Source organism: Ochotona princeps, chromosome 12, assembly GCF_030435755.1.
Source record: "Ochotona princeps isolate mOchPri1 chromosome 12, mOchPri1.hap1, whole genome shotgun sequence".
Classification (NCBI taxonomy): Eukaryota; Metazoa; Chordata; class Mammalia; order Lagomorpha; family Ochotonidae; genus Ochotona; species Ochotona princeps.
Genome location: NC_080843.1, coordinates 63006679 through 63125658, shown reverse-complemented (window position 1 = coordinate 63125658; position 118980 = coordinate 63006679). Strand labels below are relative to the sequence as shown.

The window sequence follows — 118980 nt, the reverse complement described above, 5'->3', positions numbered from 1 at the left end:
CTGGGTTTAAAAATGTATTTAATGAAATAATAAAGAAAAATTTCCCTAATCTAGAGAAAGAATTGGGAAACAACATCCAGGAGGGGCACAGAACTCCCAACAGGGTTGACCGAAAGTGAGCTTCACCAGGACACATGATAATCAAGCTCTCTTCAGTCAAACGTAAGGGAAAAAAATCCTTATACGTGCACGTGAATAAAAAGACAACTGACATATAAAGGAATGCCAATTAAACTCACAGGAGCCCTGTCATAGGAAACTCTACAGGCCAAAAGAGAATGGAGCAACATATTCCACATTCTAACAGCAAAAAATTGTCAGCTCAAGATAAAGTACCCAGCACAACTTTCCTTTGTCTTTGAAAATGAAATAAAATTCTTCCACAGTAAAGAAAAGTTAAAAGAATATGATTCTTTCAAACATGCCCTACAAAGGCTACTTAAAGATGTTCTCTTGACAGAAAAGAGGAATAGTGCCCACTAAAACCAAAGGCAACTGCTAAGAAAATCCCAATAAAGCAACGATACAAGAATAAATCAATGAACAACCCATTGCTAAATGACAGAACCAAATTACCACCTATTTTTATTAACCCTGAATGTAAACGACTTAAACTCATCAATCAAGCGTCCTAGACTGGATTAAAAAACAAAACAAAACCTATTTGTTGCCTACAGGAGACATATCTCACCAACAACGATCAGTGGAAACTATATCTCATGGATTTTGATTTTTGTTAGCTTCATCTTTTCAAAACACTTTCTTCCTTATTAAATTCTTCACTGACTCATAAATCATACAGTAGCGTCATTTTCTTCAAGAAGGTTCTTGATTTTCTTTTTCATTTCTTCAGTGGCACATTAATCATTCAGTAGCATATTGTTTAACTTCACAGTGTTGTTAATTTCTTTTTTTTTTTTCTTCCTAATGTTGATTATATTTTGTGGCTTTTCATTTAAGGGGATGTATAGTAACTGTGTAATGGAGACTATCATACCCAGATGCAAGGATACAATGTAGTATGCATCTCTACTTCCAGACCAAAGATGGACTCCCAGTGAAACTCTTTACTATATCTTGACAATAGGATACTGGACTCTCTGTCATTGTCCATGCCCACAATGATGGACATATGATTGTGTGAAGAACTATACTATAATAATGATATAGGGGAACTCAGTGAGGGGAGAGGGAATTGGAGCTGGGATAAGGGAAATCCCAGGGTCTAAGGAACTGTATCATAAAATGATAATAATAAAAAGAAATAAAATTTAAAAAAAGAAATTATTCTTTCATCATTTTTATCTGAGACAGTTTGTAGATCCTGTAATAAAACCAGTCTCTTTCATATTTATGCCTGGTTTAAAAGTCACAATGGCATATTGTGACTATATTATAACAAAATAAAAACTCGATCAACGAAACATTAAAAAACTGAAAACTTGGCAGGAGTGTAGTGGTGCATTGTGTGAAGAGCTGTTTTGAGATGTCTGCATTCCATGTTGAAACACCTAGGTTTGAATTCCGGCTACTCTGCTTCTGATCTGGCTTCCTGCTAATGTGTATACCCTAAGAACCATCTGAGTAGGACTCCAGTACTGAAGTCCCTGGCATCCGTAAGACAGAAGGCTTCCTGGCTCCTGCTTGTGGCCTAGCCTGGCCCTAGCTGTTAGCACTTGAAGAGCGAACCAGTCAATGGTACATCTCATCTCTTCTCTTTCACTAAAATACATAAAAACAAAAGTGAAAATTTTGTGCAAGAAAATTGTTTTAGTAACCTCAGAATGGGGAACATTTAAGTATGAATCAACTTTAGGAACGAGTCAGTATTCTCCAAAGAAACAGAACCAATTGGAGATCTACTTATTATCTATTATCTATCCATCTATCATCCCCGCCTCTATCCGTAACTCTATCACCTCTCTCTATCATTTATCTACCCATCATCTATCTTTGTAATCTAGCTGTGTCTCCATCTGTTTTTATCTGTCATCCAGTTAGCTGGTTACCCATCCTCTCTCATGTGTCTAACTCTCCATCAACTGTCCACGTTTATCATCTCTGTCATCCGTGTAATCATCAGACCTATCATCTAGCTATTGTGAGCTGAACATCGAGTTGGTGGTGCAGTCTGAGTTAGAAGGCTGAAAACTCAGACACTGTCTCGATGTCTCAGTCATGGAGAGCGTTCCTGTGCTTTGGCAGACCCTGGTTTGGTTCCCAAGGGCTCCTACTGGTTGGAGCTTACCCAAGTTACAGAGGGTGAGCTGCTTCCTTAAAGTCGACTGATGTAAACATTAATCACACCTGAAAAACACCTGCAGAGGAACATGTAGGCTAGCATTGAAGCAAACAACTGGTGTCACAGCCTAGGCAGGCTGACACATCAAATCACAACTCACAAGGTGTGAAAAGAAACACTGACCGGGCCGGCGTGATAGTGTAGCGGTCAAAGTCCTTGCCTTAAACGCGCCGGGATCCCATATGGGCGCCGGTTCTAATCCCATCCAGCTCCCTGCTTGTGGCCTGGGAAGGCAGTTGAGAATGGCCCAAAGCCTTGGGACCCTGCACCTGCGTGAGAGATCCGAAAGATGCTCCTGGCTTCGGATTGGTTCAGCACTGGCCGTTGTGGCCCCTTGGGGAGTGAATCATCTGACACAAGATCTTTCTCTCTGTCTCTTCTCCTCTTTGTATATATACTTTTCCAATAAAAATAAATCTTAAAAAAAAAAAAAGGACTGACCAATCTGATTATGGAATCAAAAGTAACCTGTGAAGCCATGCATTGATGCATTGTAGGGGTGTTGCTGTTGGAGTAACTGCTGGTCCAAGCCGCTTGTCTCCTTCTAAACACTTGTTCAAACTGAACCATATTTTAAAGACGTATTTAAAATAGAAATTACTAGGCTAAGAACAGAACCTGAAGGATTCTGAAATGCCTGAGTCCTTTGGCATTTGGAGATATTTATTGCTTATCTTGCTTCTCTGCTGTATTTTTGTTTTGGGAAATTTTTTTTTTAGACAAGGAAGTTTTCTTAGTCTAGATGTTATCTTGTATCTGATGTTAAATTTTTATACCAACTCAAAACAAATTTTTCTTCTTGAAAACAGGCATTTTAATTTTGTTAAATGACCCAATTTAAGAACATCTTAAAGAGTTTTAAGTGACAAAAGGACAGTTTGGTGTAGCTTTCATTTATAATCCATAAATATTGGAGAGTTCCTACTGGATGTTTATTGCTATTTAAGCTAAAAGAAGTCAGAAGAGCAAAGGAATAGTGAATGTGCAAGTAAACATCATACTGGCTTAGGTTCACAAGGCAGAGAGACTGATTAGTGCAAAGAACTATTTATCTTTCTGAGATGGGTTTGTATTCAGTCTTCGGCACAAGTCTGAGCACTAACTAGGCATCAAGGAGCAAGCTCATCTTTGAAAGTTCCTGATTTCTCATGAAAATACTCTGTGTTGGGCCTGGCGGCGTGGCCTAGCGGCTAAAGTCCTCGCCTTGAAAGCCCCGGGATCCCATGTGGGCGCCGGTTCTAATCCCGGCAGGTCCACTTCCCATCCAGCTCCCTGCATGTGGCCTGGGAAAACAGTCGAGGACGGCCCAAAGCTTTGGGACCCTGCACCCGTGTGGGAGACCTGGAAGAGGTTCCAGGTTCCCGGCTTCGGATCGGCGCGTACCGGCCCGTTGCGGCTCACTTGGGGAGTGAAACATCGGATGGAAGATCTTCCTCTCTGTCTCTCCTCCTCTCTGTATATCCGGCTTTCCAATAACAATAAAAAAAATAAAAATAAATAAAAAAAAAAAAAGAAAATACTCTGTGTTGCTTAATGAGGATCACAGGTTCTGAGAAACATGCTGCTGTTCTGTTTCAGCGGTGTGCCAGCCAAACCGAGGTGGAGGGGTGGCGTAGGCCAGTCACTGTGGAGGGCCTTTTTAAAATTTCTATTTGTTTATTCACTTGTTTGAAAGAATGACATCGAGGGACACACAGACACAATTAAATGCACACACACACATTTTTCTTCCACTGGTTTATTCTTCAAATGTCCACACTGCCAGGGCTGGCTCAGGTTAAAACCAGGAGCCAGGAACTCCATCCATGTCTCCCAGGTGGGGTAGCAGGGGCCCGACTACAAGGACCATCAGCTGTGCCTTCCCAGGACCATTAGCAGGAAGTTGGATCAGAAATGAAGTGAGAACGACTTGGAACAAGTGCTCCAAGAGGGGATGTAAACAGCAGTGTGACCCGCCAAACCACAATGTAGGCACTAGGGATGAGGTAGTGATGAGATGAGTGAGGCCCCTGGAATATGGCAGACTGTTTTATAGTCAGCTTGTTGTTGTTGTTCAGAGATAAAAGAAGTACACTCTAAACCAACTGTAAAAATACAGTGTAGTAAGTACATGAATCAGTAACATAGTTGGGCATGGCACGATGACTCGATAGCTAAATCCTCACTTTGCAGGCTCCAGGATGGGCGCAAGTTTGTATCCTTGCTGCTCCACTTTCCATCTAGCTCCCTGCTTATGGCCTTGGAAAGCAGTGGAGAATGGCTCAAAGCCTTGGGACCTGGCATAGTCATGCGAGAGACCCAGAGGAGGCTCCTGGCTCCTGGCTCCTGGCTTTGGATGGGTTTAGCTCTAGTCATTGTGACTGAATCAGCAGGTGGAAGATCTTTCTGTTTCTTTTTCTTTCCATAAATCTTATCTGGCTTTTCAATAAAAATAAATAAATCTTAAAAATATTATACCATAGTCATGTGTGATCATAGTCTGTTACCAGCCTCACCACACACATACATACAGCATATACCGCACTGTGATAAAATCTGGGCTACAATGTCTCCAAGAAACAGTGATTTTTCAGCTCTGCGACACTTTCCTGGGATCAACATTGTCCCTGGGTCCCGGGTCCACCTTTCGCTGAATGTTACAGCAAGTAGGTGGGAGTGGTGATGACTCAGGTTTACAGAAGGGGCAGCTGATAAGGCTGTCTTAAAGAAGTCCCACAGAACCCACTCTCCCAGACCTTGAACTTAGAAGCCTGTGACTCCACGGTAATTGGTTGTCTCCTTTCCTAGTTCTGCATTGTCGCCATGCTGGAAAGTAGATTCTTCAACAGAGCCCCTGATAGAAAGCTTTGCACAGATATTCATCTCTGGGGCAGCAATAGCAGCTGTCTGATTTTTTTTTTTTGAACAAGGTGATAATCTATTACACGGTTTTCTTTCTTCTATAGAGAAGAACACTGGATGACTTGGTTCTATTTGTGAAACATTATTTCCTCTTCTGGTTATTTACTGTTACAAAGAAAGAATTTCAATGGTGCTAGTTATGACTCAAAAAAGAGCAAAAACAGGTGAGAAAAAAATAATATTCTAAACACAGCAGGAAAGAAAAATGGATCGTAATTACTGCTGACGACACTTCGTAAGTCATGCCTCATTGCAGTAAAGGATGTGAATGCCAGACAATAGCAGGCTGCAGCCTCAGAGCTGAAAATCTTACTGAAGGGCAGCACCAACAGAGGCCCAGAGTGCGGGCCCCCGGTGGGTCTGCGGCAGGAGTCCAGCATCAGTGTATGTGCTGGCAGCTAAGATGCCACATCCCACCTTGGGGTGGTTGAGTTTGGTTGTCAACTTTGCTCTCCGTTCTAGTGTCCTGCTAATGCAGACCCTGGGAAGTAGCAGATGATGGCTCAAATGGTTGGGTTCCTGCCACACGCATGAGACACATGGATGGAGTATAAGGCTCCCGGCTTCAGCCTGGCCCAACACTGGCCATTGTGGGCTTTTCAGGGCATAAACTGGCAGATGGGAGCTCTTTCTGTATCAGTATATTTCTCTGCCCTCCCGATTTCAAGGAAGGGGGAGAAGTACAACCTTAAACGTGTATTTTAAGATTTTATCTATTTTTATTCAAAAGTCCGATACATAGAGAGGAAGATCTTCCATCTGTTGATTCACTCCCCAAGTGGCCACAATGGCTGGCGCTGAGCCAATCCGAAACCAGGAGCATCTTCCGGGTCTCTCACACGGGTACAGGATCCCAAGGCTTTGGGCCGTCCTCGACTGCTTTCCCAGGCCACAAGCAGGGAGCTGGATGGGAAGTGGAGCTGCCGGGATAAGAACCGGCACTCATATGGGATCCTGACACATGCAAGGCGAGGACCTAAGTCACCAGGCTATTGCCAAATGTGTATTTTAAGGGCCTGGCGCAGCAAAGTCCTTGCCTTGCATGTGCTGGGATCCCATATGGGCGCTGATTTGAATCCTGACTGCTCCACTTCCTTTGCAGCTCCCTTGAAGCCATGAGGAGCAAGCATATGAATGATGTCACATTGGTGGCTAGTGACACCCTTGTCCCTTAAGGTGGGCTGGGAAAACCATCCCCTGCCTTCCCAGAGCAACAGGAACATGAGGCAAAGCGCCCAGTGCTTCTTTCTAACCCCTAGCTATGGCAGGTGCCATGCGAGAGCCAAGCCATGCTGTAGGAGCAGCACCTGTCCTGTCAGGTGACAGGATTCTAACTTTCAGTGTTTACTAGCTTGTGGCTTGTGAGTGCGTGAACACACATGTGTGGTTTGTACACAGCTCATCTGAGCTTTTCCGTAAATGCTGGTCTTGCTTCTTGGTCTTACTCCTCTTTTCTAATCGGCTTGCTGGCTGCTCATTTGACTCCATGACCCAGTGCCCATGGAAACATATCTCTTGTGTGTATGGAAACAAACATTATCTAGTTGCTTACATTCTATGTTAGTTGACAGGAAAGGGCCAGTATCTAATGGAAGACAACTTCTGCCCAAGTCTATGATTTGCAAACTGTAGGAGAACAATGAGTGAGTGGGCCAGTGACACACTCCCCCTTTTGTCCTTCTGGCTCGAGTCTAGGAGAGCAGGATAATCACTGCGCGCACATTCTACCTTCTCCAGATCTCCAGTACTCCCCAAACCCTCTCCCTATCAGGAATATGCACATATATGCTTCTGTGATATTTTATCTACATCCAGAATCTTCTCAAAGCACTGAAGGGCCCCGGCTTGGGCACCACGAAGCCAGGAGCTCCAGTGTCTACCTCTAATTTCTGTGGGTGCTCCTCTTTGGAACTAGCAGAGCCTGAGAATATTTTTTTTTCTATTTTTAATATTGTTTACATAGTTGAGAGGGATGTACGCACATGCAAGTCTCCAATTAGGGTGGGGAGTGATGAGGCATGGAGGAAGGTGGGTGAGACGCATGTTTCAATTTTGTTTTTTCCTGTGTCTGCAGGGAAGGGGACAGGGAAGGGGAAGGTGAAGGGAGCCACTCCTTGTTGTCAAACCACATCAGCCCACAGGGATGGGGGCTGGTCTTTAGATGTGGGCAAGCTTCCAAAGCTGTTGCTTCAGTGGTTTTGATAGCTCTGAGACATCTTCGGCTTCGTTACATCAGGGTTAAGAAAATCTTTCCAAGGCTTATTGGCTGACCAAATCCACCTTAGTGCATCCCCAGGCCCAGGAACATATTGCAAAGTTTGGCCAGGAGAGTTGTCCAACTTGTTCTGCTTTCCATCCTCTCACGATGGACTGAACAGCTTTCGCTGGCCTAGATGAGCTGGCTGTCATGGCCCTCTTGTGCATCTGGGCATGCTGTTCACTGCACAGGCATCGCCACTGACGAGGCCCAGTGTCAAAACATGCACTCTAAGATCGGATCACATATATTGTGATTTCTCCCTGTGGCTGGGAAGCCTACCAGGAAATTTCACCTGAGATGACTCAGACTTGACTGCTGGGTGTTCTAGTCAGTGCTGGGTCAGGTTTTGTCCAGCACCTGCACCAGCCAACACGCATACTGGTGGATGCAGCTGCCTGGTCACTGCCCCGACAGCCCCATCTCTCACGCAGACATGGGTACTGTGGCCTAGCCCATTCCAGGTAGCCACAGGCTTGGTTTTCACAAACATGAGCAGGTGCCGTGGCATAGTCAGGGCGAGCCCCAATAACCTCCACTAGATCCACCCTTGTCCCTGGTTGTTACATGAGCCTGTATTCACTCTAACCTAGCCTGGTCCATTCCACATCCCATCTGACTCTTGTGCACTCCTGCGTGTGCACATGGTTTAGCTCAGCCCAACTTACCCCCCAAACTCAGCCTACACATATGCCAATGGGTGCTGCTGCCTAGACCAGCCTGGGCCGCCCCCAGCTCTAGCTTTCATGTTCACCAATGGGAGTTTCAACTCAGCAACGGAGTGCCTGCAGTTCCCCTCCCCGACTCAACCCCAGCCTCAGATATTGTATCTGTCAGGGGGTATTGTAGTCCAACCTGACATGGTTTGCACACAGTCCCAGTACTTGCTAACAGATGCTGCAGTCTAGCCTAACTGACCTGTACTGATTCTGACTCTTGAGCATGCCAGTAGGTGCAGTAGCCTAGCCCAGCCTGACCAGCCCCCAGTCCCAGCCCTTATGTGAACTAGTGGGTACTGTGGTCCAACTCAGCCTGGCCTGTACCCCATGCTGGCTTTCATTTGTGACAGTATGTGCTGTGGATTTGGCCAGCCTGACCTGCACCACACCTGACCCAGCCAAGCCTGGTCTTTCCCCTAGTCCTGGGTCTTGCACTCACCGGTAGGAGCTACAGTCAAGCAGGGGAGTTCTCCTACCATGCCTGCTCCCAACCCCAAATCTTGCAAGTGCTGGCAGGCCCCCAAGTTCTATCACTCACAGGCACCGGGTACTGCAGCTTAGCCCAACTGACCTGTACCTATTTCAGCTCTTTCTGGTAGGTGTTACAGCCTGGCCTGACTTGGTCCACCCCCTAGACCAGGCTTTCATATGAACTAGTGGGCGCTATCAGCTAGTCTGTCCTGTCCCACAACCATCCTGGCTCTCCCAAGCACTGGTGGATGCTACAGCCTTACCCAGACAGGTTCACTCCCAGTCCTAGCTCACACTCACCAGTCCTGTTCCTAGCCCTGGATCTTGCATGTGCTGGTGGGTGCTTCAACCCAGCCTGGCATGGCCCACTGCTTTGTCCTCAAATGTTGTTTATCTTTCCAGAGGCAGCAAAGACAGACATCAACGACAATGAGAAAAAGTCTAAAAGTGGCAGAAGTACTGCCTGCATGGTTTTAAGAATTCTTTGTCACCACTGAAACACTTCTAAGCATCCTGCAGAGAAAGGAAGAAAAAGAGACAAACTGGGATAGTTGAAAATGAGAGAGAACTGAATTGTAACATCATACAGCAGGAGTCAGAGCTGTCAGATCAGTCACTGCACCCAAGATTTTCCTTAAAGTTATCTCCCTCTTTGTTTCTCCAAGTCGTCACTTCTTATCACTTACTCTTTCCTGTAAACTCAGACTCAACAGTGAGTTTTGTCTCATCCCGTTGATCCTAACAGAAAGCTGTATTTTATGTTGTGTATCTTGCATAGCTACATAATGATAATGCCAATTTAGGCAATTCTCCAAGTCAATCTTGGGACAAGGAGTTGCTTATCCATTTTAAAAGAATTACTCATTTCTTTGAAAGGCAGACAATGAGAGAGAATCTTCCATTTGTTGGCTCATGCCTGAAATGACCATAATAGTCAGAAATAGGTTTCACTGAAGCCAGGAGCTTCAGCTGGCTCTCCCCAGTGAGTGGTAGGGGTCCTAATACTTGGAACATTTTCTGCTGCCGTCTCAGGATCATTAACCAGCAGCTAAATTAGAAAGGGAGCAGCCAGTACTGGAACAGGCTCTCCAATATGGGTGCCAGTGTTGCAAACAGCTGCTTAACGCACTGCACCACAATGCCAGCTTCCTGTCTATCTTGATGATTCAGACACATATACTTTCGTAGTCTCATTCACTTGAAAACATCTTAACATGCTTTTGAAAGAGCAGTTTTAGATCAACAGCAACACTGAGCAGAAGGTAAGGTTACCATGTACTCCCTACCTCCTCCACAACCAGCATCCTGCATGGAGTGGCACATTTGCTGGAATTAATGAATAACATTCCCACGTGATCATCACCGAAAGTCAGCAACTGCCATTGCCGTTCACTGTTGGTGCTGTGCATCCCTGTGGGTTGGACACATGTGTAATGACTTGTATCCAGCATTGTGGAATGACAGAGGTGGAGCTCATTGCCCTAAGGGCCCTCTGTGTCCCACCCCATTCATCCCTTCTCCTTACTCCTGGCAACCATGGAGGTTTTCATTGTCTTGCTAGTTTCCCATTTTCCAGAATATTATAGCAGACTAGTTTTTTACAATGATTTCTAGCAACCAGTTTCGGGTTTCCCCATGTCTTTTTGTTTACTCATCTTGATAGTTTACTTTTTCTAAGTATTGGATAATATTCGAATGTTTGGATTACCACAGTTTATTTATTCATTTCCTGGTGTTTATCCTGATTGTATCATTTACTGGTGTCTGCTTCCAATTTTCAGCAGTTATGGCTGAAAGCAGCTATAAACATCAGTGTGTAGGCTTTTGTGTGGTTACAAGTCTCCAGGTCACACCTATGGAGAAGTATGACTGTCGGATCTTATGGTAAGAACGTGTTTAGTTTTCTGTGACGTTGACAACCTATCTCAGAGAGTGTATATATCATTTTGCACTTCCAACAGCAATGAGTGAAAGTTCTGGTGGCTTCCCAACCTGGTAATTGCATTGTAATTTGGCTATTCTAGTATGTGCAAAGTGATATTTTATTTTAATTTGCATTTCTTTAATGAAAAACAGTGCTGATCACATTTTCATGTACATATTTGACATTTGTATATTTTCTTTGGTGAGGAGTCTATTTAAGTCTTCTGCCCACTTTCTGACTGCGTTATTTGTTTTCATATTGTTGAGTTTTAAGTACTCTGTTCGTTTTGGATACCAGACCTTCATGAGTTACGTATTTTTAAGTTACTATCTTCATGTCTTTAGCTGGCCTTATTCTCTTGACAATGACTATCAAGCAGCAGAAGTTTTCAGTTTTAAAAAATTTATTTTGAAAGAGAGGGAGAAAGAGTGCACTTCCACCTACTGGCTTGTTTCTCAAATGACCTCAAGGGCCAGAGCTGGGCCAGTCCAAAGCCAGGCAACAGAAGCTTCTTCTGGATCTCCCACATCGGGGCAGGGGCCCAGGAACTTGGGCCATCTTCTGCTACTTTTCCTAGGACATTAATGGGGAGCTGGATAGAAAGTGGAGCAGCAGAAAGATGAATCAACACCTGTGGGGATGGCAGCATTGCAGGCAGCAGCATTACCCACTATGCCACTATGCAGGATGCAGACCACAGAAGGTTTTACTTTTAATAAAGTTGATCTGATCAACCATCAATAATTTTTAGATATAAAATCCAAAAGAGTTTACCCCTCACCAAACCTCAAATTGGGAGAACTACTGAAGGATGTTCTATTTGTCCTTTTCTTTCTTTAGATTTATTTATTTTTATTAGGAAGTCAGATTTACAGAGAGGAGATACAGAGAGAAAAATCTTCCATTTGCTGGTTCACTCCCCAAGTGGCTGCAATGGCTGGAGCTGAGCTGATCTGGAACCAGGAGCCAGGAACCAGGAACTTCCTTCGTGTCCCCCACGTGGGTGCAGGGTCCCAAGGCCTTGGACCATCCTGAACTGCTTTCCCAGGCCACAGCAGGGAGCTAGATAGGAAATGGGGCTGCCAGGATCGGAACTGGTGCCCATATGGAATGTGTGTGCAAGGCGAGGACTTTAGCTGCTAGGCTACCATGCTAGGCTCTGAAAGATGTTTTTTAGTAAGAAGAAAATTGAACCAAAAAGGAATTCATGGGAAGCAAAAATTCTGCAGTGAGCATAGACATTGGCCAACATATTGGGAAATTTACATTAGCATTATTTTTGAAACACACAAAAAAGCTAACTCAGGGTTTTAATGACGAGCTAGAATTAAATAACCTGAGTGATGGTGTTCATCCTGGAAGGATACTGAAATGTTCATCTTGTACTCTAGGGAAACTAATTTGGATGTGTGCATTGTGTATCATGGAAAAGCTTAGGATGAATTAAGAACAGTTTTTGTATCAAAATATTTTAAAATTCCATTTTCAATAAGCTTTTTTGAAGGAAGTATACTTATGTACTTTTGTTAAATACATGTGGTAAAATATTTAAAGATAATTCCTGAAATAATAAAAGAGAATGTGTAATTCTCAAACTAAGAGAAAAAAAATTAAAGAATAAAGAAAAATCTTGGTGGGAAAGTTAATTCATAAAAGGGAGAAATCCAGGTTGATTCTCAGTGTAAGGGCTTGTGTAAATGGGGAAGGAACTAGAACAGTTACTGGGGCGGGGGAAGATCTGCAGGTTGGGATTCCAAGTCAACAGCTGTGTTTGGGGTGAAGTCAACCGTGAACTAGAAAAGCAGAATGATCAAACAGGTGAATGTCTTAGTGAGGAGATTTGTGCGAATTCCGAGTTAGAAAAGTACATTTAATAGTTTCCAAGATATGGTTTAGATTGACATGTGGTTAAGAATGAGGGTCAGTGGAAGAGGGATCCACCACACAGCCATAAGGTCAAGATTCCTAGAGTTTGCAAATAAAACCAGGAGACACCTGGTTGAATGTGACTTCAAACAAATACTAAATATTTCCTTGTTTAGAGTGAGTATGTTCCAGGTAATATTTGAGACATGCTTTTACTGAAAAATCATTTGTTACTTTCCAAAATGCCATTTTAATTCACATTTTGTCATTTGTTTGGCATCTCTACATGAGGCACTCCTATATTCAGATGACAAGGAGAGAAGGATGAGAAGTAAAGCTAATGTTGAATGTGGCAGGACATGGTGCCACAAAGCAACTATTGAGTCCGCTCATGGATCTACTGGATCAGGAATTTAGGCAGGGGAAGGTGGGAGTGGCTTGCAAATATGACAATTAAGGGCATAGTTAGAAAGCTGCAAGGCTGTTGGAATCGTGTGCATGAGTGTTCACCGACCTGCATGTCTAACTGTGAATGCTGGTTGCTGGTTGACACTTTAGCTAAGGCCACCTGCTAGAGCCACTATATGTGTCCTCACTGTGTGGCCTAGGTTTCCTCCCAGCATAGTGGCTGGGCAGCAGGGGAAGGGAAGCAGCAAGATGGGGTGGGGGTAGGGGAACAGGAAGACAGAGAGAAGAAGAAGGAGGAAGAGAAGGAGGAGGAGAGAGTGCAGGAGGGAGGAGGAATAGAGTGAATGAACTATGTAAAAGATGACAATTTCATACGCTCTAGCTGCTGAAGTCCCTTAGCACTGCTTAGCACTCAATTAGCCAGAGTATAGTTGCAAACCCAAATATGTCCAAGGTGGAAGGAAAATAGTTACATCCTTGGTTGGAAGCTTCTGAGGCTGCATGGCCAGCTGTGGTCATCTTTGTATGATACAATCTGCTTCAGATCACAGCAGTGAAGTTGGAGGAAACCCCAAAACTGAGAGAAGACAGGACTACAAGGAGCAAGTAAGTGGCTTGTCAGAGGGAAGAATGCTGATGATGCCAGTGCACACAAGTGCATTCCACACAGTGTGCAGTGCAAGAGGGTGGGTGTGCACATAGTGGGGCAGCCATGTGTGCAGGACTTGGTAAGAGAATGAAAAGGACTATGAGTGAAAACTTCAAGGATGAGGGTGAAAGGTGCTATGGTGGATTGGGTTGGTGGCCATTGTCAGAGCAAGGGGTCAGAGGGATCAAAGGCTGGGGTGAAAAGTGGATGTGGGTGTGTGTGAGGGGACTGGAGAGTAGGGGAATGAAGAGGGGCAAGGAAAATGTAAACACAAACAGAGCCCTTGCTAGGTGAATAAACCGAGTGCATTACACCAAGACAAGAGAGTAAGTACTACTCCATACTACAAAGAAAAGACATGGAGGAAATTCCCTTAGTTCAAAGAATCCAACCTGGAAAGACTTCATACTATGTGATTGCAACAATATGGCACTATGTAAAAGGAAAACTATGGAAACTGTAAAAACATCAGTGGTTCAGGGCTGGCATTGTGCCACAATGGGTTGTGATGCCACAATGGGATGCGATACCAGCATCTAATACAGGTGCCAGTTTGAGTCCACTTCTGATTGAGTTCCCAGAGCAAAACATGCCCTGCCATGCATATAGGAGACCAAGAAGAAGTACCTGCCTTCTGGCTTTAGTCTGGCCCAATCCTGGTGGTTGTAACTCATTTGGGGAGTGGACCCTCAAATGGAAGGTATCTGTGTGTATGTCTCTCTCTCTCCTGACCTTGCCTCTGTCTGTAACTCTGCCTTTCAAACAAATAAATAAATCTTTCAAAAAGACCAGTGGTTGTCAAGAATTAGGGGAATGAAGGATAAACATGCTGATTACAGGACACTTGGAAAACAACAGACTCTTCTGCATGACCTGGGTCATTATACACCTGTCCATCCACAGAAGGACAACAGCACGAGGGAACAGTAATGTAAGCCTTGGCCTCTGGGTGATTCTGATGAACCATGGTAGGCTGGTGAACTGTAACAAACACATCACTCTGGTTGGAGTAATGTTCTGGAAAAGCACTGTAGTTTCTACTGGAAAATATGAGAGGGTGATAATGGGGCAGGGGGTGGCTATGTGAACATGGCAGAAGAGGTACGTGGAACATCACTGTGCTTCCCATCCATTTTGCTGTGAACCTAATACTCCTCTAAGCAAAGCATGTCCTTGAAAAAAAAACTTTAGGGGTGCACAATCATTTAAAAAATTGGTACGGTGAATACTTTTATTCCTCCTACTTAGAATGCATCATTGTTAAGTTTTGCTGTATTTCCTTTATCTTCAATATTTTCATGTGTCTTTTGGCATCGTAGTCAAGTTGCTGACATCATGATGCTGCTAACAGTAAGGACATTTAAGAATTGCACAGTGCGACCTAGTGTTCGGTCAGTCCATGCTTAAATCCCTCATGATTGCATTTTTGTTCAGTTGTTTACTTTTTTCCTGAGTCCATATCTTATCAGATTTCTCCTTTCATAGCTGTGCATTGGGACTCTTACTAGTCTTTTGAAATAGGTGATGCTTAGTATGTGTGTGTGTGGGGGGGTGCATGTAAGACATCACCTTTTAATTTCTGCTGTTAAGAATCCACTGTGTCAAGACTAATCTGATTTGTAGTAAAATGAAGTCATTTAAGTGTTATGTCCACAGCTGTGACGAATGTCTACGCCCATGTAACCATCAACCCCATCAAGATCTGTGTCCCTTAAAAGTTCAGTGGTGTCTTTTTGGGTTTTTGTTCTGCTCCGGGTCCCAAGCAACCATTGATCTGCTGTCCATTACCATATTGATTCTCTGAAGAGACTGCTCAATTTGTCTTGTAACATGTCCCAGAGCCTAATTGCTTCCTCATAGTGTCATTACCTTGACACTCTTGCTACTATGTTTCCTGTGCACTGGAAATTAGTGTGAAAGGCTTGCCTAAACACAAATGAACGGCCTGGTGTGGTAGCCTAGTGCTAAAGTCCTCGCCTTGAATGCACTGGGATCCATATGGGTGCCGGTTCAAATCCTGGTGGCTGTGCTTTCCATCCAGCTCTCTGCTTGTACCGTGGGAAAGCAGTCAAGGATGGCCCAAAGCCTTGGGACCCCACACTCACGTAGGAGACCCAGAAGAGGCTCCTGGTTCCTGGCTTCGGATCGGCTCAGCTCCAGCCACTGCAACCACTTGGGGAGTGAATCAACACTGCTAACAGCGCCTCTTACTTTGCTAGGGTGCGGATGCTGATATGTGTCATACAGCTCCCTGGGACTCTGAAGCAGGGAGGAAAGGCAGGGAGGCAGAGAAGATTAGGGTGAATAGACTTCCATGGACAGTCCCTGAGAATCAGGGAGAACAGCGAGAGACTTCTGTTTCAGTGAACAGTTACTGGGAAAGAAATCACAGGAACCACGTAGGAAATGTCAAATGACGAGCTGGTGCCATGTTGTAGTGGGTAAGGCCGCTGTGACATCAGCCACTCATATGACAGAGTTGGCTGCTTCATTTACAACACAGCTGCCTGCTAACAGCCTGGTAAAAACAATGGGATATGACCCAAGTATTTGAGCCACTGCCAACCACTTGGGAGACCCAGATGAAACTCCTGGCTTCACCCTGCTCCAGCCCTAGTTGTTGCGTTCTTGCACCTGCTTGGGGACTGAACCAGTGGATGGAAGCTCTCACTCACCTTTCAAAAGTCAATCAATCAGTCTTAAGAGGAATGTCAAATGGATAAACAAAACAGAAACTGAACATGTTATTGATGCCGTGGACATACCCCTGTGGTGAGTAGATTCCTGCCTGGGAGAACACAACATCCTTGGGGCACATATGTCGAAGGGATCTTGGTCTTTCACTCGTTCCAGTTTGTTTGATGAAATGTTTTCAACTTAGCATGATTTACATAAGCAATTGACATATCAGATTTAAGTCTTTCACCCCAAAGTTCTGGGAATATATCAGTAAAGGGAAGGTGAAGTATTGTTGAAAGGTAGCAGTCACCTCCAGTTCTCCAGGAATGAGGACACTAACTATGTAAGCAGTGCAAGTGCAACAGACACACACTACAGAAATGTAATGCAACTTGATGTGTTTGACTTAAACGCATATGTATGTATGCACATATGGGCACATCTGTGTGCATAAACATTACATAAGTAATACATTATTCTTATCATAGAGCTGTTGATACAGGAATGATCAAAGCACATTTTCTCCCCATGGTCAATTACTTGATGGGCAACTCCCCAGTTCACTTTCTATGCATTTTAAACACATTTATACACACACACACACACACACACTTGCACAAGTGGGAGAAGGTTATCCAATTTGATTCTTAAAACCATTTTACTTGTTATTCTCATGTATTTGGAAGGTAGAGTCACACACACACACACACACACACACACAGATTTCCATCTATGGGTTCATTCCCCAAATGCCTCTAAGAGCCAGAGCTGAAGCTAAGAGCCAGGAATTCCATCTGGCCTGCTGCATGGTGGCAGAGTACGTAAGCCATCACCTACAGCCTCCCAAGGTGGGCATTAGCAGAAATTTGATGCAAAATTGGAGTAACTGGGGCTTGAAAGAGGAATTTCTGCTTAAGCTGCTGTGCCAAACACCTGCCTCTTTCCCCCAAAAAACTAGAACAGTAACGAAACAATGCACATGTTAAAAAAGCAAAATGAAAACTGTGACTCTGAATCTTCTTATGATTTGCTGAGCAACTCATCCTCTGATTTCTATGACGATCAGAAACCCTTTGTTCCTAAATGTAGAACTGCCGGTTCATCAGTTGTGCAGGCTTCAGGACATACAGTCAGGGAAATTGTTAGGGCTTCTACTGGAAGCTGCGAGAGGAACACAAGTGCAGGCATTTCTGACTGAAAGCAGAGAATTAGGAGTAATTTATTAGACTGCGGAGAAAAGCCACCAAGGGGTGGTGAGGCAGCAAGCTGACGCTGCAACAATTACTTCAGATTCGCTGCCTGGTTTCATTTTGAGCGTGGTTACGCATAGACAAATCACTTGGAATGACTAAGGTGCGGTGGAAGACAAACAAGGTCTCTCCACCGTCATCAGCATTACGAGCAAGTGATGTGGAAGTGGGAACCAGAGCAGGAGATACAATTTTGTGGAATTACCAGTGTTACTAGGGAAAAAGGCAGCCGCTTCTGCGGACTCCTAGCCTGGCAGTGGAGCTGGCAGGTAGATTTTCCCAGGCTGGAACGCAATCGTTTCTGCATTAGATTAGGTGTTTAGCTCATCTGGGATAGACTCACATGCCGCCTCTCACACACTGTGCCAACTGCTGTGCGGGTGTAGACCCTGATGCAATGCGGGATTGGTCGAGTTAACAGCAGACACCATGACTCAATGGGTCATGAGACAACTGATGCTCCAGGCTGGCCCTTCACTTGACGCTAGCCACTCAGTTTAATAGCATCATTTATCAGGCTTATTATTTGGATGTGCTGGTTCCAAGTTGTAAACTGCTTGGGGTTTACTAATAGATTTTGTTTTTAAAAACAGTTAATTTTTTTAAATAGACAGATGGTAGAGTTGGCATTGTGGGCAAAGCTGCGCCTAGGGTACTGCATCCTGCACAAGCCCCTCCCACCTGCTGCACTTCCCATCTGGCTCCTTGCTAATGCTCCTGGGGAAACGGCGGAAGTTGGCCCAAGTGCTTGGGTTCCTGTACCCACATGGGAGACCTGGATGAAATTCCAGTCTTCTGGCTTCAGTGTGGCCCAGCTGTTGCTGCCATTTGTGGAATGAATCAAAGGATGGAAGGCTTCTGTCTCTTCTCTCTGTCGCTCTGTCTTTCAAATCAAACAAATAAGTATAACTTTAAAAATTGAAGGAATAGAAAAGAAACAGATGAAAGAAAAATAACCAAAGCTTGTCTTTAGGCATTTTGGCTTTCTTAGTATTGATTCTTCCAGTATCTAATTACAGTGAACAGTGTGGACTTGAGGGTATCTGCTGGGGATACACACACCACACACCACAGGATGTTTCAAATTGAGCTGGGAGCTCCTGAAGCATCAGCCCGGACATTGTTCTCTCTGCTCAGAGCTGCGCTCACACAGGGAGCTGTAGCCAAGAACTGCGTTTAAATTAAACCAGAGGCATGGGTGTTCTAACACAGCACGTTAAGCTGCAGCTTGCATTACCAGCCCAGGTCCCACCTACCCTGCCTCCAATGTAGCGCCTTTTAACGTGCCTGGGAGGTAACAGATGGTGGTTTGAGTGCTTGGGTACCAATCACTCGTGTGGGAGAATCAGGTGGCATTCCTGGCTCATGAGGTTGACTTTGTTCAGCCCTGGTGATTGAGGTCATTTGAGCAGTGAACCAGCTGACAGATCTCTCTTCCTCTCTCACTCTGCCACTCTGTCTTTCAAGTAGAAAGTAAACAAGTATTAACAAATATTAAGCTAGAGAAACACTGGGCGATTGGCACCCAGAGAACATTCCAAATCCTCATTTTAGGCAGGTTTCCAGTTTCAACATTTCCTGAACACTTCATAGGAAATAGAAAATCAGATCTTCTTCCTCCTTTCTAGCAAACAGTACGCAAGCAGTTGCAAACTTAAAAGGTGCATGGGAGAAAGGGAAGGCAGAGGAGCAAAGTGGCCACCGTGTGTACCCCCAAAAGCCCCCCCTCCAACAACCCACTGCTTGTGTCCCTCCATACCATCTTCTGCTGCACCGGTTTACTGCAGGGATGAGTGACAGGTGAGTGACAGCACGATGATCCTGCCCCTGTCCCCATGTCAGGCAGCTTGAGACTGGCTAGTGAGGACTCAGCGTGGTCACAGGCTGTTTTACAAATGCTCCTTTGTCTCGGCGCTCACTGTTCTTGGTATCAAGAGTCTCGTCGATGCTATTTGTTATTTTGTTGAGGTCTGGAAATTAACTGTGACTCAGTATTGCAGCTTAGGTTCTAAGAGGGTATCTGAGTGGGCACCTGGTTGGCTTAATAGCAACTGAGAAGACTTTGTGTAATGAGAGCTCTGAGTCAGGCCAGTGTGGAAATAAGCAATCTCAGCCCAGGAGTAGCCGGCTTCTACAAAGAATCAGTAACTCCTTCGTTTCCCACCTGCTCTACACCCTTTCCAAGTTTCTTGAGCTGCATCATTAGATGCTTTATTTCACTCGTTTCTGTTTTTGCCAAATCCTATAGGTTTGGCATATTGTGTTTCTCTTTGCATTTGTTTTATAAAATTCTTTAAAAAAAGATGCATTTTATTTTTTATTGGAGAGGCAGATATACAGAGAGGAGGAGAGACAGAGAGGAAAATCTTCTGTCCACTGATTCACTCCCCAAGTGACTACAATAGTCCAGAGCTGCTCCTATCTAAAGCCAGGAGCCATGAGCCTCTTGTGGGTCTCCCTTGTGGTGCAGGATCCCAAGGCTTTGGGCCATCTTCTAATGCTTTCCCAGGCCATAAGCAGGGAGCTGGATGGGAAGCAGGGCAGCCAGAGTTAGAACCGGTGCCCATATGGGATCCTGGCACATGCAAGGTGAGGACTTTAGCTGCTGGGCTACCTCACTGGGCTCTGTTTTATGGAATTCTTAAATTTGCCTTTTGATGTACTCATAGCCCTATTGGGTGTCAGGGAGTGTATCACTGCATTGATGGCTCTGGTCCTTCCTGCCATCCCATGATAGGTAGACTGAGAGTTCCCTAGCAAACAGAGGGCACATTTGTAAAAAAAATTTCTTTTTAAAGATGTATTTATTTATATTTGGAAGGCACAGTTGTACAGAGCTGAGAGAGAGATCTTCCATCTGCTAGTTCACTCTCCAAATGACTGTAATGGCTGGAGTTGGGCTATTACAAAACCAGAAGCCAGGAGTTCCTTCCAGGTCTCCCACACAGGTGAGTCAGAGACCCAAGGCTTTGGACCATCTTCTGCTGCTTTCCCAGGTTATGAGAAGGGAACTATATCTGAAGTGCAGCAGCTGGGAGTTGAACAGGCACCCACAGGGGATGCCAGTACTGCAGGTAGAGGCATAGCCTGTCATGACATGGTGTCAGTCCTGTAGATATCTTTACAAAGTTCTGCCAGGGCTGGCACTGTGGCGTAGCAGGTAAAACTGCCATATGCAGCGGTAGCATCCCATATGGGTACCATAGCAGCCATCTGAGGATGAACAAGTGTATGGAAGACCTCTCTCTTTCATGAGATGAAGGGCAAGAAATGAAAATATTCTCACCAAAATTGTCTAGGGGGCTAGCATTGTGGCACAGTGAGTTAAGTTACTGCTTGCTACACTGACACTCCACAGAGGAGCTCCTGTTGAAGTCCTGGCTGCTCCCTTTCAAACCCAGCTCCCTGCTCATGCTCCTGGAAATATAGCAGAGGATGGCTCAAGTGTTTGGGCACCTGAAACCCAAATAGAAGATCCATGTGGAGTTCCAAGCTCCTGGCTTCAGGCTGGATGTCAGGGCTGTTGGGGGAGAGTCAGTGGGCAGAAATCTCTCTTTCTGTATCTGTGTGTGTGTGTGTCTGTGTGTGTGTGTGTGTGACTCTGCCTAGCAAATGAATAAAAGTGAATCTTACAAAAGAAATTCTAAACTGCTTGAGCAGAACCCTGGGAGCATGCCTCACATCGGGGACCTGGGATGAACGGGAGACTGGGTGGGGCTTCTCCCTTTGTTTCTCCCCTGACCCCAGATACAGGGAAAAAATGATGATATTAGTGTGGAAGCAATGGTATTACCCACTTTCCTGAAAAAAAAAAAAAAAGAAATTCTATGATGTGGGGTCACTCAACTTTTCCATTGAAGTTGCCCTCAAGAGAAGGATAGAGGGAGTACTTAACCTTGGAGGTGGGGAAGGTTGTGGGGTGGAGCCTGGGGACCGTGGATGGCTCACAGTGGGATTGCTGAGTCTAGCTGTCACCTGTCTGTCCGCAGGTCCCTTGCATAAGCACCTCTTGGCTGAGCTCCCAGCTTTAAGGAATTCCAACCCCCAGGAAGCCCTGTAGTGTGGTTAGGTCCCTCCAAGGCCAGGCCTGAGGGATGAGAGCCCCAAGCTCTGAGCTGTCCCTCCCTGTCTGCCCGGGAAATACGAGACAATATGGGAAGCCTTGCCTGCCTGCCTTCATCCCTCCCTCCCTTCCTTCTTTTCTTAATATAGGAAGTATTTCTTTATTCCCTCCCTCCCTCTTTTCCTTCCTTCCTTCCTCCCTCCCTCTCTGCCTCCCTCTGTCCCTTCCTTCCTTTTACTGACCATGGACTTGAGGTATAGATAGGTTAAGTAACTTTTTTGGGAAATGTTTATTTCATTTATTGGAAAGGCAAGTGACTAAGAGGGGGAGTAGATCTCCCATTCACTCTCCAAATAGCTTCCTTGGTCGGGGCTGGGTCAAGTCAGGCCAAATCCAGGAGCCTGGAACTCCATCTGGGTTTCCCTACATGGGTGGCAGGGACCCGCGCCCTGGGACTATCTTCCATTGCTTTCCCAGGTGCATTAGCAGGGAGCTGAACCTGGAGTGCAGTGGCTGGGAGTTGAGCCAGACATCCATATGTGATACACCATTTGCAGGCAGCAGCTTAACTTATTGTGCCATAACACAGCCTGGGGAAAAAAAAAAAACTCTCTGTTTTCTCTTTGATCTCAAAATAAGCTCCTAAAAGTGCTAGAAATGCTCTCAAGTGTTGTTAGATGAGACTGCTTCCTCACCTGTGTGCCCTCAGGAGCGTGCTCTTGGCTGGACCCGGGAACAAAGCAAGCCATCCCCTCCCAGCTCTCTGAGAGCCCAACTCCATAACCGCTTTCATAACGCAATTGTGGCCCAGTTTCAAGCAAGGCACCTGACATTCTTGACTGATGGCCGGGGTATCCAGGCCACAGCGCTGTAGGTCCCTCTGCCTGCAGTCAGAGGGCGAACCAGCTCTCCGCAGCTTCCTGCTGTCCTCTGGGGACATTCCAGAATAGGCCCGCTCTGGTTTCTGCCTTATAATTAGCCCCCAAAAGTGTTGACAGATCATCCTGCTACAGCGAGGCCAGGCCTTCTTTCCCAAGAACCTGACAAAGCCCCTCACCAGCAGGGCATGGCCCAGTTTATTTTTTCTCATGTTCCTGGAGCCCCAGAGGGCTGCCGGAAGAACCAGCTGAGGCTGCCCTTCCCTCGGAGACAGCAACTTCTAGGACGGGGCAGGGCTTGCTGGGGTGGCTGGCCATTTGCACAGGCTTCATTCCCGCTGCTGGGATGGCTTAGCCTGCAGTGACCTGGAGACCCCCTGGGAGGAGGCTGTCGACCTTAGGGGCCTCTCCCGAGCTCTGCTTAGTCTAGGCACTTGTGCCCATGTGGTCATGCTGCCTATCATGGTGGAGAAAAGCGTGTGTGGCCAGACAGAGCCAGTCCTGGAGCAGGCCACTGTTCATGCTAGTCCTGGCCCTGGCAGCTACAGCCCCAAACACACTACATTCTGTTTACCTCTCCCCCACAACACACCAGTCACAACACACCCCACATACCCATACACAGTACACACACTCCACATACACACACACCCTCCACACAGCCTCACTCCACATCCCCATATGATACACAGCACACACACTAGGTACCCATTCATACATCATACACCCCACACTAGACCAATCTATACTGCACACACACAAGTACACAATACACACTCCACACATTCTATACCCCTGACATCCCAAACTACCCATGTACTATCCTCTTCTCACATATAACAAAGCACACACACACACAGTCACACCACACACATATACACACACCCCACGCTCAGCACACAGCCTCTGCTTCCCATTGTCATCATAAGCTTTTGGCACAGCCCACACAGAGCACGGGCTTCCGGGGAACGCAGTGTCGTCTCCAGCCTGTGCTGCACTCTCGCAGGCAGCAAGGGTCCTCGCTAGAGGTGTGGCGTCCGTGCGGAATACATCACTTGATTATTGCCCTGGTTGTTCAGAAAGTCACGGGTCTCCAAAGCACTGTGGGTTTGATTCTTCCTCATGATCCTTTTCTATATTTACTTAGTGCTGTACGAAGATGCTGTTGAACACAATAAAAAGCCCAACCTGGGCTAGAACCCTGGCTCTGCCATTGACAAGGTAGCTCATCTTGGACAAGTGGCTGCATTTCCCTGGAGCCTTGGTTTCCTCATCTGTTAAGTGGGAGTAGTTCCATTGATCTCGGAGGGCTGATGGGGAGGGACTAGCTGGAGCTGCGAAAGGCCTAGTCTTTTGTCTGGCACACGATGGCTGCCTGTTAGGCGGCTATGCGAGGAGCAGCAGTCAGAGCTTGTTGTTGAGTGTCATCGTTACGGCTCTATCTCACCCAAGGCAGAGGTTGCTCTTGTCTTAACCTGCTTTGGCCTGTGGCACTGGGCAGACAGTGAGTCCTACTGACCAAGTGCTCTGGGAGGCTTTCTCAATAGGGAGGCAGATTTAGCCTGAAAGACAAATGTTCCCTTCTGGAGGCGGTCTGGGTTCCTAGGACCTCATTGGTCCCCTGCATGCACCTTGCACCAGCTTCCTGCAGGCAGAGTCCCAGCCCCACCTTTCACGAGGCCCCTCTAAGGGAAGGGTGTGGTTAGTATGTCCCCTTGGAAGTTCAGGTGAACACTGCCATTGTGGGGGTGAAGTGGGCCAGCTTTGACGGACGTGGCCTCCTGATGGGAAGCGCAGTCTATTCCCGCCTGTAGTGCACATGCTCACTTACATCTTCCACCATGATGCTTCCCTCACCTGATGCTGCACTCTGCCTTTGGCCACAGTTGTCATCCACAGAATGTCTCTGATTGTTCCATTACCCAGTGTGTTGGACAGGTTATAGCAGCAGCCAAAGCTGGGCTATGACAAAGGGCAGTGTTCAGAGAGAGAGAAAGATCTTCCATCTGTCAGCTCATCTCAAGAGGCTGCAATGACCCGGGCTGGGTCAGGCTGAAGCCAGGAGTCTGAAGCGCTACTCTCCTGGGCAACAGGGGTTCATGCATTTAGTCCATCTTCTTCCACCTTCCCAGGAACATCAGCAGAACATCTGGGACTCGAATGAGCATTCTGCCATGGCAAGCAGTCACCAGCAGTAGCTTAACCCACTCTACCCCAACACCGGCCCCAGGGTTCTGTTTTCTTATCCTGGGGTGTGGAAATTCTGGGATTAGCTTCCTGAGGCATGGATGACACATTTTCCAAGAAGACTTTCAGAGATGTGTTCAATGGAGGCTTGTTGGGTAAAGGGGAGGAGGGGGATGACTCAGGCGGCTGCTGTGGGGTACAGGGAGCAGTAGCGCTGAGGGCCAGCATCTGAGCTCTGGCTGACTCAAGAGGCCAGCATGGTTTCATCAGCTTCCAGCCATAGAGAGGCCAAGGGCTGTGGCAGCCGGAGTTGCTCTGGGAGAGGACCCAAAGCTGGAACCTTGTTGATGCCCAGGTTTCCTCTCAGAGTGTGGGTGCTCCAAGATGAGGGGTTGCATTTTGTCTAGGGCAAGCTGAATTCTGGGTGCTTGGGGAGCCACCAGGGGCCAGTTAGACCCAGGGATTATAGCTGCCAGAGCCAGAGCCAGAGCCAGAGCCAGTAGTCAGCTGTCTGAAAGAACACTCAACATCTCCAAATTGTTCCAAGTAGTAACTTCGTTTGCTACTTGCCAGGGGTGGGGGAATGGGGAAGGGCAGCAGAAACTTGCTGGTCGCTCAGGTCATTTTGCAGACTGAATCACTGGCTAGCCCTTCCCTGGTGGTTCATCTTTCTTGATCAAGGCGTGGAGTTTAATGATTTTTGAGGCTCCTTTTCCCTGCGGTTATAATGTGAACTCACACAGCCTGGTACTTAAGAAGCTCATTTCCCATTTCAACCTTATTAGAAATTGAATTCCTGTACTACAGAACAGCAAGGCAATAACTTCAGCTGCTCATGCTAAGGCAAGAAGAGAGGCACCGAAAGCTGCAAATAAACAGGATAAGCAGAGGCAATAGAAGCACATACAGCACTTATTGCAGGCCCAGGGGCCTGGTTCACACGGCCTCTGGGAGCTTTCCTGTGCTCACTGGACACACATCCGAGGCTGTTGTGTTCTGTCTGCTGGCAGCGAAGATGCGCAGGACGGCCATCCAAAGTCTTTGGAGAGAGATGGCCTCACATCACCTGTGGTCCAGTGGCCCACATACACAGAGTTCAATGCCACGGCAGAGGCTGAGAGGGTCTGGCCAGACAGGAGGCAGGGCTGAGTTGGGGGAGCCAGAGAAGTGCCCACACCATGGTTTAATGAGCTGCTCGGTGTTTATTGCACAACTACAAGGATGAGTCATCCTACATTTTGTCCCCAAGATGCCGAACTTGCCTCAACTACCCTGGTGTGGCAGATTCAGGTCTTCTGATGTTGTGGTCTGTGTTCTCTTTTGCCAATACCATTCCTTGTAGATTGTTTCAAACTTGGCTTAAAACTCCTCCTCCAGGTAGTATTTCTGGATTCGCTCAGAGACCACCCCGTGTGCTCACCTGGCACCTGCTCGGTCTCACCTGAAAGTATCCATCACATGAAGACCTGTCTGCCCGTGCCTTCTCTTGTCTAACCCAGAGTCATCCAGGGCACAGAGTTTGACATATGTCCAAAAGTGACCAAAAGGTGCACCAGGGCCTGTGGTTTGCTCTGCACAATTTAGAGAGGTGAGTCAGGGGCCATGTGTGGTGGTTGGAGTGGGTCCTGGGTTGCCCAGGTCACCTGGCACTTCCTCTCTCACTGCTCCTTCCTCTTCCTCCTGCCATCTGTGCCTGTTACCACTCTCTGGTACTGAGACCTCCCAGAACTCAGCTCTAATGAAGTTACAGGCTTTCTCGGGTCTAGCCTGGGCCATCTGCTGCTATACCTGAGCCATTCCCTCTTCTTCCATATCCCAGTCCACTGTGTTCTTTCTTATCTCTCACACCCCACCAGACCTCTCCTACCACCTGTCCCCCTCCAGACCATCCCCATCACTGGGAGGATAACCCCAAAGTTCTGAGCACCAGAAAAATAAGTGGTTGGAGAGACACTGTTGCATCAGGTGCAAGCTTGGCCAGCAAGAGCAAGGGTCTAAAAAGAGAAGTTATGACCTCAGAGAGGTTAGCGCCTTGTCTTAAATATTTCACTTTACAGCCTGCCTCTGTTGACTTGGAGGATTTGAGCTTTGATCAGACCTTTTAATAATCTTATGCTCAGCGACAATTAGCTCAAAGTTTTGTCAGAATTACCTGAAAGAAGCAACCCTTAAACTAAACACAAATTAAGTCTCTTAATTCTGCATCCCTTCCATCAGCAAACCTACCTTGGCAGATTATAGTCAGATAGCGTTCTGTTGGGAGGTATTCCAAGGACTAGCAGCCATTTTCTAAGGACTGCCCCTCTCTCATCTATTGTTCCATCAACCCATTCTCCATCCATCCACCATCCATCCATACATCCACCATCCATCCACCATGCATCCACCCATTAATTCGTCCAGCATCCACCATCCATTCCCCTTCATGCCCCCACCCACCCACCCACCCACCCATCCATCCAAACATCCCCTACTCACCATTTGTATACACATACATCACCTATCCATCCATCCATATATCTAAACATCCACCCATTCGCCCACCTATTTATCCAGGCATTCATCCACCATCCACCATCCACCATACATACATACGTCATCCATCCATCCATCCATCCATCCATCCATCCATCCATCCATCCATCCATTCATCTATCCATCCACCAAATCCATCCGCCTACCTATCCAGCCATCCATCCACCCGTCATTTTTTCAACAGTGCAGTGCACCTCTCCACTAAACCTGATGAGCTCATGGTTGCTAAGCTGCAAAATGATCCTAATGGAAATAATCTCTGCTAGAGGGGGTGGAAATCGTTGGGTATGTCCATTTGTAGTTATGGCTTTTGAGAAACAGAGAAAGTAGGTCGTTATCAAGGGAAAGAAGCAAAGGGAATTGCAGAGAGAAGCAGACGGGGACCAGGGAGATGAGAGTAAGAAGCAAGAAGGTTCTTTTCCCAAATCTGGCTCCCATTGGCTTATTGTCACCATTGCTGTTGGGTTTCATTGGGCAGCCCAGAATCCATGAGACACCCAGAAACCTTCTTTCCCTTAGTCACACTGGGGATCTGCTTCTCACACTGGGAAAGTCCTGTGAACCCAGGCTCACTGCACAAAGTGGTACCTGTTGCTCTGAGCTGATGAGGCCAAATCCTGTATCAGGGCTGTGGGTCGTGCTCTAGGGACAGCTTAGGGCCTGGAGGATCTGAGTGGGGGCCTATCCCTGTCTCCCCAGGGGCTCTCCCTGGAGCCCAGACCCCAGGTGGTGACTGTGTCTCGTGTCCTCTGCCTGACTTCTTTGAAGGTGACCGACTGCAGGACCTCACCTTGCTGGAACCTCTGCCACTGATGCTCAGCTATGGGCTTTGTCCACCTGTTGGGGTGCCCCGTTCTTTGATGGGGACCCTATTGTCTATTACTGTATCCAGTAAGCTTTGTGCTTTCCTGATTTTCACTTTGCTTGCAGAATGTGTGTTTAGATCTGCTTCCTTAAATGTTCCAGTCTCTCTGTGATCCTGATGATGAGGTTGGGGCCCAGAGCCTCCCCAAGTTCTCAGTATACAATCAGTTTGCTTCAGTCCTATGTTTCTTTAAAACTTGTCCCCCAGGCTCCTGGAAAAGGTCATAGAAGACTATGATGAAGGCTCACATTGCCCCCCCCCCCCAAAGGATACAAACACAATGCTTTACTGTATCCTGTACCCACAGGTGCTGCAGCGGGGAGGAAGCCCTGCCTGCCATCTCCCCAGTCAGAGGAGCGACATGTGCCTTGAGATCCAGGAGGAGAGGAGGACTGAAAGAATCCTAGTTGCAGACAGAGGATAGAAGCTGTGCAGGTAATGCCCAGCCATGCTCAGCGATGCACCAACGGGAAACAAAGGGGAGTAAGCTTGGTGACCCTGAGCTCCACCTCTGGTTTTCCCCACTTTCTATTCTTTCACAACCAGAATTCGAACTGGCTAGGGCCAGAGGAGGCAGGCAGCCTCATTTTGGCAGAACCTAACAAACGGAGGTGTCTTTTGAATTTCTGCCTGAATGTGATTTTAGGTTTGCCAAACGGGGAGTCATGCAAGACATATTTTTCAACCTCTGCCTGCATTTATCCATTGCTGGCAGCTGATTGCTTCTGCTTTACTGCTTGGCCGTTTGTCCAGTTTCCCTCTGGAACTCCTTCCGAACTGAGTGAAGGGCTCTTGCACAATGCACTCTATGGTTAAATATGCTGTGCTGTATTTTCCACAGATGGGGATTTTTCTTCTTCAAAACCAAGGTCATCAACTTCATGAATTTACACTGCAGGGATGCTGTGACCCGGATCTGCTATTATTGGCCCAATACCATCCTCTATAACACTTCTTCAGCTGCAGAGAGCACACAGCCACACCCACATACACTCTACCATCTATCCTTAAAGGTTCTTCTTTGCAGTGCCACATACCCATGAGCTGCTGCATTTCCCAATCCTGCAAGGTCAGGTTTGAGCTACAGAACAAATTCTCCAGAATGAGTCATCGCAACAGAAAGGGAATTCATAAAGGTCAGTAACTTGCTTACAAAACTACTGCTCCATTGCCAAAATGAATCCTAAACTAATGAGCCACACCCCAGGACTGGCTTTCCAGTCTCCAGGGGCCAGCAGCCCCAGCAGCAGAGTCTTATATTTAAGCCACAATCAACACATTGCCATAGGAGGCTGCAATTGTGGTGCAGCGTGTTAAGCCACTGCTTGCGACATTGGCATTCCATATGAGATTTCTGGTTCAAGTTCCAACTTCTGTGCTTTGGATCAGGCTCCCCACTAATGTGCCTGGGAGAGCAGTGGAAGATGGCCCAAGTGCTTAAGACCCTGTCACCCATGTAGGTAACCTGGATGGAGTCCTGGGCTCAGCCTCTGCTCCCTCTCTCTCTTTCAGAAAGAAATAAAATAAATGCTAAAAAAAAAAAAAAAAAAAAAAAAAAAAACCTGCCATAGACTGTGCTTGGTTCCAGAATTATAGAACACCTGCCACCACCCACAGTGCAATGATGCTCATGAGACAGTGACCAATCACCTCTCTTCATTGCTGCTGAAAGCAACAAACAAACAAAGAAAAAACCCAGGAGACAAACCCCATACCTCCAGGGGCATGCTTGCCCTCAAGTCAGGCAGGCAGCAGAAGGGTGGCCTCTGCCCAACAGCCTCCAGGCGACCCCAGGTCACTCTGGTGGCTTGGCAGCAGTAGGCCTGCTGGGTCCCTGCCCTGTCTAAGAGGTGCGTGGGGGTGGCGTGGATAGAGCGCCGAGGATAGAACCACCGCATCGGCTGCATCTTCCTGAGCTTGCTGCTTGACCAAGCAGTGACACACCTTTTTAAATTATTATTATGATTTTTTATTTGAAAGGCAGAGTTATGCAGCAAGAGGAAAAACAGAGAGAGACAAAGAGACAGAGAGATCTTCCATCAAATGTCTACAACACCTGGGGCTGGGCCAGGTCGAAGCTGGGAATTTCTTCCAGGTCTCCCATGTGAGTGCAGGGGCCTAACTACTTAGGCCATCCTCTGCAGAATTCCCAAGTACATTTGCAGGGAGCTAGACCAGAAGTGGAGCAACTGGGACTCGAACTGGTGCCCAAATGGGATGTCAGCACTGCAGGCTGAAGCTTAATGCACTATGCCACAACATCTACTCCAGCAGTGTTCTTAAGAGTTCAGTTCCCTTCTTCTCAAGCCAGTCAGAAAAGCCTTCCTTTCCTTTGGTAGCAGAGCTGCCAAACACCCAGAGGAGGCTGACTTGGCTCATCCTTGCCCAGAACAGCTCAGCTCCCAGCACAGCATTCCTTTGGACACCGCATGTGAAGTTTGACATCCCGCAGCCTTCTCTAAACGCACTGTCTGCTAAGGACAGAGCTAACAGGGAAGGCAATCCCTCCTGGTCAGTCTTTGAGGGGTTTTCCTGCTGGCAGATCCCAAGACCACCCAGGGGGGTGAGGCAACAGTGCTCTTTGGACACAGAACCACGGGGACACTGATGGAACATGTCCATTTATTGTAAAGGAAGCACAAACTTATGCAGACTAGAAAATGGCAAGGCAGAAGGGTGTTCCCCAACAGTTCCTCCACCCAAGAACAACATTGTAACTGGCTAAAAGGCATGTCTACCTCTCTGAACCCTCCAACCAAGTCACAGGTGCCTGTCCACACACAGGCTGGAAGCTGTGCCTTGGGTCGTATTCATCACATGTGGCTGGCAAGTAGGCTGTGGGTCGCATTTGAGTGGCTTGTCAGGAAGTCCCAGCACAGCTCATCCAAACCCATTGCTCTCACTGCACGCTCAGTGAACAGGCCAGGCTGAGGTCTGGGTGAGTTGAAACCATTGTCAGGGGTTCCCCTGGGGACATGGTATGTGGTGTGCCTAGGACCTGTCACACAGTCTAAGCGGGCGGGATCCAGAGGTGATCTCCCACAGGTCAGTAACCGAAGCATCCTTCCAGAGGCTGATGCTGACTCAGCAGAGTGGCAGGTGAGGATGTCACAGCTGAGTGTGGTCCTTAGGTAGAACCTGTGGGTGCAGGTAGACCTGGGGTTTTGGTGTGTTGCGAGGCGGTGGGCGGGGGTCACTCAGGGCAAAGCAGAAGACATCTGGCTTAGGACCCACCTGGCAGCAGGTGTGGCATGCCAGGGGATGGCCTTGGCTGATCGGCAGTGCAGGGGGCAGGGGGCAGCCAGGGCCCAGGCAGTGAGGGAGGCCCTAGGCTCAGCGAGTCCTTCAATGGTCGGTGCCTCCCAGCTGCTGTTCTTCCGCCCAGCCTCACCTCTGTCTCTCCCTCTTTTCTCTGCCACCTTTTCCCAAGCCCTGCGAGTCTGTCTGCACCGTGGGTTGCTGTGCCAGAGAGAAAGGCATCCATGCCCACCCCATCGCTGCTGCTGGTTGAAGACAGCACCCTCATGGCCACCTTTCTACAGTGAACAACGCTTCTCCCCTGAGCCGTCAGCTTCGTGCAGGCGACCCACGCACGCTAAGCTTCCCCCAATGCCCTTTGCTCAATGCTGCCTTAGGTGTCACAGGGCTCAGGGCACGCTAGTGCCCTTTTTGCACTCCCCCACCCTTGCTGCTGCTGTCGGCCGGCTGAGGCCAGGCCCCGCTTCCCAGGAATGTTGGGTGCAATTAGCTGTTGCGGAATATTCTGAAAAGCACAGCAGAGTCACGCCTGGCAGCACTACTGCTTCACATTCTCTCGGGGGAGAAACTCGTGCACTAATTATTTTCAAGATGAGGAAGAGAAAAAGGAAGTGAATAATTAGGAGGCATTGAAGAGATGCAAATTTCCCATTGTACTGAGCTGCCGCCTCAGGATGCTTCTTTACCAGGATTTTCACCTCGTTGCCTTTGCTTTACTGGTGAGAAAGTAAAGGAGGAACAAGGGGGTGCGTGGCTGTAGCTAGGAAACCAGAGAAGGACTGGCCCTGCCCAGTGGCTCAAGTCCTCGCCTTGCACACTTGGAGATTCTATATGGATGCTGGTTCGCGTCCTGGCTGCTCCACTTCCCATCCAGCTCCCTGCAAAGCAGTCGAGAATGACCCAAAGCATTGGGACCCTGCACCCACGTGGGAGACCCAGAAGAGGCTCTTGGTTCCTGGCTTGGGACTGGCTCAGCTCTGGCCATTGCAGCCATTTGGGGAGTGAACCAGCAGACAGAAGATCTTTCTCTCTCCTCTCTAGTAAAATCTGATTTTCCAATAAAACAATGATTCCTGCAACGGCTGGGGCTGAGCCGATCAAAGCCAGGAGCCCAGAGTCTCTTCCAGGTCTCCCACATGGGTGCAGGGTCCCAAGGCTTTGGGCCGTTTGTTAGATTTTAGATGCACTTATAGTTCTTTAAGTTCTTATGTTGCTATGCGCAGCTAGGTCCTCTTTTCATGAGTAGTTTACCGCAAGCCAAAATCCCAGACGCAGCAAGGTGCTTAGTAGGTCCTCTATTCCAGCAGGGTAGGAGTGGGAGCAGGGGTGGAGGGGGAGAAAACAGGAAGGGACACATCTCCTGCCATGGTGGCAGGATGGGGGCTGCCAGGGCAGGGGAAGGGGCAGGATGGAGAGGGACGGGGATGGGAGGAGAGTCAGGTAAGAGGGGAAGGGAAAAGAGAGGGCGAGGGAGAAGGGAGGGGCTGTGTAGGCTATGTGCTGGCCCTAGGGACTGGGCACTGAGATTATCAGAGCCACAGGCAGGTGGGTGGAGACTAGGAGGAGGGGTCAGAGAGATTGGGGAGTGGGATTCTCAGGTAAGGTGCCAGGTTACTTATGATTGGTGGATAACCAGAACGGTGTGAATTTCATGAGCTGTGGGGAGGGGAAGCAGGAAGCGGCACAGGGTCCAAGTGGGATGTTCGAATCACTTCTCATACCATCCTCACCTGCTTTCCCAGGCCACAGGCAGGGAGCTGGATGGGAAGCACAGCTGCTGGGATTAGAACTGGCGCCCATATGGGATCCCAGCACACGCAAGGCAAGGACTTTAACTGCTAGGCTACTGCGCTGGATCTTTTTTTTTTTTTTTCTTTTTCTTTTTAAGGAAAAGGTACACTGTACTACTGGAGACATAGAACTGAGAAGTTGCTGTCAGCAGGCTATATGCTTAGAGGAGGATGTGACGAAGGATGTTTTAATTTCCTTTTTTAAAATTTATTTATTTTATTGGAAAAGCACACCCTTCTGCCTTGCCATTTCCTAGTCTGCATAAATTTGTGCTTCCTTTACAATAAATGGACATGTTCCATCAGTGTCCCCAAGGTTCTGTGGCCAAAGAGCACTGTTGCCTCACCCCCCTGGGTGGTCTTGGAATCTGCCAGCAGGAAAACCCCTCAAAGACTGACCAGGAGGGATTGCCTTCCCTGTTAGCTCTGTCCTTGGCAGACAGTGCGTTTAGAGAAGGCTGCGGGATGTCAAACTTCACATGCGGTGTCCAAAGGAACGCTGTGCTGGGAGCTGAGCTGTTCTGGGCAAGGATGAGCCCAAAGCCTGGGGCACAGTTCTAGGTTTATGCTGGTGACTGTTAGGCCCAATCGTGGAGTGATCTTGTCTTTGGTTTTCTACTTCTTGTCACGAAAGGTAAGGATGCAGGTTTTGACTGAGGTTTCCAGGGTGCACATGGTGTCCCCTGGACACAATAAAGGCAAGGAGTCCAGATAGGGGCCAAGCCTGCAACGCCACTTAAACAGGCCGTGATGGTCTGTAAGATGCTTTAAGGATGTGGATGGGACACAACTCCCACAGTGATTTGTATTTGTCTCAAAAACAAAACAAAACAAAAACTCAGGGGCTGGCGTTTAGCCTAGCAATGAAGACAGCTGCACCCCACATCACCTGGCTACCCGAGTTGGATCCCAGCTCCAGCTCCTGACTCCAGTTTCCTGCTATTGCATACCCTGGCAGATGGCAGGTGACAGTTCAGGGAGATGGATCCCTACCACTCACAGGGAAGACTGACCTGGGAGCTCCTGGCTCCTGGCTTCAGCCATAACTTAGCCTTGACCAATATGGGCACTGGGGGAATGGAACAGCAAAGGAGAGAGCTGCCTGGCCATCTGCCAATCTTTCTTCTTCTTTTTTTCTCTGTCTCTCCTAAAGGAAAATAAAACGAATACAAACAAACAACACTAATCCAGGGACAGGGAACTCCCAGGCCCCGTGGCCCTAGTGAGCAGCGTAAAGCTGATGAAAAGGTGCCACTGGGTCAGGCTGGCTCGGCACTCCGGGCGCCACTGGCACTGGCTGCAGCCGCATTCAGGATTTGGCTCACTCTCCACTGCAGCCTGCAGGGTCTGTGCACCTGCAAGCATCCCCCAGAAGGCTCCGGACCCTCCTGGTGATGGCCAGACAGGGTCTCACCACTCTTGTCCCCTAACACCTGACGTCGCTCCCCAAGGCCTGTCCTCACAGAACTGCTCCTTTGTCCACGCCTCCATTCTTTTGTTCAACAGCACTCAGTCATGCAACCAACGTTCAGATGCCATGCTGAGCCCTGGCATGAGTCAAACACATACCCTGGCCTCAGGGGAACCCTGGGCAGAGATAAGCCTGTTTACAAATAATGCAGGGAGTCATGTTTGGCTTTGTGATGAAGACTCTCACAGGAGCGTATGCTTTGCTTCCCAGCTCCGGCTTCTGATTCCAGCTGCCTGCTCACGCAGAGCCCGGGAGGTGCTAGGACCTGGCTTTGGCAGTTGGGTGCCCCCGTCCGTGTGGCAGACCTGGAGGAAGCTCCTGGCTCTTGACTTTGGTCTGGCCAAATCTCATTGCAGGCATCTGGAGAATGAATCAGCAGGTGAAAGATTTTCTCTCTCTTTCTTGTTATCAACTCCTCTTCATTTCCCCCTCTTCTTCTCTGGCTCTATGTCTTGCCCGGGGCTGGGGTGTGGAGGCTCCATGCCTGAGCTGGGGCAGGCAGGGCTCGGGGAGGACTTTGTCAGCAAGGAGAGTCCTCCATGGGCTCTGATGATGAAGGTGCTGGTGGCAGCAGGGGGATCAGAAGAGGTTGGCCTGGGCACTCTGCACAGCCCTGCTCTGCATGAGGGTCTTGGAGCAGCCCCCTCTCTCCCCCCAGTCTTTCCCCCAGTGGACGGAGCCTCATGCCTTCCGTGGGTTAATCTGCCTGAGTCCTGCCTGGCTCCCTGTGGTACACCCCTCCGGCCCTTTCACACCCTGGGATGGAAGCTCCATGTCTTGATGGGCACATGAGGCCCTCTTCAACCTGGTCCACCTGCTGCTGGAAGACTTTTGACCAATTCCCTGAGACACTCTCTCCTTCAGACATGCAGGCACTGGAGACCCTCTGCCGGTGGGACCCAGGCACACAGAGCCTGGGGTGAGGGTGAGGGTGGCCGAGTGCTGAGGATAGCAGCCTGTGCACCTGCTCTCTGCTGTGGCTCTGCAGGGCTGTCCCTGAGCCCATCCTAGGATTGGTTCTGCTCCACTCCTCCCAGCCACTTCTGAGCCTTGGAAATCTCCTCAAATACTCCAGAGAGCCAAAACCTCGCTTCTCGAGTGACCAAAAAACAAAACCCACAAACGAGAAAAGCAAAAGTCATCTCCTGTTTCAGACTTGTTCTTGCTCATAATTTTTCTGTGCCCAGACACGGCTCTGCAGTTCTCCCAGCCCTTGAGATCTAACACTGCCCAATCTTCCTGCCTCGCCAGCACCCTCAATGCAGATCAGCAAAGGCGCCGCATGGGGGCTGCGGCTGCAGAGACCACAGAGAGGAGACATGTGACCTGCTTTGTAACAGCTCTCACCTGCCATCTTCCCGACTGCTTTCCATTTCTATTTTCTTGCACAGTCTTATTAAATATATATATATATATCTCCACTTGTGGGGCCAGCATCACGGTTTAGTAGGCTAGGCCTCCATCTCTACATGGACTCAAGTTCACTTCCCAGCTGTTCCACTTCCCATCTAGCTCCCTACTAATATACCTGGGAAAGCAGTGGAAGATGGTTCAAGTGCTTGGGCCCCTGCACCCATGTGGGAGACCTGGATGGAGCTCCAGGATCTTGGTTTCAGCCTGGGCCAGCCCTGTCTGCTGAGATCATCTAGAACGTGAACCAGTGAATGGAGGACCCACCCACCTTATGTGTATGTGTTGCCTATATGTGACTCGTTCTCTCTGTAACTCTGCCTTCCAAATAAAAATGTATAAATCATTTAAAATGTATTTCTTTGAGAAGGAGAGTTCATCGGTTGGTTCATTCCCCATGTGGACCAGGGCTGAGTTGGGACTGGAGCTGAAAGCTCTGAGCCAGTTGTCCCACAAGTGGCAGGCCTCCAACCACTTGAGCCATCCATCACCTGCTACCTCCCAGGGCATGTAGCTGATGACCTCTCTGAGCCTGGTTCCTTCCACCCGCCCTACCTCCTGGAGCTGGACCTTTAAAACCAGCAATGTGTACAGAGCGGAGGACACGGGCGGGGCCAGCCGTTCAGCTCGCAGCTCTTTGTTGTGGCTTCTCTTAGGACTGCTTAATGATCGTTACACGTAACTCCTCTTCCCCTGGAGTTCGCACTCAACAAGCTGGGAATCCGACCAGGTGACTCATCAACCTTTCCCTGTTCCTTAGGGAGGCACTGAGTCATGGTGTGGTGGGGGGAGGGCCAGGGGAGTGGGAGTTCTGAGGGTGACTGGAGGATCAAACTGGACCCCAGGCATTGGGAAAACCATGAACTCATGTTCTTGAAAAAGAAGAGGCGAAATCCAGCCTTTGTTAATAGCGAAGTTGGAGATGGAAGAGACTGCTCTTCCCTTTAGCTGAAAGATTCCAGGCTGGTTTCCACCTGCTTGGGACCAAAGTCCACTTTCAGAGCCAACAGCGCCACCTGGTGGTCTCATTGGCTTGGGCGTCAGGCGGTAGCCCCGGTTGGGGTGGTGGGGGGGAATTAAAAACATGCCCATCACATGTGACTGTTTGTGAAGGACTATACTACTGCAATAATATGGGAAATCAGCAAGGGGGGTGGATTTGGGAAAGAGAAAGGAAATCCCAGACCCTATGGGACCCCATTGTTATTATTATTATTATTGTTATTAATAAAAAACAATCGCAAAAAGTACCCATCAATTCAAAATAAAATATAATATCTATTTTACTTCCTCTATAGTAAACCGTGGCCACCTGGAGGGCGGGGGCAGGATGACGGTTCATTTCTCTCCTACAGATTCATTCCTGACACCTGCTCAGGGAGCAGACCCCACTGACCTCTGCCACCCCTCTCTTCCCCAGGGCTCAGACCTGGCTCCCACCCCGGAGTCCTTCCCGCCTGACTCCTAAAGGTCCAAGAGAGGCCCCACGGGACCTTGGAGGCCCTGTTTGTTGAAAGGATCCATTCACTCCGTTGTTTACAACCTCAGTTTGCTGCCAGCCCCGGGGAAGTGTGCCATGTTCTGTCCTATCCCTGGGGCAGGGGACAAGGGGGCGACAACGCCCAGTGTGCCAGTCTTCCAGCAGTGGGTTTGCAGGGAGGGGGCAATTGTGGGGGTCTTTGGAGGGGCGTGGATCTGGGCGGAGCTCGCTGGCCTCATTCCTCAGCTGGAGTGGATGGCTGGGAGGCTGCTGAGGACTGTCACTTCTTCCTTCAACAGCCAGTGCCCAGTTAGTCCACACCCCCCCCCCGGCCTCTCTGGTTTCTCACACCCTGTTGTGTGCACACATGCATGTTTTTGCACGGTTGCACCCCGTGTTCCCGTGTGAGAGGGGAGGCAGGGGTGAGACATGGAGCCTGGCAGGAACTTTTTGCTTCTTATAAGTGGAATTTCACAAGATTGGGGGAGCAAGCAGCCGAAGGACAGGTTTACTCCGTCCTCACACAGCACGAGGTTGCATCCTCCAGCCGCCCAAAACCCCACAAGGAATGGAGGACAAAGGTGGGGAGGCAGCCGCTCTGTGACGAGCAGGTCCCTTGGATCAAACTGACGCGTGGATGTGGCTGCAACAACCCAGGGCGCCCTGCATCGCAACCCGGGCCAGCTGCTTGGCGGTAAAGTCGGTCCCGAGTGACCCTCTGTCCTCTGAGCAGGTATCAACACCGCTGTCACCTCCCCGGTGCAACTCAGCAGAACGACTCAGCTCAGGAATGCGTGAGATGGGGACTCCACGTCCCCCTCAGCGCGGTTTGGGACACGGGGTTCCCTACGGCACCACCGGGCATGGCGGGGCTGAGAGACGGCGCCACCGCGGCCTTTCTCCGGGCAAGCTAGGGAGATGGGGGCACTCCGGCTGAGATGGCAGAAGCCCCCATGACCCACGGTGGCAGCTACAGAAGCAAGATCCACCTTCCCCAGTAGGTCCCGTCCTGGGCCCTGATGGTGTGGCCTCCTTGGGAAAGGTCAAGGGCATAGAACTCGCCAGGAAACTGGAATAAACGTGCACTACCGGGCTCTCTGTACATAAAACGAATGCCAATCCTTCTCTAAGAAATAAGTGCATCCACACTACACGGACAGAGGCCGCCGAAGTGGCCGCAGCGCCTGCCGGCAGGTGTCGCCAACCCCTCAGGCAAGGAGCGCGCTCCTGGAGCAGCGCCTGGAGGCGGCACGGCCGGAAGGAGCTGTCCCAATCCAGAGGGCGAGCCCCTGGGCTCCCAAGGGTCCTGTTAGCCCTGGAATCCATGGGAGGGAGGGAGGGAGCGATTGCCTGGCAAGCCCGCTCCAAGGCTCCAAGGACCGACGCGCTCAGGCTCGCTGGGCCACCGTCGCTCTCCCCTGCTGGCCGTGGCAATCCGCAACGCGCTGCCTGCCACACATGTGATCTGGGCCCTTCGGCTCGCAGGGTTGTTGCCCTCCTGGTCCCTGATGCTATGTGGCAAAATGGGCTCCCCTCTGAGAGGAAGGTGACTTAGGGGCACATTCATTGGAATGATGGGAAATCTGGTTGCCGAAGTAAGATTTGGCCCAGAGCCTGGGTGTTCTCAGGCACTTACGGCTGGCACAATTTCACAGGATACACATGCCACGGCTGGATCATGTATACTGTGAGGCATGAAGTGAGCGGGATGCAGGCTGATGGATCCTCTTCCTTCGACCCTGGGAGCTCTGGCATGTCTGCCCCACCCAGCCCCGCTGTCTTAAACACCCAGTACCCCGCCTCCATGCCCTGGGAGCTCTCTCTAGCCCCTAGCTGTAGAACTAACACTTGGTTCCATGCCCGCTTGTGCCAAGGCGGGATTCTAGGGAGACTTGATGACTGTGCTTGTCCACAGCTCCTAAAGGCAGGGCAGCATTTCAGGGCCATAGCTATCTTTAAGGATGGAGAGTTCTCATGCCTCCTTGGTACAGCAAGGTGGCTTAGGACCTATAGGAAAGTTACCTGACTCAGTTTACTTTAAAGTGATCTGCGGGCTGGGGTAGGGGCAGAGATGGGGCTGATGGTGTTGCAGAAACGGGAAGTCATGTTCTTTGTTTTGTGTGTTAGATTTATTTATTTTTTATTGGGAAGGAAGATTTATAGAGAGAAGGCAAGACAGAGGGAGAAAGATCTTCCATCTGCTCGTTCACTCCCCAAACAGCCCTAACATCCAGAGCTGAGCTGATCCAACCCCGGGAGTTTGGAGTCTCCTCTGGATCTCCTACATGGCTGCAGAGGCCCAAAGGCTGTCCTGTGCTGCCTTGTCAGGCCACAAGCCGGGAGCTGGATGGGAAGCGGGGCAGTTCAGACTTGAACCAGCACCAGTCAGGAACTCAATCTGAGTCTTCCACAAGGGCAACAGGGGCCCAAGTTCTTTAGGCTGTCACTGCTGCTGCCAGGTGTGCAGTCAGTGGCCGCTGGAGTTTTGAATTCCACCTTGGCATACCTGGAGGAAACGTTCATCTCAAAACCCAGGGTGAAAAATTAGAAAATTCCAGGAAATTGCTGGCTTACCTGGAGTGTCCTGGAGAGAGGACAAGGTCACAAACATTCAAGTCCAGGGGCCCCAAGTGTTGCTGGAGGCAGAGCCTACGGGCAGGAGCCACTGAGGGCACCATGACCGCAGGCAGCGCCTGCCTCAGTGGGCGACCCCTATGGAGCCATGGCCAATGACCACCCCAGTAGGGAGGCACCAGGCAGACTGTATCCTTTGGTCTTGTGTGGGTGAGGATGCATGGCCTTCCTTGGGGACCTCTGTGTGTGTTCTTTGGATGCATAAATGCCAGAGGGACTCCACTCCAGTTCATGAATGGGTGGCATCAGCCACCACAAAGGCAAAAACCTGCCTTGGTGCCAACCCCTCTGGGACGTCCGTCTGTGCTCCAAGAAATCGCGCATTTTCAACAGCTCAATAAATCAATTGGAATGGAGCCGGCACTGTCCAGAGGGGTTATTAACGAGCCTGCAGCTGATGAATCCTGTTTGCACAAGCTTTCAATGAGCAGCTTCCACACAGCCAGGCTCAAGGAGGGCATGCCCTCTGCCCTGATAAGAGACAGACGTGAAGGACTGAAGTCTTGTGGTGCCCCAACTTGGACATGTCACACCAGGGGCTGGTCCTTCCTAGTATGGCCCCACGCTCTCCAACAGGTCTTGCAGGAACAGCTCAGGCCCCGTTCAGCTGCCAGAGCTTCTCCCAGTGTTCCAGCCTGTAGGTGGCTGGAGTGTGGGGAAGGGTAGTGAGGGAGGGGCAGCTCCTGGGGTCCCAAGTTCTCCAGGCTGCACTTGCTAGCTGCTCCCTTCTCAGTTGCCTGTAAGACGCTCCTGGGATCCTGTACTGATGGCATCCTGCCTGGTGTTGTGGATACTTGAAATTGTCAGAGCATCTTTGTGGTTAGATTCTGTCCTGTCCAGGGCATGCAGCTCTATTGGCTTAAAACATGACTGCAGGTGCAAGGTGACATGCAGACATGCGTGTTCCCCAGCTCTTGGCTGTTCCCAAAGCTGGGGTTTCAGCGTTGATGAACTGGTGGCCCTTGACACCTCCTCTGCACCCTCTCATCTTGACCTACTTAAATGATGAAGGAAACCCAAATAACACAGCAGGGATGGGCTTGTGTATCTGTTTCCTCTTTCAAACGCTGTGGTCTCCTCTGATTGTCATCACATGAGCGACTGGGATTAAAGACGGGCCCTAGGGTCCACATAGCTCCCTCCAAAGAATGACAACACAAGGGACAAAAGTATGGCCAGAGCAGGCAGGCACACAGGAGTGTGTTTACTCCATGAACACACCTTCCTGAAGGGCCTGCTATGTGCCAGGCTCAATACGGCTTCTCTCTCAGCTTGGCCACTCACCCCAACACAGCCAGGGAGCAAGTCTGAGTTAGTTCTTTAAGTCCCTCTCCTGTCACACAGTAACTAATGCCATCTCCGTGTCCGTAGAGCGAATAGTGTCACAGTGCTGTCAGCTTTCGGCACTGCTCATATTGTTTCATCCTTCGGGCCAGGCAGAAGGGAGCGCTTGGGGAGTGTAATGTAGGTGGGTGAGAGCTCAGTTGCTGTTAGTCCAATGAACCCTGGGGAGACACAGGCCCTCTCTGGCACTTATCACTGTGTAGAAAGCAAGGCCTCTAACCCCACTCCATATCTGGGGAACGTTTACTTTACCTGGGCAAACACAAGGTATCAAAGAAACAAATAAGAGAAACACAAAAGTTCAGTTCTTCCAGGTGGGGAGTTAACTAGACTTCGCCGAAGTCAGCAAACGGTGTCTTTTTTGTCCAGTTTTAGGATAACTTAATAGAAGTAGTCTAGGATTAGGAGCTGGGAGATCTGCTTCTGACCCCGGCTAGGGTCACTGCTTGCTTAGGAGGGCAAATGACTTTGGACTTAACCTCTGGGCTTGGACAAACTTTGCTTTATCAGAATAAGGAGGGGTTAGGCTCTGGATGGTTCAGGAACCATTTACTCCTTTGTCTTTTTTTTTTTTTTTGCCCCCTCCAAAAGCATCCCATGAGCACCTGCTCTGCATCAGGCTCCTGGCTGGACAATGGGAAAATAGAGACCAACAGGAAGTGACCACACTGGGTGGGAACCCTCAGGGGTGCAGGTGCAGTTGTGTCTTCTCTGGTAGCAGCAAACACAGCTCCCCAAACATCTTGGATGTTTTGTGCGACCTCGTCAGGAACCCTTGTTAACCATGTTCGCATGGCTGCAGGTGTGCCCGAGCCAGGTGGGTGAAGGCAAGAAGAGAGATTGCAGAGGGCTTCACAGGGTGTGTGGATCACTTCCATGTACTGAGAAGCTGGAAACAACAGTTGTGTAAGCACTCGTGTCCTAACAAGTTGGGAGTTACTGGAGCAGGCTAGGCAAGTACCCTGGACACACAGCCTGAGTCGCTCCTGACAGGAAATTCCTCCCCCAGGATTCTGGCACTAAATGATGTTTTGGGTAACGTCACAGTACCACACTGTAAACCATCATATCATTCCCTACTTGAGTTTAGATTTAGTTCTGAGGGAGGTCACAGTCCCCAGTGTGCTAATGGTATCTGCCCCGATGTTAGTCCAATGGCGCCCTGTGTCCCATAGTGGCTCTGCTCCCCTGGGTGGCCCCCTTGGAGGTCCATGGGAGGAGAGTGCCATGAATAAACCTGGAGGCACAGAAAAATTCCTTCCTCAGCCACAGGAGCTGTCATAGGGCCCCAAAGCCATCCTGTCCTCAGGGAACCTTGCAGGTGATCCCCCTTCTTCCCAGCCCACCCGGCTCAGGTGCCAATCCCGTGGGCTTTGGTGACACCCTGGTTGCCTCCATGGAATCACTGGCAGTCACTCCTGGGCTAGCCAGTTCCCCCAGGAGGACACAGGCTCGTGCGTGGCAGGGACTACTATCTCCTCACAGTTCATCCTGGAGCCTGGCAATGGCAGCCCCTGCATGAGGCCAGGCCCCTGGAGGCAGTGTTTGAGGGTGGCACCCTGTGCAAGCCTTATGCAAGACAGCGAGGGAGGGGGAGAGGGAAAGAGAGACATCTCCCATTGGCTGGTTCCAAAGCTTTGCAACACCTGGGGCTGCACCAGGTCAGAAATCGGAGCCCCTGCACTGCATCCGGGTCTCTCCAAGGGAGTCACAACAATGCAAGCACTTGAACCATCACGGGCTGCGTGTGAGCTGGCAGCTGGACTCGGAAGCAAAGCTGGAACTTGAACTTGGGCACATCACAATGGAATGCTGGCATCCCCAGCAGTATCTTAACTGCTGTGCCCGAAGCCTGTCTTTCTGATTGTGAGGATGAGTTTTGTTTGTGGCATTCCCCTGCACCAACTTATATCTATGAGATTTGAACCTGTGCTCACCTGCATGGTTGTTAAAAGCAATAAAAGAATTGACACCACGCACATCTTGCTCAGACACCTCCTGCTCCCTACCCTGCCGTTAGCAGCGTTTTATCCCACAGGTGCCCACACCAGCCACTGGCTGTTCCCCCTTCAGTACCTGCAGGCCATGTCCTTGACAGCGATGGCCCTGGAGCCAGGACAAGAGAACAACCCTGACATTCCTGGACCACGCCCCCGTCCTGACTTCAGCCCACGAAGCTGTCCATGTCAACACTGCCTCGCTGTTTATCTGGCAGAGGTCCCCGGCCTCTGCAGTGTTTGTCCAAATTAGAGTCCGTTTACTTTGCAAACCACTCTGCCGCTCTCCTAGACACCGAGCAGCTGCTCCCCTGACGTCCCCACCAGGGCCCTTGTTTGCACGGTGTGTGGTTTGCAAACAGACCGCCTTGAACAAGCCACTTGGAAGCGCGCTGCAGCCCAGGGGGGAGCAGCAGGCACACGGAAGGCTTTCCTCGCTTCCCCTGAACAGACGGCTCCTTGGGCCCATCAGTTAGAAAAAAAATTAAAAATAAAACCTTTATACACAGAGTGCCAAGTCAAGCGAAGTCTGGGTCCCGTGGCAAGAGCATGAGTGCAGACAGCATGTAGCAGCCCTGCCCTCAGGGCCCCGCCTCGCTTTCTGCGTGGGAAGAAGTAAGTAGAGTGGCTATGGACGACAGGCTGGACAGTAAAACTGCAGGGTCACTCTCTCAGGTTCCCCTGTGAAGAGGTGTTAACCTCAGCTTCCTCACCTGGAGCTAGGCATCCTGCTGGGAAGAGGAGACAAGCTAATACACACCGGATGTTTGGACGGGCCCTAGTGTACAGTCATCTCCGTCCTGGCGAACCCCTTGTGAGTTGAAAAGAACAGCAGTGAAAAGGCATGGCATGTACCCAGCCTATGGGGCACCCCGGTGCAGTCACCCGACGCACTGCAGAGTGGCACTGGGGTGCCCTGGCGATTGGGGGGCATGACTGGGAGCGGCAGTTGCCTGCTGCTGCCCAGCATCTGAGAGAGAGAGAGAGAGAGAGAGAGAGAGAGAGAGAGAGAGAGAGAGAGATGGGATTTGGACTGGCCAAGGCCTGGACTCAACCTTCCCAGTACAGGGCTGACTGAATGCAGGTCGTTTTTGCAACTTTGCCAAATTTGGAAACTCTAAGTTGAAACTGCAGGCCAGGGATCGTCTGTGTTCCTTCTTCTGCTGGCCCTCAGAACTCCATCCTCACTTCTGTCCCCTCTTCTACCGCATCTTGACATAGAAGACTGTGTCTGTTCACAGCTCCCACTGATTCTCTATTGGGGTGACTCAAGGGGTTCCCCTGTACACCCCATGGTGCTCCCAAAAGTATGTGGAGGAACAGAATTAAGAGCTAAGTTTCGAGGCTAGCACCGTGGTGCAGCATGTTAAGCCACCTCCTACAAGGCCAGTGTCCCATGTGAGAACCAATGTGAGTGCCTGGCTGCTCTGCCTCCAAGCCACGTACCTGCGAAAGCACCTGAGAGAGCAATGGAGGATAACCCAAGTGCTTGGGCCCAGGCCCTCCTGGATGGAGTTCCAGGCTCCTGGCGTCAGGCCTGGCTGCTCCAGCTTTTGGGGGAGCCCCCTAATCTCCACCCTTGTAAATCTGGCTTTCAAGTAAATAGGATTTGTTGAAAAGAGCTCAGCTTATTTGCGTGTTAGGACTTCGGAATGCCTGCATGGCTGCATCATAACACATTTTCCAAAAACTCCTGCAGGACCCTCTGTACGTTCTTGGTCAAGTTCAGTAAAGACCAGCAGAGACACATTCGTGGTGAATGTGCGTAGATCCTCGGCCCTCCCAGGTGGATCCTCGAGGCAGACATCGGCTCTCCAAGGCAAAGCCTTTATAGATCTTTAATTCCCATCAGCAATGACCCAAAACAGATTGCCCTGCGAAGGCCCGGGAGGGCGGAGCCTACAGAACCGCCTTAGGTCGATCAAGCCACTCCATTCGCCCTGGAAAGTGAAGAAGCTACATTTGCTCTGAGGAGCAAGCCTTGGGAATCCTTTTCTTGTGAGAACAGGAGCCAGGTGAGAGAGGAATCTTCCAGAAGACCTTCTGCCACCCCCGCTTCACCCAAACACCACCTCGGGTGGGGAAGCACTGAAAGAGGGATCTGAAGGTGAGCAATAGCCCCGGGCACACCCCAGTAGTCCCCAAGCCCAACCCTAGACACTCTGGTGCCTACAGGTGTCGTTTCCAGGCCAAGGTGAGGGCAGGGTCAGTCGCGCGGCCTGCCAAAGATCCTGAGCCGCAGAGCAAACACACGCCCCGCCCCGCGGAAGCGCTCAGGTGGCGCGGGTCCTGAGTCACCCCGGCCAGCGCGGGCATCTGCCAGGTGGGCATGCCCGAGGCGCGCAGCCCCGCCTGGGTCCCAAAGCCCGGCCCGCTCCTGTCCTGCTTTCCCTCTATTCCTGTCCCTGAGCGCTAGGGGTCACTGCGTGGCCACCGAGCCCCTTCACCCCGCGCCGCGGAGAAGGCCCCCACCCCCCCCACCGCTGCGCCCCCCACTCCCCGGCTGCGCCCCTCACCCGGCTGCGCCCACCCGGATGTGCCTGCCAACTCGTCCTTCTTACTGCGCTGTGTAGAGGAAAAGTCTAAGGAAAATGACGCCTTGTTTTCTCAGATTTTTTTTTTCTCCCAGTGGGGTCCTGGGTGCAGACTTCGACGTAGACAGAGAGCCCTTGGCAGGGAGTGGATGCAGAGCAGAAGCCAAACCCGACCCACTTCTTACTTGCACCTAGAAAGCCTGTACCAACCCAAGTCAGGGCACCACGTGTGCCTGGGTGTCCCCAGCGATTTCCTTGCTGCGGAAGCAACGAAAGAGCAATATAGTGGTTAGGGCTGAGCTGCCAACGGCAGACCCCCGTGTCTCCTCAATTCGCCAGGAACTTAATTTCCCCCCAAATTAGCATGTCATATGTATCTATTTCCATTTTATTTGAAAGGTATTGGAAAGAGAGAATCTTTTTCCGCTTGCTGATTCGTTCCCCAAATGTCTGCCACAGCTGAAAACGTGCTTCTTCAGTCTGGGTCTCCTGCCTGGGTGGTGGGGATCCGAGGACTTGAGCTCTGCCCTCTGCCTCCCAGGTGTTACGTTAGCGACCACTCTGGCATCCTGGTATGTATGTGCATGTCGCAAGCCTGGCCTTACCCACTGCGACAAACACCTCCCTGGGGACGTGGTTGTAAGGGAATGCATGTGTGTTTAGGTACTTGGGAGGACAACCTTGTGAAGAAAGAAAGAAAGGAAGAAAGAAAGGAAGGAAGGAAGGAAGGAAGGAAGGAAGGAAGGAAGGAAAGAAAGAAAAGAAATATACTCTCTTGAGTGTATTTATTAAGATTGGGTATTCTCAAAAAAACAAAAAAAAGTATTTAACAGACTGGATTCTAGTTTTCACAATGGTGAATATGGAACAGGAAAAAGTTTGGTATCGATAGCAATAAAATGTTGGTGACAGCAACAGATAAAAGACAAACTGCTCTCAAAAGATAACTGATGGATCGCAATACCTGAAGAGTTAATGGAGATAAAATAAAGCTGAATGACATGCGAGGAACAGCTTTGCACGATAGAAACAGTCAGATTAGGGCCAGGAGTGGGAGGGAGAGAGGTTGGAACAGAAGTTTGTGGAATGTAGGATGGAAGCCAGGTTGCCATGGATTCCTGATTCCCCATGGTGGGCCCTGGCCGCCCCCTTGACAACCTCCTGCCTCTACCCAGAGAACCCCACTCCCTCCCAAGCAGCTCCCCTTGCTTTGCCCTTCCTTCCCCTTTCTGTTCCCACCTAGTCAGTGCTCTGAGAGAAAGGCGTGGAGCTCAACAGGCCAAAGAAGGGAGCGCCCTGCACCCCATGGAGGTGCTGAGTCCGTGTGGCAGCCCCACTGTCAGACTCAGGGTGGCTTACCCAGGTGTGCAGCAGCTGGGACCCCCGAAAGGTTCTAGGCAGGACATGGTCCTGTTTCTGCTGATGGCTGTGGAGGAGTCGGCCCGCGGGTCTGGTGGCATCTCTCTCTGCTGGTATCGTTGAGAGCTCTCTTGCCCCATTGTTATGACACCAAGTGGTTCTTGAACAATGAGTCAAACCCCTCTTTAATGTTTTCAACTTGCATGTTTCTCCCTACTAGATCTCAAGGGTCTTACCAACTATTGTGATGTACTATTGGCCCCGTTTCGGGTAAGAAAGCTAAACTTCACGTGCAGCATAAATGACCCTGAAAACCAAATCACAATGACGACACACTTCTCACAGGAAGCAAAAACCATAAACACATCAAAATCAAGCAAGGTAAAACAGCGTTTTCTACATAAAAATCATGATAGCCTACACAGATGCACTTTGCCATTTTGTTGATTACCATTCAGTACTGATTTTTATGTATGGTGTGAGATGGGGGCAAGATTTCTCCTCTAAAAAATAGGAATAACAATTGCCACTTATGGAGACTCCGCCTCTCTTTTGTGTGGGAATCCTTGTTATTAAGCCAGTGTGTGTGTGTATGTGTGGTGTCTGTGTGTGTGTGTGAAAGTGGTGTATTTATGTGTCTGTGTGTGTATATGTGGTGTGTGAGTCTGTGTTTGTGTGTGATTGTGTGTATGTGTGCACCTGTGTGACTGTGTGTATGTGGTATGTGTGTGAGTATGTGTGTACGTGTGTGACTGTGTGTATGTGGTATGTGTGTGTATGTGTGTACGTGTGTAACTGTGTGTATGTGGTATGTGTGTGACTGTGTGTATGTGTGCACCTGTGTGACTGTGTGTAGGTGGTATGTGTGTGTCTGTGGTGTGTGTATGTGCTGTGTGTGACTGTGTATATGTGTGAATGTGTGTATATGTGTGTACCTGTGTGACTGTGTGTATGTGGTATGTGTATGACTGTGTGTGTATGTGGTATGTGTGTGTATATGTGGTATGTGTGTGTAAGTATATGTGTGTGTGTACCTGTGTGACTGTGTGTATCTGTGGTATGTGTGTGACTGTGTGTGTATGTGGTATGTGTGTACCTGTGTGACTGTGTGTATGTGGTATGTGTATGACTGTGTGTGTATGTGGTATGTGTGTGTATATGTGGTATGTGTGTGTAAGTATATGTGTGTGTGTACCTGTGTGACTGTGTGTATCTGTGGTATGTGTGTGACTGTGTGTGTATGTGGTATGTGTGTACCTGTGTGGCTCTGTGTGTATGTGGTATGTGTATGACTGTGTGTGTATGTGGTATGTGTGTGTATATGTGGTATGTGTGTGTAAGTATATGTGTGTGTACCTGTGTGACTGTGTGTATCTGTGGTATGTGTGTGACTGTGTGTGTATGTGGTATGTGTGTACCTGTGTGGCTCTGTGTGTATGTGGTATGTGTGTGACTGTGTGTGTATGTGGTATGTGTGTACCTGTGTGGCTCTGTGTGTATGTGGTATGTGTGTGACTGTGTGTATGTGGTATGTGTGTACCTGTGTGACTGTGTGTATGTGTGTACCTGTATGACTGTGTGTATGTGGTATGTGTGTGACTGTGTGGCTCTGTGTGTATGTGTGTACCTGTGTGACTGTGTGGTATGTGGTATGTGTGTACCAGTGTGGCTCTGTGTGTATATGTGTACCTGTGTGACTGTATGTGTATGTGGTATGTGTGTACCCGTGTGGCTCTGTGTGTATGTGGTATGTGTGTGACTGTGTGTATGTGGTATGTGTGTACCTGCGTGACTCTGTGTGTATGTGGTATTTGTGTGACTGTGTGTATGTGGTATGTGTGTACCTGTGTGACTCTGTGTGTATGTGGTATGTGTGTATGTGACTGTGTGTATGTGGTATGTGTGTACCTGTATGACTGTGTGTGTATGTGGTATGTGTGTGTGACTCAGTATATATGTGTATTATTCCTGGGTTCTTTATTCTAATCCACTGTTTTTTACCTTGAATTGAGACCATATCATCCTAATTACCATATGTTTGTAAAAGACTTGATTTTCAGTAGTACATAAACTTTAATCTTGTTCTTCTTTGTAAATGTCTTATTGGCTCACAAATCTTTCTCTTTCTATACAACATTTGGAAGTAGATTGTCAATTTCTTTTTTTTTTTAAAGATTTATTTATTTTATTACAAAGTCAGATATACAGAGAGGAGGAGAGACAGAGAGGAAGATCTTCCGTCCGATGATTCACTCCCCAAGTGAGCCGCAATGGCCGGTGCGCGCCGATCCGATGCCGGGAACCTGGAACCTCTTCCGGGTCTCCCACGCGGGTGCAGTGTCCCAAGGCTTTGGGCCGTCCTCGATTGCTTTCCCCAGGCCACAAGCAGGGAGCTAGATGGGAAGTGGAGCTGCTGGGACCAGAACCAGCGCCCATATGGGATCCCGGGGCGTTCAAGGCGAGGACTTTAGCCGCTAGGCCACGCCGCCGGGCCCAATTTCTTTTTTTTTTTTTTAAGATTTATTTATTTTTATTGGAAAGTCAGATACACAGAGAGGAGGAGAGAGAGAGAGAAAGATCTTCCATCCAATGATTCACGCCCCAAGTGAGCACAATGGCTGGTGCTGCGCCGATCCGAAGCCAGGACCCAGGAGCTTCTTCCAGGTCTCCCACACGGGTGCTGTTAGTTATTTAAAACAGTTTAGAGTTCTAGTTCTTAGGATATATATACTTTTTTAAAGATTTATTTATTTTTTATTACAAAGTCAGATATACACAGAGGAGGAGAGACAGAGGGGAAGATCCTCCATCCGATGACTCACTCCCCAAGTGAGCTGCAACAGGCCGGTGCTGCGCCGATCCGAAGCTGGGAACCAGGAACCTCCTCCAGGTCTCCCATGCAGGTGCAGGGTCCCAATGCATTGGGCCGTCCTCGACTGCCTTCCCAGGCCACAAGCAGGGAGCTGGATGGGAAGTGGAGCTGCCGGGATTAGAACCGGCGCCCATATGGGATCCCGGGGCTTTCAAAGCGAGGACTTTAGCCGCTAGGCCACACCGCCGGGCCCTAGATTGTCAATTTCTAAAAAAAAAAAAAATGCATAGAAATAAAAATAAATTGCTGGCATTTTGATGTGGGTGATATTGAATCTGTAGTTGCTATAGTTGAGTTTGGAGAGTAAGTCATGTCACTATTTCAAGTCCTTACCTACCTCTTCTGGGAAAATCAAGGCAAAAATACTGAGTCGTCAGGAGCATTACATGCACACTGAAGACAAAAATGCTACAGAAATGCTGGGGAGGGGTGAGGCAAACTTGCCTCATATGGATTTGCAAAAGGTGGAGGCAACTCAGGAATTGCTTCCATATAGGTTATTGCAGGTAAGGCCAGCTGCCATGACAGAGGCTGGGTCAGGTGGGAGAAGGGGCTGCCATGTTTTCCTGCACCCTTTCCCAGCCGAGGCCCAGGGACCCCACCCTTCATCTGTCTCTGAGTTTGCCTTCTCACATTTTTCGCTCCAGAAGGGGAAGACTGTGTTGTGTTTCATTTTGCAAGCATGCTTTTTTCATGTCAGACCTGGTGCTAGATGGCCTGGAGAACAGGTAGTCAGACACCCCACTGCCCCGAATGGCCCCACGGCTCTGCCCCTTGAACCATGTCTGTGAACACTGAAGCCATCAAAGGCTCTTGTGAACAGGATCAGCCTGCGTAGACCAGGCCACTTGACACTTGTCTTCCACCCCTGACTCAACAGTCCCTTCTCCCAGGGAGCCCTGGCAGACTGGGCTGGGACAGCAGGTGGGGGGAGTCCTTTCTGCCTGCAGGGCTCCCTGAATGGCCAAGCTGTGGGCAAATGCAGAGTGCATATGTGGTTGCTAGGCACAGAACGGGACTTAGGTGTCTGTCTTGATCCCTCACGGCTGGGCTGGGGCCCTTGCAGCAGCCTGGTGAGGGCTGGGCAGCCAAGCCTCCTGAGGACTGCAACTGCCCCCCATTCCACCCCAAGACCCCTCTTCTCACACCTGACTTAGGCAACTTTCCCATTCTCACCCTTCCCATACTCCCACCTCTTGTCAGGACAGCAACCTGCAGCTGAGAGGAACCAGATGTCCCCAGTGGCCCGGAAGCCCCACACCCTCCCAGCCAGCAGCGCCTCCAAGGCCTCTCTTAAAAGGCAGGGGTACCTGGCAGTGGGGGGTGGGGAGGCAGGAAGAGCGCTGGGAGAAAATTAGACAAAGGAAGACCCCATAAAACCAGCAGCAGGTCTGTGATCACCAGAGCCCTTTGTTTAGAGCGAGTTTAAACAAGTTGTGAGCCTTTGCAAGGGAGGCCATAAAACCGAGGGAAAATAAAAGTGTTTACGGCAAAGGGGACCAGGTGCTGTACTCAGGACTGGGGAGGGCTGGCAGCCACAGCCCAGACCAGAGGCTTCCTCTGAGACTGGGCTGTCCCACACATCACAGACTCAGGTGCAGTTGGCAAGGGTGGGGGAGCTCTGCAGACAGTGTGTCCTGGGGCACCCCCACATTCCATCCTCAATGCCAGGCTTCGTGCCTCCCAGAGAGTCCAACCTGAGGCAGAGGAGCTCCCAGCTGGACCTTTGCCCTACCAGTTCCCTTCATAGCCAACAATGACATGCAGCAAGGGGCTGCAAGAGCAAGGGGGCAGAGGGACAACAATGCCCCACCTAAAGCCTCCTTTGGGCTCAGAGCTGAGGGAGGGAGCAGCTCATCTCAGGCAAGGCAACTTCCAGGGAGAAATGGAGCAATGATGAGAGTCAGGTTTGGGGTGATTGACAGACCTTAGTCTCGGCACGTGGGCACTCCTTCTGCCAGGATCTGTGCTCTGCCCGGACCCACAGTGCTGATTCTAGGGATGTCCTTCCTTCCTTCATGCATTCAACAAATGGGAACTAATTTTAGGCCAGATACTCAGGACAGGAGCTCCATGGCTACAGGATATGAGATGCCATCCCTGTTCTAAAAAACAGATCACAGGGCACGTGTTGTGGTGCAACTGGTTAAGCTACCATAACATGCAATGCTTGCATCCTACATCTGAATGCCAGTATGAGTCCCGACTCCTCTGCATCTGATCCAACTCCCTGCTAATGCATTCTGGGAGGCAGCAAATGGGTCCCTGCTCCCCAAGAGGGACATTCAGATGGAGCTCTGGGCTCTTGGTTCAACCTGGCCCATGGGCATCTGGAGGGTGAACCAGCAGATGGAAGATCTTCCTCTCTGTCTCTGCCTTTCGATAGATCTCTCTGTCCTTCAAATCAATGATAAAAACAAGTTTAAATAGTAAAAGTAGAGCAACTCGGGGGACAGCTAGCAATATTGTTCTCAGGACCTGTCTATGAATATATATATATATGCTTATGCATATATGTATATATACACATATGTACATATGTGCACTCATCCCCAAGAGCTTCTGTGTACGTGGAGGGTGATGCCTTTGAGAGTGACAGCACTGAGAGAAGCCAGTGTGCTGCCCAGGAGCACACTGTGCTGAGATTGTCACAGCATATCCTGTAGCTTGTCCTAAGCAGGAAGGGTGGCCACACTTTTGCCATAAAAAAAAAATCACCCTTGCTAATAATGGCAACAAGTAATCAGAGGCAGACGACTGGAAGATTCACGAAGTTTCTTTCCCACATGATATTTGTGAGTCACTTGAGCCAGCAAATGGTGCAGACCATGCACCTTCTAAAGAAGCAAGCTCAGTAGCTGCTTGGACCAGCCTCATCCAAAAGAGGAGTTTGGCTCCATCATGCCCAAACGTGCTTTCTTCTGCAGGACAACAGATAATGTGCTCATGTGCTGCTCCACCTTGGGAATGGTCTCACGTGCCGTATCATCTGATTCTAAACGGATGCGAGCCCCAGCTCAGCCACCCTGGTGCCCATCCCCGCTCCCACCCCCATGACTGTTTCCTTAATGGTAACATTGGCTGATTTATGATCTCTGAGTTCCTGCCACAAATAAAGTTCTAAGTCATAAAGCAGCCTGATAGATTGCACTGATAGGAAGCGCATGAAGCAGTTCACAGCAGCCAAGCGCTGGGGGACAGGGGCTGTTTATGGAGACCTGGAGTCAGAGGCGCTGCTGGGCTCTCCGGGCTTTTTCGGCCTCCCGTGCAAACATCTCTGTGGGCCCAGGGATCAGCTCTTTGGCACATCCCCTTCCTGTTCCTTGTGAGGTCCCCAGGGTGCAGAAGGTGCCATCCCTCACCCCGCCCCCACTGAGGTGCGTATCCCCAACCATGATGACAGCCGTTGCACCAGGTAGCTCTCAGGTGGACAGCTCCCTGGGAGGACATTGAGCTCATGCCCCCTGGGTCCTGAGAAAGTTGTGCCTCAGGAGAGACCAAGGAGAAAGCGTGGTGCATGGAAGGGGCCAGAATCATAAAATCAGAGTGGAATTCCATCTCTGCCGCTTAGTAAGTGGCAAGTGAGTTAACATTGCTGTACCTCAGTTTTCTCACCTGTAATATGGTCCTCCAAGGCTGTGTTTAGAGGACTTCATGAGACGATGTTGGCAAAGCTCCCGCATTGTGACTCTACTTCTCGCTTTCCTTCTGCCCTCCTTCTCATTCTTCCAGTGAAACAAAACAGTCCTGTTCCGCAGAAGCTGTGAAAAACAACAAACTCTCACAACACAAGTGCCAAACCCAAGAAGCGAGCCCTCGTTTCCTTATGAAATATCTCTGATTTCTCCACCTGTGAAAGGCAATTTTGCTCTCCCAAACATCCCAGTTGGAATTGGTTTGATACTTCCAGTTTGTTTGTGCAGTGCCAACCGTGTGCCAAGCACTGGGGCAAACAGCAGAGATGTGTAACTGAATGCCTTACCCATATGCACAGACGCAGAATGCGTCACTCGAGCTGGAGATTGGGGGATCTGGTTAAGCAGTGCTTTGCCTCCCTTGGGGGTGGAGTTGGAGACAATGATGTTCCTGGTTAGATACATTTTTACAGGAATATCAAGGGGCATCAATTAAGCATCAACCAAAGCAATTTGGAAATAAGCTGTGGTAGATTCAGTGCTAACAGCATGTTGTTCCATGTAAGCTCTCTTCACATTTCTGAGGTGTCTGTTGGTGAAACTCCACAGATTCAATGCAGAAACATGAGTTATACATGATCTCATCTTCCAATAAGCTTGACCTTTAAAAAGATTGATTTATTCATTCGAAAGTTAGAGTTAAGGAGAATGAGAGAGAGAGAAATTCTACCCACTAGTTGCTGGTTCACTTCCCAAATGACCCCAGCTGCCTGGGCTGGCCAGGGTAATGCCAGGAGCTTCATCTAGGGCTCCCGTGTGGGTGGCAGGGACCTGAATATTCGGGTCATTTTCTTTTGCTTTTTCTAGGCCATTAGCAAGGAGCTGGATCAAAAGTGGAGCAGACAGGACACGAGTTGGCACCTATGTGGAATGTTGGCATGGTAGGTCGGGGAGTAACCTACTACACCCAGTGCTGGCCCTGAGCTTGCATTTTACCAAGCGAGTAAAACACTGACTATAACTGAAGTTATTAATGCTATGCTGGCAGAACTCCCATACGAAGTAAAAGGAAAGCACCGGCTTCTCGCTTACAAGTGATCTCATAAACCCACACTTAGCTTGTCTGTGTTGTGTTTCCTTTTTGACCCTGCACCCAGACCATGGTCACCAGGACTGTGGATTTTTGATGAGTTAGCAATGCCATGCCTCCTTGTGAGGCATCTGCATCAGTGGCTTCCAGAGGAGGGCGCTGCTCCCTGGAGCATTGATTGGGCTGTGGGTCCAGGGTAGGCAGCTCGTGGGACAACAGTGGATGTGCCAAAGGAGGTCCCAGGTTTGGAGTTGACTTCTCAGTTTGGCCCTATCCCTCACTTCTCCACGGGCAGTTCTTTTCTGTTGGGTGTGAGATTTCTTGGGAGACGAACTGAAGACAGAAAGAGGGAAATGAAGAAATTGGCATTATGGAGCACCTCCTAAAAGCCAGGTATGTCCCATCAGTTGGTGACATGGTTCCTGAAGGTGGGCACGGGTCTCTTACAGCTGGGGATGCTGGAGCTTGGAGAAATCTGTCCTTGAAAGGTCCAGAGGTCCAGGAGTCAGGAAAGGCTCCACCCACACACTCTGCCCCTCCCACCCAACACTTTCCAAGCCAGGGCACACCATACTCCTCAAGACCCAAGAAATCGGGGCCCGGCACAATAGCGTAGCAGTTAAAGTCCTTGCCTTGAACGTGCCAGTATCCCATATGGACGCTGGTTCTAATCCCGGCAGCTCCACTTCCCATCCAGCTCCCTGCTTGTGGCCTGGGAAAGCAATCGAGGACGGCCCAATGCCTTGGGACCCTGCACTCGCATGGGAGACCTGGAAGAAGTTCCTGGCTCCTGGCTTAGGATTGGCTCAGCTCCAGCCGTTACGGCCACTTGGGGAGTAAATCATCAGATGGAAGATCTTCCTCTCTGTCTATCCTCCTCTCTGTATATTTGCCTTTCCAATGAATATAAGTAAATTTTTTTTTTTTAATAAAAAAGACCCAAGAAATCGGCCAGAAATTGAAGGGGGAAGTTTCAGCCATTCTATTTTCATAATGATACCTGTTATAAACTTAACCTTTATGCTCAATTCAACACAAATGGATCCTGGAGTAAGGTGTTTATGGATGTTATCCTCTACAGCTTTCCTAGATCACAAGCAGGAAGCTGAATTGGAAGTAGAATAGCTGTGACTGGAACTGGTACCATGTGGTATGGTGGCACATGAAGGTGGAGAATCAACCTGTTGAGCCACCATGCTGGACCTGCTTAGAGAAGTTTACCAAGAGATGTTAGAGCTGCAGGGTCCCTGATGAGGTTACCAGGGAACACAAGACTCCTCATTGTACATTCTAAGGGGAAACACACACACAGGGAGAGACACAGAGGCAGAGGAGGCTCTGTGGAGGCCTGAGACTCCTGGGAAAGACACTGGAGCACCTTGCTCTGCTGTGAGTGAGATGCGAGGGTAAGGGGAAGCTGGAAGTTGGGAGGGAATGAGGAAGCAGGACAGCCCCCCTCTCCACAATATACACATACCACATCCCACAAATCTTCCATCCAATTTTTCACTCTTCAATCCCGTGACAGCTAAAGTCAAGAGCCTGGAATACAAATCAGATCTTCCCTGTGGGTGACAAAGACTCAACCATCTGACCGCTGCCTCCCAGGATATACATTAACAAGAGACCTGAACCTACAAAATCCAATAAGCGATGCAGGCATCCTCACTGTCGCATCAAGCCCCACCCCTAAACTTAGCTTTTGAATCCATTTTTCCATAACTATTTTCAAGTATCCTCATTTTACTGTGAATGTGTGGACTTCATCCTATGTGAGCTGTGCCTCAATCCATGGCCATTCTCATCCTTACTTTATTCAATGTTTAAATTGTCCCATCTTAGGCCAATGAAAACCTTTTCCAGCTTGAGCTTAACGTCTTTGGGCCACCTGTAGAGGCTTTGGTAGCCCTCTTGCTTTCCTGTATGAGGGAAAAATGATTTTCTGTCCCAGACCTGCAATGGGGCCTTGGATATGTGCTTGCTCTGAGTGGGCGATGGATGCTGTGTGCACAGCTGGAGGTGAGTGTAGGACAAAACCTCCATCATTTGCAGGAGTTTTCAATGTGGGAAATGCCTGATTTTTCACTAAAGGGAAAAACTTAATCATAAGGTGTTATTCTGATGCTTCGGTTCAACTCCAGGATTTAGACGGATGTATGGAGCTTCCTTCATCTTTCAGTCTCTCAACCACCGGGGGAAGTTCTCAAAGATGCAAGCAGAGTTATAGATTTGAGCTTTCCTTTGATGCAATGACCATCTGAGTAATGACACCAGGAAGCGCCACAGTGTCAGGCTTGCTTGACAGTTCTGCCTCTCCCCAGGACTGGGCACATGATAAGGTTCTCCAGAGCCTTGCCAGCACTCATGTCTGGATGGCTACACCCTGGGATCCATGGCTTTTCTCCTTTCACATTTTATGAATTGCTTTTTCATTTGATTTTTGTTTTGCAGTTATGCAAAATATTTACTGGCTGCCGAATCAGCTATATGAAACTTGGCACATGCAAAAATCTGCCATCTCAGCATCCATTAGCTTCTTCTTCTCCATATATTAGGGGGCACTGAAATACAATGGTTCGAGTCCAGAGTAATATCCTAGTGGTTAAATCCTTACCTTGCATATGCCAGGAGCCAAGTTGTGTCCTGGCTGCTCCACTTCCCATCCAGCTCCCTGTTTGTGGCCTGGGAAAGCAATAGAGGATGGTTCAAAGCCTTGGAACCCTGCACTGTGTGGGAGACCCAGAAGAACCTCTTGGCTCCTGGTTTTGGATCAGCTCAGCCATCTGGAGAGTCAACCAGTGGATGGAAGACCTTCTCTCTGTATTTCCTCCGCTATAAATCTGCCTTTCCAAGAAAAACAAAGAAACCTTTCTTTCTTAAAAAAAAAAAAAAGTATGATATTAAAAGAAAAAAGGAAATACAATGGTTCACTCTTCTCAAAATGATTACATGTATTTTATGAGAGCCTTACTGAAATAAAATTTACTCACCACAAAATTCATCTGTTTGAAGTGGGGTAGGGGTTTCGGAGAAGGCCAGCAACATTCAGCCTAACAGTAAAACTCCCACCTCCCACACTGGAGGGCCTCAGTGAGAGTCCTCCCACACTGGAGGGCCTCAGTGAGAGTTCTTGTCCACTGTAGGGTCTCAATGAGAGTCCTCCCACACTGGAGGGCCTCAGTGAGAGTCCTCCCACACTGGAGGGCCTCAATGAGAGTCCTCTCACACTGGAGGGCCTCAGTGAGAGTCCTCCCACACTGGAGGGTCTCAATGAGAGTCCCTGTCCACTGGAGGACCTGAGTGAGAGTCCTCCCACACTGGAGGGTCTCAATGAGCAGCCCCTCTCACACTCAAGGGCCTGAGTGAGAGTCCTCCCACACTGGAGGGTCTCAATGAGAGTCCTCCCGCACTGGAGGGCCTCAGTGAGAGTCCTCCCACACTGGAGGGCCTCAATGAGAGTCCTTGTCCACTGGAGGGTCTCAATGAGAGTCCCTGTCCACTGGAGGGCCTCAGTGAGAGTCCTCTCACACTGGAGGGCCTCAGTGAGAGTCCTCCCCTCAGCTCCTGACTTCAGTTTCCTGTTAATGCAGACCATGGGGGGCAGTGTCCATGAATCAAGTGACTGGATCCTTCCCACCCTTGTGGGATACCTGGGTTGAATTCTCGGCTCCTGGTATGTCTCCAACCCAATGCAGCTATCACGGGCATTTGGGGAGCAGGGTAGCAGAGGAGCACTCTCCTTCCCTGCCTCTTTGCCTCTCAAAATAAATAAGATGTGTGTGTCTTCTTAAATGACACCATATAATAACTGCTTTCCTCTAATAATTGCTTCTTGCAATAATAATTACCAGACAGCACCCACATTAAAATAAGGACAGCATCCTTATTCATGTCCAACAACTGTCTTGTATAAAAGTACCATGATTTATTCACCAGTGCCCTATTGATGCACTCATGTGGATCATTTTCTGGAAAACGTCTATACATTTCTGTATTTCTGCCAATACACCTTTGGCACAAATTTGTAGGAGGAAAATTGTTGCATCTGAGGATAAATGCATGTCTAATTTTTCCAGACAGTGCCACAAATCAATGAGACTGGCCACCTTCCAGTCTCGCTAGCTTTCTTTTAATTTTTTTTTTTTTAAATTTCAGATGATGCTAACATAGTTGATCATGGTGGGAAAGATCCAGGGTTAGGGAAAAGTGGGTGTGATCAATGTTTCCAAACTTTCTATTTCTTCTTCCCATTTCTGGGGTGGGGAGGAGGAAGATAAGCGTAGAAGCTGTACCCAGCCTCCCAAGCATCCCAGGACCTGGGAATGGGGAACAGGGAACGGCTGCCCGATATCAACCCAGGGTCCCAAAGTGCCTTGCCAGCTTAGTACGTTGTCAAATGACTGTGTCTTCACTAAGCAGCTAGCAGAGGAAGCATGTCTTGGTGTGGTTTATCTTGAGTTTCTTTCCCAGTGAATGGACTATGCAGCAGTTACTTCTCAGATCCCGCCCTCATTTACTACCCAGTTTCCTACACTTTGCAAATTGTTCTCTGATAGATCATAAAAGTTCCTAATTTGTTATTTTTAACTTTTATAATGCCATGAAAAAGCATTTTGTTGTTTTGTGCAAGCAAATGTATCAGTCTTTCATTATTCTTGCTTTTGAAACATAGTTAAAGGCCCGGTATGGTAGCCTGGTGGCTGGGGTCCTTGCCTTGAACATACCAGGATCCCATGTGGGCACTGGGTCTAATCCCAGCTGCTCCACTTCCCTTCCAGCTCCCTGTTGTGGCCTGGGAAAGCAGTCCAGAACAGCCCAAAGCTTTGAAACACTGCATCTGCATGGGAGACCCAGAAGAAGCTCTTGGCTCCTGGCTTCAGATTGGCTCAGCTCCAGTCGTTGCGGCCAAATGGGGAGTGAACCAGCAGATGAAAGATCCTTCTCTCTGTCTCTCCTCTTTGTAAATCTGCTTTTCCAATAAAAATAAATAAATCCTAAAAAATAAAGATTTATGTCCAAAGCCAGAAAAGGTTCATGCTGTCCATTTATTTGATGGTGTTAAGGAACTAATCTGAGGGGTTTGATAATGGTATTGAGTTGTGTGTGTATGTGTTTAGTCCTTATCTTTTACAGACCCATGGTGAAGGGGCCACAAATTGAGTCATGATGTACATTTGCCTTAGGGACAGAGAGGAAGACACCGATGACATGACAAGATTGGCCTTCAACTGATCATTATGGAAGTTGGCTAATGAACACCTGGGCCTCACTTCACCATTCTACTTACTTTCATGTGTGTTTAAAACTTCAGCCATAAAAAATTTACAAAAGGAAAGGGGATTTAAGTTCTAAAGGCTTTGGAATACAGAGCTGTGGAGAACTTTGCTTATCAGACTTTGCAAGGAGTAGCTGCTTTACCTAAGCAAATCTACAGTCAGAAGAGGACACAGCGGAAAGACAATGCTGCCCGTGGTCACAAAGGACACCTCTGGCTCCAGGCCAGGGACACTTTCTGACCCTTCTCTTCATTAAACATTTACCTGGAACTTGACTGTATTTCTCAGTTAAACCTAAAGCTCCTATGTAGGCATGCCCAGGTTTAAACATCTGTGGAGTTCCTGAAAAGTAGGTTTTTGAGTTTATGTTTTTTGTTTGTTTCAGACCACCTTTGAGATTTCTGAAGTGTTTCCAAATAAATATGCTATCAGTGTGACTTCATGGAGTCTTTGAAAATTTAAGCAATGTGTCTTACAGAAGTCAGGCGACAGTTCCTGTAAGTTGTCCCTTCCATATTCAGCCACTCAGCAAGGTGAACGCCCAGTCCTTCAGGGAAGTGTATCCTCCAAGGTGTATCCTCTGCATGCTGAGCATCTGGAGGAGGGGCCTTAGCCCCTCACGAATCAGTGCTTTCATAGCCCTTTGCAAAGCGTATGGAACTGCACACAGAAATCAAATATTCAGATAGAACTGAGACATTAGGGAAGGATTCTTTTTTAAATTCCATACTGGACCCATGTGTTATCTCTTAAATATTAATAGAATTACCTGTTTTGGAAAAAGATAAACAACCCTGTATTGACCAAAGGCAGTGATGGAACTATAGATGCTGTGACCCAGCAATCCCACATCAGAGAACTCTGTGTGTGTGTGTGTGTGTGTGTGTGTGTGTGTGTGTGCAGTGCACACATCTGCTTGCAGTACAAAAACTATACCAACAAGACTGCTCACAGTAGCCAAGTCCCAGAAGCAGTTTAGCAGCAATGTCTGGGGTCATGACACAACAATGAAGGTGAAGAAACCAGTCCCACACATGAACAGGGACGAGTACTAAAAGCACTGCTGGTGGAAAGCTACAACACAGGCAGGAACACATGCATTTTATTTATAAATTGCTGCTGAAGAAGTATGCTGAGGTGTTATAACTGCCCAGGCATAGGAAGCATACAGGAAGGTGTTAGGCTGCACCCAATTCCAGTGGACGTGATCCTTATAGATGACGGGTGGGGAAAGGAGCTACCTGGGAAAGGACTTGAGGAAATAATTTGGGTCCGGAAATGTTCTGTTTCTAGGACTGGATACTGAATGCACAGGCATACAGTAAAAATAGTTTACTAAACTGGATGTCGATTATATGCGTTTTTTTGAAAAGATGCATTTATCTGAAAGACAGGGTTACACAAAGAGAGGAAGACACAGCAAGAGAAAGAAAAAGAGAGATCTTCTATCTGCTAGTTCACTCCCCAAGTGATCACAGCAGCCAGAGGTAGGCCAGCCCAAAGCTGGGACCCTGGAAGTCCGTCTGGGCCTCGCTCATGGATGCAGGAGCTGAAGCTGTTGCGCCATCTTCCACTGCTTTCTCAGGTACATGAGCAGAGAGCTTGCTTGGAACTGGAGCAGCCAGGACTCAAATCGGCACTCACATGGAATGCCGTCATCACTGACGGTGACTTAACCCGCTGTACCACAAGGCCAGCCCTTCTCCACACCCCCCGTTATACACTGTTATCCAGGTATGTTTCACATTTCTCCTTTTGAAAAGTTACAACAGGGGTTGGCGTTGGCCTAATGTTGAACACTCCTGTGTCCCACACCAGAAAGCCTGGGTTCAATACTGGTCTCTCGCTCCTGACTCCAGCTTCCTGCTAAAACAGACCCCGGGTAGCCCAAGAGTTGGGTCCCATTACCCACATTGGAGACCTGCATTTCACTCTGTCTCGCTTCCTCTCAAAACAAACAAAAAATATGGAAAATGGAATTGAAAGTTTGAAAATATTAAAAGAGTTCAAAAGCTTAAACCATTAACACTAATGAAAGGGCTTTAAGATTACGAGATACATGATTTTTTGTGCTGTCTGTAAGTGAAAATGTATCATTTACAATTATAAGGTCACAAATTGTACAGTCATATAACTCACACTGAAATAAGAAATGCTGTAAAAGCAAGAAATACAGGATATTTAAAGATTTATGTATTTTTTTTTTTTATTAGAAAGGCAGATTTACAGAGAGAAGGAAAGACAGAGAGAGGGAGAGATATTCCAGCCACTGGCTCACTCCCCAAGTGGCCACACTGGCCAGAGTTGAGCTGCTCCAAAGCCAGGAGCCAGGAGCCTCTTCTGGGTCTCCCATGCAGGTGCAGGGGCTTTGGATCATCCTCCACTGCTTCCCCAGGTCACAAGCAGGGAGCTGGATGGTAAGGGAAGTGGAACATCCCTGACATGAACTGGTGCCTATAAGGGATACCGGTGCTACAAAGCAAAGAATTAACCAGTTGAGCTTTTGCACCGGCCCCAGGAAGGGGCATTTAAATGTGTAAATGGCAGGAATATCTAAATGTGTTAAATAATGGTTTGGAAAGACACAACCGTGTATCCAGCTTAAACAGTGATTTGTAAAAGGAAAATATAAAATAGAGAGAAAAACAGCTCATGGGGGAGGAGTGAAATAGTTTTTTTTTAAAAATCCCTGAGTGTATTGTTTTCTATACTTGCGAAGAAACTTTTTTTTCCAATTTATTTATTTTTACCGAAAGGCAGATATACAGAGAAAAGGACATACAGAGAGAAAGATCTTCCATACACTGGTTTACTCCCTGAGTGGCTGCAACAGCCGGAGTTGAGTCGATCTGAAGCCAGGAGCCAGGAGCTTCGTCCATTGGGAAGTAGAGCAAGCAGCCAGGACACGAGCCAAGGCCCATATGGGAGCCCAGCACGTATAAAATGAGGACTTTCGCCACTAGGCTACTGTGCCGGAAGAAACTCTTCATTTTATGTATTGGTTTGTAGTAGGACAAATTTAACAGGGACGTCTGTGGGCCTGGCGCAATAGCCTAGCGGCTAAAATCCTCACCTTGAACGCCCAGGATCCCATATGGGCACCAGTTCTAATCCTGGTGGCCCTGCTTCCCATCCAGCTCCCTGCTTGTGGCCTGGGAAAGTAGTCTAGCATAGCCCAAAGCTTTGGGACCCTGCATTCACATGGGAGACCCGGAAGAGGCTCCTGGCTACTAGCTTCGAATTGGCTCAGCTCCAGTCATTGTGGCTGTTTGGGGAGTAAACCATCAGACAGAAGCTCTTCCTCTCTGTCTCTCTTCCTCTCTGTATATCTGCCTTTCTAACAAAAATAAATAATTCTTTAAAAAAAAGGACATCTGCATATTAGAGATCACGTCACTGCCGCCAATGCCGACTCCTCCAATAGCCCTTTGCTCTGACAACCCTGGCGGCCCTCTGAAGAATCAGCTCACCCCAGCTATCATCCCGCTGGAACCCTGCTGAGGCTGGGTTTCTGGTTTTCGCATTTACTGATACCATACCGTAGCCTCGGCGTACCTGATGTATCCTCAGGTCCATGAGACTGGCTTTGCACAAGGACGGCAGCTTTCCGAAATCCCGCTGAGATTTCCACCTGTTGCCAGCATAAGTCGGCACGAGGAAACCAGGAAACCAGGGCAGAAGTAGCTGGCCTTTCCTCAGGACTTGGTGCTGGCTGGTCCACACGGAGGACTGGCAGTACCTCCAGCGCACTGTGGGCAGTCCTGTACTCCCCTGGGCAGATGAGGAAAGCAGGACTCAGCGTTACAGGAACCGGAGCAAAGTAAGGGACAGAACTGAGGGGAAAGTGTTCATTACAGCAAAAGTGTAAACTGTGCGGTAGGTGTTCTGGTCCAGTGGGTTAAGCCACTGCTTAGAAAGTCGACAGTTCCTCACATTGGGCTGCTGGGACTGAGTCCTGGATCTGCTTCTGACCCAAGTCCCTGCTAATGCACCTGCTAGGCAGTAGATGATGGCCAAGGTTCCTGGGTTTCTGCAGCCCAAGTGGGAGATCCAGATGTAGTTCCTTGGCTCCTAGGGTTGGTCTGGCCCAGCCCTGGTTCTTATAGACATTTGGGGAATAAAGCAATTGATGGAAGACTCTCTCTCTCTCATTCTGCCTTTTAAATAAACAAATAAGTAAAGATTTTACAAGAGAAATAATAATGAAGGTGAAAACTTAAAATAAAAATGTGAGTTGTGGTAATAGACAAAGTGTCAACGAAGTAGATGCTTTAATGAATATATTGTTTTAAAATCAAGGTTAAGGAGTTAGCTTAACTAAAAATTTAAAATGTGGTGAATTACAATTTACCTGACTTTGAGGTTTACCACGTGGTTATGATAATCCCATGTCTGGATCAGCAGCATTCCTCAACTGCAATTTCGCTTGCTGTGGTTTCAGTTCTCCACAGTCAAGCTCAGACCAAAAATACTAAATGAAAACTTCTGGAAGTAAACAGCTGATAAATTTAAAGTAACTTTTACTATGCTGTATTGTTGTTCCATTTTATTATTAGTTATTATTAATCTTACTGTTTATAAATTAAATCTTATAGGTATATATTACAGGAGAGGAGGAAGAAGGAAGGAAGGAGGGAAGGAAGGAAAGAACCTTAGGTAGAGGATGGTAGGGTTTGGAGCTATCTGCAGTGCCTCAGATCAATGAGGAAGAGTGTGTTGGAACAAGTCCTCCCATGGATAAGATCTACTCTGCTGATGGAAGAATAGACCCATAAGTCAGTGGGACAAAGCAGAAAGCCCAGAAATCAGCTCATGCAAGCACAAGCCACTGTTTTTTTTTTTTCAAAAATGTACAATTCAGAGGAGTTAAGTATCCCCTTTCATGAAAAATAGTGCTAGAGTAGCTGGGTGCCTCTCTCTCACACACACACACAAACACACACAAAACACCTCAATCTGGTTCTCACACTTCATATAAAGTTTAATTTCAAATGGATCATATCCTTAAATACAAAATTAGGAGAGTTTTCATGTTTTTGGAATGGTTACAGCAAAACACAATGACAACTGCAAAAGCTGGCAGGATGCAGAGGAACAGGGCCATGCTTATGCTGTCAGTGAAGATGGTAAAATGATAGAAGAAAACATGTTGGCAGTTTTTCCCTTTTTTTTTTTAATATTTGCTTATTTTTATTTGAAAGACAGGTTTTATAGAGACAGAAAGGAGAGACAAACAGAAAGGTCTTCCATCTGCTGATTCACTCCCCAAATGGCCACAACAGTCGAGTTGAGCCAAACCTGGAAGCCTGGAGCTTCTTGGTTTCCCATGTGGGTGCAGGGGCCCAAACCCTGAGGTCATCCCCTGCTGCTTTCCCAGGCCATCAGCAGGGAGTGTGACTGGAGGTAGAGCAGCCAGGACACAAACCAGAGCCCATATGGGAGGCTGGCGCTAACAGGTGGATACCTAGCTTGGTACTCCACCAGGCTGATCCCTTGGCAGTTTCTTGAGAAACAAAATATGGAACTATCATGTGACCCGGAAATTGCATTTTTGGACTATAGTGAAGATTTACGTACACACACACACACACTTAACAGGATTATTTACTGCAGCTTTTTTTTGGCAATCAGCATAAACATCCTTTAGTGAGTGAATGAGTGAAAGCAGTGTACATTTTCGCCATGGATTACTTCTCAACGACACTCAGAACAACTTGGACAGTTGCACAGAGGCAAAGACACCGATCCCCAAAGGTTACATAACATTCTTGAATGAGTGGATTCTAGTTGTGGAGGTCAGATTTGTGGGTGCTGGGGGTTAAGGTAGGAACTGATGAGACATAGTTGTAATCACTAGAGCCGATGAATGGTTTATGCATATGGATCATGTTTCTAGCCTCACTGGCTTTCTACAGTTCAGTCTTTGAATAGTATCAGGTATCTTCATTCAAAGGTTAAAGACTTTGATTTGAGGAGCAGTTTAAGGAAGATCCCTGTTGTCACCCCAAGGCATAAACCAGTCTTACAAATCTTCAAACTTGAAGTCTTGAGCAATGTGGTATGGTGACCATTGCATGTTTTCATTCTAAGCACAAGTTCTGAAATATTTGGTCTTGGACCTCTTTACATGCCTAAGTTACTAAAGAGCCCAAAAAGTTTGGGTGGTAGGCAACTGGTTTGGTTTGATGGTAACTCCATCCATCCATATTTAATGTAACAGAAACAAAGCAGAGGAAATTTTAAAAGTACCAATTGATTTACTGTCTTAAAGATAACAGCAAAATGTCTTTTAGACAATTGATATGAACTTTTTTTTTCAAAATGATTCTTTTCCAAAGCAACAAAACATTCAGTGAAAAGAGAAATACTACTTCTCGCTTTTGCAAGTCTCCTTAATGCCTTGGATTTCCAGTTTGCAAATCTCTGTGTAACAGCTGTGCTCTTCCGTCAGCTTCAGCCTGCTGTGCTCTGCAGCCATGATGGAAGCAAGGAGGAAAACCGAGCATCACACAGAGTTACAGCTGAAAACGGGAGAACTTTGGGAAGCCCCTGAAAGCATCCAGAACCCCCAAGACCCTCGGACCACACACTGAGAACTGCTGACCTAGTGGATATCCCCAACTATATTGGACATTTTTCTTTCCTTTTGGTCACAGAAGTCGCTAAGATGGATTTTTGTTGTTGCTGCTGTTTAAGCCTTTGGAAGAATTGGCGCTTTTGGAAAATTCAGGAAATAGTCATCCGAAAATAGAATGGTGAAAGCAAACAATGTCTCCAGCAGGCTTTGGAGGTGGGGTGTCTGTGGCATTTCTTTCTTTCTTTCTTTTTCCCTCTTGAATAGGAATCTCCGAAGACAAAGTCTGTGTGCACTGAGGAGGCTCCAGCGCTGGGCTGGACGAAACAATGCTCCCACACCGGCCCGGAGCCCCGGGGACACCCAGGTGACGCAGTCCTGGGAAAACCGGGCCGTTTGAAGCAGCTGTGTAAAAGCAGCGTGGGTCGGAGCTTTCCTTTTAACAAGATTAGTCTTGCTTTTCCCCTCCTCTTTATTTCACTGTCTGCTGGCCACCTCTTGGCTCGCATGGTAATGTGATTAGCTGGCCTGTGGCCCACACCACGACCACTGCCACAAAGATCTCTGCTTCCTTGAGGGCCGCATCTTGTGTTTATAGTCACAGGGGGCATTGTTAGCGCTGGGATTCAAATAGAATGGGATATTTACGACACCCTCCTGCCGCCCCCACCCACCCACCCCCCATAAAAGTTGATTCAGGGAGACATTTAGGGAAGAAACAGACAGAAGACAGATGTGCTGCCTTCCCCAGATGCTGAGGGGCCGCAATTGTTCTGCTTATGTAATGACTTTTTATGGCTCCTTGCAAATGCCTCTTTGGACTTTTTAAAAGGTGCCAAAGGCAAATACAGGTAGTTACTGAGAATGTTTTAGTAATCACATCCGACACCCCAACTGGCTGGAGATCCCCCATCCTAGCATGTAGAATAAGCCCACGACCATTCCCTGCTTCACCAAGGCAATTGTGGCATCCTTGCAAGGATCTCCAAGGCAGTGACATTCAAGAGACCTCCAGAAAGCGATAGCGTCCTATGTGGACAACTGTCGCTCCACAAGCCCGTAATGGCTCAATAACTGTGTTAAAGGCAATTCGTGCAACTGCAATGAGAAGAAAATAAAATGAATGGAGCATGTGGATTTCCCTGTCCCATTTGCTTCTTTTCTTCTCATGCAAGTCAAGGTGTCCCAAACATTCTGTAGAAGGCAAATCTGCCCTTAGTATTTGAATCATTTAGGCTCACTTGAGCAGGTGTATGTCCAAGGTAGGCAGTGCTGTCCTGTTGCTTGTGCTTCGATCAGCTTTGGGCTGCGGCGCAGAGTTTACATTAGAGTGATTGGCTCACACTTTAACTCACTCAATGGTCCCAGCACACTGTGTCTGTACTATGCAGGACAGCTGGAGGTACGTGTGCAAAAGGCGTGGAGCACCCCACAGGGCACTCGCTGCCACGTCTCCCCCTCAGGGCCTGGAGATGAGCGGCAAATCTGTCCCTTCCAAGGACTGGTTCAGCTGTCTTCTCCCTTCTTTATAAGCTTGATGCCTCCAGGACCAAGGCTGGCTTTTGGGGCTTCCTAAGTGGTGTGCTGGTAAGTGGTTAACAATCAGCAGTGTCTACTACTGGGATGGGGAACACACTTCCACCATTGCTGATTTCAAGCCCCCCAGTAGGTTGTTGCTGCCCCTGGAATGAGAGGTGCCCACTGGGTCCCTGTCAGCCAGTGCGCTAGTTTCATCCCCCGTGGCCCAGTTTCCACTTCTCTCTGCTTAACTTGCAAGTTAGATGCCCACATACCAGTGTCTCCAAGGAGATTGTGAGCTTCACAAAGTCAAAGAAAACATCTTACCAACTTTGCATCATTTGTTACTGCCTGGCACAGTGCCCCATAGTGGAAAGTCCCCTAGAAATATGCACCCAATTGCATCATTATTACTGTTTTCACTGTTGAAATTGCCAGCCAACTAAAACAAAATCTTTAATTGAATTAATGTTAAGAAGACTTATTTGTTTTTATTTGAAAGGCAATGCCCCTTTAGGCAACGCATCTCTCCTCAGCTCATTGCACATTTTGAGCTCAGCTGGAAGCCCAAGTTCTTCTATTTTACAGAACTGGTGAACCCATTCCTTCTTGAAGCGGGGCTGGGAGCAAGCTGGGCAAGGACTGAGGCTGGAGCACACTGTAGATTAAGCAGCCTCCCCTGCTTTGTCTCACTGGGCTCAGAGCACAGCAAAGAAGACTGCTCTGGCAGGACACTGGTCAAACACCAAGAAGGTGGTGCTCTGAGCCACTGGGAGACATGGCCTTCAACCCCTTGCCCTGTACACCTGACCATCACCAAAGTCAAAAGGAGAGGAAGGCTCGCTAGAAACAAGGGACACTGGGGCCGGTGCAATGGCTCAACAGGCTCATCCTCTACCTGTAGTGCCAGAATCCCATATGGGTGCTGGTTTGAATCCTGATTGCTTCACTTCCGATCCAGCTCTCTGTCTATGGCCCTTGCATCCATGTGGGAGACCCGGAAAAATCTCCTGGCCCCTGGCTTTGGACCACCCAGTTCTGGCTGTTGTGGCCATTTGGGGAGTGAAACAGCAGATGGAAGATCCTTCCATCTCTTCTGTCTCTGTAAATCTGCCCCTCAAATAAAAAATAAATAATATTTATTTAATTGTTTGTTTTTGAGTGGAAGATCTATTTTATTCATTCATGTTGAATACAGCTGAATTTCCTGCTAATATATTTTCTTACTCAAATAAAGTAATTGCTTAAACCACTTAAATCAAGTATTCTGATGGATTCTCTTTCAGGTCAGCCCCCTCAAATAGAAAATAAATAATTAAAAAAAATGGAAACTAGGGCATTGAAGACTCATCCAATAAGCCCAGCAAGCCATGCTATCTCTAAAAAATAAAGTATGTTTCCTGTCAAAAGGGCTTTCCCAAGAGCTTTTGCATCAAATATCACCTGGACACAGAATTTGAGTGTACATACATTCTGATAGGATTAGAGTTGTTCAAGCTGTAGGTGCTGGCTGTCAGCAAATGCATTTGCAGGTCCTTCTTGGAAACCAGATTGTCTCAAGGCTTCTGTGTTCCCCGACTTAAGGGAAGGAATGCAGGAGTCTGCCTATGGTTTTTCAGGCTTCTTGAGTTCAGGATTGGCAGTTTGTTGTTGCGCCTGTAACTAAGGATCCACTGTAACTAAAAGGTGCTTATTGAATGATCCTTCCTGGTATGTATTTTGAAGGACATAATATATTATTTATGATTGCAGCATGTTCAGCAGATACTAAATTGTAGCTAGAAGGGTAGCTCTAGTGTCCGAATGCACAGACAATGAGTGCATAGAGATGACAGTGTGCTGTATGTTTCCATAAAGCTGGAGGGGGTCATGCCACAGCTCAACAGGTTAGTCCTCTCCCAGCAAGTGCTGGCATCCCTTATGGGTGCTGGTTTGTATCTGGGATACTCCATTTCCCAACCAGCTGCCCTGCTTATGGCCTGGGAAAGCAGCAGAGGATGGGACCCTACACCCATGGGAGACACCCAGAAGAAACTCCTGGCTCCTTGACTTTAGATTGGCTCAGCTCCGGCTATTGCAGCTATTTGGGGGGTGATCCAAGATCTTTGTCTCTCTTTATCCTTCTCTCTGTAAAAATCTGCCTTTCAAATAAAAATAACTAAATCTTTAAAAAAATCTTTTAAAGAAATCTGGAACAGAAGTAAAATACACTAATTGCAACATGAGCATTATACACAATGTAAATATTTATCGAAACACCACATGATAACCCATAAAATGTACAATTTTATGTCAATTTAAAAATAACAAGTTGGGTCTGGCACAGCAACCTAGGGGCTAAAGTCTTTGCCTTGCAAGCATCAGGATCCCATAAGGGCGCCAGTTCTAATCCTGGCGGTCCTGCTTCCCATCCAGCTCCCTGCTTGTGGCCTAGGAAAGCAGCTGAGGACAGCCCAAAGCCTTGGGACCCTGCACCCACATGGGAGACCCGGAAGAACTCCTGGCTTCGGGTAAGCCCAGCTCTGAAGTGAATCAATGGATAGAAGATCTTCCTCTCTGTCTCTCCTCTTCTCTGATATCTGACTTTCCAATAAAAATAAATAATTTTGAAACAAAAAATATAAGTTGCTATAATTTACAAAAACTCTATGATGTCTTCCAAACCAGCATTTCTTAAAAGAACAAAATCAAAACAAAACACACACACACACACACATACAATTTCAGGGACCAGTGTGGTGGCACAGGGAGTTAAGCAGCTGCCAGCATCCCTTATATGCCCTGGTTCTCAAACCAATTGTTCCACTTCTGATCCAGTTCCTTGCTGATGTACATGAGAAGGCAGATGAGAAAGGGCCAAGTGCTTGGGCCCCAGGTACCCACATGGCAGACCAGGATGGCATTGCTGGCTCCTGGTTTTGGCCAGGCCCAGTTTTGGCCTTTGTGGTTATATGGGAAGTAAACAAGCAAATAGAATGGAAGAGTTCTCTGTAACTGCCTTTCAAGTAAAATAAATCTTTAAAAACAAACAAAACAAAACAAAACCTTTTTCTCCCAAGGAGCCCACAGATGAGTCTTCCAGGAAGAGGATATTTCTGATGGCCCAGGAATTTGCTTCTGGAATGTTAGGTGCCAGGAACAGAGCTGGGAGCAGGTCTGCAGCCCTCCGAGAGGAAGAGAAGCAGAGAGAGTTCCACTGACTTCCAGGACCCGCAGCTTGGGTTGGGGGAGAGCGAACGGAAACGGAGCAGGTGGCAGGAATGTTTTTGTCTTGTATCTTTATATAATTGACCCTTGTCCAAAGACTGTAAGACCACAAGGAATCAGGCAACATGAAAAAAGAGACCATAAAGAATTCACACTTGACCAATATACAAAGATGAGTGCAATTACTCACAGACAGGAAAAAAGAACATTTCTTACACATTAGCTGAACCCTGCCACAAGTTTTAAATCATATGGCGCGTGTCCTTGGAAACGTCCTTTGATATTGGAATTTGAGTTTTATGATCTGCCTATAATTAGCATTTGGGTTCAGATTTTAGGGCAGAGAAAATGAAACGTTGTCAGAGCCAACACCTTGTTCCTCAGGACACCACTGGGGCAGATCTTTATGGCTGTAGCAGGGCGGTTAGTCACCCATGGGGCTCTCTCAGCAAGTTCCCTAACTGCCCTGGGCACTTCCTCTTTATGGCAGGGTTGGGCTCCCCGTGCTGCCGGAAGTGCAGACCTGCCCAGGCCCATCTCGCTGCAGGGCATACGACAGCTCAGCCCCAGCAACTGGGGCACGGGGTGGGCACTGACCCTAAGGGGACAGAGCTCAGGCCTAGACGCTGGACAAAGGAGAAGTTGAGGGAAGTCTACCTAAGACCCACAGATAGCTACTCATTTCCTCCTAGCTATACTCCATGGTGGTGGGCTGGGAGCTGGCAGGGACACACTGGTAATAAGACTCTGAGTCCGTTATTAAACCTGGTTGGTGTCGATAACTATGTGGTGTATAATGGCAGCTCCATACTTACCATTTGTCACAGCCTAACCTGTTTCTTAGTGCGTCTTCATGACCTCGTGGGTCTTTGAGGAGACCTAGCTGTTGTAGTTGGAGCTACGAATCCTACAAAACAGTGTGGCTCAGTGTATCTTCAGGGACTTCATGGCAGTGCATGAGAGCCGGGCATGATGGAAATCCAAGTGTTTCCCCCAGAGAAATGAGCAGTCCCCATACATCAGAGTGTGGGATTGTTTCATGGATTATCCAGACCTGAACAAACAGAAAATGCTAATAATGCAAATGAAACATAAAAGTGAGGGGCCAGTTTTGTAGCATAGCTGGCTAAGCCAAGGCCTGCAGGGTCAGCATTTCATATGGGCGCCAGTTCCTGTCCTGGCTGCTCTACTTCTGGTCCAGCTCCCTGCTAATGTGCCTGCAGAGGAAGACGACTGAGGCTTTGCACCCATGCAAATGCTTGGGACCCGTGAGAGAGCAGGAAGAAGCTCCCGACTCTGGCTTGGCTTGGTCCAGCCCCAGACATTGAGGCCATTTGGAGAGTGAACCAGGGAATGGATGAATCTCTCTCTCTCTCTCAGCCTCTCTCTCTTCCTCCTTATAATGCTGCTTTTCAAATAATTACATCTGAGAAATAAACACATGAAAGTATGGCATGTGAAAAGCCATGAAACTGGGACTTAGAAATTAAACTCTAAGTTTTTGAAAACATGACCTACTTAATAAGTAAGTCCCCCATTTTATCAATAAACAACTGTATTCTGACAGTCTTCATCTTTACACTTTTGTCTTAAGGAAAAATCAACTTGCAACTATGTTGAAATCATTTTCACTCCTCAGTTGTGACTAGAGTTTGGCAATGAACACAAAAATTAAAAAGCTATCAACAGGGAGGCCAGTGCTGGGGCAAAGCGGGTTAAGTTGCTGCCTGCAGCACTGGCATCCCATGTGGGTGCTACTCCAAGTCCTGAATGCTCCACTTCTCATCCAGCTTCCTGCTAATGTGAAAACAGTGGTGAATGACCCAAGTCCTTGGACTTCTGCACCCAATGTGGGAGAGCTGCTAGCTTCACACTGACTTAGCTCTGGTGCTGGCAGCCATCTGGGGAGTGAAACAGCAGAGTGAAGATCTCTCCTTCTCAGTAACTGCCTTTCAAATAAATAAATGTAAAAGAAAGAAAAGAAAAGCTGGGCCCGACACAGTAGCCTAGCAGCTAAAGTCCTTGCCTTGCAAGCACTGGGATCCCATATGGGTGCCAGTTCTAATCCCAGCAGCCCTGCTTCCCATTCAGCTCCCCACTTGTGACCTGGGAAAGCATCAGAGGATGTCCCAAAGCCTTGAGACCTTGGACCCATATAGGAGACCCGGAAGAGTCTCCTGGCTCCTGGCTTTGGATTGGCTCAGCTCTGGCCGTTGCGGTCGCTTGGGGAATGAATCAATGGGCACAAGACATTTTACTCTGTCTCTCCTCCTCTCTGTATATCTGCTTTTCCAATAAACATTTTAAAAATAAATCTTAAAAAAAAAAAGAAAAGAAGAGAGGAGGGAAGAGAAACCAATTGAAAACATTGTGTGAGAATCACCCATCTATAAAGGATTTATGATCAGAGCATTGAATATTTGTAAAGATATCACACATCTTTTACATCAGTAAAACTTATGATAAGCACAAAACTACTAATAAACAAACACATAACCATTTTCATACCTGGGAGCCGGTGGGTAAATCTCTCCTAGCCTTCCACTGGTGCATGCACTTCCTATTTCTATAAAGCACAATGGCTGGCCAAAGTTTTGGATGGTATCCCACCTAGACAATCCCCAAACTTCATGGCCTACCTACCTCTGTCAGTTGCCACATGGTTGAGCAAAAGAGTCCCTTGCAAACAACTGGCAGAATTCTGCATATTTTGGATTCAGCAATTGGGGCTTAGGGTCACATTTCAACCCCAGAGTCTTTTTGTGTCAAAACATGGATTCCAGAAGAACCTAGATATACCCAAATACACCATCAGGGAATTTGACAGTGAAGATGGGAAACCCAGGTGAGTTCTCACTAAAAGTTAGACAAGCAGCAATCAACAAGTGTGACCAAGTCAAGTCAGCACCGATAACAGTGTCTCCAGCAGGAATCCCAGCTATGCCGGCCACACAGGCAGCCAGACTTGCAGAAGGACCGGAAGTCAAACCTACAGTAATTCCTCGTTCTGGATTAAGCTGGGCTTGGGGAACTTTTTTTCTCTCAAGGGCCATTTGGGTCTTTTATTACATCATTCATGGCTCATACAAAATTATCCACTTAAAAATTAGGCTGTTACAGATTTATTGAATTCTTTGAGCCCTGCCTACAGTTGCCTTGGCAAGGCCAGATCAAATGATTTCATGGGTCTTTATGGCCCATGGGCTGGGCGTTCCCCACCCCTGCATAGTGCATCATTAGTACATTGTCTTGGCTCCCAGTGACTTGCTCCTTGATTGCGAATCATTGGGCATCACTACCTACAAAAGATCAAGTGTCAGAGCCATGACTGTGGCACAACAGATTAAGTCACCACTTGTGATGGCTGCATCCGTATTGGATCGTCGGTTCTAGCTCCAGCTGCTCTGCTTCTGATGCAGCTCCCTGCTGGCACCTGGGAAAGCCATAGAAGATGGCCCAAGTGTTTGGGACCCAGCCACCAAATTGGAAATCTGCATGGAGTTCCTGGCTCTTGGCTTTAGCCAGACCCAGCTCCGATCTGGCTTTTGCCACTGTTAGGGACTGACTCAGCTGATACAAGATCTCTATCTCCCCATCTCTCCACCTGTGTTCATCAGTTTAAATGTTATTTGAAAAATAATTTTTGAAAAATATGAAGAGAGAAGGAAAGAAAGAAGCAGAGAAAGAAAGCATATATATGTATATGTATATATATATATATATATATATATATATATATATATATATATACATATAGAGAGAGAGAGAGAGAGAGAGAGAGAGAGAGAGAGAGAGAGAGAGAGAAGAAGGAGGGCGGGAAAGGAGAAAGAGAGAGGGTATGAAGCTGCTGGTATTTTCAGGGAGATGTGCAGGAAGGACCTGAGCATTTGCATCCCTGCTACGGAGGAGGCTGGCTGGGTGTCAGTGCAGGTGGAATGTTAGCGAATTCTATTGCATCACTGATGCTTCATGCTATCTTCCTGGCTCAGCCTCACTGAGGCCATTGCTGGTATTGCCAAGTTTAACTTTTACCTAGCAGTCAACACAATCCTTGAGCTTAGCAAGCTCTTCACCGGTAGCTGGAGGCACAACCTCTGGCATGTGTGTGGAAGCAACAGCTCCTGGTTCAGGCATCAGTCAGCCACTGCTGGGGCTGAGTCGCTCTTATGATTTCCTTGGTCAGCGTCAGGCAGGCCCACCACATACTCTGCAAGTGGATGATCACAGCCACCCTGGTCACTACAGAGGCTCAGCCATGTCACAGGCAGACCAGTGTTTGGACAAGACATAGTCATCTATCATCCAGATGAGAGCCCAGCGGTCTGCGAGTCCTGCTCTGGACATCCTGGGCCTGCTTCTTAGTGTGCTTCAGAGGGCTTATCTCTGTTTACATGTTGATCCGAGTGCAGACAGTGTGGGCACAGGGACTGCCCTGGCACCAGGAACTGATCCAGATGCTGCCCAGTTGCGTTGATTTGGGAGGGAAAGGTTAAACTTTCTGAGACGGGTAGTAAAACATTAATGATGGGTAAAGTTCTTCCTCTCTTGCTCCACAGTGAACTGGGTGATCCTGTTTGCTCTATAAAGCAAGCTGTGTTTGCTAAGAGTAATTTGAAATCGGCCAAGCAAATGACCCCACTTAACTTCCTTTTGCCTTCAGGCCCCGTGCTGGGCAGAACGTCACAGGGCAGATCAGGCACCAGAAGCCGCTCTGGGTCAAGCCCAGGGCCCACCTTCCGCAAGTTCACCCAGTGGGAAGGTGGTTGCTGAATTTGTGAGAAGCACTGGATTCCTAAGCTGACAGGAGCTGTTCAGACACCAGAGCCCATGCCCGCTCATCACCCGTCCCATCCGCAGCGTGCAGAGCAGAGCTGAGCGCAGGATGTCTGACTGACACCATGGAACATGTGCTCTCACTCCCCTCTCTGGACACTCGGCCTCCTGGGATGCAATGGGTTCTGACATTGTAGGCTGTCCCCCTGAGAACAGTGTGCCGTCTTCCAGGGCCCACAGTGTGCCTGGCATGGGGCAGCAGGGCATGGGGCAGCATAAGGACTTATTGATGGGACAGCAGGGTCCTGTACCTCCTGTCCATTGCTTGTGACACCCACTGTCTCATGTGAAACCATCAGACTATAGAGCTGGGAGCTGATGTGTGGCCATGCCAGCAACGCCCTGGAGGAAGTTAGCTTGGACGTCCTGGTGAGCACACGACCAAGGCTGGGCAGGCACCTCTATGTCTGCTGGGCCAAGATGAGATTGGCATGGGTGGGGGGAGCTGGATGGGTACAAAGGAGCAGTAAGCACTGTTTAAGCTGCCCTCCGGATATAGGGAAAACAAGTTGTTTTACACATTGCCCTGAATTCTGTCTTCACCAGCGTGGTCAAAGTCATGCATAGCACACCTTCCCCCCCCCCCCCCCCCCCCCCGGGTTTGGGTTGTTTACTTAGTGCCTGGGCACATCATCAGTCCCCTGCTGGGATTCCTGCGGGTCTGTCGACGGTGGGAGGGGGCGGGGAGAAGGGGTCTTGAGGCTCAGCCTTCAGTAGCACAGCCTTACTCCACTCTGCCAGCGCTAGGCAGGCTGCTGAGCAGGTGTCACAGTGGTGCAGCAGAAGAGAAAATCAAGGTGGGAGCGAACATCTGTGGGGGACGCTCACATGAGGCTGGAAGCTTGAAGCTAGGCAAGGCACATGCCCGTCCCCAGTCTGAGCCAAAGTGACCTGACAAAGCTTTCTACTGCTTCTGGGACTATTTAGGACAGTCCAGGGTCCGCGATGATACCAGTGTTGGGAGTGCCGGGCAAGCCACACTGGGACAGCAGCTCTTCCACAAGCCACATTCTGAAAAGGCCTTCCCCCAGGCCCAAACGGCACTCTGTCCATGGTCTCCTGTACCACGTAGGGCAGTGCCACCTGCAATGTGACCAAGAGCTCACGCGAAACCACAGCTGCTTCCAGGAGGAGCAACACAACTTCTCCAAGAAGCCAGAGTGCTATTCCGCAGCCCCTGGAGCCCTCACCGATGACTCAGGCCCTTCCCTTCGCCAGAGGGAGTGGCTGAGCTGCCTCTGGCAGCATCGGAGAGCAATCAGACTAATTTCTCATCGTGCGTTCTAACAATGCGTTCTAAAACTCCCAGCCACATCACGGAGGCTGATAATAAATCTTCCTGGGTTGTGATTACCCAATTTGGCTGTTTACTTTAATCACATCACGAAGTAATGATCAGATTTGGATTTGATTATGTGCCCATAAAGATAACCATGAAGCCCACATAAGTGTCAGTCAAAGTCGTTCAGACACTCACTCGCGTTACAACACGCCAATCACATTTTTATCAGGTAGTTAAGTTAATTACCTGTGGTAAATGTGTTAGTGGCACAAGTATAGACTGCTGCAAACATTTACTGACCACTTTAAAATGCTGCCTGACCATATGGGAGGGACGAGGGCCACAGTGCCATGCGGATGGGCTGACACCTGCTGAGGTCAGAAAATCCAGTCCTTGGACCGGACCTTGAATCTTCCACCACAAGGTGGCGCCACAAAGTTTCTTCTCCCCCAGGTCAAAGTCTCGGAGTCCAGGGTCTGGTACGAAAGACAAGGGGACAGGCATTTCAAACCAGTGACTCTAGCCTCCCTTACTTGCCGAGGAAGCTGTCTCCTGTCCACCAGTGCTTTGGGCTTTCCCCTTCTCAGGTTAAAACAGCCTCTGGGGTTAGCGTGGTAGAAGGGCACATTAATCCTCTACCTGTGGTGCCAGCATCCCATATGGGTGCCAGTTTGTATCTCACTGCTCCACTTCCCATCCTGCTCCCTGCTTATGGCCTGGAAAAATAGTGGAGGATGGCTCAAGGATTAAGGACCCTGCACCCATGTGGGACATCTGCTCCTGGCTGTTGATCAGCTCAGCTTATGGCCACTGGGGCCATCTGGGAAGTGAAGCGGTGTATGGAAGATCTCTCTCTGTATATCTCTCCCTTTCTCTCTAAATATACCTTTAGAGAAAAGAATAAATAAAAGAATAAATAAATCTTAATTTTTAATAAATAAATCTTAATTTAAAAAATGATAAAAGCAGCCTCTGGATCCTGCAACACGAGCAGGCCCTTGGCTCGTGTGGTTCAGTGCTGCCTTCCCGGGGCTTGCAGCCACGCCCTTAACCGAGCTTCCACATTTGGGGTGTGCTGGTGGGAGCTGCAGCAGCCACGGGCTGAAGCTGTGTGCACTGCAGGAGGCAGCCTCCTCCTGAGGTTCTCCTACCCAGTTCTATGCAGTTAGAAATAGTGAGTATTGGTATGTTTTCACTATTTCTTAATTAGTAATGCATTTATTATATGGTTATTGTTAATAAGATAATCCCTTTTCCAAACCAGCATGATTCAAAACTTGGCGTTTGATGAAGAGTTACTTAGTCTCATTAGCATCCCTTCACCTACAATCCCTACACAGGACCAACTGCTACCAGTTCTATTCAGGAAGTCTCTGCAATGTCCCATTGTTTCTCCAGATTTTCTTAAAATCTTTTTAAAAAATATTTTCATTGTATTTGGAAAGAAGAGTCACAAAGATCTTCCATCATTCTTTAAATATCTGCAACAGCCAGGACTGGGCCAGGTTAGACATAGGAGCCTGGAACTCCACCCAGATCCCCTACACAGAGGGCAGGGACCCAAGCACCTGAACTATCGGCGGTGGCCTCTCAGGGTGGACACTGGCAGGAAGCTGAAATGGGAGTGGAGCTGGGACTCGAACCAGGCACTCCGATATATGATGAAAGTGACCTCAACCAGAGACCATTATGCTCAGGGAAATAAGCCAATCCCTAAAGGACAAATACCCTGTGTTCTCTCTGATATAAGGCAGCCTCGTGTAAAATACAAGACCAATAGCTGGGTTGGTTCTGTTTTCAGTCCCGAGTTGCACTGGAACCAATGGGTGTTGCAGTCCAGTCTGGTTCTGCCCAGCACGTACTCGGCCCTCACACAAACCAGTGGGAGCTGCAGCCTAGATGGACTGTGCCGGGCCCTGTGCTTGCTAGAGCATACAAGAAACTAGTCTGGGAATACCTCAAAGTTTCTTTGGAGATCTCCCTAATCGAACTGCTGGACTCAGAACTCTAATCAAGAAAAGACAGAAGACAGAGCAGATCAATCATTCATCTCAGCCATATGTTGGCAGCGATATATGGGGCAAACGGAGACTTTATGATGGACCATATCAATCAGTGGACGACCTCATCGAGCGAAACTGGCAGCGATTCATAACCGGAGAACTATTAACACCACTCGAGCACATATCTCAGAGCATGCCCCACATCCGGGACTCGGGGTGGGCGGGAAACCGGGAGGGGCTTCCCCCTCAATATCCCCCTTTACCTCAGATACAAGATGGAAACAATGTGGACATAATAGTATTACCCACTTTCCTATCCCCCTGAACCTTTTTTTTTTCTTTTCTTTTTCTTTCTTTAACTGTAGTTAACTATGTAAAGATTGTCAACAACACAATAAAATAGATTATTAAAAAAAAATACAAGACCAATAGAAATATAGGTAAACATGTATTACATCTATTTATCTAAAGAAACTATAACGGAGGCAAAGTATACCAGAAAGTGAAGATACACTGCAGTATGCATCTCTACTCCCGAATAAAGGAGGGACTACCAATGAAACTCTTAAGTATGTGTTGACAATAAGATGCTGGACTTTCTACATTGTCTATACCTACAATGTCATAATCCACTCCAATATTGGAAAGGTGGATTTGTGACTGTTGTTGAAGGACTAAACGTATTGTGGTAACATAGGGGAGAACATTGGAGGGAAGGGCATGGGGAGAGGGAAAGGGAAAATTCCTGAGCCTAAGAAACTGTGTCATGAAAACTATAAACTAAAAACAGCAGCAGAAAAGTGTGTCAAGTAGCATTTTAACTGCATAGGAAACACTTGCTTCCCAAAGCATTTCATTTCTCTGCTGGCCTAAAATCCTCCAACATAGTTTTACTACATTTGACTGTTCTGATTGCTTAACAATTATGAATCAACTTATTTAATTCTCCCCTTAATTTTAAAGATTTACTTATGTTTAATTGAAAGGCAAATCTTACAGAGGAGGCGAGACAGAGACAGAGAGAGAGAGAGAGAGACAGAGAGAGAGAGATCGATCTTGCGTTTGCTAGTTTACTCCCCAGATGGCCACAATAATGAGCTGAGCCGATCCGAAGCCAGGAGCTAGGAGTTTCTGAGTCCCCCAAACAGGTGCAGGGGCCTGAGGAGCTGGGCCATCTTCTGTTGATTTCCTCGGTCATAAGCAAAGAGCAGGATCAGAAGTGGAGTAGCCAGTACACAAACGGATGCCTGTATGGGATGCCAGTGCCACAGGCGGAAGATGAGCGTGCTATGCCTCCATGCCAGCCCCTTTCTCCACGATTTTGGTTCTAGTAAATTAGTTGTTATCCACCCTATCAGTATCCAACGTTTTGCTGCTATAATCTTATCTGTTGTTCTTTGTTTCTCTGGAATAGTAGACCTTTTTTTTTTTTCAAAGGTTCTTGCTGTCGTGTTATTGTGTTTAAGAGGAAACAGAAGTGAACGTTGTTGTTCAAGCCACCATCTTCAGCAAGAAGCCACATAAGCCTTTGCATGAACTACATGCTTGGCTCCACGCGCTGCTGTGGTGGTGCTGCTCAGATGTCTGTGTCCATATCGGATCACCGGTTCAAGTCCCAGCTCCACTTCTGCTGATCCAATTCCCTGCTAATGTGCCAGGGAAAGCAGTGGAAGATGGCCTAAATGCTTAGGTTCATGCCACTGACGTGAAACAGATGGAGTTCCTAGATCCTGGCTTCAGGTTGGCTCAGTCCTGGCTCTTGTTGGCATTTAGAAAGTGAACCAGCAAGTGGAAGGTCTCCTTTCCATCTCCCTCCATTGCTCTGCCTTTCAAATAAATAAAATTCATCTTTGAAAAGTATGATTCTCCTTTTCCAGATGACCCAGCCAAGGTGCAGAAGAACTGAATAACTCATCCAAGTCCACAGAGCCAGGAAGCAGGTTTTGAATTCAGTCCCAGGGGCTCTGAATCTAGCGTTGAGAGACTAATGTTAGAAAATCTCCTGGGTGGCTGGGACGAGAGCGTAGTCGGCTAAGCCTCTGCTTGTGGTACAGACGTCTCCTATGGGCACCACTTCATGTCCTGACTATTCCATTTCCAATCCAGCTCCCTGTTTGTGGCCTCGGCAAGCTGCAGAGAATGGCCCAAGTCCTTGGGCCCCTGCACTCATGTGGGAGAATCTGAGAAAGCTTGTGGTTTCGAATCAGCTCAGCTCTGGCCCTTGCAGCCATTCGGGCAGTGAACCAGAGGATGGTAGCTCTCTCTCTCTCCCTCCCTCTCTCTCTCTCTCTCTCTCTCTCTCTCTCTCTCTGTTTCTCCCTCTCTTTGCAATTCTGCTTTTCAAATAATATTTAAAAAAAAAAGAAAAAAAAAAAAAGAGTGGGCCCAGCACAGTAACCTAGTGGCTAAAGTCCTCACCCATATGGATGCTGGCTCATGTCCCAGTAGCTCTGCTTCCCATCCAACTCTCTGCTTGTGGCCTGGGAAAGCAGTCAAGGACGACCCAAAGCCTTGGGACCCTGCACCCGCGTGGGAGACCCGGAAGAGGCTCCTGGCTTCGGATCGGCTCAGCTCTGGCCGTTGCGGCCACTTGGGGAGAGAACCAGTGGAAGAAAGATCTTCCTTTCTGTCTCTCCTCCTCTCTGTATACCTAACTTTCCAATAAAAATAAATAAATATTTAAAAAATAAATAAAATTTAAAAACAGTATCTTCTAGGACCCTGAGGGCACTTCACAAAGTGAATGGAAAATGTATATTACAAAAACAATGTGTAGTTTTTGACATTTTTTCACCAAAATAAACTCACTTTTTATTATATTTTTCCACAAATATTTTGAGGTTTGCCCATGTAGGATATTGGTTTCCAAATTGTGAGTACTGACTTTGTACCCAGCTCAGTGGAGGGAAAAAACATCATCTCTGCAGTCCACTGTGAGCTGTCAGGACATTAAGGAGGCAGAGGGCCCAGAGACTTCCAGAGCCCACAGGAGAAATAGTCAATGAAGGCGTGGAAGAGGGAATGTTACAAAATTCACTCTGAAAAAAAAAACACACATCAGCTTAAAGTCTTTTTCACCAAAATAAGCTTATCTTTTAAGTCTACTTTCTTCTTTGCAATAAAATGTATTCGCTTATTTGAAAGTAGGAGTGATGCAGAAAGAGAGGATTTTCCATCCTCTGGTTTGTTCTCCAGACAGTGAGAGCAACCAGCGCTGAGCCAGGCCTGAGCCAGGACTGAGCCAGGCCTGAGCCAGGGGCCAGGAGCACCTTTCAGCTCTTCTGCCCGGGAGATGGCCCAACACTTGGGCCATCTTCTGATGTTCTTCCTAGGGCATTACCAGAGAGCTGGATTGGAAGTAGAGCGACTGGGACACAAAGTGGTACCCATGTGGGATGCCAGTGCCACAGCTTTACCTGCTACGGCAGAATGCCAGTCCCTTAATTCCATTCTTTATGAATTTTTTTTAAAGTGCTCTTGGACAAGGCACAAGAATCACAATGTCGTCAGACTTGTCAGAATGCTGAAAACTAGAAGTTAATGAAGCAATGTCTTTGGAACTGTCTGTGTCCATTGCTCCCTGGGGTTGGAACTAACCTTGGGCCCCTGCCAACCATGTGAGGGACCCACATGAGGGACCCCTGCCACCCATGTGAGCCATGGAGTTCCAGACTCCTGGTTTTGTCTAGGCCAAGCCCTGGCTGTTGCAACCATTTGGGGAGTGAATCAGCAGAAGTTGTTTGTTGTTGTTTTTTTCCTTTTTCTGTCTTAACCCGCCACTCTGTCTTTCAAAAGGCTAAAGAGAGAGAGAGAGAGAGAGAGAGAGAGAGAGAGAGAGAGCAAGTAGGTAGCTTGATATTCTTATATTAATGAAAATCAATAGAAGAAAAAATTCCTCAAACTGAGAAATCGGAGTCATCAGTACATTAATTTCATTTAAATAGATGCAAAGAAGCTAAAATGAGTGCTCAGGGGTTGCTTCTCAGAACCAATGGGTTGGAGGGAGATCCAGGAAGGCAGAGTATACACATCAAGCCTTATAGAATGATTTGACTACAGCTTTCCCAGAAGGAACCTGGCATGCTGGGGGCTTGAGGGCCACTGACTTTGTGAAGGAGATGCTTCCAGGGCAAGCTGGTTAGGGAGTGGAGTGCCTATCACCCACGCCAGCTCCAGGCAAGGTTGATGGGTTTGGCCACTCCCTCCAGTGCTTCTGGCTTTAGGCACCTGCTAGAGGTTGACTGTCTTCTGCAGCCTCAGGGCACGCACTGGGAACAGGCCTCAGAAATATGACAAGACCTGGGGAATGAGCAGAACACACCTGCAAGTCTGAGAAATATGTTCACTAATCTCTACTTGGCGCCCCAGGTGGGTTTCCCCAATTGGCACATGCACTCCTCAAGGTCTATGGCTGAGACATGCAGGCGTAAGGAGGGTGCTGGTGTTCACCTTCCCCAGGGACAAGCCTCCTGGCGTGCCTGTCCACTGTGGCAGGGCATTCTCTCCTGAGATTCTGTAATCCTTCCAGGTGGGTCTGAACATCAAGAGTGGCCCACAATCAGGGAATGCATCCCAAAGATGTGTGGCCACAGCTCATAACGTCTCAAGTAGAAATGATATTTAAATCAAGTCAGCTTTACTGCAATTATGATCATCAAACAATGCTTGGATTTTGCAAATACAGTAGATTGCTGCTAAACATAACTTAAAAAAACATTGGAACCTGGGGACGGTGCAATAGTGTAGTGGTTAAAGTCCTCGCCTTGCATGTGCCGGGATCCCATATGGTTGCTGGTTCTAATCCCGGCATCCCTGCTTCCCATTCAGCTCCCTGCTTGTGGCCTGGGAAAGCAGTTGAGGACGACCCAAAGCCTTAGGACCCTGCACCCACATGGGAGACCTGGAAGAACTCCTGGCTCCTGGCTTCGGATTGGCTCAGCTCCAGCCATTGCGGCCACTTGGGGAGTGAATCAATGGATGGAAGGTCTTCCTCTCTGTCTCTCCTCCTCTCTGTATATCTGCCTTTCCAATTAAAAAAAAAAAAAAACCATTGGAGCCTTACGTGATGGCTAAATGGCTAATTCCTTGCATTGTAAGCACCAGGATCTCAAATGGGTCCCGGTTCATACTCCCTTTGCTCTGCTTCCTTGTAGTTCCCTGCTTGTGGCCTGGGAAAGCAGTGAAGGATGGCCCAGAGCACTGGAACCCTCCCATGTGGGAGACCCAGAAGAGCTCCTGGCTCATGGATTCAGATCTGCTCAACTCTGGCCATTTTGGCATTTGGGGAGTGAACCAGTATGTTAGACTCGCCGCTCGCCAAATGTTAGATTTGCCGACCACCAGGGAAAGAATAATTCAGCCAAATATATGACAGACTTCCCTTTCCCATGCAGCAGAAAGACAGACATGAAGGAGTGAGCTACAGAGGAAGAAGAGCGGGGAAGAGACGGGGAAGGGGCCTTTTAAACTCTCTTTTTCACAGAAGCCGAAACGGGGATCACCTCAACCCTTACTGGTGGGGGGATATGGGTCTGTGCCCCTCATTGGTGCAACGGTGGTCTCACTGCCTGAGGGGCCCGCCAGAATTCCGCCATCCATTCTGGGTTTGGTTGGAGGCAAACTCTACCCTTCTCCGGCAACCATGGTAGCCATTACAGTGGACAGATCTTTCGCTCTGTCTTTCCTTCTCTCTGAAAATCTGCCTTCCCAATAAAAAGAAATAGATTTTTTTAAATAGATAAATAAATAAATAAAGTACTCGGAACCGAAACCACAGAGACTTGTCAGAATTGGTCTAATATGATGGAAAAGAAAAGGGAAGGGTTATGTCAAAGTTGTTTCGTGTAATTTGGAATTACACGAAATTTAAAAAAAATGCATCATTGACATACTGGAAAATAACACTCAGTCTTTTGTTGAAATAAAAAAATGAATATTTCACATGAAAATTTGTTTTGACCAACTGATCAAAGAATTATTGAAAACCTCCAGTATTGCTTCGTGTTCCTCAAAGCAGTGCTGGGAAGGTTACTGGCATCCACCATGGTCCAGCCCTGTGTTAGGTGAGTGAGGTGCTTGGAGCTTGGAGACTATCCTGTAGAGCTGGCAGGATGTTAGGAACAGTGAAGCAAACAGCAGCAACCCAGGGAGTGAGTGAACTACAGGCAGGGAAATGGAGATTAGGACAAGGAGCAGGTGCCATTGGCCAACTGCAGCAGGTCTGACAAGCTCTTGGGAGGAACTGGCTCAGGCACTACCCCTAGATGGATGATCATCTGCAAGATATGAGGGTCTGCAGGAAGCAGGAGGGATTCAATGTGACAAACCAAGAGATAAGACAGTGGTCCCTTGGATCCCCAGGGATTGGTTCCAGGAGTCCCTGATGATACCTGAATCTTTAGATGCTCAAGTCCCTTACATAATGGTATAGAACTTTCATAGCACTTTCACACAACCTTGTGTTGCCCCATCTCATCTATAGATGGTTTATAATAGTCAACACAGTGTAAATATTGTGTAAACAGTTGTTATACTCTACTGTTCAGGGAATAAAGAGGGGAGAATCTCTACATGCTCAGTATATATTCAGTGTTTTCCCAACTAGTTTCTATCTGGGGTTGATTGAATTGGTGGCTACAGAATCCATGAGGACAGAAGGCTGACTGTACATAGGATGATGCTAAGGGAATGAGGAGGGATGGTATGAGCAATTAAGAAAGCTCAGCTTGGGCTGGCATTGTGTTGTATCAGGTAAAGCCATTGCCTGTGAGGCCAGCATGCCATAAGGACACTGGTTCAAGCCCTGGTTGCTTCATTTCCAATCCAGCTTCATGCTAATGACCTGGGAAAAGAAGAGAAGGATAGTTCAAGTACTTGGGCTCGTGCACCCAAGTGGAAGATCTGGAAGAAGCTACTGACTTTGGCCTGATCCAGCCATGGTCATGCTAGCCACCTGGGGAATACAGTAATAGATGGAAGATCTCTCTAAGAAAGCTCAGCTCAGTAGGCATGGAGATCAAGTGATTCAGGGAGAAATGAGGCCAGGAAGTTATGTGAGGCCTCATGAGTGTGCAAGAGAGGCCTCGGGGCTTTTCCCCAAAGGCTACAAGATGCCACTCATTTGCGATGGAGGCAGGAGGGAAGGATCCCTTAGCAGAAATGTGGAGAAGGGATTGGAGGGGGGCAAGCCCATCTACAATGGCGCTGCATCCATGGCTCAAGGGCAGAAGAGGGATGCATGTATTCTACCTTAAAATAAGCCAAGAAACCATCAAGAAACAGAACAAGGGCTCTTTTAAAAATGCCTGATCACCTCTTTGAGGAGCATCTCTGGTGGCTTAGAGGCAAAAAAAAAGCTGTCAGAGAAAATGAGCAAACATAAAAATCTTGCCTGTGCTGTGGATGGAAATGGTGCACATTGACGAGCATGACCCTGCAGTAATCAGAGAGCAATTAAGCCTCGTTCAGGAGATGGAATCTGGCCACTGCAGGCTGAAATGGGTTTGAAGTGGATGGCAGTGATTAAGCACAGGCCTGTGAGGGACCCTAGCAGGGCAATTACAGCTACAGGAAAATGCGATGGTCCCACCGAGGGAGAAGGCTAATTAGTGCGGCCAGGATGAGCTGATAAACAAGAAGGCAAAATGGTACCGGATCTGAACATCTGATGGATCTGTCCATGAGATGATTCCAGATAAGCAAGCCTCCCAGGCACCCATTGGGTGGGGTGGGAGGCAGGGGGGGGGATCAAAGAACAGATGTCAGAGAGGGAGCAAGGACTGAGACACCAGTCCTAGCCTCATGGACCTGTCGGTCACTCCCTAAGAATTCCAGAGACTGAGGGCTTGGTGAGGACGTAGCCCAGAGCTAAGAATCTCCCTTGCTTTATCTGGAAGCAAAGTGGAGGAAGCAGTTTTTTGTTATTTTTCTTTTTATTGTTGTCTTTCAGTTCACTTTGCGCTCACCTTAGCCAATGCAATAGTGTCTATCCTGTCATTCACTCTGTCTGGGCCTGCAAGACAGCATGATCACTAACAGCTTCCGGATGAATCACACTTTGGGATTGACAAAGGTATTCACACAGATCATGGCAATGGTGGTCATGAGAGTTAACATGGAAAAATTGAAAGGCAGAGAGAGAGGGAACTCTCATCCATCACTGTTTTCTAAGATGTATTTTATTTTTAATTGAAAAGCAGAGTTACCAAGAGAAGCAGACAGAGGAAAAAAAAAATCTGTCCTCTAGTTCACTCCCAAATGGCATCAACAGCTGGAGCTGGGCCAATCTGAAGCCAGGATCCAGAAGTCTCTTCTGGGCCTTTTATATGGGTGCAGGGGCCCAAGGACTTGAGCCATCTTCCACTGATTTCCTAAGCCATAAGTAGGGAGCTGGAACAAAAGTGCAGCAGTCTGGAAATGAACCAGTGCTCATACAGGATGTTGGCACTACAGGTAGAGGCTTAGCCTACTATAACATGGCACCTATCCCCATCCACTGATTTAATCCCCAAATGCTTGTAAAGGCTGGGGCTAGGTCAGATTGAAGCTAGGGGCTGGGAACTTAATTTAGGTTCCCCATCTGAGTGACAGAGACCAGTTACTTGGGCCATTACCTGCTACCCATGTGTTAGTTGGAAGCAGAGCCAGAGTGTAACCCAGGCACTCTAATATGGGATGCAGACATCTGAACAGCATCTTCACTGCCCTCTGAACAATTCCTCCTGGCTAGGCCTTTGGTTTGGTGACATTGTCCTTAACTGACTGACAGAGAGAGGTTGTCAAGACGTCACGATCATGAGACATTCTCACAGTCACAAAGGGGACTCTGGGGATGAGACAATCAGGTTGGCCAAGTCACACTTAGCTGGTTAGTAGCACTGCAGGTACAATCCAAAGTTCTTTCTGTCACACCATATGGCCCATAAAGAAACAGCTGTGGCTCAGCCTCTTTGTGCTTCAGCTGAGATTTCTTGGTTCCTTGCCTGACCTTGTTCATAATCTTGGCTGTGCTGGATCAATCTGGGAATTTAGCATTAGAAGATGAGAGAAAATGTGGGATAAAAAGAGATCACATACCAGAGACTTTGCAGCAGAACCTGTATTCCAGATGATTCTGTGCAGTTAGCACTACAATGACACTCATTTTCATCACATTATGCATCTGATTCTTAATGAGGGAGAAACTTGTAGAAGCTGCTCTTGTGGCACAATGATTAAGCTGTGGCTTGCAAGGTCAGCATCTCATATGGGAGTCCCAGCTGCTGCGCCTCTGATCCAGCATCCTGTCAATGTGGCTGGGAAAGCAGCAAGGGAGCTGATTTCAATCCCGTGCCTCCTGAGACCTGGGCAATGCAGCCATTAGGGAAGTAAACTGGAGAGTAAGATTCTCTGTCTCTTTCTCTGTTACTCTACCTTTCGGATAAATAAATACATCAACAAGAAGAGACATGTAAAATACTGGATTCTGTGTCATTGGTTCCTCCCTCAAGGCATGAACTCCCTTTTTGCAAGTGCTTTCTCCCTCTGGTGAGTTAAGAACCAGCTGACCTAGAATTATTTTGCAGAGTCAAAGACTGACATTCTACTACTCTTGTACGACAAATCACCCCCCAAGTGCAAGGGCTCAAAACCAACACACTTGATCTCAGCCTTGGTGAGCCAGGAATCTATGCAGCTTAGCTGATTTCTCTGCTTTAGGTTCTTTCCTGGCTACAGAGGAGTCAGTCCAGGCTAGGGTTTTGTTTGAAAGGCTGACAGGGGCAGGGTCTATATCTCAACTCAGGCAGCTGCCGGCTGCTTCACTTCCTGGAGGGCTGCTGTCTGAGGCCTGCTATCCTTGGGGAGCTCTTGTTCGAGGTCACCCTCCGATCTTTTCCACATAGTCCTCTCTAAAGTAGCTGTTTCATTAAAGTGTGCAAGTCAGGACAGGCAAGGGGGCAAGTCGGTTAGTAAGATGGAGGCCCCAATCTGTAACCTAATCACAAACAGGCCATTATGTTCTATTTATTGTGTTCTGGGCCTTGTGTAAACCAGATAGAAATTCATCTATACAATTCTCACACTTGTGTGGAATATACGATAATCTCCATTGTTCAAAAAAACTTATTTCAGAGGGATTGGGAGAAGTGGCTCAAAGTCAAGAAGTAACTGGTAGAACCAGGGCTCAAAGTCAGTTCTGCCCACCTTCCCACCAACACCATTGCTGAACTGTCATTTTTCACCTAAAGCCTCAAATATCCACGACTTATCCCCTTTCTGGCTCTGTGCTCACTCCCTCCAGCCAGGTACTTTACTCTGATGACAGTAATGGCTGCAGGTCCATCTTCTAACTCAGCCCTTTCCCTCCCAGTTCTCCTGCCCGTCCTTTCTTCCTTTCTCACCATATTTAGCCTGTCAAGCTCTGGCTCAAAAAAAAAAAGTATCATTTTCTTCCTCTTTCCCGTCTTTCTCTTATGTATCACAGTTTATCCATTTCCTACTGAAGAACATCTTTGTCACTTCCACTTATGAACAGACTCGCTATAAACATTCATGTGTAGGCTTGTAAATAGATAAAGCCTTTATGATTTTATTGTAACTTTTCACATAATAATGCTATATGTTTATGGAGTACTGACACTACTTGTTTTTGTAAATGTCAAATACTGTGATTATTAAATCATATAGTAGTGTGTTTAGTTTTATTTATTTATTTTTATTTTTACAGAGAGGAGAGACCGAGAGATCATCCATCTGCGGGCTCCCCAGATGGCCAGAGCTGGACCAGTCTGAAGCCACAATCCTGGAGCTTCTTCCAGGTCTCCCACATGAATGCAAGGACCCACAAACTTGGGTTCTGGTGCTGTTTTGCAGTCTTCCCAAGAACATTAGCAGGGAGCTGGATTGGCATTGGAGCAGCTGGGACTCCAACAAGCACCAAGACGGGATGCTGGTGCTGCAGGCGTAGGCTTAATTCATATCAGTCCTTGGTGTCTTTAGTTTATAAGAAACTGTCAAATTATCTTCCACGGAGGCAAATTTGCATTTCCATCCATAATAGCATCTCCCTCTGTCTTCAGAGGGCTGGAAGCATCACATTGATCTTGCCAAGCACCAGTTCATGAAAAGGTCTGAACATCTGCCTGTTTCCTATCAGTCATAGAAGGTTAGCCTTGAAAGGAATTTTGGCTTTCCGTTAAATAAAACTAACTTCCTCCTGTAAATTTCCCTAAGTGGTGCTTGGGAAGGAAGTAAGCATGGGTTTCTGAGTATTATACTCAGCACTGCATAATGGTTGTGCCAGTACTGAGAAGGTTCCACGGACTCATAGAACTGGGAAAAACCTAGCCTCTGAGCAGTCTCCACATGGTTGCTGGACACTCCTCTGATGTACTCGCTGCTGACCACAGGCATTGGAGGATCAGAGCCTGCCTTGGCTGCACCTGAAGATAGATGGGGGATAAGAAATAAACGGTAATGGACTGCTACAGTTTGAATGTGATTTGATCCCTGAACTCATTCAGGAATTTAAATCTCAAAGTCATATGTTGGCAATAAGAGAATGGAAATGTAATTGAGCTTTGGTGCGTAAAGGTGGGGCCTTTGGGAAGTGGTTAGAGTCGATTAGGTCATTGGCATGGAGCTCCCAGGTCTGAATCCTCCATAAGGAAATAGAGCAGACACACAGACTGACACATGTGCTCTCTGCCTCAGACATGAGACATCCCATGGCACCTCAGGACTAAGCCAGCAGGAACACCATCACCAGAGCCCATCCAATTATAGGCTGGGAACTTCCAGAACTAAGTAACTCCCAGAGCTGAAACATGAAGACAGCCCCCCCTCCAGTATTTTGATGATAATGATATGAACTGGTGACAATGGTGGGATGGATGCCACCGTTTTCATATTGTTTGGATGCTGAGATCCTCCAAGGCCCATGTATTTAATGCCTGGTCCCCAGGCAGGTGCCATGGAGAGCTGGTAGGAGCGTGCCTAGCAGGAGCTCCTTGGACCATTACAAGTATACCACAGAGGGTAGTTGGTTATTTTCATTGTTTTTAAAGATTTACTTCATTATTTTATTTATTTGAAAGGCAGGGTAAAAGAAAAAGAAAGCTCTTCCATATGCTGGTTCACTCCCTAGGTGGCTACAACAGCCAGAACTGGGTCATACCAAAGCCAGGAGCCAGGAACTCCATCCTAGGTGGTGCGGGTCCAAGCTCTTTGGCCACCGTCCACTGCTTTCTCAGCTGCAAGGCTGACTCCCACAGGATTGTGAAACGGTCTTTAGAAGCCCAAGTTTGGGCAGAGTCACTCTGCTTCCCCAGGATCCTTCCTCTGCACAGGCTTCACCACTACCACCTGTTCTGGGACCTTCGCCAGATTCTGCTTTCCCCCATGTCAATGCTCAGCTTCCAACAGCGCAAGCTATAAAAGCTTCTCTTTCCTATATAACTTGTCTCAGGCATTTCATTGTAGTAATGAAGCACCAACAAACACACAAAAAATGAAACAGATGCAGGGGTGAGCGAGGGAGGAAACCCTGGTTTAGTTAACTGGGTGGATGGGGTGGGGTTTGGGGAGAACACACCACTCCAGTGATAAGATCCTGGAACACTGGGAGGTGCAGCTTTGCATAGGCCGAGTTTGAGGGGCTGTGCATCTCAGATTGAGAATGGAGGAAATGAGATGAAACTGGAAGAGCAAATGGTTGGTGGTTGCTGAATCTGGGTGACAGATCCAAAGGAGTTCTTTGTGCGGTTTGCTCTATTTTTGTGTAAGTTTCCATTTCAATGATGATGACAACAACAGAGTCAGAGTAGAGGAAGAACACAGAGTAATCTTTCCAGTTACCCTGACTGTGAAGACCTGGAGTGAGACTGGACCACCTGGCGAACCTCACAGTGAATGGAAGATGTGCCTCTCCCTGTCTTTGTAACTCTTTCAAAATAAATCCACAAATCTTTACAGCTTCTGCTTGACTCAGAAATGGTTTGAAGACCCTTTCCCAAGATCTGGCAGTAAGCTTAGAATTACAATCCAGAGTCAGGTGACAAAGGTGGACAGTCAAGTGCTGATGTGCTTGAACAGTGCTGAGAGAGAGAAGGGTCTCAGAGATTCCGCTTGCACTCCAGCCATGCTCAGGAAGCAGTGGTCCTGGGAGGAAACCACATCAGAGTCCTGGAGTCCAAGGACAACTGAGTGTCGACTGCTCCCTTGGAGAGCAGCTGCAGCAGCAAAGGCAGAAACCACCAGATGGACCCCGTCACACTCCCTCTTCCTCAGTCCCATTCCCAGGAGAACCCCCACTATGGGGTACGTGTTCTAATCATTCCCACTTCCAGGACAAGGAGCCCAGCATGGGACTGGTGGTCCTGGCGGTCCTGGCTTGTCTTCCCTACTGCACTGCTGCGCAATTGTAACGGGAGAGACAGGAAAACTAGGTTGGAATAGGTGAAGATCCTGAGTGTGTAACCCCACCCCTGAGGTGTCACTCCAGGACACTCACTTTGATGTACCTGGGTCTTGTCCAGGGCTAGCAAGGTGGAGACACTATTATGGTCACATGGAAGTTAAAGTTCAGGTAGCGGTGGCATGCAAGTCGTAGGAAGCCTTGCTCCTACAGAACCCCACCCCAAACCCCTAAAGGGGGCTGTTCTGGTGTGAGCAATCTGCGTGTTTGTCCTCCCTCTTTCCTCACAGGCCCACACTCACCTGGGAAGGCTCATTCACTCTCTCCCTCGTAAGTGAATCCTGTCCTCACCTGTGTCCTGTATTTGGGTCTTTGTTTTAGATGCTTCGTGTGTGTGTGTGTGTGTGTGTGTGTGTGTGTGTGTGTGTGTGTGTGTTGGGGGTGGGGGAGAGACAGAACTTGGACTAAATTCAGATAACATAAGCACCTGTTCCTCGAATGCAGATAGGGCTGTCATCACTACTAGGAATGATGTGGGATGTGAAAACCTACCTGGCCAGCCATAAGTGCGTTGCTGTCACTGCCTTCCAACCATGCCGCCCGTCCACCCACCCCTCTCATCCCTGCTTCCAAAATTACCTGGGGAATTTTCCTGTCTCAATGAGGCTCCCGGCCTCACCTGGGTGTTCTTCCCACTCCTCAGGAAATTGTGGCTTTCTTGGTCCAGATGGGCCACGGCCGTTGGGCTTGTGAAAACACCTCCACCTGTGATTCTGAAGTACAGTCAAGCTTGGTAACCAAGGAAATGGAAGAGGACGCACACTGCGGCGCCAGGGACTGGGATCACGTGCCAAGAACCGGCTGGTTTACATGACGCACGTCAGGACTTTCCACATCATACTTGAATGCACTTCGTGGCGAGACGGCCTCTGAGCCTGACAGGGAAGCGGGAGGCGCGCGCCCCGGAGCAGCCACCTGGCGCATGCGCGGCTCAGCCGCTGCCGCGGGCGGGGGTGGGGGGAGCCTGAGCATGCGCGCTCGCCTGGGGCCGCGTTCCCGGAAGCGTCGGGGGTCGCGCGCGGGTCCGTGGCGCGTGGTTCTGCGCGCCCCGCGGCGCCCTGGAGCCGCCGGCCTCGGTTGCGGAGGCCGTGTCGTCCCTGACCATCGCCGACGCGTTCGTGGCGGCCGGCGAGACCGTAGCACCGCTCCCCGCTGCATCCCCTAGCAGGAGGTTCATCTGCTCCTTCCCCGACTGCAGTGCCAGTTACAACAAGGCCTGGAAGCTAGATGCGCACCTATGCAAGCACACGGGGGAGGTAACCGGGCTGCAGGCGGAGGGGGCGGCGGCCACCGCCGTCCAGCCCGGGGCACAGGAGGGGCAGGAGGCTCCGCTGTTGTGACACGTGGTCACGTTGGCATCCCGGCCTGAAGTTTTGGAAGGAGCTGGGGAAGTGCCTAAGAATGTCCTAGGGCCTTGGTTCTGGAGCCGCCCCCACGGGCTGGGGGCGTGGAGAACAACTCCTGCCTGTTTCTGTGGTCTGGACACTCAGGCACCGCCCCGTACCTGTAAACGGGCGGTAAACCTGTAACCTATCACACACCTAAACTCGAAGCTGGCCTGCTGCTGCGGCTCCGGAGGGTCACTCTCTGGGACCAAGGGTTGTACACGCGTATGAGATCTTGCATTGACTTAGTGCCACTGAGAGCCACCAACAACCCAGGCAAAATTAGCAGGTCCGGGGACTGGGAGGGGGAGGCCAGCAGCTGAAGTCACTTTCAGCTCAGGGTGGTTTGGATGTTCTTCTGAGGGCAGGGCAAGCCTTTGCAGGGTGGCAGGTGATGTTACAGGGAGAACAAGGCCCCGGAGACTGGCAGTTTAATCAGCTTCCCAGTGTTTGGCCTCGCCTGAAAGGCCTTCCCTTCTAAAGCCATGGCCTGCCTTGGCTGCTTGCACCTGCTGCAGGGAGTGGGCCATCCCCCTTCCGGTGTCCTGTTGGTCCCATTTGTATCCTCTGTATTTGAAGGCTGACCTGTCCTCCTGGGACCCTCTAGCTCTGGTCTCACAGGCTCCGTTTCTTGCCTTCTGCTTTATCCACCCTGCAGGCTCTGCTGCGTGCCCCTGTATCTCTCACCCATTGCATTGCCCGATTCCTGGGCTCTGTGAGACCAGCACATCTGGTCAGAGCTTCGCTCCCCTCTTAGACCTGTGTGCTGTATTTTGGCTATGCTCTGCCAGCTTCCTGCATGCAGGTCGGGGAACTTGGAGGTGCTGTTTGTGCTCCCACATTTGACAGGTGTTTCCTCAGCCTGTACCCTGATTGGAGCTGTGCAAGGTTCTGTGGCTTTGCCCCCCGCCCCCAATAATAGCACACTGTCTGTCAGTCTGCATGCGTGGTGTCTGGCTGGGGACCATCTGCACCGGACATGACTGGCATGCTGTCTATGCTCAGAGACACAAAAGCTGGTGACCTGGGAGAGCTATTCTGGTCAGAACCAAATCCGCTCTCCTCCCCTCCCGACTCCTGGACCCCAGGTGGTGGTTACATAAGACAGAGAGCTGTTGGCTGCGGCCCCTCAGGGCTATGCTAAGTGGGACACCTTTGCTGGGGCTGTGCCTGGCCTTTTTGTAGCATAGATGGTGGGCATGTCCAGGGTGAGCCAGCACCCTGCCTTTTGTCTGCCCTGGCTTTCTTGAGATTGTGCTGTGTCGCAAAGGCATAGGAAGGTTTTGCTGCAGAAGGCTGGTACCTGGTTCGCAATGCTGTGTTGTTGCTATGAAGTTTGTCCATACAGTCAAAATCACCTGCTGTGGCTTTGGGGGACTTTAGGGCGTTTCCGCAGGAAAAGTGTAGTTTGCCCGGGTGTGGTGGTTCACAGGGGCTCCGTGCACCTGCTGGATGAGAGCCATCCCTGCGGAGGGAGTCTACCTGCTCCAGCAGGCACTTTAGGCTTTCAGACAGTGCTGCCGTTCTTGACAACCCGGGGCAGGACTGACATGTGTGTTTTTTTTGTTTGTTTTCTTCTTGCTAGAGACCCTTTGTCTGTGACCATGAGGGATGTGGGAAGGCCTTCATCAGAGACTACCACCTGAGTCGTCACACCCTGGTTCATACTGGAGAAAAGCCATTTGTGTAAGTAGGGGGCTGTGTCAGCCTTGGGAGTGGCTGACTGTGGCACACAGGCCTGGCAAGAAGCGTGGACATGAACAATGTGAAGTTTCTCTTGAAGTTGTAAATGAGAAAGCAAGGCTGAAAAAAAATGTACAGTTGAATTCAGTCAAAGTTGGCTGTTTGGAAAATTCTCAGTTTGGCCTTCCTGGGGAGTTTACCAGCAGCCCGGTCTCTGTGAGCTGCGGAGAGCCACAGCGTGAAGCAGCGGCTTTGTATCACCCTGTACAAGTTCAGGGTCATTGTCCTGGGAGCTGCTGTCTCTAAACCAGTGCATCTCTATGCATCTCAAATTTAGGATGCTCTTCAGAACCTCAAGGAGAGCTTCTGGTTGGAAGAAAATAAAATAGTCATGGTAGATGTGCAAAGAAACACGAAGCATGCGGCTGCGCAGTGGGCAGCTCAGGAGATAGGATTAGCTGTCATGTTTTGTTCCATAAGGTAACGCTTTAAGTAGTGACTGGTTTCCTAGCGACTAGAGGGAATTTCTCTTTTATGATAATAATGAATGTGAAGTCCCCCAGGTCTCGCCAGGGCACATACTCTACTGTCATTTCCCTGGTGGAAAGCCACTTGGCACAGGAGTCAGCCCGGTCCCCCATATTGTCAGCTGGTGAGAATGGCCCAGAGTAGCTCGGGTGGCGGATGTCTTGGTCTCGGTCCCCATTCAAGCACAGTGTGTTGTCACAATCAGCTACGCTCACTGAAGCTGCATTGCCAAATACTGTTCGACTAGAGCAATCTGAAGTAGCTGGCGAGAGATGCAAGTAGGGCTGGGCTGTGGCCTTGCCCTGGCCCTGGAAGCTTCATTTGTTTTTACAGATGCACCACGCTTTCACTTCACTGTATGTGCAGCACTGGCAAAGGTGGTAAAACCATGGACTCACATCCACTCATCACAATGGGGACATGGTAGAATGGATCAGCACACTGGGATGCCAGACAGCTAGAAAGAGGGCCTGGGAGTCCATGAGGAAATGGCCAGAGCAGTCACTGAGCGATTGAGGTGCTGGAGGACCTCTAAGGAGGGCTACATTTTTGTAGGTGACAAAGTAAAAGCAAAAGGGCAGGAAGGAATTCGGTTTGTATTTGTTCCTCTTTGTATTAAAAAAAAAAAAAAAAACCCAGCCACACTAAAAATGTCATCTGATGGGGGAGTGGTAAGGGGAGAAGAGGGATGGGAGCGAAAGCTAGAACCAAGTCCCTTTTTGTGCCTCTGGATTTAAAAAGCCCTGGGGAGAGCTGAGCAGTGCTGGCCAGCGAGCTTGAGTCCAGGAAGCCAGGAAAGCCAGTGTACGAGGGACTTAAGGAGGATGAACATGTTTTCTCTTGCACAGCCATTACAGAACTGTGGGGTGGAGGGTGGTCTCAGGGATCTGGGTTGCTCCTGGCTGGCTCCTTTGCTGTCCTCACCTTGGGGCTTCCACCTCACCATCCCAGGATGCTGGTTGGAGTGCCAGCTGTTCCATCAGCATTCCAGCTGGCAGCAAGGAGACGAGGGCAGCCGGCTGGCCTCCATCTTTAGACTGCATGCAGAGGTTGTGCAGCGTGGGCTGGTCGTAGCCATGTGTCTGTTCCCAGCCTCGGGAGGAGGCTGGGTGCGGGCCTTTCTGTTGGCCACCTGCCCAGCTGCCACTCAGGGTTGTGTCGCTGAGTTGAGGGATCTCCTTGGGGTCTACTGCAGTACCTTCCTGTGTGCTTCCGTGCCATACACCCCACTGTCCCAGGGACTTGCGCTCTGTCTGTCTGGTCCTGGGAACCCCATGGTTCCTCAGGAATACCTGCTTTATCCCTCAGCTTATAAAGACTCAGCCCTTTATACTCCTTCCTCGCATTATACACACACATACACACAATCTGACCAAAGACTGAGGTCACTTACAGCTGAGATGCCAAGGAACGGCGGGTAGTGTGCCAGAGGGCCCGAGGTTTATACCTCTGCTCTGAGAAGCTGTTTTACCTGTGATGCTAAGCTGAGGCAGGTAGAGGTCTTTCTAGAAAGGTAGTTTAGAGGCTGGGGATAAGTGGGTTCGCTGTTCTGCCCAGTGGGTGCAGTTTCTCTGCGGTCTTGTGCTGTACTCAGGGCCTGCAAGAGGAGGCGTCTCATGGCAGTGGAGTCTCTTCCAGCTGGAGAAGCAAGGGGCATTTGCCGAAGGCTGTTTGATACTCTTCTTCAACGCTGTGAGCGTTTGTAAGGTGGGAGGATTATGTATGTGGAGACCTCTCTTCACCGTTGATACGATTTTTCACAGTTGTACAGCGAGTGGCTGTGATCAGAAATTCAACACCAAGTCTAACTTGAAGAAACATTTCGAACGCAAGCATGAAAACCAGCAGAAGCAGTATGTAGTAAGTATGACGAGTGTACGTGCTGAAACCTTCTGAATGTTTTCACACTTCCTGCTTATGCCTCTCAAGTTTTCATCGATCAGTTTGGCCTGTCCAGTGGGTCTGCAGGTAGACTGACCCCGTTCCCCCAATCATATAGGCAGACATGGCATGTGTCAAGGTGTACCCCAGTTGAGCCATTTCTGCTTTCTCCCATGTAAAAACTTCTTGACGTAAAGTGACTAAGTAGGTGCAAGTGGGAATGCCTTAATTTCCAAAATGGTTTTCTCTGAGAAGGTCCTTCCTCAAGGCTAACAGACGCTCTGTCCACAGTGCGGTTTTGAGGGCTGTCAGAAGAGCTTCAGGAAACACCAGCAGCTGAAGACGCATCAGAGCCAGCACACCAACGAGCCGCCCTTCAGGTCGGTGCCGTGCGCCGTGCAAGACGCCCTCAGCGCCAGGCGTGAGACCAAAAAGCAGGCTTGGGAACAAGGGCTCCAGAGCGGCTTCCCATCCTGGGTTTCTTCTCTGTGAGGGAGAGAGCTGTGTATGCCCATGTCTGCAGGGGGATAGTTGAAAAGCGTGCTTTTGCTTTGGTTTTCCAAAAGAACTATCTCCAGTGCTTCAAGGTCATTTGTGGGATTGTTGCAGCTGGGGTCCGTGCGAAGGCGGGCAAGAGTCCACTGTCTGTCAGAGCTATTGTGTAAAGTTTCCCTATGGGGGCATTTTTCTGGAGAGCAAAACTGCAGTTTCTGAGGCATGGGTGAGGGTTGGAACACGTGGGAACAGGCCTGTGAAGCTCCAGCTGTGCCCTCGTTGGCCTTGGAGCCGTGCCGGGACAGAGCCTGCCTCACGGGGCCACTGCTGTCCTGAGTAGAGGTGGCGTGTGCTTTGTCCACTCACCCAAGGCCACCACATCGGCTGCCGTGTCTTCTCATCACACAAGCCCCTTGCAGCACCATCAGACAACCAGATATGAACGATCCTGGATGGCACAGCTTATCTGAGCTGCCTCAGACAACTGCCTTTGTAGCTGTGAGCACTATAGTATTTGCAGTTAGCAAAAGCAAAATTACTTGTCACATAAGCAGCCACAGCAAAAAAAAAAAGTAATGTGACTTTTTCTCTCAGTTTGCTTTGCCCTAAGGCTGGATCATGTAACTTGAATCCCACCTGTGATCAGCTCTGCACTGTAATTGTTATTTTTCTGTGGCTGGTTTGGTTATGGGAAGGAGGACTGTAGTGAGACAAACAGAACAAGCAGAAGTGACCTTAAAGCAGAATCCTCCATGAAAATGGGCTAATACTTCCTGTGCTGCTAACCCAGGTGCACGCAGGAGGGATGTGGGAAGTGCTTCGCCTCACCCAGCAGGCTGAAACGGCACGCCAAGGTCCACGAGGGTACGTAGAGGCCCCGCGCCTGCTCACCTCAGTGGTGCACTCACTGTAGGATGGGCTGTATGCTTCTGGTCTGTACTGTGGTCACACTTAGTGCAGATACGGCTCAGTCGGCGAGGGTGACACCATCCTGCTTATCAAAGAGGCAGTGGCCATGCCTTCGCTCATGTGCGCCTGCCATGCTGTTCTTTAGACTGAGCCACTGTTATTGCCCCAGCCAAGGCCTGGCGGATTTTTTTCCCCCTTCTTGTTTCTCATGTTTTGAACCTCTTCTATTCACCAGCTGTACTATTGTTCCCTTTTTTGGTCATTCAGAAGTCTTGGATAACATTCTGAATTTCTGGAGTAAACAAATGTAACTTAAAAATGAAACGCTTGGTTGCTTTGGCCTGTTTTCTGAGAAGTTTTTGCAGTCTCTATCCTTACTTCCAAGCCCCTCTGAATTTATGAATTTGCTTTTCTAACAACCAGATGGGTGAGAATGAGCGGCAGCCCCATTCTTTTTAGTTTCTGCTGGGTCAGCCTCAACCTGGCTGTTATACTGACTGCTTTGTCCGGCATCCATTTTGTGCAATTTTCTCTAGGAATAAAAAAATTCCAGAACATTTTTCTTCCATGTTTTCCCCCTGGGTTTTTCTGGTTCTTTCTTCCCTAGCTGTACACTTTTCATTTTCAGTATGAGTCATAGAAGATAATGAGATGAAAAGAGGTGAAGGGTGGGCGCCTTAAGTACCGGGGTAGGAAGCTGGATGCCTACCTGGGACAAAGGACCTGAAGCCAGGTCTGCTGAGGCTGCAGGGGCACGCACTGGGCCGTGGGAGGGTACGTGAGACTCCAGGTGGCACTGAAGCAGCAGGGCGCCCACACAGGCGCGAGGGGAAATGCTTCCTGCGTAGCAGGCAGCTGGGCTGCAGCCCAGTGCAGAGCATCTTGCTGCTACACTGCTTGGCTTCCTGTCACAGGAAACAGGCCTTGTTTTCATCCCGCCTCCTGAGAGGAGCATACTAGCATCTTAGAAGAGGTGTGGGGAAATCAACCTAGGAATTTGGAGTTTGCTTTCTAACGATGATGGTGTTTCTGCAGAGTACGCATCATGGACAATGCACCAACCGCCCTTTTTGTTTGTTTTAAAACAGGTTACACATGCCAAAAGGGATGTTGCTTTGTGGCCAAAACATGGACAGAGCTCCTGAAGCACATGAGAGAAGCCCATAAAGGCAAGGCAGACCACAGTGGCTGGGGATGTGCATCTGTCCCCGTGGCATTCAGTTAGTGCTCTTGAATGCGTGCTGTAGGGTGGAAGGGGTTGTGTGTGAAGTGCTGCTGGCTCTGTCAGCTGTCGGTCAGGTGTCTCAGAGCTGCCACTGTCGTGTGCATGTGGCAGGTGTGTCCTGTGAGACTGTTTGGGACCCCATGCCCTCCATAGGAGAGGACAAGGAAGGAAACTGGTCCTTATGATTTTCTCCACTTACCAAAAGCCCCATGCTACTAAGAACCCCACGCCCTGGCACATGAAAGTCAAGGAGGAGCATGGGAGTACCACCAGAACCCCGAAGATCCGAGCAGGATCTGGCCGCAGTGACAGGCAGACTTAGGGCTTCCCTGTTGTGTGATTAGCGGTAGAAGGTGTAAGGCATTGAGTGTTACTTAGCTTTTCAGTACTGATCATCCTCCAGGGTCATGGCCAGGGAAACTGGTTAAATATGTCTGTCTCCTCCACCAGAGGAAATAACCTGTGAGGTTTGCCAGAAGACATTCAAGCGCAGAGATTACCTTAAGCAGCACATGAAAATCCATGCCCCGGAAAGGGCCGTGTGTCGCTGTCCGCGCGAAGGCTGTGGCAGGACCTACACCACTGTGTTTAACCTGCAGAGCCACATCCTCTCCTTCCACGAGGAAATGCGTCCATTCGTGTGTGAGCATGAGGGCTGTGGCAAAACATTCGCCATGAAGGTAAATGTCTGCCCTGCTCAGCCTGGGTCACAGGGTGCTGGCTGGGGGGCTGGCACACAGGAAGGCCTGTGGCCCCACACACCTTCCACACTTGCTTCTCCAGGGTTCCTGTTCACCAAAGCCTGCACAGGCTGTAGGTTAGCCGAGGCCAGAGGACCTCAAAGGCAGCCCTGGATCAGCAGCTCCCAGGAACTCTCTGGGCAGAATGCCTGGGTGTGGGGCCTGGCATCTGTGATGTGACGAGATGCGGGCAGTATGTGGAGTATTCTGGTCCTGAACTGGGGAAGGGCAGCAAGGAGCTGAGGGACAGACCATCCTGCTGACGATGTTGAGATTGTCACTCTGCATTCTTCCTGGGAACGGTTACGCAGAAGAGGGAAATGGCGTCCACTCAGCTCAATCCAGGCCGTCAGTAGTCAGCGCGGAGCTCACTGCCAGTGGTCAGCAGGATGTTGGTCAGGTCCCTGCTGGGTGTTCACCAACACCACTCAGGCTCTGCTAAGAGGTCCCTCCCCCTCCCAATCCCCTCCTGCTTCCTCCTTGCGGAGGAGAGAGCCCACAGGCCAGGGCTAGGGGGTGGATGGGGGGAGTTCCTTGGAAAAGGCAGTGACTGGGTCCAGGGTTCGAGGGAAGACCATTTCCTTCCCTTCAGTGGAGGAAGGCATCTGTGTAGGGGTTACATTCCTCAACAGCATGTAATACAAGGTAGGCTAATAGCTTAGGACTGCAAATTCAACCGTTTTCATATTAATACATACCTAGTATTAGTGATTTATTTTTTTCAATATGGGATGCAGGCATTTTAGCTTTTTTTGGATTTTTTTATTATTTGAAAGGCAGAATTACAGAAATCGGAGAGACAGAATCAACCTTGTGCTGTTTCACTCCCTGCTGAACAGCTGGCTGCACAACAGCTGGGGTTGGACCAGGCCAAAGCCAGGAGCGCAGAGCTGCTTCTGGGTCTTCCACATGAGTGCAGGGGCCCAGGGACTTGTGACATCTGCTGCTGCTTTCCCAGGGGCATTAACAGGGAGCTGGCTCAGAAGTGGAGCAGCTGGGACTTGAACCGGAGTCCAGTTGTTGCAGGCAGAGGTTTCACTTGCTATGCCATGACGCCAGTTCCAAGGTGATACTTTTAAATACAACCTCTTTCCCTTTCCTCCACTGTAGCAAAGTCTCACTCGGCATGCTGTTGTGCATGATCCTGACAAGAGGAAGCTCAAAGTAAGTTCAGAGTACTCAGGTGAGCTGAGTTGTAAAGCCGGTTACCCTGAGCCAGATACCGTCTCTCTGAGGTCTTACCCCATGGTGTGAGTCTGCGTAGTCTGAAGATTTTCCCATACAGGAGTGTGTGTGCTGTGTCTGTTAGACCATACCTACTGCGATGATCAAATTCATCCAGGTACGTTTGCTTTTGAACTCATGCTCTCCGTCTCGTTGCCCTAGGTGAAACGACCTCGTGAGAAGCGGAGCTTGGCCTCCCGGCTCAGTGGCTACATCCCCCCTAAGAGGAAACAGGAGCAGCAGCTGCCTGGAGACGGAGAGCTGCGGCACCTTGCCGAAGACCAGGTGTTGTTCACCGGCGCGGCGCAGGCCCCCACCTGAAGGTCACCTGCTTTGTTTAAAGGACTGCATATCATGTCAGCTCATTTTGTCTCACAAGCATATTTTCCTTTATTAAAATCACGGATGCGGATCACCTGAGTCCCTGTTACTTCCTTCTTTGTTCAGTATGTCTCTTCTCTGGGACCCTTGGGATTCTCTGTGTGCATTCTCTTCCTTTTTGCTCAAATGACGAAGAACACACATGACAGCTTTTCCTCCCTTGATGGTTTGTGGCTTGGATTTGAAGGTGGCAATTCCAGGCATTGTCTGGAGTATCTGATTAAATATCTCCTCCTAAAAAGGAAAGCAATCAAAGGTTAATTTAAAGTCAGTGTCTGGGAAGTTGGGTGTTAAGCCTAGCGATATAGGCGTGTGCATTCTATTGTGGTGACTTGGTCTGAAGCCAAGCTCTGCCTGATTCCAGCTTCCTGATGCAGACCCTAGGAGGCAGTGGCGGTGGCTCTAGAGGCTGTATTCCTGTCCCCCTCCTGAGAGCCTTGCCTGGGCTCACCCATGCAGGCACCTTGAGAGTGAACCAGCGGGTAGCAGCATGGAGCCTGCTTTCCTTCCCATGCTGTCTGCCTTGCAAGTAAAATTAAAAATCAAAATCTGTGTCTTTAATGTTTCCTAACATCAGTAATTTTAAAAAACAGCATTCTTCAACCGCTCGCACTTCAGTAACTAGTTAATCTGCTTCTGCATGGAGTCGGTGCAGTAATGTCATAGAACTGTACCAGTACATCAAAGGCTCTGGCCATATGTCTCCACCGTCACAGCACAGAGGAGCTACGTTTCGTCCCAGAATGCTCTTACAAAACAAGCAAAAAGTTCCCAAGATTGAGCCTTAGTAAAGTACCTCCTTATCCCCCCTCCGCCGAAACTGTCAGCCTACTGCACCGCCGACTCTCCTAACGCTGACAGAATCACTGCGAGCGATTACGAGACCTGGGCTCCAAAACTTCTGAATTGGTTGGGCTGCAGGCCTAGGCTGAGATGATTCTATTGTAGCCCCGTGTTAATAACCACTGGTCTAATGCTGCCTGAGTGAGTGAGACGTTATCCAATTACAAGCTTAGATGTTCCATAAACACCCTGGGATTGCAGACCCACACACCCTCTGGAAGAGTCTGTAACGCTCATGAGCACTTGGAGAAGATGAGCCCACAGCTGCCGGTGTTTCATGGAAAGGCTAGGCATTCTTCAGTTTGTAAAACACACCAGTATACAGCTTAGAATACGTAATGTTTGCATTTGGCAAACACACCATAAAGTGTACAGGCAGTGTGCTTGCATTCTGAGAAGCAATGGAGAGCTATTCTTGCTAGATGACAGAAGAGCCAGTCACTGGTTCTGCCTTGTTTTCCCAGGGAACAAGCCGATGGCATACCTGCTTTCACTTACCGTTTTGTTGTCCAGCTCGTCTGCATTTCTCCCTTTCTTTACAGTAATTTGAACATGGTATTTTTTCTCGATCCATTGCTGAATCTGTTTACTCTTTGTGTCCAAATCATGTTGTCCGATATTTGAAGAAAAAGTCAGCTCTTTTGTCAGGATTGGTCCTAGTTTGAAACAGTGAGATTTGGTGCTGGGACCCTTTTCTAGTTTGCTGTGAAACCTGAACTCTTTTTCCCCACGCCCCACCCCAACCCGCTATCTACTTCCCAAGAGCTTAGGTTTGCTGCCAGGGCTCTCCCAGACCTCAGCGTTCAGTTTCACAGACCAACAAAGCTTTTTCAAACTGGAGAAATAAACCATAAAGGTAACTTTTTTTTAAATCTGCCAAGTAAGAGTATTGAAAATATGGCGAGATTTTTGTAGCATACATCAATAAAAATCATTTCAGAAAAAATAAAGGAACATGAATAGGCAACTCAAAAACATCAAATAGTGGAAAGAAAACATACAAAACAATATGCCATGATCTCTGACCTATTAGTATGACAAAAGGTAAGAATCTGACAGCATAAAGCATGGTTAAGGATGGAGAGAAAGGAATTCCATGTGCTGCTGAAGATGGCAACTGGAGCCTATAGGTTACAGAACCTAGCGCATGCGCAGAATGTCTGCAATAGTGACAGACTGTATCTCTGTGCCCACTGTCCCTGGAGGTGGATTAGCACATTGGAGAGTCTCATGGTGAAATGCCATAAGGTAATTACAGCATTGACAGATCTTAAAAATAATAAGCCTGTCATTGTTATGTATGCCATTTATGAATATGGAACCACACCCTAAATTCAGCATGACTAGGGATACCCTTGAGGTGGGAGAAATGGAAATCCTGGCGGCCCCGCTTCTCATCCAGCTCCCTGCCTGTGGCCAGGGAAAGCAGTAAAGGACGGCCCAAAGCCTTGGGACCCTGCACCTGTGTGGGAGACCCAGAAGAAGCTCCTGGCTCCTGGCTTAGATTGGCTCAGCTCCAGCTGTTGCGGCCACTTGGGAAGTGAACGATCAGATGGAGGATCTTCCTCTCTGTCTCTCCTCCTCTCTGTGTAACCAACCACCTTTCCAATAAAAATAAATAAGTCTTTAAAAAAGGGGGGAGGCAGCGCGATAGCATAATGGTTAAGGTCCTCGACTTCAATGCCCCGGGATCCCATATGGGCGCCGGTTCTAATCCCGGCAGCTCCACTTCCCATCCAGCTCCCTGCTTGTGGCCTGGGAAAGCAGTTGAGGACGGCCCAAAGCCTTGGGACCCTGCACACACATGAGAAACCCAGAAGAGCTCCTGTCCTGGCTTTGGATTGGCTCAGCTCCAGCAGTTGCGGCTGCTTGGGGAGTGAATCAATGGTTGGAAGATCTTCCTCTATCTCTCTTCCTCTCTGTATAACTAATCGCCTTTCCAATAAAAATAAATACGTCTTAAAAAAAAAAAAGAAGAAATCGGAAGGGACTGGATCTGTGGTGAAGTGGTTAAGTTGTCACAACACAGGCATCATGTATTAGAGCTCTGGTTCAAGTTCCGGTCGCCCTGCTTCCAATCCAGCTTCCTGCTAATGCTCCTGGCTGGGTAAGCAGTGGAAGATGGCCTGAACAGTTAGGTTTCTGCACCTGTATGAGAGACCAGGATGGAGTTCTGGGCTCCTGGCTTTAGTCCTAACCAGCCCTGGCCACTGAGGTCATTTGAGCAATGAACCAGTGGAAGTAAGATTTTCCTCCTTTTCTTTCCCTCTTTTCCTCTCTCTGCTGTTCTGCTTTTCAAATAACTCTTCAAACTTTCTTTGATAATGTTACTGCTTGTTCATTTTGGATGATGGCTATTTTATTTCATAGTTTTACATTTCTAAAAGACAAAATTTAAGGTTATTGCTTCCTTACACCTCCTTATGACTTGGTTCTAGTTCTCTTTCAGAACAAAGTGACGGCTTTAACAACTCAGACCTTCACTATCTCCAGTCTGTTCCACTTAAAAAAAAAAAAAAAGATTCATTTGTTTTTATTTGAAAGGCAAATCTTACAGAGAGCAGAGACAGCAAAGGTTTTCCATCTGCTGGTTCCTTCCCCAAATGACCGCAGCAGCCATTGAGCAGTTGAGCTTCTTCCATGAGTGTGCAGGGTCCCAAGGACCTGACCTTCCGCCACGCAAGGGGCTGCATCAGAAGTGGAGCAGTTGGGACACAAACTGGCAGTATATGGGACTCCAGCAACAAGGTGGAGGATTAGCCTGCTAAGCCATGATGCCAGCCCTGTTTTCAACTCATTTTACGCTCCTGTTTAGTCTTGTTTTGTGGTCAACATCCTTTAGATACAGTATCAGAAAACTCGAGGATCACACCTTCCAGGCAATGCTTTCATAGAGGAACCTAAGGAACAGCACTTTGGTGTTTCCAAACATACATCTTCACTTCCAATTCCTGGCTTCTAGACCCTTAAACAACAGGTGTCTCATCAGGTGACGGGCCAGATACGTCAATGAGTGTTACTACCCAGACTGCACATAGCAAAACACTGGAGCATGAGACACGCTCTCAGAATTGTTTCAGAACGTAGTAAATGCTTCCAGATAACTGACCAAATGACAGAGCTGGAGGGAGTGGCCCAGATGCGACAGGGGCTTTCAACCCTGAGTCCTCACACCCATGGGATCTGCTCAGCCTTGGCACAAGGAGGCGAGGGGAAGGAACCCGTGGTTCTGATCTCTTGCCCTTACTTCTCCCTCACTTTTCACAGGTTCAAAGGAAGAGACAAAGAAAAAAAAACAATGGAAATCCCTAAAGGAGGAAAGAGGAAAAGATGGTGGGACCGTTGATGACACCACGCACCTTGTCCTTGTCTGGTTTCTCATTTCTTCCCTGTCACAGGCACCTGGACAAAGAGCATCTAAATTGTTGACGCACAGTGGTTAAGGATTCGGGTGCAAACAGCCAGAACCTACCAGCTTTGGGCCGAGCCTTTTCCATCTCGCGGAGCCGCAGGCGCTCCTGGTGGATCTGGAGACCCGTCATGAGCTGGTACCTGGGGGGCTCCGCCTGCGCGTCCCTCTTCACCAGCCGCAGCTCTCGTTCATCCATGAGCCGGATGACGTCCGCCCGGTGCATGTTTCCCAAGTCGTTGCCTTCCTCATCAAGGACTTGGATAATTCGCTCCTTAATTTTCCTTCCAACGTTACTAAAGTCAGTTTCATTCCTTTTTGTCTTTTTTCTCTCTTCCTGGGTGTCTTCAGCAGTACCAAAAGCTCTTGCATGAATGAGGTAGGATGGTCTCGGGGCAGAAGCAAGCAGACACAATGTTGTTGGCCCCACCTTTGTCACCAGGGGTTGACCGAAGCATCTTCTAATGCAATGATTTTCTGTCTTCACAGTTTGTAGCATCAACTGTTTTAGAAGAGCAGCCATCCTAAGGACGTGGTGAGAGAAGCTCATTAACACTCATTCATTCTCCTGGACTGGTTCCGGTGGCTCGTGGCAGGGCATGTGGGAGGCTGCGGACAGTGTGTCACCTGTGAATGTGACGGAAGTGCTGCTGAGTGGAGTTCATGCCAGGAGGGGGACACTAGGTGACCCCGGCCAGCCACATTCACGGGGTACCATCCCCAGCACAAGTGGTGTTAAAAAGAACCAGATGTGCATGGTGCTTCAGTTCGTTCATTTTCCCTCCACATATCCTGCCTCATGTAACTATGTTCCCCGTGGATCCACCAACTCCAAAAGCAACTGCCATCCCCAGGGGGGTGCAGTACCCATAACCCTCGGTGATTCCTAACACCACCGCACAAGCTTCCAGCACACTTACCTGCTGCCACTGACATTTCTGACGATATATGAAATTCAAGAACCCTACTGTGAGAAAAGGGATTCTATAGAAGGCAGAGAACCTACTGGAAGAAACTAAGACTGTCAGGAAGGAAGCAGACTCCCTGACACACAGCCAACTGCCAACATCACCAAGTAGAGAGGTCCCTGTCTAGGCGAGAGCGGTGCCACCAGAGGCTGGCCATCAGGCCCACCTGGTGATATTGTATTTCATGCTTATAAGACTGAATTTGAAGCACTTGTAAATGGAGCTCTGAATCTTTTAGTTGCTTCTCTGTCATAAATAAGGTCTCCTCCTCCAAGGCACACATGTGGCCAACTCCGAGGTGCCAACTGAAGGGGTGACCCATTCATCTCACCTAGAGTCTGATGAGGCAGGGATTGCAACAGGTGCGACTTGTCAAACATGGAGGAGGGAAAAAGCAGGTGTCTCTAGGGCCCAAAGAATGAATCCCACGTCACCTGAGTGTCACCTGGGGTGCCTATAACTGGAAATGCGCTGTGCCTGGCTTTGATGCCACTAATCCTTACCGCTGTCTGGATCCCTCACCCCTCATGTGGATGAGTGAGATGAAGAAAAGGGAATGCAGGGAAGTGAACAGAACGACAGACATTTGTAATCCCACTTCCTTCTTTACCTAGCCTGACTCCCACCACCCGGAAGTACAGCTCCAGCTAATCTCTCTCCAAGGCCAAACCTATACAATTACCTTCCTACTCAACCACGCAGATGTGTAGCACTTTTCCTGAAGTGAATACTTCCAAAATTCAGGGCTGGATTGTCTACCGCCAACCTGCGCCCCAAACCAAGTTTTCCCTGTCTCAGACAAGGGCAACATCTGTTTGCTCAGGACAAAACTATGCAGGTTAGTCCTGACCTTCCGTCTTCTCTCAGGCACATCAGCAGCCCTACTGCTACAGCAGCCCGTAAACTGCCTCCCAGATCCCAGCACTCCTCACTGTCCCCTCCCTGCTCTGGACCACCATCGGCTCCCATCTGTATTACGCTGATTGCCTCCTGCCTGCTCTCCCCACTTCTGCCTTTGTCCTAAGAGCTCCCCACAGGCACAGCATGCACAATGCACCTGGCAAACCGTACATGTTAGAGCACGCCCCTCCTCTGCTCATAGATCACCGCTGCTCCCATCTCACTCTGAGCCAGAGCCAGGCCCATGAGATGGCCTCCCGTTTCCCCGGTGACCCAGCTATGTCCACTCTGCTTTCTTCACCATTATTCTAGCTGCATTTTAAACTGCAAAGAGCTTTCAGTTTCTTTGTTAATAAGCAATGCAGTTTGTGGCAATCAAACTTTAATAATAGCTTGTTTTTCATAATTAAAATTTCTACACAGTCCAGAAAGGTGATGGGGGAGATTAACTAGTGATGCCAATGAAGCCCACATAAGCTTTTTAATTTAATAAACTCCATAATGTAATAAGTTAGCATTCTGAGTTTGTGCATCCTTAAAACTATGTTTCCCTCATCAGTTCCAAGTTTATATCTAAGGGATCTATAAATAACAAACCCTATAAACTGCAGGTTCTGAGCTTTTGGTGGCGCATACACATGCTGCCTTTATTTCTGCACCTGGTTTTCATCAAGCCAGAGTCTAAAAGTGTCACACCACCACATACAGGGATGGTTCCATCTGAAGTGGGACCTGCCTATTGGTGGTCAGAAGCTACCACTGTTTCTACCAGAGCTGCAGGCGACACCTGGGATGTGTGTATCAACACATACCTACTTCTTCTCCTCTCTCATACAGAGAACCACTGGATGGAATTAAGAACAAGACGAGGACGAACCAGAGAAAATGAGTAATAGAACCTTGCGAGTGGGTTCAAGGACAGTGCAGACGAGCACGTCTGGTTCCCCACACCCTCTGCAGCCGGATGTAAACCACGAGGCCACGGACTCGGCCTCGACGATCTGATCCCATCAAAGCAGTCACCGTGCGGCTGAAGAGCCCAGCACCTCGATCATGAGCAGGCTACTACGTTCCCCAGGACACAGGGCTACCCGCCGCCTGAGCTATCCCCGGGACTCCGGAAGCCAGGTGTCCGAAGGGTCATTCAGGATGGGCTGCCCGGGCCTGCACCTGTAGGTATCCCTGACCCATGCTGAAGAGACCCACAGTGTCCCCATTCCTCGGGTGCCTGAGGGCAGATCATCTCGGAGCTCCGAGAGGCCTGCAGGTGACCCTCGGGCTGCATCCCCAATCAGGGACAATGGAACATTCCAAAAGCACATGGCCACCTAAGAGCAGTTTCAATGTCTGATTCAGGCCTTCCATAAAATGTAGGTGATTTATATATCATTAAATCTTCAAGAGGAAAACTGAAATACTTGTCTGTCTTCGTATGCTGTGTATTTCAGGTGAATTGAATAGTGTGTGTTTAAATATATTTTCAAGCTCATCTTGAGCTGTCTAAAATGAATCATGATCTGGAAGACGATGTTCCCCCACACCTGGCTGTGAAAATGCTTCAGACACATAGCGAAGCTGGCATACTTTGCATGAACCGACCGCGGCTGCCTGCTAGCTCCGGCAGCACGTGTCCTGCCCTGTCCTGCCCTCCCAGCTCCCTGCACGTCTCCCCTCCTCTGACCAACCCCCTTACTTGTGTTCTGACGCATTTCTCAGCAAGCTAGACACCGGCACCCCCCATCTCTCAACACTTGAGAATACGTGTCCTTGACAAGGGTTCAGTATTTCTTATGCTTCTTTGGAGGCAAAATTACTTACAATGAGATGAACAACTCCTCAGCACTACCACTGGCCTGACTCGTTGTGAAAAGCATATAAAGTTGTAACTAAAATTCCTACCAACACATTGAACATCACCATGCCCCCAAAGTTCCTCCAAGCCTTTTCCAAATGCTACCTCCATTTTTACTAGGAAGCACGCACTGGTCCTTCCCATCACACGTGTTCCACACAGAATCGGAAAGAATGGGCTCTTGGTTGTAGACATCACAGTGTGATGTTTCTGTGACTCACTCATGTTGCACGTAGAATCAGTGTAGTTCTTCCTCTTTCTGGGAAAGGGCCCCAGTGTGTAAGCATGCTGCAGTTTCTAAATCTAGCTTCCCAGTTTTGGGTTTTCTGAGTGAATGAACATTCTTATATCCATGCAAAGTGACTTGTAATTCCTGCTCCAAAGGACAGTTACATTCCTTGATACATTTTTTTTTTTCATTTTTTTACACGCTATACTAGTATATTTGTAAGGAAACTTCTGGGAAGACAGTTTACATGTATACTTTAAGTAGATACAACTGGAAGGAGAGAACAGGCATGGAGTACCACTCTGGGGGAAGCTAAGATGCTTGAATGCTTTTTGCAATTGTAGATCAAAGAGATGACGATGACCTTTCTTGTATGTTCACTATAGCTGCTATTGATGAGCTCATATTGAGACCCATTCTTCCCAACGAGGTTAGATCAAACTTAGGCAGACTGGGGGCAGTGACAAAAACCTCTGCTTCCTCTTCCAGTGCCTGGATTGGAGGCCCAGTTCCTGGGCAGACCCTGGGAGGCAGTAAGTGACAGCTTGCAGTGCTGGGTCACTCCCCACTACACGGAGCATGTGGACAGCACGGCTGGCCCTTGGCTCAGCTCTGGCCCAGCCAGCTTTGACTGCCAAAGGCATCTGGGAACTGAACAAGCAGACACAGGCTCTGCTTATTTCTCTCTCTGCCTCTCGAATGATTACATGGACAATTTAAAAACAAAATTTTACAAAGATTCTAGTAGAGCAAATATCTGTGCAATTGATTTTTGCCAATTCCTATTAATGCTTAAGAATTCCTACAATTTCCAAGCACGTTTCACAAAGTCTTTGCTTCCGCTTGCTAACTGTGCCGTCTGCCCCATTCCAGCCTGTCTCTCCTGTTAATCTGCCTTGCAAATAAAAACAACTTTCTAAAAAGCTAATACCTTCAGCACATTTATCAACTACAAAACTAATATTACTTAACAACCACCTGGGGCAGGGTTGGGGGGTCAGAGAAACATTAGAGTGTTTATGCACAGGGCTAAAACCTCATCACAGAGACTTAGACTGATTCCAGTGTGTGAGCATGCTCTTCTAGAATGCTCTCTCTCAGGGCCCAGCATTGTGGTCCATTCACAGCCCTGCGGGATTTCACCACCTGCACTTCTACGGCCAATGCAACACCACCGCTCATCAGCTGTACTCCCAAATCCCATTCAGCCCCCCTTACTTCCTGCACGTTCACAGCCACCCCCCCCCCCCCCCCCGCCGCTTGAACGCATCGCCCATCTGTTGGGGAGGCTTTGTCCCATCACCACTCCCACAGCCCCCCACCCCCACCCCGCTGCACTGCCAGAAGGGTTTCTGGAAATGCCCTTCCAGAGAAAGGCCCAGGTCAGTATCTCCCACTATAGTTTTCAGGGTATTCTTTCCTCACCTCCCTTCATTCTTCCCCACTCAACCTCTTGTGGAAACTTCCACAAGCCAGTTTCTCTTTTCCTTACAGCACCCAGCACAATGATAATTTTACAAGGCTCTTATGACCTAGGAAAGTAAGTACTAAGAAATGGGATTTAGTCACCACAGTGCTGCGCCTGGCACAAGAAACAGCAGCTGCTTTTCCAGGTCATCCCCTTGCTCTACAGGCCGTAAGTCTGATGCCAGGGAACGTACTTCTTGGCAGATGAGGGGCATGGGGGAACTCACAGTCAGGAAGCAGAGGGCAGCACCTGGCCTGCACCAGGCTGTGCACAGCCCACTCCAGCACGTGCTGGGGGCGGGGCCGACCCGGTCACGTGCCGCAGCGACGGCCACGCCCCCAACCCACGGCGCGCCGCGGCCGGAGGGGGGGACGTGCTACGTGCGTGCGTCCGTGCGTGCGAGCGCGTCGCCGGGTCGGGCGGTCGGGGCGGAAGGAGGGCAGCATAGAACCGTCCAGAGGGGACGTGCAGGTCTGAAGGCCTGTGGGAGCTCGGGCCGCTCCCTGAGCCCGAGGGCGGCCGAAGCTGAAAGGATCTGCGGGGCTCGGTTCTTCCCCGCACGTCGCTGCCCTCCCTGGGACACAGCCCGGCGAGGAGCTGCCTCGTCGCAGCCATGCCCCCACCCCGCGATCGCGCTCCCCGTTGCAGGTCCCCCTCGCCGCCCGGGGAGCCTCACCTTCAGCATCGCTCCTACCGGGGTCGGCGATTTCTAACGTCTGGCAGAAGGAGCCAGCGAACGGGCTCTTCCGCCCGACCCCTGCGCTTTCCGTACGGGGCGGGGCTTCGGACCACTTCTTCAAAGGAAAGGTGACGTAGAGGGGCTGCGCCTTTTAGCCAGCGGAATAAATGCCGCCGACAGAAAAAAAAGGGGGCGGAGGCAGGGACGCGCGTTGCCAGTGTAAGTCTGTTTTCCAGCAATCAAAGCGTCCCGTTCCCCAGTTACCATGCATTAATGCAGTTTCTAAGATAGCTTGATATTCATGTTTCAGAACGTGCTCTCTCAGCATTGTGAGTTAGGGAAGGCTGGCCTGACGGACAGGTGAGGCCGGAGCTTGCAGAGTCAGGAGCCGCCTCTGGTGCGGGATTCCAGGCAGACCAGGCTACCCACTGGCCCAAGCATCAGGGGGTAAAACTATTATAGAGTTGTATTATCTTCAGAAGAATTTGATGAGCTAGTTGCTGCTACAAGCTCAGCATCTGTACCTGATACTCCACGCGCTCAAAGTTCTGACATGAGCCCCGACATGATGCCACACGTGGAAAATTCCACCCTGATCTTGAACAGGCTACAGTCAAAACACAACTACACCAACAGGCTATGTAATAGAGAAACGTACATGGATTTTGTGTTTAGATTTGTGTCCTTTCCCCTACCTTATGTATGTTGAAATATAGTGAATTCTGAAAAAAAAAAAATCACGAATCTGAAATACCTCTGGTCCCAATCATTTCAAACAAGGAATACTGAAGTTGCTTTACCCATTTACAAATGAAGGAACTGAAGGATGAAATTATCCTTTTCCAAGGAAAGTCACTCACTGGAAAATTTTAAAGTCATGGGCTGACAATCCGTGGAATTACAAGGGGCTAGCCACTGCCTGCTATGTGGGCACCAGTGGGAGTCCCAGCTGCTCCACTCTGATCCAACTCCCTGCTAACTTGCCTGGGAAAGCAGCAGAAGGTGGTCCAAGTGCTTGGATCCCTGTAATCACGTGGGAGACTCGAATGAAGCTTCTGGCTTCAACCTGACCCAGTCCTAGCTGTTGTGACCATTTGGGGAGTGAACCTGCAGATGGAAGATCTTAATTCTGCCTTTCATATAAATAAGTCAGCCTTTTAAAAATTAAAAATAAAATATTAAATGAAACAGAATGCGTAAAAATAGCTGGAGCACTTAATACCCAAATGAAGGATTTGAAACTTGGTAAGAAGATGGCTTGGTAAATTCACAGCAAGGGATCCTTGGCGGCAGAAGCTGGCTGCCAGCATCAGATGGTCCTGGAAGGCACAGCCAGGGCAGGTGGCATGGGCAACTTTCTGAATGCCACTGTCAGGTGCCTCCCCAGGAGCACCAGTGTGCCTGGGGGGAGAGGCAATGAGAGACGATGAGTATTACAGACAGGCCATCAGAGAGAGGCTGGGCTCCCACGTGCCGCTTTCTGTTTATTTCTGTGTTAACCTCTAGCCAAAATTGGGCATAGAAGCTTTTAGGGAGTTGTAGAGGAGGCTAGCGGGGAGCAGCTGGTTAAGCCACTGCCAGCTTCCTGTATTACACGAAATGCTAGTGTGAATCCTGGCTGTTCTGCTTCTGGTCCAGCTCTCTGCTCCTGTTCCTGGGAAAGCAGCAAAAGATGGCTCAAGTACTTGGGCCCTGCGCCCAGGTGGGGGACCTGGATGGCATTCCAGGTGCCGGGCTTCAACCTGGCCCATCCCAGCTGACCCAACCACGTGAAGAGTGAACCAACGGATGGAAGAATGTGTCTCCCTGTCATTCGGCCTTTCAGATTAATAATTAAAAACTAATGATAATAATCTTTTTTAAACCATTGAGAACCTTGAACTTTGTCTGCTGGTAGAAGGTCTTGAAGATGTGTAAGTGAATGGTAAAGCAGGCTCCCTGGCTACCTTTCTTGATTTGTAGCCTCGATTTGTGTATTTTTATTGGAAAGGCAGACTCACAGAACAGGAGACACAGAGAGAAAAATCTTCCTTCCACTAGTTCACTTCCCAAATAGCTGCAACAGCTAGAGCTGAGCCAGTCAGGAGCCAGGAGCTTCTTCTGGGTATCTCACGAGGGTGCAGGGTCCCAACACCTTGGACCGTCCTCAACTACTTTCCCAGGCCACAAGCAGAGAGCTGGATTGGGGGTGGAGTAGCAGGATTAGAACCAGTGCCATATGGGATCCCAGCACATGCAAAGTGAGGATTAACAGCTTGAGCTGTGGCACCGGCCTGTGGCTACCTCTTATTTTTTTTCTTTTTTAAAAATTTTTGTCTTCGACAATCTTTGCATAGTTAATTAGGGCAAAAAAAGTTGAAGGGCACAGGAAAGTGGGTAAGACTATCATTTCCATATTGTTTTTTTTCCTGTATCTGGGGTAAAAGAGTAGATAAAGGAAGAAGCCCTACCCAGTCTCCCACCCATCCCAGCTCCCTGATGTGGGGCATGCTCTGAGGGTCTTGCTCAACTGGTTTTGATAGTTCAACAATTGTGAATTGCTGCCAGTCTCATCATTCCAAGCACAATGAAGTTGCTGCAGATTCCATTGATTGACATAGTCCACCTTATAGTCTCCGTTTGCCCAGTTTTTCACTGCCAACATATGGCTGGGGTAGTTGATTGATTTGTCTGTTCTCAGTTGTGATGCCAGGCATCCTTTGCAGGTTCCGATAGACTGCCATATTCTCCATGTGTACCTGGTTATGCTCTCCACTGCTCCATCTGAGCCTCTTAGGAGGCTCGGCTCTGGCACTTGTACTCCATGGCAGACCATGGAACCTGCACTTCTCTTCATGGTTAGGGCTCTGAGTCTGGCAGTTCGACTGGGGAGATCCCAAAAGAAACTTTGTCTGAGGTGATCCCAGACCATATTCTTGTGTGTACTTGCAAGTACAGGGCCTGGTACAGTCCATCACCCCAATCAGCTGGTGGTTGCAATTGCTGGGTCGGTTCTGTTTCCAGCTCTGTCTACCCCTGGAACCAATGGGTGTTGCAGTACAGCCTGATTCTGCCCAGCACACACTTGCCCCTCACATAAACCAGTAGGAGCTGCAGCCTAGTTGGAGCGACCCACAATAACCCCACCAGGCCTGCCCCCTGCCCTGGTTCCCTTGCTTGCCAGTATGTGCAGCAGACTAGTCCAATCTGTCCCACATCCCATTCAGCTCTCATACATATCTGTGGGCATTGAAGCCTAGTTCAACCCAACAAGCCCCACTATCCAGCCCATACACATGCTGCTGGGTGCCTTATGTCTAGCCACCTCTGTCCCTGTGCTGGTTTTCGTGCTCTCCAGTGGGAGTGGTAGCCCAAGAGGGAGGAGCCCACTATTTCCCTTCTAGGCTACTCCCACTCCCGGATTATGCACTCTCCAGGTGGTTCTGGAATTAAACTTGGCAGATTTAGCCTTCAGTGCCAGCCCCTGCCAGCTGATGCTGCATCAAAGCCCAACCAACCCTTACTCACTCTAATTTTTGCTTGCACCAGTCGGAACAGTCAGCCCAAGCTGGTTTTTTCCTAATCCAGTTCACATGAGGCCCAGAGGTGTTGTAGCCCCGCCTGGCCTGGTCTGCCCCCATCCCAACCTACGCTCTCCAGTGGGAGTGGTGGTCTAATAGGGGAGCCTACATTACCCCTTGCCGGCTCGACCCCCTCCCCAGTTCTCACGTGTTCTGTTTGGCGCTGCGGCCACATCTGGTACAGGTCACCTCACCTTGGCATTCTGTAATGTGCACTGTTTTTTGTCGCGACTGAACCTGGCTTGACCCACACTCTATTCTGGTGCTCGGATTCGCCAGTGGGTGACATGAACTGGTTCAGCCTGGTCTGCCCCCACCCGTGCCAAATGTATGCCAGTGGGTATCTTTCCATGGCCTGTTCTGGGCTGTTTCCTATAATTCTTCTTGTGCTTACCTGCAGGGACTGTGTCCTGCCAGAGGAGTTGCCCAGGCTCCTCCATCAGAACCTTTCCCAGTGCCAGATTTCGCGCATACTGGTGGGTCCATGAGCCAGCCTACTCAGTTCACCTCCTGTTCTAGTAGAAACGGTGGCCTTTGCTTCTGGTTCTTACTGTTGGATGTTTCAGCCCAGCCAAGGCTCATCCATACCAACACACAGCTCACACATGGCTCGGTAGGGGCTGAGACTTAGCCTAATCCGTTTCACATCTGCCCTGGTCCTCCAGAGCACTAGATGGCGTTGGAGTCTAGCCCAGCTTGGTGCGTCCAGTCTCAGCCCACACCTGTGCCAAGGGAGACTATAACCATATCCAGATCAGAATGCAGCCCCTATTCCAGTCCCCATGCTCCTTGGTGGGAATCTCAACCCAGCTAGGGTGTTGCCTTAGCTCCCCAACCAGGCCTGTTCCCAGCCATAGATCGTGTGCATGTGTGGTCTGCTCTTTTTATGGCACACTTTGTAGTTTGGGGAGGTAGTTACTGTGCCATAAATCTACACACCGATTTGTTAGTTGGAAGAGGATTCTGACCTCTATGGAGTTTTGTCAATTGTTACCATTTCTACCCATACCTTAACAAAAACAGTGAGACCTAAATCCAAGTATCTCTAAGACTTAGAGGTTTCCCACTGCATAAGAATGAATTTCAGATAGTTCATTGGTGGGTGGCTTTAAGCCTAGGGGTAAGGCTCCTGTGTTTCATAAGGGAATGCCTGGGATTCACTTCTAGTCCAGCTCCTACTCCAAACCCAGAAGGATGGGAACATGTTTCCTCCCGCTCCCTCTTGAATAAAGGATGTAAGTGTGTTTGGGGGCTTAGTGATTTGCTGCACCATTTAAGACAAAACTGAGCCTCCTGCAATCCCATAGCAGAGTGCCTAGGTCCTAGGCCAGCCTCCAGTTCTCCAGTGGAGGCAGGAGCGATGTGCCAAGTAGCTGCATCCCTGTGCTTCCCCTCCATCGACATGGGAGACCTGGACCGATTTCAGGCTCTGGCTTCAACATGGCCCAGCCCCAGTTATTGCGAGCACTTCAGGAGTGAGCTAGTAAATGTAAGATCTTTGTCTTCCCACATTACAAATAAAGGAGAAGAAACAAAGTTTCTTTTTAAAGTGTTTTTGGTGTAAAGGGTTCTTTAGCTGTGTCTAAGTTTTTCATGATACAGGTTCTTCAAAGAACACCCGTCCTCCCCCATTGTGATTCCTGTGTC

General features: G+C 48.7%; 2 protein-coding genes across 3 annotated transcripts; one reads left to right on the top strand and one right to left on the bottom strand.

Annotated features, from left to right (window-relative positions):
* The first annotated feature begins 56822 nt into the window (after positions 1-56822).
* On the top strand, positions 56823-103456 carry GTF3A (general transcription factor IIIA). Its single transcript, XM_058670548.1, has 10 exons — positions 56823-56847; positions 93944-94230; positions 95945-96045; positions 98334-98430; positions 98743-98831; positions 99737-99810; positions 100944-101024; positions 101531-101760; positions 102931-102984; positions 103207-103456. Exons 1-10 carry the CDS (start codon positions 56823-56825, stop codon positions 103363-103365), a joined length of 1197 nt encoding a protein of 398 aa, XP_058526531.1. The 3' UTR covers positions 103366-103456.
* Positions 103407-113881, bottom strand: MTIF3 (mitochondrial translational initiation factor 3). 2 transcript variants are annotated; one of them, XM_058670931.1, is made up of 4 exons: positions 113771-113881; positions 107741-108201; positions 104767-104924; positions 103407-103659 (listed from the first exon to the last, which is right to left on the bottom strand). In XM_058670931.1, exons 2-4 carry the CDS (start codon positions 108198-108200, stop codon positions 103444-103446), a joined length of 834 nt encoding a protein of 277 aa, XP_058526914.1. In that variant the 5' UTR covers position 108201; positions 113771-113881; the 3' UTR covers positions 103407-103443. The 2 variants fall into 2 exon arrangements, with proteins under 2 accessions (XP_058526914.1, XP_058526913.1); XM_058670930.1 differs by having other exon boundaries at positions 107741-108304; positions 113771-113873.
* Positions 113882-118980: the final 5099 nt, after the last annotated feature.

Excerpts from the sequence above, each read along its gene's own strand:
- MTIF3 (XM_058670930.1), bottom strand. The coding sequence starts at position 108,227 with ATGAGCTTCTCTCACCACGTCCTTAGGATGGCTGCTCTTCTAAAACAG. Across the intron at positions 104,925-107,740 it reads AAAGGCTCGGCCCAAAGCTG|GACCAATCCTGACAAAAGAG; the intron begins GTAGGTTCTGGC and ends GTTTCAAACTAG. Across the intron at positions 103,660-104,766 it reads ACGAGCTGGACAACAAAACG|GAGGAGATATTTAATCAGAT; the intron begins GTAAGTGAAAGC and ends TTTCCTTTTTAG.
- GTF3A (XM_058670548.1), top strand. The coding sequence starts at position 56,823 with ATGGATGCTGTGTGCACAGCTGGAG. Across the intron at positions 56,848-93,943 it reads TGCTGTGTGCACAGCTGGAG|CATGCGCGCTCGCCTGGGGC; the intron begins GTGAGTGTAGGA and ends GGGGAGCCTGAG. Across the intron at positions 99,811-100,943 it reads GCACGCCAAGGTCCACGAGG|GTTACACATGCCAAAAGGGA; the intron begins GTACGTAGAGGC and ends GTTTTAAAACAG.